We start from the raw sequence: 144,179 nt of genomic DNA, 5'->3' as shown, positions 1-144,179 counted from the left end.
TCAGCAAGCTATTGGTCAAAGGAGGTAAGTCTGTATAAACCTATTTGCTTAAATGAGAAAAGGAATGCCATGTGTCATTAACTTTAAGATGCCATAAATTGTAAGATGCATCCCTAGTTCAGCAATGCGAAAATAAGAATTGTAAGACACATCCAGATTTCAGAAATGGTAAAAAGCAGCAGCAAGTGTCTTTGAACAGATGAAATGTGGTTATTAAAGTCTCAATTTTCGGGACGCTTGGGTGGCTCAGTGGGTTAAGTGTCTGCCTTTGGCTCAGGTCATGATCCCAGGGTCCTGGGATCGAGTCCTGCATCGGGCTCCTTGCTCAGCAGGGAGCTGCTATTCTCTCCCCTCTACCCCTCTGCCCTGCTTGTACTCTCTCTCTCTGGCTCTGTCAAATAAATAAATACAATTTAAAAAATCAAATAAAATAAAATCTCAATTGTCTGTCTTTTGAGTAACGAAAAGTCTCAACTGTCTCTGGAGAGAAGATTTTATAGGAATGAAGAATACACATAGTAAAGCATATTTACATTTCTGATTGTGAATATTCCTGCCCAAAAGGTGTTATTTGTGACTACTTGTCATCCCTTGCAGGTATTATCACTAATCCCTCCTCCATTCCTCCAAATTATGCATGTACTTGGCATTATTTCCTCAACCTCATCCTATCCCTGGGTGCTTGAGTAAGTTACCCAAGACACTGCAGGGAGTGACTCAGTGGGGAATGGAATTTCTGTTCTCCTCACCCCCAGGTAACATTGCCTAGAGCTATGCTGGGAAGATCACCCTGTAAGGCAATTCAGGAAACTCAATTAACTGGGCAGTTCTCATCCTGACTCCATTTTTTTTCATCTTCATATGGACAACTGATGAGGAATGACTATGACAGAAGAATCCGCATTGTCTGGTCTGAGAAACAGTTTCTATGAAAGGCTCATAAATTGATCTATAACTATTATTAATGTCCTAGAACTAAACAAAAGCCTCGGTGACAGACTCCACTGATACAGAAACATGACTCCATGTTCATTTGAATGTGAAAGTGCCCAGAAATCTCTTTGTGGCCAAATGTATATGTATTTTTTTGCTCATCTGTGACAGCTTATCTTATAGCTTCTTTTACCTCCTGGACATGATGAGTGCATGTCTGTAGATTAAAATTTCTATTAACTAGAATGATTTGGAATTTACTCAACTTGATCCAAAATCATGTTTGACCAGGGCGTGGGTAATCCACGCATACTGGGCATATCAATATGTAAGTAGCTCATATTAATGTTGAAGAAGACCACAAATGTCAGCAACAATGCCAAGTCCCCCAGGTAGATTAGTGATGCCAGAAGCAATGGAGAAGGTAAGCAGTGGAACACGTGTCAATTCCTTGATACTAGAAAACAATGTTGCCATAAAAACAACATTAGAGAGATCATTAGAATTCTAGGCCTCCCCACAAACACCTATGTAGCCAACAATGAAGCCACCCTCTTATCTGGATAGTACTAACCTGAACTCTGGCAGCTGGGACCCAGGGATGAAGAAGAGGAAGGAGGAGAAACAAGACATTTGCCCCAGACCTTCCTTTATTCCTGTCTTTCACTTCCTGGAGCCTCCCTCCGGGGTAGCAGGGCTCTCAAGCAGCTTTATGGAGATCCACCCCAGACTTGCTCAATTTCCCCAAGGGCCTCAAGCATTTCAATTACTTCCTTCTTTTTAGCCCAGGCAAGACTTGCATTCCCCTTTGGCAGATGGAAAGCAATCTGATGCAATTGATTGGCACCAGTTTGTGTTTGACTGATCATCCCTGTATTGGTCTATTCTCCATGTCTGCATTACAAAAAATCTCCTCCAAATTATGTCCAATGGGTGGACTTCAGGTACTGAAACAGACAGAACTGAAAAATGTTCAGTTGTGCAGTAGGATGCTGTTTAAACACATACCCATAAATACAACATATAAATAAATACAGTGTAAATGTATATTTACATTGTTTTTTTTTTTTTTTAAGATTTTATTTATTTATTTGAGACAGAGAGAATGAGAGACAGAGAGCATGAGAGGGAGGAGGGTCAGAGGGAGAAGCAGACTCCCCGCCGAGCAGGGAGCCCGATGCGGGACTCGATCCCGGGACTCCAGGATCATGACCTGAGCCGAAGGCAGTCGCTTAACCAACTGAGCCACCCAGGCGCCCTACATTGTATTTCAATTAGGATTCTTAGGTTCCAAGGAAGAGAAAGAAGTTCTGACTTACAAACAGAAAAGGCATTTACTTAATGGCTGTGGAGTAAGTCATAGAATCAAAAGGGAAGTTCAAGAAGTCAGCTTTGGACAGGCAGGAATTGTTAAGTTTAAGTGGAAGCGTGTTCTAAGCATTAGGATTGTTGATGCTGTCTTGGTAGGAGAAATTGACTCCAATAGTCACATTGTCACTTTGTTCAAAATTCAGATTCCTGAGAGAGAGCATCTAAATAGTCTTGCTTGGGTCGGAGACACTCTCCTTGGCTGGATGTGGGCAAGGTGCCTTGACTGATGGTCCCAACCAGGGAGAGAAGCTAGGTGGCTAGGGTAAAATTAGAGTACTGCTTCTAGAAGAGTGGATGGACACTGGTGAGAAGAACTACCATCTGTTAAGTGTTGTAGGTGCCCACCTCCTTGACCAGCGATGCCTGGGAGTGTGTCCTTGGGTTCAGTTCCCTATTCTCTAATTTTCACAGCTTCTACCCTTTCTTATTTTAGAACTCACAGCTTCCTAAAAGATCCAAATCAGTTTACACAATAGCTCCTACAATAATAGCAGCTCTAATAAAGTGCCTGGTCAGCCCATCCTGCCCTTAGTTCCCAAGTTCTTAGTATGTACAGGCCATTGGAAAGTCTGACATGTTCCGGTGAGCTTGGGTGGGGGTGAGGGTGGGCTGGGCTGGGTTGGTTTCCAGGTGTAGCACTCTTCATTTTGGCCCTCTGGCCAGTGTTCCAGTTAAAATGAGAAAACCAGAATTAAGTCCAGTGACATTCCCATCGTCCCATAAAACTAGAGGGTCCTTTATCTGTGACTGCCAAGTATCTGGCCTCTTAGAATGTGAAGAAACTCTTGCTTTGCTTAAGATAGCCTTCCTGGCAGGTGACTGTCGGAATTACTTATTTAAACAAAGTCTAATTAATGCCCAAGGCAGGAATAGTGCCACAGATTAATATTTAACCATTTGGAATGGGTAATTGAGTATATGGGATTTAGTAACAGATTTGCAAGGCAGGTTGACTTGGTCTCTGCCTCATCAGCACTCCTGGGGTCTCTGTTCCCTAGACCACATTCTTCCTTTGCCTTCTCACCCTCTTCCCCCATGAAGAACCTGGGAGGAAACATGGAGGGTGAAGCATCAAGCTGGGACTTGCTAATCAAAGGCGTAGCTGAATTTAACTTTAATATTTACTCAGCCAGGAAATGCTCTAATTAAAACTAGCTCTTTCAATCTTAAAGCCCCACCCTGGAAGGACAGCAAAGAGTTCTCCCAAAGGGCTCTGCCCTCAGGGGTGAGTAATCCTTTTCTGCCCTACACCCAGATGTCTTAGAGATCTTCCTTCCAAACTCTAAGAGTGTATAACTGGGGTTGTGGATTGAATTTTCATGGGATGTCCAATGGTTTCCAGAGTAAGAGTAAGAGCTGGCTGTATAGGTCTCCAATCCTAGATGGCAAAAAAAGAAATAGCTGAATAACTGGGGCAAAAAGGAGATTTTCAGCCTAGGGGGCAGTTTCGTATAGGAATAAGAGCAGGAGTAAGAAAGATGTCCTGGGTCAAATGCTGGCTCCACCAGCGTTTCCTGCGTGACCTCAACTCTCTAAGCCTTGGTTTCCTCTTGGGTAAATTGCAGTAATAGTACCTACCTCATGGGGTTCTGGAATGAATTAGACAAAATAATCCAGTAAAGTGCTTAATACATAATAAGTGCATACGAATTTATGCTACCATTAATTTGATCATTCACGCAATCACTCATTCAAATAATATGCCCTATGTCCAAAATGTACCAAATAACAAGCTAGGTAATGGTAATATAAGAAACTGTCCCTTTTCTGAAGGAGCTCACAGCTTAATATGGAAACAAATGTATGAAGTTTCCTCCTGTGTTGGGATAATTGCAATTGTGAAAGTAAGAATTAAAGTGTTATTAATATGCAGAAAGGCCATTCTTTCTATGAGGAATTTCAGAAAGGCTTCCTAGTGACATTTAAACTAGGTATTAAAGGAAGTTGAGGACTTTTTTAGTAAGAGAAAAGAGAAAAGGTTATCCTGGAAAGGAGGATATCACAAATAGGAGCACAACAATGAGAAGAAGCCCAGTGTGTTTGGGAAACAACAGAAAATTTGGCTGAGTATAAGGTGGGCATAGTAAGTAAAGAGGCTAGAAAGCCAGGGTCAAGGATGTCATGGGCCATATCAAAGCGTTTAGACTTTATTTGCATGACCAGATCTTTATTTAGGAAGATAATTCATAGAGTAATATAAAAATTGGACGAATAAAGAAAAGATTAGAACCAACAAGAACAGAGAGAAGAGTATAGCCACAGTCCAGACAAGAGATAAAGAGGGCCCAACTCAGGGACACGACAAGAGGACAGGTAAGGAGGGCAGAATTAAGAGATACTTAGATGAGACACTTGTCCAGTCTCCTTAGAGAGAGCAAATCATTTCCCTTTCTACTGCTCCTGGTTCCTTATACCTAAAACTTGTGTTAAGAAAGAGTTTGTGAGGGGCACCTGGGTGGCTCAGTCAGTTAACCATCTGCCTTCGGCTCAGGTCATGATCTCGGGGTCCTGGGTTGAGCCCTGCATTGGGCTCCCTGCTCGGTGGGGAGTTTGCTTCTCCTTCTCCCTCTGACCCTCCTCCCTGCTTGTGCTCTCTCTCTCTCAAATAAAAAAATAAAATCTTAAAAAAAAAGAGAGAGAGAGACAGTTTGTGAAAAAATATCTGGAAACTATTGAGTGTTTCAGAAGAATATTTATAATGATATTTTTGGTAGTGATTCATACATATTTACCCCAAATGATCAAGAACTGTTAGGCAAATCTCCCAACTACCTCCCACACATTGTTATATCACTTAAATTTGATCCTCTCTTATTTGTTTCCTTCTTTCCTTCCTTCCTTCCTTCCTTCCTTCCTTCTTTCCTTTCTTCCTTCCTTCCTTCCTTCCTTCCCTCCCTCCCAGAAACCAACTAGCATAATTAAGAAGAATTATGAGGAGGAGGAGGAAGAAGAGGAAGAGGAAGGGGGTGGGGGCAGGGAGAAGAAGTTGATTAGCTTATGTAACTGGGAACTGAGACGTCCAGGGATCTAGTCTCAGCTAGATCCAGGGTGTCAAACACAGATGCCACAGACCAATTATTGTTCCCAGAGGGATGGAAGGAATACTCTAATTTGGCAGACCTGAATCATAAACCCACTTCTGGGGTCAGGGAGACTGGATCAGTTACCAAAAAATGGGTGTGCATGAGATTTTTAGACCAAAAGAAAAATTATGACCACGATCCACTGCATGAAAAAATTGGTGAATGAGAATTATGGCAGCCCCTTCTTTTATGTTCATTGATCCACAATCAAGGATATTTTCAGGCTACAGAAATATATTTTCTTTGTTAAAAATTCCAGTATTATAAATAAAAACATAGTGTCCTCTGAGTAATTAGCCAAAAGGATTGTGCTAAACTCCTGTGCCGTGTTGAGGGGTCAGCTATGGTGGGAATGCCTCTTCATTTGCAGCCCGACATTAATGTCACCCACACTCTCAGGGAGTCTTGAATTTATACTTTGGCTTTTGTTTTTAGTCTGGATTCCTGATCTTGTTCAATTTTTGTTCTATTCACTAGGCATTCTGCCTTACTCTGGAATTCTTTTGAAACTCAGAGGGAAGGGTTCTAGTACAGGCAGGCACCTCCTTAGCCTGTAGGTAAGTATATACTTTGTCCAGACCTCAATTATATTCCATGTGCATGTACTGCACGCACGTGCACACAGAGAAATCCATATGTTGGTGGGCTGGAGCCAGCTCCTGAGAGTCAATTGTTAAATTTTCAGGAACTTTGCAAGCCAATGGCTGAACATAGCCATTACTGAAATTTATATAAACTTCAAAATTAAATAAATTATTTTATTTTATTTATTTATTTTTTAAAGATTTTATTTATTTATTTGACAGAGAGAGACACAGCGAGAGAGGGAACACAAGCAGGGGGAGTGGGAGAGGGAGAAGCAGGCTTCCCACGGGGCAGGGAGCCCTTTGTGGGGCTCGATCCCAGGACCCTGGGATCATGATCCGAGCCGAAGGCAGACGCTTAACGACTGAGCCACCCAGGCGCCCCTAAATAAATTATTTTAAAAGCAAAGATAAATATTCAGAATCAATCCCTTCCTGATTATTTACATCTATTATATCTGTATGCTGGGAATACTATATAATAATGTGCTACCGTATATTTCTTCCCAACTGTGTTTAGTGAAGTCAACCACTGGTAGCTTGAAATCAGCTATGGTGGGAGTATTTACGTCATGGAAATCTGCAAGTGCTACAAATCAGGGCTTTGTATTTCACAGGGTCGTTTGTTAAACATTTACCAGCATACCAATGCATACACACACGCATACTCCTTTCTAATGTAGACTTCTTCTATATTCTTCTTAACACTGGTATTACTACCTTCATGTCTCAGCACAACAGATCAAGGAAAACCTTGTCATGCATCAAAATATTGTGGTATACACATCACTCACAGTTAGGATTTCTTACCAAGATATTTATCTGCCTGCTTACAGGGGCAAGTAGATGAATATTACCAGACACCACAATGCTTAGATTTCTCAACTCTCTTTAAGGAATTCCATATTATGAGAGACCTTGTCTAAATATGTTTCCTTCATCTACTTTCTTAGGTACTGATCTTTTCCCTCTAAGACCTCATTTAAGAATAGTGCTGGCACAGAACCACAAGTTTTGCCAATTTCCCAAGTCCTTGAAAGAGTAATCACTCAGGAGCCAAGGATAAATTTACATTGGATGGCTCCTTTGGCTTTCTCACTAACAGAAATGTATTTATGAATGCAATGGCTTCACTGTTATAATATTTCCTTGCTTTGTAAAATGAAGCCAAGTGTAAGTTCACAATAGAACCGAATCCTGAATAAATACCGTTTTAAGATTGATGCAATTTTTTTTTTAAAGATTTTATTTATTTATTTGAGACAGACAGAATGAGAGAGAGAGAGCACATGAGAGGGGGGAGGGTCAGAGGCAGAAGCAGGCTCCCTGCCGAGCAGGGAGCCCGATGCAGGACTCGATCCAGGGACTCCAGGATCATGACCTGAGCCGAAGGCAGTCGCTTAACCAACTGAGCCACCCAGGCGCCCTGATGCAATTTTTTTTGCGCTACTCTTTTTTAAAATTTTATTTTATTATGTTATGTTAATCACCATACGTTACATCATTAGTTTTTGATGTAGTGTTCCATGATTCATTGTTTGCGCATAACACTCAGTGCTCCATTCAGTACGTGCCCTCTTTAATACCTATCACCAGGCTAACCCATCCTCCCACCCCCTCCCCTCTAGAACCCTCAGTTTCTTTCTCAGAGTCCATAGTCTCTCAAGGTTCATCTCCCCCTCCAATTTCCCCCACTTCATTTTTCCCTTCCTACTATCTTTTTTTTTTTTAACATACAATGTATTATTTGTGTCAGGGTACAGGTCTGTGATTCATCGGTCTTACACAATTCACAGCACTCACCATAGCACATACCCTCCCCAATGTCTATCACCCAGCCACCCCTCCCTCCCACCCCCACCACTCCAGCAACCCTCAGTTTATTTCCTGAGATAAAGAATTCCTCGTATCAGTGAGATCATATGATACATGCCTTTCTCTGATTTACTTATTTCGCTTAGCATAATACCCTCTAGTTCCATCCATGTCGTTGCAAATGGCAAGATTTCGTTCCTTTTGATGGCTGCATAATATTCCATTGTATATATATACCACATCTTCTTTATCCATTCATCTGTTGATGGACATCTTGGCTCTTTCCATAGTTTGGCTATTGTGGACATTGCTGCTATAAACATTGGGGTGCATGTACCCCTTCGGATCCCTACATTTGTATCTTCGGGGTAAATACCCAGTAGTGCAATTGCTGGGTCATAGGGTAGCTCTATTTTCAACTTTTTGAGGAGCCTCCATACTGTTTTCCAGAGTGGCTGTACCAGTTTGCATTCCCACCAACAGTGTAGGAGGGTTCCCCTTTCTCCGCATCCTTGCCAACATCCTTCGTTTCCTGACTTGTTAATTTTAGCCATTCTGACTGGTGTGAGGTAGTATCTCATTGAGGTTTTGATTTGGATTTCCCTGATGCCGAGTGATGTTGAGCACTTTTTCATGTGTCTGTTAGCCATTTGGATGTCTTCTTTGGAAAAATGTCTGTTCATGTCTTCTGCCCATTTTTAGATTGGATTATTTGTTCTTTGGGTGTTGAGTTTGATAAGTTCTTTATAGATTTTGGATACTAACCCTTTATCTGATATGTCACTTGCAAATATCTTCTCCCATTCTGTTGGTTGTCTTTTGGTTTTGTTTCCTTTGCTGTGCAAAAGCTTTTTATCTTGATGAAGTCCCAATAGTTCATTTTTGCCCTTGCTTCCCTTGCCTTTGGCGATATTTCTAGGGAGAAGTTGCTGCGGCTGAGGTCAAAGAGGTTGCTGCCCGTGTTCTCCTCTAGGATTTTGATGGACTCCCGTCTCACATTTAGGTCTTTCATCCATTTTGAGTCTATTTTTGTGTGTGGTGTAAGGAAATGGTCCAGTTTCATTCTTCTGCGTGTGGCTGTCCAATTTTCCCAACACCATTTGTTGAAGAGGCTGTCTTTTTTCCATTGGACATTCTTTCCTGCTTTGTAGAAGATTAGTTGACAATAGAGTTGAGGTTGATGTAATTTGAAAAAAATTTTTTTGCCAGCTGCAATTGAAAATATGTATCTAACAGATCAGCCGTATAGGAGGCCAGCCAATGCTTTAGACTTTTAATCTACTTAATGGGATAAAGGTTAGGTATAATTAAATATCTTTAAGCTTGTGTCTCTCAGTGCAATAAGCAAATGACTGAATTAAATACATCCAGGGGATAAAATAAAAACATTTATCAAGGTAGCAATTTTGAAGGAATAACTCTCCTTCTGGTTGAACCTAAAAACGGTTTGGCACTTTGGCCAAATGCCTGAAAAATACGTATCAATTTTAGCATATTCATAGTAAAGGCATTCATAAAGAGAGTGGATAGAAAGATGAATTCCCTCATCTTAGTCTTCCCTGAGCCCCAGAATTTTTCCTTTTTTTTTTTTTTTGTTGTTTTTTCTATATTGTCCTGTGAACTTTTTGGGAGAATGTTGGAGGCCCTGAAGCAGCAAATGTCTTGGAATAGCAAAGGTCCAGCATTCTAACTCTTACACACTGCAGATTTTCCTCCACCTGCTAGCTAAAAGGCACTGAGGACAGGCTTCTGCTCTGAGAGGATGATCTGTTGCTAGAAGGAAGTGTTCAGCCCTTGAAATGGTGATGGATCCCCATGGTCAATGAAGCAGAATTCCAGTGAGGTGCTCCCAGGCATGACATCCTGCTGCCTCAGATTCTGTTTAGAACCACTGGTCCCAGATCTTGGTTCCAGTTCAGCACGGAACTCTCTGTGCCCGCACCGGCTGACGTCAGTCACTCCTTCCTGTATGCTACTCTGCCTGAGAAGACTGTGGTTGGAATGGCCGCTTGGACCAACGTAGCTTTGCATCCCAGCTCAACGCTGTTCTCTCCTGCCTGTGGACCAGAAAATAACTCATCTATCTGCTGTCCCATAAAACAAACCAGGTAGAGAGGATTCCTTGTGGATAATTCCCTGGGACAGTCTGTGCTGTGTTTGCATAGAGACCTGCACTGCTCTGGGCAGTGACATGAAGGCCAGAGGAAGGGAGTGAGTGAGTGATGAGAGAGGAGAAGGGGGCCGGGGAACAAGCTGTGTAAAGACAGATCATGTGGGTATTATGTGAATGTAAAATCAATTGCCATTAGCTGCACTGATGCCCTCATCTCTAATGTCCCAGGGGTCTCTTCTAACCTAAAAACTTAATCTTTTTTTTTTTTTACTTTTTTTAAATTATTATTATTTTTTTATTCTTATGTTAATCCCCATACATTACATCATTAGTTTTAGATGAAGTGTTCCATGATTCATTGTTTGTGCATAACACCCAGTGCTCCATGCAGAATGTGCCCTCCTCAATACCCACCACCAGGCTATCCCATCCTCCCACCCCCCTCCCCTCTAGAACCCTGTTTGTTTTTCAGAGTCCATCGTCTCTCATGGTTCGTCTACCCCTCTGATTTCCCCCGCTTCATTCTTCCCCTCCCGCTACCTTCTTCTTCTTCTTTTTTTTCTTAACATAGATTGCATTATTTGTTTCAGAGGTACAGATCTGAGATTCAACAGTCTTGCACAATTCACAGTGCTTACCACAGCACATACCCTCCCCAGTGTCTATCACCCAGTCACCCCATCCCTCCCACCCCACCCCCCACTCCAACAACACTCAGTTTGCTAAAAACTTAATCTTGAGGGCCATTTTTTTTTTAAGATTTTATTTATTTATTTGAGAGAGAGAGCATGAGCAGGGTGAGGGGCAGAGGGAGAAGCAGGCTCTCTGATGAGCAGGGAGCCCGACGCGGGACTCGATCCCAGGACCCCGGGATCATGACCTGAGCTGAAGGCAAACGCTTAAGCGACTGAGCCACCCAGGCACCCCTTGAGGGCCACTTCTTTGCTTCTTAGAATTAGGGAATGGAAGAGAGGATGGTGGCCAAGAGATCTCTCCTCACTTCCACCTCCCTCTCTTTATACATGTGTGTGTGTGTGTGTGTATGCACACCCACATACACGTATACAAGGACACACACACACACACAAACCTGCATTCGTGTGTAAATATGTGTAAGTCCTGATATCAGAGCTTGCTTCTGACCATGTTTGGCATTTTAAGATACTTTCCTGGATGTCTGCTTTAAGAACACTCTATTATACTTTCGAATCATGACCTATGTTTGGTGATCTTTCACCTCTGTGTATTTTGAGCCACTGATCCTTGCCACTAAGTTTTTAATATTCTACATTTTAAATTCTATCAGTGTGCTCTGTGTAACAGAACTTGTTTGGGCCCAATACCCATAAAAAGAGTGTGTGCTTAACCTAATCGAGTAGATTCTGTTTCCTGGTTGACTCACTTCAAGCCCTAGAGAATGGAATGCCTGGCCCTCACAAGCTGCCTGATAACGCTGAGTGACCCTGTTTGACTAGGGGGATGGGGAGTGGATGCAAGAAGAAGACGCTATTTAAGCTGTGATGACCAAGTCAAGCCCTTCCCTCAGCTCAATCTCTCTCAGAGAAAATTCTCCTTGAGGAAATGCAGGGATAGGAATTTGTCATGAGATCTAGAGGAAGGGGAGGCACATTCATGACTGACAAATGGGGAGAGACAGATAGAACTGCAGTTTGAAGGAATTGGGCCCAAGACCAGGGCTTGCTGGGTGAGATCCAAAGGTACAACTGTTCTTTCCATCAGCTGGGGCGTCTACAATGCTTCTTTCTGCCCACTCCTGGGTCAGATACTTCCTGTGGCCAGCCCCCTGAGTTAGGCACCATCTTTGAACCCCTGGAAGTCCTACTTTCTGGGATGTCTGCCCGGTTTCTAGGGCCTTGAGCATGTCTTTCCCCGTGTTGAAGAGGTAACCCAACTCAGTCACGCTCCTCAGCATTGTTTCTGAAGTCATGGAGATGGAACTAGGAAATGGGTGTGACCAACATGGTGCCAGAGGGTCTCTGCGCTGTGGGTGCCTTTGTCCAGACCAGTGGACACTGCTACTCCTCCCCTGAGGCCTGAGACTCTCGTGAAGTCCTCATGTGTGGGAGCCCTAAGAGATGGGCCTGGGGTCTGAGCTGCTTAGGAGAATTCAGGCGGCGACAAGCTAAGAACCCTGAGTTGGTTTAGAACGTCTGAGATCAAAGCTGCTCATCCTTAGCTACCACTCTCATAGGTCCGCCACTGTCCTTTAAAAATAGCAGATGGAACTCCAGCAGTTGGGCTCTTTCATGCCAAACCTATGAAACCTTGCCCTGCAGTTTTCCCCACCAGCTGGGCCGTGTGCTTAGCGGTGATGTCCCTGAGCTTACATCATCTGCAATTTCTATTTAAAGGCAAATCCCAGACAGTGAAATATTTGCTGTAAATTATTGCAGCAACGTGACACACGGCTCTTCTGCCACTAAGGTCACTCTGCCCAAGGCCTCTCACTTCCTCCTCGATTGCAGCTCATTCCGGGAGGTTTCCTCAATTTCAGCAATTCTTGTGCAGAGCCGCCCACCCAGCCATTTATCATTGGTAATAACCAGAAGAGTTGTGATATTTTACATCTCCACACAATGATCTGAGTCTTGGAAGGCTTCCTAAACTCCCTAGTCCCCTCTGCCTGGCCAGGGCCTCTCTTCCTTTCTAAGGGCAACAGATTGAGTTCAGATGCAGGGCTCTCCCGCCCTGGAGGAGCTTGTAGGTCCCAGCAACGTCCAACAGATTCATTAACATAGCAATCAAAGGAGAGCAATGAAGGCCCGGTTATTCCGGTGAATGCCGAACTTGTTCGAAATCCTCATATAGAATCTTGATAGGCCCACAGGCAAAGGATTTGAGACACCTTGTTGCAAAAGAATTTCCGAGAGCCAAAGGCATGGGAATGGAGCCATCAGGACAGAAAGCCAGGTATTGCGAAGCCTTACTGCAAACAAGCTCAGCTCTTACCTTACGGGATGCCCTTTCAGAACCAGAGGAGCTTCCTGCAACATCTAGACATTTCCATAGTTTTTGGTGGACCCACCCTGGCTTTGAGGGTGAGAGCAGGGTGTGTCGATTAGAGATGCAAACTCCCAGGACATGCATTTCTTGAGGAAGCAGGCCTGAGTGTACCTACATCTATTATAGTTATTTCCTTGGGATTGTCCTGCCTGTGAGTGGCCTTTTAGACAGGCAGCCCTAGCTGGCTTGCATGGTGGCCTGTGAGGTTTTGCCTGTCGGGACTCTGGGGTAATCCATAGCCAAGAAAGAGCATCAGCACGTAGGATCTGAACAATGAGCCATCTTGAACTCATAACTACATTTTGGGAACAAGAGTTGTGCATAGAGATTTAAGGAATTCAGCATTCAGATAAAAAGAACAATGAGAGGGGCGGGGGGCTGCTTTTTGGCCCACCTACTTTTCTTGGCCACAAATTTCAGAAAACTTTCGGAATTGCTTATAAAAGTCTCGATTGGAAAAGAAGTCTCAAAGCCATCTCCAGTAGTATATATCTTTGCCAGCCACTTTCTCATGCACGAGCATACTGTGCAAGTACCAGATTTGGGACTGAAAGAAGAATCCAGCAAACCCATCACCTTGCCCTACTTTGTGACTCCTTCTAATCAAACACCCTGATAAGTTGCAGTCTTCCTTTTGAAGATGTCCTGTTTCTCTTTACAATTTATTTTGGTAACGAATTGCTGTAGGGAAATGTAGTGATAGCTGTGCTTGCTTTGTCCTGGTCTTCCCTCCTTAGCAGCCCCCGCTTCTTTTCAGCAAAGAGCAAACTGGGTACCCATGGCTGCCCTGGTCCCTCACGAGGGGGTCCCGCATCACCTGCTCCTGACTCAAAAGGGACAGCGTTGCCATCTGTCAGTGGCTAATCGTCACGGCTGCGTCAGGTCATTATCTGGGTCCCTCTTATGTCACAGCAAAAGGGGCCGTAATGGGAGCGAAAAAGAAGGCAGAGCAGGATGACGTTGGTGTTTGAAAGTGGTCAAGTTGGGGCTGTCTCTTGGAAGCAGTGAGACGGCCCAGGTTGGAGATAGGGGGCGCAGAGGGGCGGGCTCAGCGGCTGCAGCAGCTGAGGAATGTGCTCTCCTGCCACAGGGCCTTCTAGAAGGCTACCAGGCAGAGCTGCCTTGCACAGCTCCAGGGCTCCCATTCACCCTGGAATTGTGTCATGCTGGCTCTGGGGTCTGTGCCTTCCCAAGCTTGTGCCTGAAGGGAAGACAGGAGAGGAGTGGGCAGACCTATGACTCCACCCCCTCTCCTCCTGCCTGTCCCAGCAGGCTTCCATTCAGACCGTGAGTCCGTCTCTGAGGGCCAAGACGTGCCCCACGTGGGAGAGAGTCTCTTCTGGTTTTGCCACGTACTACATGTATGGCAAATTATTCTATTGCCCCAATAGAGACCCATGACCAAAAGAAGGCTCATGAACAAGTTTTTAGAACTTAGCCTTTTATTATTATTATTTTTAAAGATTTTACTTATTTATTTATTTGGGGGAGAGAGAGAGAGAGACAGAGAGAGAGCAGGAGCAGGGGGAGAGGCAGGGGGAGAGGGAAAAAAAGAATCCCACGGGGTCTCTGCACTGAGCCCAACACAGGACTTTATCTCACGACCCTGAGATCATGACCCGAGGTGAAATCAAGAGCCCGACGCCCAACCGACTGAGCCACCCCAGCGCCCCCATCTTTTTTCTATGTCAAGGATTTCTGCTAGGCCACAGCTCAGGGGTATTTGTGACTTCTGTTTACTTCTAACTTTGGTTCACATGTGGACTCTCACTGCTCCCTGCCAATCAGTGCTCTCATACCTTATATTCAAGAATCTACAAGAGACAGAATGTGACTGGTCCAGGTTTGTCACCAAGAATCCTCTGGGCCACACACCAGTCTGCGGATTGCCTGCCTAGTCCTGTCTCCTTGCAGGAGGCTTGGGAGTTTTCCCCAGTGGAAGACTGTGGGCTTACCACACTTGATGGCTCCCTCCAGCACGTAAGACCAAAGGTGAAAAGGAAGAAAATGAAATTTTCTGTAATTCCACAGCAACCTGAGAGCACCCTTGATGTCAGGGCATCCTGGGCGCCTGCTCTTACCAAGGTCCCTATTATGTAGATGGCATTTCTACCAACGGCAGAGCTGCAGGTTGCTGGCCTGAAAGCAAGGGCCAGCCATTATCTGCCCGCCATTTTGTAAAACAGCAACAACAAAATCCCCCAAACCTTTGCTCAAGGCTGTGAATACCAAAATTTGCCAAAGGAAGCGGTGGGAACTGCATTACTTAAATCCTTTCAAAATTGCCTGAATAAAGCACTTCACTCAGAAGTAAGGAGAATAGACTGGCGCTGACCCTGCAGGGCATCCATAAGATGACCTCAGAGTTTTTTTTCTTGTGTCTGGTTTCTATGAAGGAGAAAGACTGGAGCTGAACCATGAAACAAAGAAGGAAGTTCATACCCCCTCCCACCCCCACACCCTTTAGTCTTTAGTTGGGTTCTGATTCCCGATTGTCTCCACCAAAGAAGTTTTAAAAGTGTCCACACATACTGCCATCCTAAAATATTATAGGATCATCCTGTCCACTTTAAAGAGAGAATTCACTTCAAAAAGCCTTTCATGTTCCCATTTCTTCTTCCATAATTACTGCAGATGTCCTCATGAGTGGGCTCTGCATAATTCTCCCAGTTGGCTCCGGTGCCTCAAAGTGCGTCCACCTTACAGCCACCAAACAGAGTAAAATGCCCCTTTGCACGGCTTTACCACATCTGTTATGAAGTAAGCCTTGTTTGCTCTTTGAGATCCCAATAATCACATGGCAATGTCTCAGGCAGCAGCTGGAATCTAGAAAAGTGAAAGCAGGAGGAAATGGACATCTTTTGCAGGAGGCGTAGTTTTGTTTTCTTTTCTCCTTCTTTCATTCATCTTTGTTTGGAAAGCAGATAAGCAGGCATTATTTATTGAGAAGGAAGTGTGTGCATTAGCTACCATGGAAACTTATGTAACGATTGGCACTGTCCAGGCCAATTAAGCCCCTTTCATAGTGCTCGTTTTCTTTCTAGGGGATGAGAAAGCCACTTACGTAAGAGACAGATAAGTATTTTACAAGTTCTGAGCGTAAGGCTTCAAATGTTCCTCTACGGACTTTCCTGGCAATCTGGGCACAAGGCAGTTGCATTTACTCCAAGCCTCTGAGAGGACTCTGGACCCTAGGAGTGACCACCTGCAGCTCTGGGCACCACACCCTTCTGCACCTGCTGCCCATTCACTCTGCAGTTAGATTCCGAGCCTCATGTGGTTGGTGCTATGGAGATCTTCCTTCCCCAGGCTCCTTGCCCAGGCCCTTGGTTCCTGCTGTCATACCTCTTTGGTGCTAAAACTGTTGGTCTGCCTTCCATCCATCCATGCATCCATCCATGCATCCATGCATCCATGCATCCATCCATGCATCCATCCATCCATCCATCCATCCATGCATCCATCCATCCATCCATCCATCCATCCATCCATGCATCCATGCATCCACCCATCCATTGATTCGGTGCAGGGGATACTGAGATGAGTAGGACATGGTTTCTGCCCTCAAGGAACTTATAGTTTAATGGACAAGGCAAAAAGGCCAGTGATTTTATATATGAACATATAAAAATCACAGCATATGGAAGATTTAGAGTGAACCATTTTATTCCCACTCCTGTTGTGTAGATTCCCGGTTCCCCTCCCCACTAATTCCAACCACTTAGTTGAAATGCCTCCAGGGATGCATGCGTAAGCACATGCAGGTAACTTGGGGGGGGGTGGCATATAATACATACTTCTGGACAAGGGGACCCTGACTGAAGAGGGATGTGTACGGTCACTCGAGCGGTGTCCCCAGCCCTTATACACTGGCAAACACACTTTGATTTTTTTCAACTCTCATTTGTACTAGTGTGGGTTAAACCTCCCAGGCTATTGTGATACCTGTGATGTGTATCGATCCCTAATTGCCTACTGATCTTGATATGTAACTGTTTCCTTAGCCACGTGTTTTGAGGTGGCATGAGGTACCTTAAAATGTGCATCTCCAAATCCTACATTCCACATCACTTCCATTGCTTCTTGGGAGGCCCAATGCCATAATTTCACTTTATTGGCCATGATGGGTGTTCAGCATAATGTAAAATGAAAGGCCATATTGGGTTAAAAATATGGTCGTTAACTGAAGAGAGTGTGGCTGAGGGCTAGTGGCTCATAGTGCGGAGAAAATACATACTAATAGAAGATTCCTGGTGGATAAATTTTGTATAGTCAGTGAATATTCAGCTCTTATATTCATCTAGGATGCACTGGGACAGCTACGCTGGTTGTTAATAGCTGGTGTGTTTTCTGATTAGTTGGTGTCCTGCCATACAGATTGGAACCATTTCAGTGATTAATAGCATTAATATAAATAAGTATTTCATGGGACATTTTTAAATGAAGAATGCCTGTATTTTATGTATAATCAATCACATATAGTAGGCCTGGGATTTTTTAAAAAAATATTTTATTTATTTATTTGACACACAGAGAGAGAGATAGCAAGAGCAGGAACACAAGGAAGGGGTGTGGGGGAGGGAGAAGCAGGCTTCCCGCTGAGCAGGGAGCCCGATGCAGGGCTTGAACCCAGGATCCTGAGATCATGACCTGAGCCGAAGGCAGTCACTTAACGACTGAGCCACCCAGGCACCCCAAGACCTGAGATTTTAAAAGCATCTCTGAGCCCCTTTAACCTTTCCTTAGATATTTCTCAAGGCAACCTCCTTGGGTAAAGAATGGGGCCAAGCAGGCAGGGTGGCATACAGTCTCCCTCTTTCTCTTCCTTGGGTCTCCCTCTTTCTCTTGCTTCCACATCCTCAGAGCATCTGCTTTTTTGCACTGAGTTCTGAGCAAGAATTCTTTGGAAGAAAATGCTCTCTTAATTAAACATAAGGTTGAAACCCTATTCTAATACTCTGGCAGTGTTTCCATGAGGGCCATGAAAATACATGGGGAGGGACACCTAATCTAGTCTTGAGGGTCAGGCATGCATCAGGGAAAGCTTTCCATAAAAAGTGATTCCTGAGTGTGTGTGTAGGGTGGAGTGAGGACATTATGTACCTCCCAGGCAGAGGTAGCAGTATGTGGGAAGTCCCAGAAGCAAGGCGAGGAAGGTTTAGTTTCTTCAGGAAAGTTGCAAGGTGTTCAATATGGCTGGACAGTCTGGTTTCAGATGAGACTGGAGAGGGGAGCTGAGGTCAAACCTATGTTCCTGCCTATTCCACTTTGTCAGTTTCACTTCTTTCCACCAATGCTCTGTGTCTAGATGATGTCTCTCAAACTCTTGAACTTCAAACCTAATGTGGGTATCATCCTTTCCTCCCTATCCTTTTGGCCCTGTTGAACTTTGACCCCAACCACATTCTCAGACCACGTGATCCAGTTTGAGAGACCGGTTGTTGAATCCAGTCAACTCACACTTACATTTGCTTTTCTGAAGTCTGTACTAACCCATCAACTTTCCAGATTCCTAAGCATTGAGCCCAAGGCCTGATGTGTCTAAACCAAGTGCTGAACTTCCACTCGCGTGTCTGTCATGACCTCGCGTTCTGGCTCTCATTCAGTTTCTTAGTCAAGTCTTAGGACAAAAATCTTGCAATGGGTTGATAGAATGACCTCCCAAACACTCAACACCCTATAGCAAGCAAGTATAGCATCTTTTGGAAGCCAGCCTTTAGTTACCTACAGTTTCGCCTGGCTAACCCTCAAGAATTACTGTGCTCTCCCTTCAGTTTGCCAAAATATTTCTTGTACCAAATTGTAATCCAGGGTATGACACTTTAGCTTAAAATCAAGTTTTTCATTTGTGGGAAATGTTCCATCCTTTCTTTATCACTTCTCTTAGCCAAAAGGGATCTCCAAGTTGTGAGAACTGAAAATGCCAGAAATTTCCACCACCATGGCTGCCAGCAAGGGACCTTTGGGCTCATCAAAATCAAAGAGCTCAGTTGAAAGTCTTTAAAGGGAGTCCTTTCTGGTGGAGAAACCATCAAGTTCTACACTACTTATTATGGTCTCCAAACTGTTGACTGTGACAAAGCAAGTTTTGTGTACAGGAAACAACCACTTCCCTTCTCCCTTTGGAGGACCTAAAAAAAATTGATCTTAGATAAGAAGCCATAAATAATTACATAAACAATTACTCAGCCTTTGCCTTTTTTCTTTTAATCCTGTAATGGTACTTTAGCAATAACATCAAACACCACTATTTTTCTTAAGTTTTTGCAGTGAATAAAAATAGAAAGAAAATTTAAATATTCTAAGTACTTGGTGTTTAAGACTTTCATTAGTTGTGAGAAGACACTGTTATTGATACATTGCCGGCTCCTAATTTGTAACCATGCATGACTACGAAACTGAATGTAAGTTTTTGTTTTCCCCAAGCAAAGAATAAGACCATTTTTACAGTATGTCATTGAGGATGTAAATTTTCCAGCTATATGAAGTACTTAGATTAAAACTATGCTTTTAGGTGTGAATCATAGCTCCAGTATTTAGTTTTAACTGTCAAAACTTTAGGTTCTCCCAAACCATAAGGAAGTTAAAAGCCAGGTCACTCCCTAAACAGAGCTTGAGCTTTCTTTTTTTTTTTTCTTTTTAAAGATTTTGTTTATGTGAGAGAGAAAGCACAAGTGGGGGGCAGGGCAGAGGAAGAGGGAAAAGCAGACTCCATGCTCAGTGGGGAGCCCAATGTGGGGCTCGATCCCAGGACTCTGGGATCATGACCTGAACCGAAGGCAGATGCTTAACCTACTGAGCCACCCAGCACCCCTAGGTTGGGCTTTCTAATACGCTGTTATTTTTTAATGGGACAAAAAGTGATAGCAATACTTTATAAATGTTAAGCTGGCTTATTTTATGTAGCATCTTATGGGAAGTTAGGAATAAAAATGTGACCCATCATTGTGAGCAATAAATATTTGCCCTGTGCTTAGTGATAGATTAGACATTTACTGTTTGGCAATGTTTTGGAAAAAAATTTTAGAAAGGAAGGGCCATTTTACTATGGAGAATGTGACTCTCCATTAGCATGAGAAAAGAGTTTCCTGGACTTGAAGTGACATGAAACAATTCATTTAATATTTAACATTCATGTTATATACATTTTTAATATTTTATAACCACAAAAATACCTGCTTATAATCTGAATGTTATAATGCTGGATAATACACTGTGACCAGTAAGGCTCATTTCATAAAAATTATCAAGGTGTGAGGTTTATTTAATACTCTAAAGGAATTGTGTAATTGTACCTTTTGTTCTTTAAAGCCTATTTGCCTCAGAGTAGTAGAATTAATCACATAAATACCCTTCTCTGTGCCCCCCTATGTTCATTATTCATTCACTCTCTTACTGCCTGTTGAGCATCTACAGGGGTCAACCCATTATGTAAGGTAAGAGGATTCAGGATTCCAAGATGAGTAGGACCTGGCCTTTGCCCTCCAGGAGTAAAAAACAAGTGGAATGGAGTGTTTGCCCAGCATTGACACAAGTACTAAAGGAATGCAGAGGAACTATGGAGGAAGGGGCCTGGTCTACATAGACAGGGGCCTGGTCCACACAGTCCTTCTACAATGCAGGATTTTTCCATGACAGATGAGAAGGTGTCAGGAAAATGGCCCTGCATTGGGGATTAGAAGGCTTGAATTTGGCTCCTTGTTTATCTACTTCCTAGATTTGTGACCCTGGGTAATTTACTTCAATTCCCCAAGTTTTCTCATCTACAAAATAGAAATAATAATAGCTGTTCACTCATCTCATAGAATATTGGTTTTAAGGCTCAAATGAGCTAGTGTAAATGAAAATCCATTTTAAAGATTATATATATATAATCTGTTAGGACTAATAAATGAATTCAGTATAGTAGCAGGATATAAAATTAATATGCAAAAATCCGTAGCATTTGTATACACAAATAAGAAACAGAGAGAGAAATTAAGAAAGCAATCCCATTTGCAACCACATCAAAAAGAATAAAATACCTAGGAAAAAAATTTAACCAAGGAGGTGAAAGACTTATACTCTGAAAACTATAAGGCACGATTAAAGAAATTGAAGAGGGCACACAAAAAAGGAAAGATATTCCATGTTCATAGATTGGAAGAATCAATATTGTTAAAATGCCATGCTACCCAAAGCAATCTACAGATTCAATGCAATCCCTATCAAATACCAATGGCATTTTTCACAGAAATAAAATAATCCTAAAATTTGTATGGAACCACAGAAGACCCTGAATAGCGAAAACAATCTTGAGAAAAAAGAACAAATCTGGAGGCATCAAGCTTCCTGGTTTCAAACTATGTTACAAAACTATAGTAATCAAAACGGTATGGTATTGGCATAAAACCAGAATCATAGATCAATGAAATAGAATAGAGAGCCCCCAAATAAATCCACACATATATAGTCAATTAATTTATGGCAAAGGAGGCAAGAATACATGTTGGGAAAGGACAGTCTTTTCAATAAATGGTGTTGGGAAAACTGGACAGCACATGTAGAAGAAAGAAATTTGACCACTGTCTTACACCATATACACAAAAATTAACTCAAAATAGATTAGAGATTTGAATGTAAGATCTGAAACCATAAAACTTCTAGAATAAAATAGGCAGTAAGCTCCTTGACATCGATCTTGGTGATGATTTTTTGAATCTGACACCAAAAGCAAAAATAAACAAGTGGGACTGCATCATACTCAAAAGCTTCTGCACAGCAAAAGAAACCATCAATAGAATGAAAGGCAACTTACTGAAGGGGAGAAAATATTTGCAGATCATTTATTCATTTATTTGATAAGGGGCTAATATCCAAAATATGTGAAGAACTCATACAGCTCAACAGCAAAAAAAAACCCAATCTGATTAAAAAATGGACAAAATATCTTCGTAGACATTTTCCCAAAGGGGACATACAGATGGCCAGCAGGTACATGAAAAGATGGTCAAAAGCAGGGAAATGTAAATCAAAACCATAGTAAGATATTACCTCACACCTGTCACAATGGCTACTATCAAAAAGACAAGAAATAACAAGTGTTGGCAAGAATGTGAAGAATAGGGAACCCTTGTGCCCTGTTGGTAGAAGTGTAAATTGGTGCAGCCACAGGGGAAAACAGCGTGGAGTTTCTTAAAAAAATTAAAAATAGAACTACCATATTATCCAGCAATTCCACTTCAAGGTATTTATCCATAGAAAACAAAAACATTCATTCAAGGAGATACATGCACCTCTGTATTCACTGCCGCATTATTTACAATAGCCAAGATATGGAAACAACCTAAGTGTCTATCAGTGGGTGCATGGATAAAGATGTGGTGTACATATATACATGATGGAATACTATTCAACTATTAAAAAAGAATAAAATCTTGCCATTTGTGAAACATGGATGGACCTCAAGGGCATTTTGCTAAGTGAAATAAGTCAGACAGAGAAAGACAAATACCATATGATCTCTCTTATGTGTGGAATCGAACAAAACAACAACAAAAAACAAAACTAAGGGCAGAGATACAGAAGACAGATTGGTCGATGCCAGCAGCAGGTTGTAGGGGGTGGAAGAAATGCATGAAGTGGGTAAAAAAAACTATATGTATGTATAATTATATTATCTAATATTTATATTACATAAATCTCACATTAGGGGCACTAGTGTCCAATTTCAGGTATTGTGACTACTTCTGGACTAACTAATAAGGATGGGAGATGAAGAATTTAGAGAGGACTTAGAAGAGATGGATACGAAGATGAAAAAAGACGAAAACGGGAAGCCGGAGACAACATGGACAACAGACACAGGAAGGGCGCCAGGTGTTTCCTATCTTTGCCGAGACCCAAACACGAAGAAATGGATTTACACAGCAGCATGAGGGATTCAAGTTAGGAATAAGGATGACTTTATTTTCTCTAAAGAGCTGTTAAAACACTAAAAAAGCCAGTAAAGTTCTCCTTTTCTGAGAGTCTTTAAAAACAGAAAGAACGGGGAGCCATCCTACAACAGTGGGTCACTGTTCAGTGCAGAGTTATATAAAGAGAGTTCAAGAATAAGAAGTCTACAGGTGATGCTTGGAACATGCTCAACCTTAAATTATTCCTTTGGGGGAGAACCATATTGGGAGAATTACATCAGAGCCCCATTCACCTTCTGGACAAAGTGGATGGAAAAGACATGCCTTCTCTTCTGCAGACCTGTGTTATTCTTGGTTTATTACTTGGTGTAACTTCAGGTGTTTTATGACATACCTATATAGCCCGAGGGTCATAAGTCGTTTATTAGGACCCACCAAATATACAACGACTTCCTCTGAAGCACTTGTGTTGATCCTCATTCTTGGTGGGATTCTATAATTTCATCTCAGTGGACCCTGGACTAACTCCAGTCTCTAAGTTTTAGTCCTTAACTTCCGTGGAGTGTATTTCAGGGATTCTTAGTCTGTAGCTAGCGGGAAACCAGGTACATCGGGACCTAAAGGCTTAACTTGCTTATTTTCCAGGCTCTATAAAGTGAATAAAGTGAAACAGGATCTTTAAAGCAGCCAGGTTCAGACCTAGTCTAGGCGGAAGCCAAAGGATAGTCTGCATAAATGTTCTTGAGTCTACAGCATGGTTAAACCTGGCTTCCATTCCCCCAAAGAGACGAGAGCCTGCAAATGAGCAGAGGCCTATGGTGGGGGCGAGGAGGGGGGGGGTTGCCACTCTCACTGTGGTTCAGTCCCGCCGTTAGTCCTACTTCTGCCCTCCTCTGGCTGTGGGAGGGAGAATTCAGGGCCAGAGGATGCACTGATGGGTCCTCTACTATCTAGGTGTGAGATTTGGGTCATCCCTATTCCTGAAATGGCATTACTCTTCCTTATTTCCCATCTGATTACTCCGTAGCTTGGAGCATATGCTGCTTTTCCACCCTTCCTGGTTGAAGTCTGCCGCAGTATTTGTGTAGCCGACAGGGAAAATGGCAGAAGAAGGAGGGAGTTTCTGTTGTAACTGTCTATTTTTAGTGGCTCATAAACTTCTCCATATTCTTTTGGCCTGAAGCTGCATATGCTTGTTCTCAGCCCAAAGGGAAGTTATTTTGGAAAGTCTGAGCAAAATCCTCTCCATTGCTGCTTGGGTTGGCTTAAAGGAGATAGAAAAAAATGAGCTTTTGGAAAATCAGGTCTGTAACTGGGGCTGGTGTGGAACTGGCCACTGGAATCCTACTTGGTCCATCTTCCACCAGGCCCCATTAGAGGTGGCGCCGCTGGGTGGAACATTTAGGGGCCCTTTCATAGGCTGCCTTCTGGTCACGGGATAGTGACAGCATGGGTGTCCCAGAGCTGAGGGGCCCTGATAGCAGGGCCGTCAGGAAGCTACACTGCGGTGTGAAAGGAGAAAGAACCGGACCCAAACTCAGGAAACTCTTACTCGTTGTGTTGCCTTGGATGGATCTAGGGGCTTCCTGGAGGTCAGTTACTCCTCTACAAAATGAAGCAGATAGGCCAGCTCTCAGTTCTAATTCTGCCCTGGAATAAAGGGATAGAAATATATCTCTTCTTGGGATGAAGGTACTCAAATGACTAGGGGGAAACTGTCCTCATCCCTAAGGGCACGGCTGGTAAGAAGCTATGGAGACCAAAGCCAGGCTTTTCCTAAAGCTCATATGAGGAAGAATAAAACCTTGAGGTTCTCAAGCACCAATTTATAGAGGATGTTTTGTTTGTGGAAGATGGAGATGCAGGAGAGTTATAAACAAAATTGAAGTGATGATTTTCATGTGGCCCTTCCATGTTGTTTCCCAGAATTGAAACTATTTATCCATCAAAGCAGATGAAAGCCAAGCTCAACTGTTCCAAAAATGTGAAAAAGTTCCCTTATTTATTTATTCATCTATTTATTTCTTCAACTAATATGTATTGAGTGCCCCCTGATTTTCACCCTTTCCTCTGGGAGCAGGAAAGGAAATGGACAGGGAAAGAAAAAGGTAAGAGAAAAAAAACTGGTTGACCACCTGGACACAGAAGACGGGCTTAGGGCTTAGGGAGCACACCAGAGGTGAAATGGTATCCTCCAGGGAGGACGTAGAGCATCACTGAGCAAACAGAGTGACACCTAGATGACATGTTTGTGCTTCCCACATGCTCCCAGGTTTCAGAGGCAAACCCCTCCCGCTGATTAGCGAGGTGCTGGAGCTCTGTACTCAGGGTCAGCTGGCAGGATGCCATCACTCCTACATCAGCCTTCTCACTTCCTTGCTCTCTCATCCATTCCCATGGGAAGCTCTGAGTTGCCACACATCCTCAGCCAGGAAGGTCAGCATGGACACATCCGTGTGTATGCGGGTGTGGCTGATAAGCACCAGCTGCTGGACCCTACTTGGCCCTGAGCACCACATCCTCTTCCAAATCAGCTACTGCAGCAAACTATAGACCCCATCCCACAAGCCTGCAGAGCCAGCTTTTAAGAAGGGGAGCATGAAATAATGTGAGGAACTTGATTGGGTTTCTTGCCAACCAGGCAAGACCTGGGATGGGTACTGCTGCTGTCAGAAGCAGAGAAGGGGGAGTGGTGGCATCCTATTTCTGAGGCTCTGCTGTGAAACCAAGAGAAAAGAATACCTCTATTCTTGAGAAACCTGAGAAAATGATGCAGAGCATAGAACCATCCTCAAGTTTTCGTGTGCATCCAGATCACTTGGGGGTCTTGTTGGAATTAAGGTTCTGCGTCAGCAGATCTGAGATGGGTCTGAGAATTTCTGTTTCTAACAAGCGCCTAGGTAATGCTTACACTGCTCCTCCGTGGCCCTCCCTTTGAATTGTGAGGCTTTATTTTCATTTCCTAGCACCCCTCCTTAGGGGTAGGAACTTGAACATGAACCAACAATAATATCTCGACATAAGTCAAGGGGTGGCGCATGACCGCTGTGTGGCCAATCAGAGTTTTTGCTTTTTTTTAATTGGGGGTTTGGGGGCTTCAAAATGGAGCCTGGAGAGGGACACCCTGTCCTCTTTAGTTGCTACAGTGTGAATCGGAGCCGCTAGTGACAATGGTTCCCATCTCACAGAGGAGTTGCTCTGAGAAGATGCAGCAGATATGTGGGGGAGCGAGCTGGGCAGCAGAGAGGATCTTCACAGTGTCCAGTGTCCTGGCTCTGGTCGTCCTTCAAGGCAGCTCCACCAGGCCCTTCCTCTGGTCTTCCTCTGTGAGTCTGCAAATTACCCTCTCTTGCTTCAATTGGTGGTTCTCCACCTGGCTGCCCATTAGAGTCCGATGCTCAAACCCCTTTCCTGGGGACTCTGATTCAATCAGTCTGGGATAGGACTTGGGCACAGGTCGTTTTTGTCATTTTTAAAGCTCCCCAGGTGATTCTAATGTGTTGCCAAGGTGGAGATCCACTGTTATGCTCATTGGGTACGTATCGAGCTGCAACTGAGAGAGTCCTAAAAACGGGTTCTTGGAAACCACTGAACTAGAAGAGTTAGACTGAGCAAGAAGACTGGGACAGACTCCTGAGAAGACAATGTCCACAGAGGGCCTGAAGAAAGGGAGGCTGAGGACCACCCTCCAGCCCTCGGTGACCTCTCTGGTCCCCAAACTCGGTATGTGCCACAAGACACTAGATTTGAATTTTGCGTAGAGCTCATAATTTGGTCTTTTTGTCGAAGGGGTTAGCTCTCATTCCAGACCGCATGCTCCTTCAGGGCGGGGATGGTATCTGATGCCTCTTTCATTTCTTCCAAACACCAGCCACTGTAGTGCACTTCACTAGTATTCCCAAATACAAGGTGACTAATGGATGTCCAAGTGTCTCATCTTTCCAAACCAAGTCTCCCCAACTTCCTCCATGATTGTGAAGAATTCCTGAGGCCGTTCACTATGTTCTCAGCATGTGTTTGGAGGAGGGAAAAGGAAGGTTCATCATGTGCTTATTTTGTAGTCCTGACCCACATCTTAGTCTTAAGAGTGGATGAAACATGCCAGAAGTGGGCAATTAAGGGGTTTGTGAACTCTCTTGTCACTTCAGATTCAACAACTTGTTCTCTTGATATAGAAATAGCGGCTGGTTTTGTGGGGTTTTACCACGCTCCCCCCTCAAGGTCAGGCCCTTTGCTCAGAAATGCAGTTGCCTATGGAAAACTGACACTCCCTAATGAGTCCTTACCAGCTGTCAGCCTCACAGCAATAGTAATTATTCTGCAGGCTTCTTGCTAAATTCCAACGATGGTCTCTGCCAGAGCCCAGGAACACAAGCGCACTGGAGGTGGCGGGAACTCACAGAGCTCTTTGGGTGGTATCCTCTCCCCTTCCCTCAGGAGGACTTGGCCTGGGAGGCTTCCAGGCGGCCCCTCCACAGCAGATGTGAAGAGACTGGGGAATGCGAATAGATATCTCAGGCTGAACTTTAGGGCTGTTCACCCTGACTCAAAGAACCGGAAGCACAGTAAGGGACTGAGCTAGGAAGAGACACCAGCCTAGCCAAGGGGAAAAAAAAAAGTACACAAAAGCTTGTTAATATGTAAATAATCTTGCACAGATGTAAACACTATCATTCTTTCTTCTTCAGTATTATTATATGGGTGACAGCCTTAACGTATACAAGACACCTTCGGACAAAGGCCTCAGATAGGAGTCCAAAGCTCAGCTATGGTCTTCTACACTTTATTCTACCACTAACTCCCTGTGTGACAATTCAGTTCATCTATCTGGACCTCACATTGCTCACGGCTGGATATCTACCTGTGCTAACAGCAACATTTCTACAGTTCAGCAAATTACTCCTTATATAAGATGTCAATAGTCAATAGCCTTCAATAGCCTTCAAATACCATGTATGGGAAACTAATTACAATTATTGGCAAGGATGGTAGGGGGCTATTTCCAAGTGCCTTGAATCCACATGGTTGTCCGTTCTTTTATTTTGTGGAGATGTGGTCAAAATAAAAGACGAATTGGGAAGAAATTACAGCCTCCTCGTAGCCTCCGTATATTAAATGGATCCTCTTTGGCTTAGCGAGATAGAGAATTCATTTTTCTAACTCATTTGAGAATTTCTGTTGTGCTCTCTTTCTCTCTCTTCTCCTTCCCCCAGACTCAATGACTTCTGGGGGTGAAGTGGGGGGTTTGACCAGGACACCTGGGAAAGGCCTGGGGGTGTAGCAGGGGCAGTCCTAATGCAGTCAGCTGCTGAAAGGGGTTTCAGCAAATAGCATGAGATGCCTATCCCAGAGACCTGCCCCTCCCAGGCCATTCCCTAGAAGTGGAATCCTGCCAGTTCTTCCCAGCTGGCTCCGAAATCCGATGCCTTGGTGATTGGTTTCACCATCTGACTCCAAAAGACTTGCACACTGGGGTAAAATGGATGTCTCTCAAGAGTGTGATAATCCACACTTCCTGATAGGGTTTCCAAACACTGCTCTTCCCGGGTCTTTTTCTTTCTTGGTTGTAGATCTTTCTCTTGAGTCTGAAAGCACCCGTCAGTTTTTGTTACGATGAAGTGGATTTCGTACTTTTTCCCTTCACATGCCTGCAGCGCCTCGTGCAGCATTTTGTCTGTGTCACAAATCATGATGTCTCATAATTATTTGTGTACTTCTTCATCTAACAAGGATCTCTCCTGAAGGGTGGGAGGTGTGCCTTGTTTGTTCCCATACGTTCAGCAACTAACAGCATGTAGTTCTTAGCACATAGTAGGTGTTAACCACATGTTATTTGAATGACTGCTTTGCATGAACTACATCAGGGCATTCTGGTGACTTTCCAGGAAAAGTGAGACCACCAAGAGTCAAAATATTTTTAAAACTGCATGGTTTCAAGGTATCAGTAGAGGAAATACTATGAGTTCAGAGACTGAGTTAACTTTTGGTGGTGGTGTAATAAGATTATTGGTTAAACCGGTTTTCTTTCTTACAAGATTCCATGTCTCCCAAGATAACATGAAGTAATCCTATGAGGCCTTAAGCATGCAGAAGGAAAAGGCCTGCATGCTCATTTATCCATCCAGAAGTATTTGCCAAAGGAACAAATAAATGAAAAATGAATCTTTTAATAAACAGAAGATACATAAATTCCCTTTAACTTTCTTTGAACTCCATTATTAAAAGAAATATCCTACCTTCAAAGGCAATAATATATATAAACATGGTATGGTGTGGCACATAAATGTTAGCTATTTTGATTATTTTAATGTAGATAATGAAGTGGCATGCTTCCTCAATCAGGGCAAATCACGGTTAATGCCAAGAACTCCCCTACCCTTTTGTTAAATTAAAAGCAAATAAAAAGAATAATAAAAGCAAATACAAAATAACTTTTGAAAAATTCTCTAGTTAAACACAGAGAATAATTTCTTGTATCTGGAGCCCATTTTGTTTTGTAGTCTTCATTCTTTAGGAACGCCTTCACACAGCAAGGCAAGAAATAGTACCTTCAATTTATAGATGAAAAAATTGATGGTTTAGCAGAATTTGGCTCAATGTTAGGTCCCGGTCTCTTCACAGACCTAATCCTGAGTTGGTGCTCCATTAGTTCTTCCTTTTACTTCTGCCTCATTCCCTTTGCTTTGCATGGAGCTCAATGAGGACAATTCTACAACTGAGATACTGGGCCCCAGAGTCTCCTAGAAGATGGGGCTGGATTAAGGGACTGAGAGGAGAAACAGGGGAAATGGCATGCATTTCATTACTCACTGCTGTCTTCAAAACTCCTGAGGTGACAGCTAGTCAGGGAACTAGAGAGGGTCTGATGTTTCTGATGTTTTCAATAACCCTGGTGAGGGAGGCTTTCTTATAGGCCAGACAGTCCCCTCACCCTTACTTAGCTCAAGTAGTGAAGACAGGGTTCCATGATCCACACTAGTTTTCCTTCTCCTTCCAAGCCTGGATTGGGTATAGGGTGGGCCTCCCTGCCTCCACTCCCACTCCAGAGAGGCACAGCTTTTAGGTAGTTTCTGGCCTCACATTATTTTGGTGTCCCCAGATACGGACACACGAGCCATGCCCATTTTAAGGGTTGTTTTGCTATTTAGGACAGGAAGACAGACAGGAGATGACAAACCTTACCAGGTGCACAGAGCCACCATCTCCAGAGCAGGACTAGAACTAGAGTAAGGCAAACGAGGACAAGTCACATAAGCACAGGGTCTGAGGCCATCTTTATTTAAAATTTTGGTATTTCAGGGCGCCTGGGTGGCTCAGCTGTTAAGCGTCTGCGTTTGACTCAGGTCATGGTCCCAGAGTCCTGGGATCGACCCCGCATCTGGCTCCCTGCTCGGCGGGGAGTCTGCTTCTCCCTCTGACCCTCCTCCCTCTCATGCTCTCTGTCTCTCATTCTCTCTCTCGCAAATAAATAAAATCTTAAAAAAAAAAAATTAAAAAAAAAATGGAGCGCCTGGGTGGCTCAGCCGTTAAGCATCTGCCTTCGGCTCAGGTCATGATCCCAGGGTCCTGGGATCGAGCCCCGCATCGGGCTTCCTGCTCGGTGGGAAGCCGGCTTCTCCCTCTCCCACTTCCCCTGCTTGTGTTCCCTCTCTCGCTGTCTCTCACTGTCAAATAAATAAAATCTTTAAAATAAAATAAAATGTTGATATTTTGTGTTTTTTTTTTTTTTTTTTTTTTTTTTTTACTTTTCAGCATTAAGATACTAATTATCTTGATTCCTGACTTCTTTGGCGACCCCTTCCATTTTGACGGAGCCAATGGTATTTTAATGACCAGTACTGTCAGATTAGTTAGCTGTTGAATTTGTTTTTGTGATGGTCTCAGAACCTGTCAAAACCCTGGCATGTCTGCGTCACAGCTCACTATCTGTTCTGACGTGACGTAGCTCAGCAGCTGTGCCCGTCACAGAGCAAGGACTCAACAAAGAAGTCTAGATGCCCGGGGCACCTGGGTGGCTCAGCCGTTAAGTGTCTGCCTTCAGCTCAGGTCATGATCCCAGGGTCCTGGGATCGAGCACCACATCGGGCTCTCTGCTCAGCGGGAAGCCTGCTTCTCCCTCTCCCACTCCCCCTGCTTGTGTTCCCTTTCTCACTGTGTCTCTCTCTGTCAAATAAATAAAATCTTTAAAAAAAAAAAAAGTCTAGATGCCCTTTCTTCCACCTGAGCACGGAAACATCTCAAAGCTTGAGGGGTTCTTCTCCACCATAATGAATATGTTTAAAGTGAATGTGGTAGGTGGGCGGGTGATGATCTTTTCTCCCCTCAAGTGTAAGGGTTGTTTTTCCTTCTGTTGGAAGGAAGCTGTGTGCCTCCCCCTTTGGGCTCCCTCAGCACTTTGTCTCTCCTGGGTTATAGCTCTTACTCTGCTCACGTTCACGGGTCCGCCTTCCCAGACTGTGAGTTTCTCTATGCAAGGACGCTGTCTTACATGTCTCCCTAGCACCGTGCGCACTGCCTGGCCCCGGACCTGCTCAGTAAGTGTTCATGGAGTGAAGGTAGAAATTAGGCAGTGTTTCTGACTCGTGCAAAATGCTTTTGTTGGCATGAACTTTTCGTATCAGAAATTCTTTAATAAACCAGAACCAAGTGCTTTCTGCGAACCCTATCTAGCTCTTGCTTCCAGTGCTTCCATTTGTGAGAGCTTAATGTATATCAGGTCTAGTCATTTAGGGAAGTCTTTAGTAATTGGCCAGAAAGCCTGTCACTTGCAACATTATGTTGGTGACTGAAAGTCTTCTTGAATTATTCAGGACCTTTTGGGTTGTAAGCAACAGACTCCAACTCAAATTAGCTCAAGTGAAAATGAGAATTAGCTCAAATAACAGAGAAACCCAGGGATGAATATCTGCTCTAGAGGCTGAAATGATGTCATCGGGACCCCATCTCTCACCACTGGTGAAGTCGGTTTCCAGCACCCTGAGGCTCACATGCAACCCGCTTCCAGCTCCCAGTGAGGATGAGGTCCTTCATGAAACTCCACCAGAGGGGAGCCTGGGGGGCTCAGTCGGTTAAGCATCTGCCTTCGGCTCAGGTCAGGATCCCAAGGTCCTGGGATGGAGCCCCGTATCCGGCTTCCTGCTCAGGGAGGGAGTCTGCTTCTCTCTCTCCCTCTGCCCCTCCCCCTGCTTGTGCTCTCTCTCTCTCTCAAAGAAATAAAATAAAATCTTTAAAAACAAACAAACAACACCACCAGAAAAGTCCTGGCAAAGACTGCCTGGTCAGGCTTTGATCACTTGTGAACTGGTGAACCCCTCACTGAGGCCAGAGTGGCTGGGCCACCTCAGACACGCCTGGGTCACATTCTCACACCTGTGATGGCAGAGGGGCTGGGAGGGTTATTTCACCTGAGCCTCGCGGCCTAATGCCCTCACAGGAAGGGGAGGCTCCACCACAGACGAATGGGGGTGGTTCTGGGCAGGGAGAAACAGCCAGCGCTCACTACACTTGTAACATTGGATTTACTCATTTTCCATTTAATTCTCATTTTTGCATTCGGTCTTACCAACTTCTCTTAAGTTCCAAGTTAGGTTATTATTGGAGCGGTTTTATGGTTTGATCTTCACCTCTTTTTTTCCTCCTTTGGGCAATTTTTTTAAAGCCTTTCTTGAGGGAGCCTGTTTTCTTGTGTCTACCCCTCTACCTGTGGCCTGCTTTTCTTTATTTACCAGTTTCTCTCTGGTCATGACCTGAGCCGAAGGCAGACGCTTAACCGACTGAGCCACCCAGGCACCCCAGGAACTGTGTTTTAACTCTACTCCTAGTTTCAGGAACACGGTGGGCCTTTGATAAATGTTTAGAGAACGACGCCTGCCTTCCCCTCAGAGTCCCCTCAGCTCTGCTACAGGTCGCTGCTGTGCGCAGTGCACAAATCTATTAGAGCACCATTGCTCTTTGTTTGTGTGTCTTATTTCCCTTACCGCATTGTACACGTCCTCGTGGTAACTATGTCTTTATGAATTACTGGTATCTGTCACTTTGTCCAATGGTATATGAAGTATGTGCTAAGTAAGTGTAAAAAACGTTTTAAATAAACAAAGATCTCTTTAATGCAAATGTTTCAAAGTGGCAGATTATTATATACCCTTTTGTTTGTATCTGCTGGAGTGCTTGCTTGTTGAATACGAACTAAGCCATGCGACTTTTGTCGACACTTGGTTTGGATGTTCCTAAAATGTCCCTAGGTACCAGACTGTTAAGTAGCATGGCCAGACTCCTCTTACTCTTGATATGAGCATGAGAACAGGCTCTGAGAGACAATGAGTACAATCTGGGCAGTCTGTGTACCACACAGCCATAATCATTTATGTCCTGAGGTATGCCTTGCAGAGGGGACCCACGTCTTTGAACCGAGCTGGGGTCTTCAGATCTCAGACTGGTGGTGGAGGTGTATGGGGCTGGAGTTTGTGTCCAAAAGTGACTGTAGGGGTAAAGCCGGGCATCAAGCCCACACTAGTCAGTGGAGAGCAAGAACTGGATTTCAAGTAGAGAATCTCGAAGGGAGAGGAAGCTAGGGAGACTCCTGAAGGAAGGTACTGGAAAGACTCCCAGAGGCAACAGGATGCAGCAAGGACCTCATCACCGTGAACCTGCAGCCGAGTCTGTGGGTGGAAAGGGATTGTTTGGGGTAGTGAGTGAGCTCTGAAAGGGATAGGAAGGAGTTGGTCTGTTGGCTATACACATTAGCAAGCTGGAGGGCCATCACAAACACACCATGTGTGTCAGAGGACAACGTGTAGACAAGTGCACCCTGGGCCTGTCTCCCCCAGGCCTCCTTTGGGGCCTGAAGCAATGGCAGTCATGTGGGAAGACAGGCTACAGGATGGGGTGGTTGTTCTTCTCTAACTCTCTTCTCTAAGCAGCCCAGATTTGGACAGCAGAAGCTCCTCCTCATCAAAGAATGAGGCAGAATCAGCTTAAATAAATATGATTAATAATATGCCAGGAGCAGTCCTGACAAAGGAGTTTAGACCTGACCCTGTTCTTCAGCCAGTGATTCACACTAGCTGAATGGCAGTGGATGCCTACGCTGGATACATGAGGGGAGGTTGGGACGAAACTCCAAACGGAAAGCTCGCTTCTACTTTTTTTGTTTTTAACTGAGGTAAAATTGGTATATAACATTATATTAGTTTCAAATGTATGACATAATAAGCTGATATTTGTATACACTACGGAATGGTCATACCGATTGAATTTAGGGGGATAAAGTATGGAGAAAACAGACTTGATCCACTTTCCTCTTGGAAGGAGACTCTTTCTTTCCTAGCCAGCTTACGTCAGAGTAGAAGATGGGGATTTGATAAAACAATGTCTTTATTTCCTATGTATATTTCTTTGTTCCAAAAAGAGCTCTGATGTGTTTTCATGTTGGGTTCAAAGAAGAGATTGTCCTGGAAAATCACAGCTCCTTTGGAAGGGCAACCAGGACATGAAAACCCTTCTGCTAAATCTTCACCCTGATAAGCTGAGGACTGAATTTCCTGGCTCAGGTGGTTTCTAATTAAAGCAATTTATATTCAAGGAATGTACTCACATGCAGACTCACACAAAATCAATGAAATCAAGAGAGGAAAGAGGAAAAAAAAAAAAAAAAGAATGTAACCAAGAAGCACTTATGTGGAAGGGCAAAAAGAAATTTTTTAGTGTTTACTTTCTGTTGAAAATATTTGTATACATGGCCTCATTTCAGCCAAAATTCTAAATGTGTTGCACACTGTTTCCTATTCTCCCCGTCCCGGGCTGCCCTCCCCCTACACAATAAGGCTGAGTTTTGTCCTAGATTACGCATGACTCCTTATTTTTCTTACGCTTAAACAAGGACCCAGTTTGGGTGCTGAGCAGGACACATGGAATAATTGCTGCCACTCAGTGAGAATGAGGGATTAATGAGAGTGTCCCCTTAAACAAGCCGCACAGTTTTGTCATTTCCATGAAGCTTGCTGGCATATAAATATAACCCCACATTCTTTTATGAAACACATAAATGCAATAAAATAGTTGCTTTGGTTCTTTCTGGAGGCAGAAGGAGAAAAATGTCAAACTCTCATTGTTCAGTGTTTCTAACAGACCCCTTTTGTATAACTGCTATGACTTTTCCAGCACAAAGTTCCAAACGGCAGATAATAGCTTAAAAGGCTATCTGAACCCATTCTGTTATGTAGATGAAAGGAAGTCTTTAAAATTAATCTATGGCATCTCTGAATAAAAAAGAAGGGCACTCATCCAACTCATTTCCTTGGGTCAGAGCAGTGAGCGAGCAGAAGAAAAATGCCAAAATTCTGCTGCTCAAAATCCAGAGCTTAACATGGCACAGACATAGCCGATTAGCGACCAGATTTCTGCTTCTGACCTGTCACTGTTCGGAAATATGAAACAGTGTGTTATTATTCAATGTTATCACTACATTCGGAGTTAAGGTAAGGCATCTGACTCGAGCGTATTGAGTGTAGCATAAAGGTTAAGAACCTGTTACATTGCTGTTTTATAACAAAGTATTTTGTGAGAGCTATATATTTAAAAGGAGATAAAATAATCCTTCTTTAAAAATTGAAAGACTGGGGGTGGCTGGGTAGCTCCGTTGTTAAGCATCTGCCTTCGGCTCAGGTCATGATCCCGTGGTCCTGGGATCGAGCCCCGCATCGAGCTCCCTGCTCTGCGGGGAGCCTGCTCCTCCCTCTCCCACTCCCCCTGCTTGTGCTCTCTCTCTCTCCCCCCTCTCTCTGTCAAATAAATAAATAAAATCTTTAAAAAAAAACAACTGGAAGACTGTCTGCTAGAAGACTGTCTAAGCCAAGGGAAGCAACATTATGTTGGTCACATTGGCACAAACAGCTTGGGAACTATGTTCGCCATGTCATCCTGGAGAATCAATTGTATTAATAAAATTGTATCACCGAATTTATTGCTATCGCAGCAAGTACTGCAGTAAGGAATCAAATGCAAATATCGGCCAAATATGAGATTGAAAGAAATGTTGAGTTAATAACCTCAGTTAAAATGGCATCTGCCATCGGGGGCATTCAGGTAAAAAGACTTGGAAGTATTCAGTTATCAGAACAAATAAGCATTTAGGGGGATTAGTTATAAAATGATTGTGTTGATCAAGACTGTTCCTCTATGCAAGCAATAAATGGAAATATAATAAAAATACAGATTCCATTCACAATAAGACATAGACACACACAGAACGTAAACTATATAGGAATAGAAATACGCTAGACTTATCCATAGAAAAACCCAGTTTCCTTTTTGAGACCTGTAAGAGAGGATTTGAGTCCATGAAGAGAAAATAAAACATGTTCTATTTTTCCACCATATAGACATAATACCCTTTAACAAGTCAATCCCCTCCAATTAAGCTTTGATTTTTAACAAATTTGTAATGAGACTGCCAAAGGGATTTTAGGGAGAACTTCACAGAAATGTTCTAATGTTCATCTAAAAAAAAAAAAAATCCATGTAAGAGTACCTAGGAAAATCTTGAAAAAGTAGGATAATGATGTAGGACTTGCCCAGGCTTAAAAACGTATCATAAAGCAAGGCACACTTAAAAGCAAGTTTTACTTTTGGTTGTATTTTCTTTGTATATTATAAACATTTATTTAACTTGTTGCAGTTTGAAGTAAAAAATTTCCAAAATGTATGCTCAACAATAATCATTAAAATGTTTGCAGCGTACAAAACTGTGTCACATGACTATTTCACTGCAATGAGCAGACTAAGAGCTTAACCAGAATTTATTTTGAATCACAGATTTAGTTTTTTTGAAATTACTACATTTAGAAATGTATTTTTCTATAGTAAATACACTTACTGAAACTGGACAGCTAGAAGAAGTATATGTTCACATGCTTGTGATCCAACTGTTGTATGCTGTCTAAAGTATTCTTCAGCTAAGAATGGCCAAGTCATTTGTGTTAATTTTTTCAACACCAGATCTGCCACTTATCATTGTATCTGCAGGGATGTGGAAGTCTAAGATCCAAGAATGATTTCTCAATATTGTGTTAGTGTGAAAAGAAACCACCAGGATACTGCCATTTCCTGGTTTTGAAGAAGGGCTTCTTCTATTTCCATTTTCCAAATTCCCTTGATGTATCACATCTGTGCCCTTAGGTAAAAGAAATATCACTAGGCCTGATTTAGCCAAATGGCTTTTTTAGGAGTGAAAAGCATTTTTTGGAATTGCCCAATATTGACCTGTTTAAAAGGTACATTCCCTTTCTACATTAGAAGAGGTATCTCCCACTACAGTCAGTCATTTGAGTACTGTTTTTATTCTCTGCATGAGAATGTTTTGACTAGGTTATCAGTGGCAACATTTAAATAATTCATCTTATAGTTAGTTTCACAGGTCTTTGTGAGAATAAAAGTTAAAATAAAACATAATAGCAATAAAAAATGTATCATAAAGTTATTTTGATCAAAGCAGTATGGCACTATCATAGGAATAGATGACTAAGACGGGAATAAATAACATATTTGGTCATTCCACCAATTGAATAGACATGCTCAGGAGTGAACACGTGTAGTTGGGGTTTTCCTCCCCAAAGAGGCTTCTCACCTCCCAGGCAAGTAGATTTCTATTGGGTACTTTTTTTTTTTTTTTCAGTTTATCAACTATGCTGTGGACCCTGAGGGTAAAAATAATATCATATTTCTCATTTTCATGCCTGCACAGTACATAGAGGTATTCCATGTTTGATGAGTACATAAGGGGCTATATGAATACATGTGCATTGGAAAGAAAACTTTGAATAATGTTAGGAAGATCCACCAGCTTTAAATCTCTGCTTGAGAGTTACTGACAAAATTCCTTTTTAATAGCTGACATCAGAAAGAGATTTTCTGTTTAACAAACCAAACTGCAGCTAATGCCTTAGGTGTTTTCCAAATTAATTTATAGGCTGCTGTTCATGAAAAAAATTCTTATTAGGCCAAGTGATGACTCAAATTATTTTTTAATGTAACATTACTTAAATATAAGTACACACAAAACTAGGTTTATGAACGTTAGGTAAGCATAATACCAAAATGCATTTATCAATTGAACATCCATACTTATAAAACCAGTAAAATCCAAATGAGCAATAGATGGTATTTTATGGAAACTAAATTGCTGATGTTGGGTTTAATAATGGAAAGATGTGTTTAGTTGTTTTACATTTCACTAGTTGACTTGATTCTTTTGATCTTGAAAATGAAGGACCATTATATGAGGCTTTGTTATTTTCACTGCTGTCATTTTTAGTTTTTACAGTTTTTGAATTTTTATCCATTGATCCATGATATTGGTTGTCCAGTGAATTTAGTACATTGCCTTGTATACAATTCGTGTACAGTGTTGTATACAACACTGAAGTTTGGCACCAAGTCTCCTGGAAGCACAAACCTCAGGACAGGTTTGGTCACAGGTCGTCATTCCAATGGTTCGGAACGCTCTTGTATTACTTTTCTTAGACCATAATCTAAAAGAAAACGAATTAAAAAATTATTTCAGGGGCGCCTGGGTGGTTCAGGTGGTTAAGTGTCTGACTCTTGATTTCAGCTCAGGTCATGGTCTCAGGGTTATGAGATGGAGCCCCCGAGGCTGGCTCCGCACTCAGTGGGGAGTCTGCCCGAGATTCTCTCCCTCTCCCTCTGCCTCTCCTCCCGCTCGCACTCTCTTTCCCTCTTTCTCTTTAAAATAAATAAATAAATCTCAAAAAATAATTCTTTCAGAACTTATGAATCTTAGTTTGAGAAACATCACCCCAGCTTATTTCAAGTAGTAATTTTTTTTTTTTTAAATCCCAGAACAACAGAAGAAATGGGGCAGCATTTTGTGATTGTTGTAAATAGATTTTGTGACCATTGATCCCTATTTTCAACACCCCTCTCTGGCACGAACCAATCGATCCTCCTTTGGAGACAGGCACGGCTACCCCTCCTCCGCAGAACAAGAAATTGAGGCAGCGACAGCACTCGGGGAGCACAGAGAAAATTATGGTGAAATTTAGATTAGAGGGCAAAGTTGTTTATATCTCATTGAGAGGGAAAGTGAGTGGTAATCACACAAATCGCTTAGCCTTTGGCTTGCTCCAACAATCACTTAGACTGGACATTTTTTCTTCTCTGGCTACCCAGGACTCCTTGGTATCTCAGACCACAACGCACAGAGCCTGGTCCAGCACGTGTGTCCTATTCAGCTACAAAGGACTCACTGAAAGCTAATAGCTTGTCTGAGACCATGAGGGCCAGCAGTCAGCCTGAAAGGTGCTATCCACTTCTAATCATAGACCTGTGTGGCGTGAATGCTCACTGTGGGGAGCGACTGTTGTTTCCCAAGTACAGTTGTCCCTTCTTGAGCAGCTGTCCGGTGCTTGGCTGGGCAGCCTGGGAGCCTTCCGGGTAAACAGTACCTCGGGTTACGTGGCCTCACCGCGGCGTGTGCAGACACAACCCTCAGGTATTTGGGCATGAGCTTGCCTTAGTCATAGTGAGACTACAGAGAATGTTCCTTCAAATCAGACCAAGTCATAACCGCTTCCCCAAATAGCAGGGGAACATTGCCTCGCCATAGTTACTTAGTGTAACCAAAAGAAATCACCAGAGAACATAGAACTCCAGAGAGACTGTGCCAAGTAGATTCCTAATGAATGTTAAATAAGATACTGTTTAGTATTAAATAGAGCTTTCCTATGCTTGCAACCTTCCTGCAACTCAGCAGAACAGCACTGGGAACTAACTTCAGTTCATAGTTTTTGTTATTAACTCTAGTAAGAGCTGGAGTCCTATTTATAAATGACCAGATTTGACTTAGTTGCCTGTTGGGAGTAACCTGCCCAAGCTAGTCACAGGAAGCCAGCTTGCCGTCTTCCATACTTACATTATTATTATTTTCAGGGTCCCCAAAGTAGGGCTTAATACATTTTTTTAAAAGATTTTATTTATTTATTCATGAGAGACAGAGAGAGAGAGAGAGAGGCAGAGGGAGAAGCAGGCTCCCAAGGAGCAGGGAGCCCGATGTGGGACTCGATCCCAGGACCCTGGGATCATGACCTGAGCCGAAGGCAGACGCTTAACCATCTGAGCCACCCAGGCGCCCGGGCTTAATACATTATTAAGAGGGAGTTTGACCTATGATCTTTAACAAGGAGCTCCTTAAATCATGCAAGGTTCGAAAGCCAAATATTTATAAACATGTTCCTACACGCATAAAAGGGAGGATGTAAACCCCACTGTTAACAATGATTATCTCAGGGGAGTGGCATTGGACGGGGTGGAAAATGTCACTTTCTGTTTTATGCACTTCTATTGTCTAGGTTGCTTTCATAGTGAGCATGTGAGTCATATTTTGACTTTTTAAAAACATTGTTTTTATTTAGAATAATTTCATTCCCTTATAAACATGAAACTGGATTCACACTCAGCCCAGAGCAAGTAGGACAGAAGGCACATTAGAATAAGTTGATTTGCACTGATTGACTTCAAGAGGAACTTGTGGAGACAGAAAGACACAATCTGGGGTAGAGCCTCTTCTACAAGGTGGAGGGATGCTTTCTCTCAGTTTCTTCTCATCCAAACCCCTGGATTAGGAGTAGTATGGAGCCAGGAAGATCACAAGCCCTTGGGTGGAACCTGGGTGGCAGCGGACAAGATCCAGCCTCTGTGGAATTCGATGCTGGGACACAGCCATGAAATCACCTCAGCCTCTGCCAAGTGTTTGCTCTACAACTTTAGCATTTCTGGGCAAATATAACTTCCATGGTTATGTTCCACTGCAACGCCCTATGAATTCTAGTGTGTTGGTTTGTCGTTGAGAAAAAGAACATGCCACCTCTACTGATCTGGCTTGCTGGGGAAAATACTTGGTGAGATTAGGGAAACTCATAATCTAATCCTGATTCTGCCCTAACCCTTTGTGAGTCTCAGTTTCCTCAACTCTGTACACATGAGGAGATTGAATGTTACATGATCCCTAAAGTCTCTTTTAGTACAAAAGCTTTATGACCTCTAAAGTGGTCCATAAAGGAAGTATTTTGAGTAGTGAGTACCAGAGTTTCTTCTCATTTGTAAATGCCCAACTTTCTTAAACAGCCCAACTTTAATTAAACACAGCAACTCAGTCAGATATGTATATGTCCTATGTAGCCTGATATATCGTCAGAGAAGTCAGCCTACCCTTTGTTATAGGAATGGAAATGGAGAACCGAGAAAAGTGGTATGCTCTGGGGTTTCTCATGAAATACACATAGACTTGGAATTAGGATTTAGTCCTCCGAACTCCAATGTGGGGATGTAGCTGCCTTCACATCTCTCTTCCTCAGCAAGGTACCTTAGAAATGAGGACCATGTCACCACTGTCCTTCAAGTGACACCTTCGCCCAGAGGCAGAGCTGTGATATTTGGGTCAAGGCATTCCCACTCCGGGGCGGGGTGGGGCTACTCTGGGGCTACTCTCATGTGGGTTCCTGAAGGCAGCTGGTGAGTCAGCCGTAGCCTGACTTTCGGGCGTCTCCCCCAGGGAGGTCTTGGGCAGAGAGAGGCAGGGCGACTGCACGTGAAGTGCCTAAAATCTTGGCCACTGTAGATGTCATGCTCAACTTGGGTCACTTCTAATCCAGGATGTGGTTCGATGACGAACCACCCTGTTATGTTACTATATTGTACAGAATAATAGAGCAAAGAGTGACCTTTGGACATCATCTGAAAAGTGAATGCTAATTTGACCACTTCCTCTATGACATATGTCCCTATCTGTTTGTTTCTTCTTCCGCCTCTCTTTTTCTTCTATACTCTTTCTATTTCTTCCTTCTTATCTGACTCATGGCTTCCCATGGCACTTCTGGACGGCCATTACACAGTTGTTGGCAGCTCAGACCCAAAGATGCTACTGAGTTCTATTTGTCAACCATGGAGGACTTCCATGTGTTTTCTAAATTTTTTCTTGAACATCTCTCCAGGATTAGGTAGCCCTTGACCCTCTGTAGCCTGTGTACAGACTCTTCCTCCTGTTTGACAGAGAGCTTTGACCAAAGTTCATTCCTACTTTTATGAATATAAGACATAATTGTGATTATAAAGCTTCCGTATCTTTGAAGACAAAAGTCACTCCTTAACTTTCTTCTCTCTAGACCAAAGAGACCCAATTCCTTGTAGCTCCACATAAGTCATGCTTTAATAATTTTAATCATTCTTGGAATCCTTGCCTGGAGATCTATATCTCTAGATCTTTTTTGTTTTAAGGGGTTGCAAAAAGGACACTGTGTGCCAAATAAGATTTGGTTAAAAGAGAACAGAAAGTTTTTTTAAAACCTACCTCTTAAAAAAATCATGATTTTTATATAATACATCCCTTCACATATAGGTCAGTATTGTATTGTTTTTTTAAAACAGTGGTTTCACATAGGTAAATTATTCTTAGTTTTAAGTCATTTTTCTTTTTCTTTTTCTTTCTGTATATTTCCCTAAGCTATTTTGGAATAGAGAGATTTTGTCCAGAAGTAAATTGCTTTTCACTCATTTGATTTTCGGGCTAGGCTTTTCGTTTGCAAGGAACAAAGCCCCTCTTGAGTTCTAAGGCCACGGGGCTTGTGAGATCACCTGTGGCCCACAGTGGAACCTGAGAGCCACCGGAATCTGCAGCGGCACAAAGCACAGCTGCGCTCTGATAGCTCACGTTCGTCTGTGTATGTCCCTCTCTCTCCCTTCTCTTTCACCTCTATTTCTTCATTCTCCTCTCTCCATGGACCATCTTGCTCTGCTCCCTCCTAGCTTTGGCTTGCGTGTGCATGAGGCCACAATGGCCTTTCCTTTCCTTTCCCTACATCATAATTTGTCAACTTAAGTTACTGTTGCCAACTGGGTCACTCTGTTGTCCAGAGTAAACTCCCAAGAACGAGGATCTGATAGGCCACTCCAGCCTCTGGACGGCCTGTGACCCGAGGGCAAGCCCACATTTCCAGGTCAGGTGTTCGTCGCATCCAATCACCTGTGCTGGGCATGCGAGGTTGTCACTCAGAGCACATGCAAGTTTGGAATGACTGATTTGGCGCTGTGATTAATAAACATCTCTGGGACATCTAAAGTGAATTGAATAGTTTTAATGGAATTATTTCCCCCATTTTTCTGAGAGTTAGCTTGAATTTCCATTGTCTTCCAGGATATTAACAATTTCACTAAAGTCATTAGCATATAAAAATTGAGGAAATACATTCTAACTATTTTGTCTACCTAATAAATACTGATATTGAATGAGATAGATTCTTTTTTTTTTTTTTTACAAAGATTTATTTATTGGGCGCCTGGGTGGCTCAGTTGGTTAAGCGACTGCCTTCGGCTCAGGTCATGATCCTGGAGTCCCAGGATCGAGTCTCGCATCGGGCTCCCTGCTCGGCAGGGAGTCTGCTTCTCCCTCTGACCCTCCCCTGTCTCATGCTCTCTCTCTCTATCTCATTCTCTCTCTCAAATAAATAAATAAAATCTTAAAAAAAAAAGATTTATTTATTTATTTGAGAGAGAGAGAGACAGAGTGAGCAAGCAGCGGGAGGGGCAGAGGGAGAGAGAATCTCAAGTAGACTCCCTGCAGAGTACAAGGCGGGGCTCCATCTCACGACCCTGAGATCATGACCTGAGTTGAAATCAAGAGTTGGACGTTTAACCAACTGAGCCACCCAGGCGCCCCTTGACTGAGATAGATTTTAAGAATGAACCCCATTGGACTTAATTCCTTTTTTTTTTTTATTCTTCAGAACATCACAGGTAGACACTATCCCATTGACCACTACGGCCTTGTCATTTCAATATGAAAGCCATGACTCCATCTCATACCAAAATAAAGTCAAAAGATAACACTTTTTCTTGATTGGTAACTTTAAAAAGTCACATATTCTGGGAATTGGTTGGGGGTGGGAGTCACATATGCAGGCTCTGGAGCTGGCCTGCCTGGGATCAAATCGCTGCCTTCGACACTTTTTTTTTTTAAGATTTTATTTATTTATTTGTCAGAGAGAGAGAGCGCACAAAGCAGGGAGAGTGGCAGGCAAAGGGAGAAGCAGGCTCCCCGCTGAGCAAGGAGCCCAATGTGGGGCTCGATCCCAGAACTCTGGGATCATGACCCGAGCCGAAGGCAGACGCTTAACCGACTGAGCCACCCAGGCATCCCTGGCTTCAACACTTCTGATCTGTGTAACTTGGGGGACTTATGTGACCCTGCTGCTCCTCAGTTTCCTCATGAGTAAAATGGGACCACTAAGAATATTTCTGATACCCGTTATTGTGAAGATTAAATGAATGAGTCAATGTAAAATGTTTGCTGGGAGCTACCTATTGCTTGGTAAAAATCCCGTAAGTGTTAGTTATTATTGTGATATTTAATTCTACAACCTTTGTTGAGTACCAGTTGTGTAGCTTAAGCTAGTTTGAGGTGGGATTCTGTGATTTTTAAACCACGGTGGTCTTATTCCAGAAAATGCAGGTAGATCTCTAGACTGGTTTATTATGCCAACCTCTTTACAGAATCGCATTGGCAATCTCCTGCCATCTTCCTATATGTTATCTTGCAAGGTTCCTGTTATGAGTATTTTCAACTGCCTGGGATCAAATTGAGAGCAATTGCACAATTGTTGTTGTCTTCCAGAATATTAGATACTTAATTTCCTTTATTCCAGTTAAGGTTTCTGTAATTTAATATGAAATATTTTTACAGAGCTAGTTCTCTGAATCTTGTAGTGACATTGTTCTTTACATTTTTTTCCTCTCTACCACTTCTGGGTATGGTGACTTAAAGCTGCGAGTATATTTGTGTGAGAGTCTGTAGTGAATAGATGCACGAGGCACTCTTGAAATTCAAGTTCATGAACTGTGAAAAGCCTGATAAAGAAATATGGTGTTGCTTGTTGTCATCTGAACTAAGCTGCAAAGGTCCTGCTCCAAGGTTCTGTCACACTAAATACACTTATCTTGCTAAGTATACAGATCAGGTTCAATGCCTCTAAACAGGCAGCCTCTTCTAACCTAGTGGTAAACATTTTGATTAGTGAGAAGTGTTTTCACATCTGCTTATTTCAAGCTTAAGTGCTTTTCTCCTTCTCACAGAAAAATTGAGATAAGGCAAATATCATCATCTCCATTCATTTCCACTTGCAGTTTCAGCTGGTATGTAAATATGAGGCTCAGAGGACCAGAAAATGCCTTAAATCAGCACAGTATTATAACTGCATTGCCCAATGCTAGGGAGTGATGGGAAATTGGTATTACTAATGGAGCTGTGGTGAATATTCATTTTTCCATCTGGAAACGAAGCATATGCTATTTAAGAGATTGAAAAGTGGTGTGACTTCAGCACTGTAACTACTAAACTTTACAATCTTGAGGGTCTAATTCACATTAAAAAAATGAATGTGTTGCTGTAAAAGTATACGGATGAGAAATAGAACTGAACTAGTTACTGAAGCTAATTAAGCCCGTTTTTCAGAGGTAACCTGGGGCACAACGATGTTAAGAAAAATTCATGGGTGGGGACTCAGGATCACACTTTGATCACTGTTATGAGGGGCCATGGGAACTTGGAGACATTCTCTGCTCATTTCTCCACAGAATTCCAATTTCAACAAGAGTTGCCACAATCTCCCTAGAAATACGGAATACTGAGGAAATGGAAAGAAATTGAGTAACACGAAGACACACCTTATGCCTTAAATAAAATCCTGTAGTTAGAGCTTGGATTGAAAGCCTCCTGGGGATTGACAGCTCGTTCCTCTGTTAGAACTGCTCTCTGGAAATTAATGGGCTTGGCTTTGTATCTCCAACTGTTCTGCACAAATGAACCAAACTGGGAATCAGTTGGAGTCAGTGAAGCTTAACACAACTCCAGCTATTGTTTACATGGCTCCCATGAAACCCCTGTGCCAAACTGATTAGATTTACAGTTCATTCGATAAGCTTGTCTGCTCATGGCACATAAGGCAGTGAACCTTTTCACAAAATGAAACAGAGCTGGCGGGGTGGGGGGGCAGTGGGGGGAGGCCGTTAATGAAGAGGGAGGCTGAGAGACATTGGTGGGGGATCTTCTAAGGTTTTAGACAGCCTCCCTTATGTAGGGATTCTTATGCTCCGTGTTGGAATGACACTTTGGGGTTTGCCCTCCTGCTCACCAGACACTTTGCAGTGCCATTTTAAAATATGTTGTGATAATGGGTGTATATATATATATATATATATATATATATATATATATATATATATAACACTACTGGGAATTAGGGACGATAAAAGACTCTCGAAGGTAAAAAGTGGGTCAGGGAGCACCATGTGGACCAGTGGAAACTATTACCCACTGCACAATGCCAGACAGAGCTGCTTCTTGTTCTTCCCCCATCCTCTGTGCTGGAGGCTGGGAGAAACTGTACAAAGCCTACCCTATTTGTACATGCCTTGGATCTATTATTGAGTGATTGAGAATTAGTCATGGAGCCATGAAATCATCACCCTCAAAACTCTATCTAGTTACCTTTAAGCAAGTATAACTGATCTCATTTCTCTAAGAGCATGACCTAATGGTTTTGCCAACCATGGCCTAGCACTGTGGACTTGCTCCCACCATGCAGAGGAGGGGCCAGTTGAATAGAAGTTGATGACCACCCTCAGAGGAGTCCCATATGGCAACTTTATACTACATCTGTTTTGGCTAGCTATTGCTTTATCACAAACTATCCTAAAACTTCGTGGCTTAAAACAATAACCACTTTATTAATATCTTACAATTCTGTGGGTTTGGAAGCCAGGCAGGGATTGGCTGGGTGCTGCTTTTGCTCCACATAGTCTCAACAGGGATTACTTGGTGGTATTCAGCTGGTGTCTGGGCAGGTTTGTAGGGTCCAAGATAGCTTCACTCTCATACCTGGCACTTTGCCATGGACGGCCAAAGGCTGGGCTCAGTTGGATCTCTCCCTCTCCATGTGGTCTCATGGTTGCTCCCCTAAAGAAGTTGAACTTCTTACCTGGAAGCCCAGAGTCCAAGAATGAGTGTTCCAAGAGTCTCAGGAATTAGCTATATATAAGGCTCCTTATGCATCAGCCTGGAAAGTCCCAGAACGTCACATCTGCTAATTTTTATTAGTCAAGAAAATCCTTAAAGCCAGTTCAGATTCAAGGGTAAGGGAGTTAGACCCCACCTCTCAATGAGAGGAAAGTCAAAGCATCCATGTCTATCTTGAGTCTTCCTCAAACACTTGTGACCTTAGAACTCTGAGAAAGAATTCAGTATTATAAGTCATTTCGCAAATCTCTTACCCAATGGTGGGGAAAAAAATATGGAAGAAAACTCTCAAGAAGCCCTTATGTATACACTGAGCATGCACTGAATAATAATATTTAGTAATATTTAATGAACTAAATTTAATTTAGTTTAATATATTTAGTATTTAATATATTAATATATATTATTTAGTTTATATAGTTAATATAAACTAAATAGTTTAGTAATATTTAGTTTATTTAATAATTTAATAATACTTAGCATTTATTAATTTAATAATAGTAAACCCTGGTATGCCCTGAATGCTTAATATTTAGTAACAATTGAGAGATTCATTAAATGGAATATATGATTGAGAGTAACTGCACAGATTCTAAATAGATAACTCTTGGCTGACAGTTTTACTATCCACCTTGAATAAATCCCAGAGAAAATGGATGTTTATATAAAAAAATTTAGTCTCTAAGTATTAAACTCCGGGACTCACACACTAGATGCCTTTTCCCACTGTTCACCTCATGCTTTGTCATTTTATTGCTATGACCATCCTCCCTCACCCACTAACTGTGTCTCCAGAATTCTATGTAAACTGTAGTTGTGATTCTGAACCATAACATATCATCCTTGCAGGTGCCAACAGAAGCCTATTTTCTCCAGTCTTTTGATTTTCATTGCAATAAAAAGTCACATCGGTAGTATTGCTTCAAGCTCATGAGCCTCAGCTGGGACTGCCATGTGTACTCCATGCATGCTTTCTCCCAGAAATCTTTTCCTGAGAAGGTCTAGCTGGCATTGAGTTTCCTCCCAATTAGGCATGTACAGCTGGAATGGGGAGAGGGCAGGGTGTAGACTGCCCCAGGGATACACTGTTGGGAGGATTGGGTGGTGGAGCTGTGGGGAGGTTAAGGAAGCATAGCACCTGCACCCTTCCCATTTCATGACACCATGTCTTCTTATTTGGTGACTAATGGATGAGGCACACTGATGCTGGCAGCACTGTGAGGACTTTGGGACAGCAGACCGAAGAGTGAAACAAATATATTTTCCAATTTAGGGGATCTAGCTCTCCAAGGACCCTGCTTTCTTTGTTCAAAGATCTTCTGGATTTTCAGCCTTCATGCCCCCCTTTTCAGTCTTCCCACCTCCTCTCCACTCTCCCTCTAGCCTCCCCCAAACCCTAAGAATTTCCACTCCAGATTATGCAGTTCACTTTCACTTTTTCCTCCCGGTCTTTGAACTGTTGGCGGGATTAGAGCATCGGAGACCTTGAATCCAGAATAGTGCCTTGTTAACTGGCTGACTTGATGCAGGAGTGTTTTGTTTGTTTGTTTGTTTTCCATGAGAATTACTGATCTTTAGAGGAATCTGGGTAGGGAGGATGTGCCCTTTGAATAAAGTATACTGTTGGGTATGCTCCATTTTAAGCATGTAGTACAAGGGTGACACATTTTCTTTAAAACAAAACAAAATAAAACAAACACACACACAAAAAACCCTCCAACTTTAAAGAAGCCTACTGGCATAAAAGTGAAAACCTTAGCTACCACAGTCAGTCATTTTTCAGTAGCTTCCATGTTCCAGGCCTAGGTATTCGTACCAGAGATACAAAAATGAATAAAGCTCAGACTCCACTTTGAAGGAACTAAGTTTAGTAGCAGACAGTTCTGTAAGCAGATGAATCGCAGTATCACTCAATATGAAGTGGGAGAGAGGTGTATGCAGAGTGTTGATGGAGTCTGAGAGGGGGGTGCCTGGGCAGATGGTCAGGGTGTCTATTCAATGCTACTCTCCTCTTTGAATATTAATTGTAAGTGGTTAATGGCTAGACTATATATATATATATATCTCCTATATATCCTTTTAATTAACACTTGCAAAGATTTCAACTTTGGAATATATATATTTTAAAAATACACATAACACTAAAACTGTTTTTCCTCCATTTGAATTATTTAAAAAATACAGATTAAGGTTATTTATAACCACTATAGACATTGCTAGATGTCTGTAGTCAGCACATAAAGAAAGTCTCAGAGAAATTAATGTATTTTGGTTATTTACAGAGTGTAAATTAGGAAATTCTAATAGCCCTTCAAAATCAAAGAGCTGACTGTCTCCCATACTCTCTTACCTTCTTTTCAACCAATGTGGCATTTACCCAAACTTTTCTGTAACCAATAGCAACTGGGGGTGGGTTGGCTACTCGGGGAAAGTAAACTTCTGGAGCACTGGGGTGGAGACTCTATTTGCTAGTAGGGTCCAAGGCTGAAAAAGTTCACCCTGGTTCACTGGACTGGGCAGGGCAGAATCCCCCTGGTTAGCCTTTGGACGCTTTCCACCCTTCTGTATGCAGGAAGAACATGCAGATGTGTTTATGTCTGAACCCCCCAACCTAATTGATACAATGTTCCTGGTAGTGTTTTCCCGCCAGAGGACCCCTTTGATCAAGCTCACTCTTGGTGTACTGATACAGTGCCTGGTTTGGGAGGCAGGAGATTTGGTCTTTGTGGGCCAAAGCTGAAGAAGGCTATGAAGGTGTGGTCTTGGTTACCAAATCAGAAGTTGGTATATCCTGAGTCTCAATTTGGTCAGAGACCCTGACATTCTCTCTTGCAAAAAGTCCCCGCTTTGATGTCTCCAGATACAAAAATCGGACAATGGCTTTTGCCTTTGGAAATGCACTGATTTTCCATGACTTTTGAAAATGAAATGTGATATAAGTGTCAGTGAGCCCATTTTCCTCCTTTTTCACCAGGAATGCCCAGCAATGTGTTGAATAATGCAATACTGTTCGACCCCTCACTTTTAATAACGTGATCTGGGACAGCAAAGCCATTGTTACTGGAACATTCTCAGCTATTAGGTGCTCCAAATTTCTGCATTCTTTTCCTGCTTTCTTTGTTATTTGTTCTATACAGTGGTATGTTCACAGGGCAGAATTTATTACCTTGCCTTCAAATGTCTTGTTAAAGAGCGAGTACTTAATTATTTGTATGCAAATGGCTTGCTTTCCACATTCCAAATTTTTGAAGAAATTTTGAAGTTTAGGGTCTGATTTCCCAATTAATTTGCATGTCCTCCTAACTACCCTGCCAATTTATATTCAGTGGTATAAGCTGCTTTAATATTAGCAGCAAGATGTATTCGATAAGCTAAAGCTTCAAACAGTAACAATGATTTGCAAATCAGTCATGGTTTTGGATAATCCTTAGCACTAACTCTCCCGCTGGTTGAACAGATTGTGAAAAGAGGAAGATAAGAATGTGTTTGGGAATGTCCTTCAGCTTTCATCTTATTCTCCCACCAGGCCTCCTAGCTGGCTAGTCCTCTGAGCTGTTTTTCCCTTTCCAGCTTATGGTGCCCAGTTTGGGGCCCATTGTTGCTTCTGCAAACACTGCAGGAGAAGCGAGTGATCTAGAGCCAGTGTGAAGCACGAACTTGCTTCCATCCAAACGTCAAGCACTGAGAAACTGGGATGATAGGGACTATTTGCCAAGCTCTAAGGGGAAGGAATTCTTTATCCTGCCCATTTACATGAAGTGAACGTGGGGTACAGGTGACCTCATTTACATGTTCTCTCTCCCTGTGTTTAATGCCCATTACCTGAACCTACTCTTGTTTTATTTTCTCCTCCTTCGTTTTCATAGCTACCATTTTATTCACTACATATTTAAGAGTAGACCCTGTGCTACATACCTCATATATACAATTCATTTAATCGGTAGAACAACCTGGTTGAGATCAGAATTCTGGCCATTTTATGGATTAGAAAACTGAGTCCTAGAGAAATAGAGGAACTTGTTCCAGCCCCTCAGCTGGGAAGTGGCTGAGGCTAAGCTGCCTCCTTGAGTGCTTGTCTTGACTAGAACTGATACAGTGCAGAAATCACTGGTCTAAGTCCCAACTCAGAATCAGCTTGTTATTTTTTTTTTCACTGAAGTTCTTTTTATAGGAAGCAAGAAATTTTTTCTTTAAAGAAATCAATTTAAAATAAATCTCCTCCAAGTTTGGCTTATACTATTCAGAAAATCAATATACAGAAATCCATTGCATTTCTATATACTAATAATGAAGTCACAGAAAGAGAAATTAAGAAAACAGTTCCATTTACAATTGTACCAAAAATAATAAAATACCTAGGAATAAACTTAACCAAGGAGGTGAAAGACCTGTCCTCTGAAAACTATAAAACAATGATGAAAGAAATTGAAGACGACACAAACACATGGAAAGATATTCCATGCTCATGGGTTGGGAGAACAAATATTGTTAAAATGTCCATACTGCCCAAAGCAATTTATAGAGGTAATACAATCCCTATCAAAATACCAACAGCATTTTTCACAGAACCAGAACAAATAATCCTCATCTTTGTATGGAACCACAGAAGACCCCGAATAGCCAAAGCAATCTTGAAAAAGAACAAAACTGGAAGTAGCACAAACCCAGATTTCAAGGTATACTACAAAGCAGTAGTAATCCAAACAGTATGGCACTGGCACAAAAATAGACAGATCAATGGAACAGAATACAAAGCCCAGAAATAAACCCACAATGATATGGTCAATTAGTTCTTCGATAAAGGAGGCAAGAATATGCAATGGTAGAAAGATAGTCTCGTCAACAAATGGTGTTGGGAAAACTACACAGCTACATGCAAAAGAATGAAACTAGATCACTTTCATAGAGAATACACAAAAATAAACTCAAAATGGATTGCAGATCTAAACGGAAAACCTGAAACCATACAATTCCTAGAAGAGAGCATAGGCAGTAATCTCTTTGACATCAGCTGTACAAACAGCTTTCTAGATATGTCTCCTCAGGCAAGGGAAACAAAAGCAAAATTAAATTATTGCGACTACATCAAAATAAAAAGCTTTTACCCAGTGAAGGAAACCATCAACAAAACAAAAAGACAACCCACCAAATGGAAGAATATGTTTGCAAATGATATATCCAATAAGGGGTTAATATCCAAAATATATAAAGAACTTATATAACTCAACACCAAAAAAACCCAAGTAATCCCCTTAAAAATGGGCAGAAGGCATGAATAGACATTTCTCCAAAGAAGACAGACAGATGGCCAACAGACACATGAAAAGATGCTCAACATCACTCATCATCAGGGAAATGCAAATCAAAACCACAAGGAGATATCACCTCACACCTGTCAGAATGGCTAATATCAAAAACATAAGAAACAGCAAGTGTAGGAGAGGATGTGGAGGAAAAGGAACCCTCATGCACTGTTGGTGGGAAGGCAAACTGGTGCAGCCACAGTGGAAAGCAGTATGAAGGAAGGTTCCTCAAAAAATTAAAAATAGAATTACCATATGTAATTCCACTACTGGGTATTTACCCAAAGAAAATGAAGTTACTCATTCAAAAAGATATATGCGCTCCTATGTTTATTGCAGCATTATTTACAGTAGCTAAGATATGGAAGCAACCCACATGTCCATCAATAAATGAATGGATAGAGAAGATGTGGTGTATACATGCAATGGAATATTACTGAGCTATAAAAAAAGAATGAAATCTTGCCATTTGCAACAACATGGATGGATATAGAGGGTACAATGCTAAGTGAAATAAGTCAGAGAAAGACAACTACCATATGATTTCATCATATGTGGAATTTAAGAAAGAAAACAAAGGAACAAAGAAAAAAGAGACAAACCAAAAAACAGATACTTAAATATAGAGAACAAACTGGTGGTTACCAGAGGGGAGGTCAGTGGAGGGATGGGTGAAATAGGTGAAGGAGATTCAGAGTACAATTATGGTGATGAGCAAGGAGTGATGTATAGAATTGTTGAATCATTATATTGTACACCTGAAACTAATACAACACTGTATGTCAATTATAATTGAATTTTTAAAAAGACTACATTGTGTGTGGCATGAGATACACATAACTTCATGTTTGTTTCTGATGATGGTGGGATGGAAAACCAAATTTTCCAAGCAGTGGTTTCATCTCAGCCTTGGGAACTAAGTTTTAAATTTAACATGATTCACTTAAGGCTTAGTTTATTGTGGCTAGCAAAATGTGGCTTCTTGGCTTAGAAAAATTCCCTCAAAACAAACTTTAAAAAAAGAATCCCACCTAAAATGACAATGTGAAATACTCTGCAACATTTTAATGAGTTCATTATAAATGAATTAGAAATACTCAAATGAAATTTACTTTATTTTTTAAAAAGATTTTATTTATTTATTTGACAGAGAGAAAGAGAGAAAGCAGGAAGAGCAGCAGGCAGAGGGAGAGGGAGAAGCAGACTCCCCACTGTGCAGAGAGCCCAACATGGGGCTCGATCCCAGGACCCTGGGATCATGATCTGAATCGAAGGCAGATGCTTAACCAACTGAGCCACCCAGGTGCCCTTTAAAATAGATCTGGGTGAACAACCTTAATGTCCACTGATGGATTAATTGATAATGAAAACATGGTGTATTTATATACATATATACAGCAGAATATTACTCAGCCATAAAAAGAAGGAAATCCTGCCATTTGTGACAACATGGATGAAATTTGAGGACGTCATGCTAAGTGAAATAAGTCAGACTGAGAAAGACAAATATTGTAACATCTCGCTTATATGTAAAATCTGAAAAATCCCCCAAATCCCAAACTCATAGAAACAGAACAGATCGGTGGTTACCACAAGTAGAGGTTGGGGAGGGGGGTTGTCCAAAGGTACAAACTTCCAGCTAATAACATAAATAAGTTCTGGGGATTTAATGCACAGCATGCTGACTATAGTTAACGATACTGTATTTTATATTTAAAAGTTGCTAAGAGAGTAAATCTCAAAAGTTCTCATCACAAGGAAAAAATTGAACTGTGAAGTGACAGGGGTTAACTAAACTTATTGTGATGATTATTTCACTATATATATATATAGTTTTATTATATATATATATAATCATTATATTGTATGCCTTAAACTTATATAATGCTATATGTCAATTATCTTTCAATAAAACCGGAAAAAATAGATCTGGGTCTTAAATAAGGTATAGCTAGCAATTTGGATTCTCCTGATTCCAGCCAAAGGCAGGTTTGCCCCTATAAAATGTGCTGTGACTTAGAGCAAATGAAATGTCAAACAAAAAACAGTAAGGTTCAGTGAGGAAGGCAAACCCCTGACCACTTGTATAAAGAGACAAAAGAGTAAAATGGAAAACTCTTTTTCTTTTTCTGAAACATAAAATCTGGCATTGAATAGTACAATCCCTACTGGAAAAGTTTACTACATATGTCTAGTTCACAAAACTGTATGTTTATCATGGGTCAGTGCCTAACTTGTGAAAGTCAGATTCTGAAAGGCTGTACGCAAGTGGAAATTCTGATTTTAATACAACATTTCAAGTGCTTCAGATCCTGTTAACTTTACTAATCCTTAAGGCAAGGCAATTCTTTGGGGGTAGATGCTATCATTATCCCTACTTCATAGCTGGGGAAATGCAGGCAGAGAGAGATTAAATGATTTAAGGTCATCTGGCCAGGCTGGAACAGAAGCAGAATTTAAAGCAAGTGTTTTGGGTTCCACAGATCATGTGCTCTAGAGAATATGTAAAACCATCAGTATAATGCAACCACAAAAAGAGAATAAAGAGAAGTTTTCCATAGCTAGTTCCCATGTTGCCTAAAAAGCAGCAAATACGATATTCTCTGCTATTGGTGATGATGAAGTCAGCACAGTAGTGAGCTTGATAGCAAAATGATTACAGTAGGTCCCAGGAAATGGCAAATATTTCAGGCATGACATGAGTTTCTTCGACTTCTCTGCAGGTGACCAACAGTTTAAAATTATTTGAAAGCTCCCCTACCAAAGGTGGAATATAGGACAAATAATTTTCTTTTGAAAAGTGTATTGGTAAAATATAATTCAAAAGCTCTCATCTGAGCAAATATCTATTCAAAGCTTCCACTGCCTTTTTGATTTAAATTTTTCAGTTTGTAGAAGTATTTTCTGTGATTTTTATAATCATATTCTTAGGTATTCCTGTTTGTTTTCTAATCAGCCTTTTTTGGAACATGACATGATTTTTTTTTTTTTTTTTTGAGAGAGAGAGAATGAGAGACAGAGAGCATGAGAGGGAGGAGGGTCAGAGGGAGAAGCAGACTCCCTGCCAAGCAGGGAGCCCAATGCGGGACTCAATCCCGGGACTCCAGGATCATGACCTGAGCCGAAGGCAGTCGCTTAACCAACTGAGCCACCCAGGCGCCCATGACATGATTTTTTCATAACTGGATTTGTAGAGCCCTTCTTGCAATTTTTGTACACACACACACACACACCCGCCACACCCCATATAGTCAGCACACCTTTATCATCAAGCTAACTTTCTCTGTTTTGTTCCAGACAAGTATCTTCTTGTCCCAGATTCATTTTTTTTTCATTAAAACTATGTACTTCCCTCCCCAGATCTTCACCTCATAATTTTTACGTTTCTTGCTTCTTTTATTTCTTCAGCCCCAGACACTGACAATATCCTCAGCAGATCCTGAAGGACCTCTCCATCTCCCTTTCATAAGACACTGCTCTCTTATATTAGCCTAACCCTATTTACCATGGAAATGACAACGGATTCGCAAAACTTGACTGTTACAGTTAATCAGGAAAAGCTGACAGTCTTCAAAGAGATTATTGTTAAAAGTCTGAGTTTGATTCAACTTCAGGTATGTTTGGCATCCTAGGCAGGAGATAGGTGAAAGGTGGGAATGTGGTTGAACGTTTCCATCGGTGATGGGCACTCGGGACACTCCAGTACAAGTCTCTCACCCTTATTTTTCTTTATCCCTTCCTTTTCCCAATCAATTCAGTAGCACTCTATAGTTAGTTGCTGTTTTAAATTTCACATTATTTAAAATGTCAATTGGAGCACAATCAATATTTGGGATCAAATAGGTAACTGGTTATTCAAATGTCATCTCATAGACATATCTTGGGAAGGAAGCAGTGAATGGTGCACAGAATTACCCTTGGATGCAAGGAGTGATATTCATATTCTGTATCATTAACAGGTGCTATGACACGGACATACCCAACCTTGCAGCACAAAGGCTTACGGGTTTAAACCTTTAGTTGCTGTATTGTGGGGAGGCTGGTGAGTCCTAGGAAAGTGGCCAGGGTGGGGGCAGTTGAACCTGGGGAGCTCAGGGCAGAGCTTTTATAAAGCAGTATTTCAGCAACCCTACACCCACGTCAGTGGCTCCCACTGGGTCCCGGCCTGCAGTGAGGCTCACTGTGCTCTAACTCTAATAGCTTGGGCCTGTTTCTCGGGAATAGTTAGGTGTTCAACATGAAGAAAAAAAGCTATCTTGCATGAAAAATCATAATACAGATGTTTCTTAGCTTCCTCGATTAGTTTCCAACAGTCTCACAATCTTATCAAGGTTATTACACATTTGTGGAAACAGTGTGATCTCCCACATTGTCTACTGAATTTGAACTCACTGCACCCCACTTCTGCCTATACTTGACTGGAGTTATGGATTGGTAGACGACAAGTGGGACCTGCCCCTCCTATGCTGAAGGACTTGCTCTGGAAGCTGTTACCACCCGAGGACCCTTGATGATGTTCAGGCAGCATTTTTGTGCGGTGTGGGCTGCTCCCTTGGTACAAATACACCTTTAGGTGAAGGGCACCCCCATCCCTATCCCCATGTGCACACACGGAACTCCAGGTCTTCCCTGGGACTGTACTCTGCTTCTGTTTCTAATGCAGGGATATCAGATTCCAAGGCAGGCTCCCCGAGGCATTCCAGGAGCCTTCAAGCTAGCACTTCTTAAACTTTTTTAATGCCATGAGACCCCCTTTTGTCAGGCTGCCGAAGACCATGAATCCCCTTTCAGAACAAGGTTTTTAAAAGCATAAAGTACATGGGATTGCAAAGGAAACCAATTATTTTGAAATACAGTTAACAAAATGTTTAAAAAAATTGTGTTGTAGCAATATATACACTTTTTAATTGGCCTATTGCATAACAAGGTCTAGTGGAGGGTCTACCTAACAACTACTATAACTGAAGATATTGCAACAATTATACTGTGATGTAAAAAACAAACAAATCTATGGGTTTTACTGGAGACTAAGTCATAGGTACTTATCGTACTGCCACTGTGGTGTGTTGCCTCCATTCATAATGGAAGGAAAGGCTAAATGTCAGTTAGAGGTTAGTGAAAATAAAAAAGTAAAACTTTTTGTCACCCCAATTTCACAGGAACCCTGAATTCTCTCTCCCCTGCTTAAGACCCCCTGCCAATAAAGTTGCCCTGGAGGTCAACACCACACTGGAGGCCCCACCCCATGCTCTGGAGGCAGGAGCCTTTAGGCCACCCACCCAGAGCTCCCAGCTGCCTCTTGGCGAGGATCTAGCCCTGGGAATTTGGGGGCAGGAAAGAAGGGCTCCTGAGCTCGTAGGTACCACCTTACACACCCATCCTTCACTGTTGAGGAGCTGCTTCTCCGCTTCAGAGCACCTAGAAACCAAGTTTTAAATTGCTGACACCGGTGTGACTTCTCCCAAAAGCTCTCCTTTTCATCGGGGCAGATCCCTGGGTGCTCAGGGTCAAGGCTGAGCTTCAGTTTTCTAATCTGCGGATTGTTAGGAGGGCTAAATGAGCTATCAAATGAGCTATATAAATTGTACAGCACTATTAGAGTTTGGGCTATTATAATTTTTGACGGTTAGTTCTTTGAGGGCTGAAAATCCATGCAGCTCCCTTCCCCAAGTATCTGGCAAGCGTTAAGCGCTCCAGAAGCACTTGTGGACTGAATGAATGAAGTGAGCATTTGCACGTGGGCTTCGGTGGGTGAGAATCCGGAGATCGGGGCCGGCGCACCCCCAGTACGTCTCCTTGCGAACAGGTAGTAAACGCGGCTCTGCGCCGAATGGCAACCACAATTCCAATGCTTCTTTCCCGGAGGACCCCCATGGGGCTGCTGGGCCGGGAGTTCGCCTCCCCCGAGCACCCCGGTCTCCCACGCCTGCTTCGCGACCAGGTGGGCTGCGGCGGGACAGGCGAGCGGCTGGCCGCGGAGGGGCAGCGCCGGGGCGCCGCGCAGCCAGGCCGGCCGGGAAGGTGCAGGCAGCGGGGCCGGGCGGCGGGCGCGCGAGGAGGGGCCTGAGGGGTGGGGAGGGGCGGGGCCGGCGTCCTCGTCACTTGATAAAACGCCTGCGAGTCTCCAGAGAACAACGGGCTCATTCAGCGGTCGGGAGCTGCCCGCGAGGGGGAGCGGCCGGGCGGCTAGCGCGACTCGTCCCGGGGGTGGGGCCGGCGCGGTGGCCAGAGGAGACGAAGGTGGCCGCGGCGGCGGCGGCGGCGGCAGCAGCAGCGCGGCAGCCTCGAACCCGGCCCGGAGCGCAGCGCGGCCGCCGCGGCTCCCGCTCCCCCTCCCGGTGCGTCTGCCCATGGCGGCCGCGGGGCAGCTGTGGCTGCTTTACCTGTCGGCGGGGCTCCTGCCCCGGCTCGGCGCCGCCTTCAATTTGGACACCCGCGAGGACAATGTGATCCGGAAAACGGGGGACCCCGGGAGCCTCTTCGGCTTCTCGCTGGCCATGCACCGGCAGCTGGAGCCCGAGGACAGGCGGCTGTAAGTTCCCCGACTTCCCACCCCCTCCAGGGCGCCGGCCCGCGCGCGAGCAGGGGCGAGGGCGCGCCGCGTTCCCGCCCGCCGGCCCTGCCCGTGCCGCTGCCGCGCCCGGGACTCCGCCGGCCCCCGGGGGAGCGCGGCCGGTCGCGGCGCCTCCCCCCGTTCAGCCCTAGAAACCGGAGGACCCGGGGGCCGAGCCCCGCGGACCGCGGCCCCCGTGCCAGGCGGGGCTGTTCTCGGCCCCGGGAGAGTTTACTTTTTTTTTTTTTCTTTTTAAACAAAGTGTTTTCCGGCGATCCTTCCCTTCGGGCATGTTTGCTGGGAACCCAGCAGGTGGCACGCTTTGCTGAGCTTCACGTGTGTGTTTGGGGCGGGGGGGTGGTGACCCGGGGGGTAGGGCCGCCGTGTCGCTGCTGTGGGCTTGCTGCGAGCGTTGTTCCGGAAGATCCAGGCCTTTCCCAGCCTCGCGCAACACTCGGCTTCCCCGCAGACTCGGGAGCCCCGCAGAAGTTGGAAAGCCACTTTTCATTCTGTCCTGCGTGGCTTTCCCCCCCCACGGCGGGCGCTCCTGTGGGAGCTACTCTTACATACCCCTCCCCCCCTTTTTAAAGATGGAATTGACCAAGCACCTGTTCGCATGACTAGATCAGCTGAGAAAACAAGACCCTATGAGTGGTGTGCTCGGTCCCCCCGGCCGGCGGTACCCAAAGACCCTTTGGGCCTTTGCATTGGGCAGGCCCAAGCCGAGGGGTTAAAGCAAAATATCCGATCTGGGCTGGGGCTTTGCAAACAGAGTTTGGAAGATCACTGCCCACCCCCCCGCCCCAATAGTATAGCGGTGTTCCTCCCGGGAGAAAGTGGGGACTGGCACTGCTTAGCTTCTCTTTTTCTTTCTTAGTCTTTGGTTCCCACATGATCAAACTCTTTAGGCTAGAGAGGGTTTGGGAGCTTAGCCCGTCTTAATCGCTGTGGGCCTTCGTCTTGATCTGTGCTACTGAAAAATAAACTCACACAAGTTCCCTCCTCCCCTAAGGCTTTTAGTTGAACCGAGGTCCTTCCAGGACCAACAGACCGGAGAAAGCAAAGTGCAGCCACGTAAAGAGGGGACTTTGTGTTTATGAGGGTCGAATGGGATTTAGAGTTGGAGGAAACCTCTTGATTTCTGCAATTAACAACTTTGGAATTGGTGAATCTTCATGTCAGATTTTTCTGGTAACACCTGCTAGTGAAGCAAAGAAATTCGTTGGGGGTGGGGAGGCTGAGGGCTGGTGGTCTGCGGGGCTGGCTAGCTGCTTATGCTCTGCCTTCTCTTTGGAGAAATAATTGTTAAGCTGTAAATCTGAAATGAAAGGCGGTTACTGTTACCTCAGTTAATGCATGACGTTTGGTGTCTCTGGATACTTAGGGGAGTGTAAATGTGCATCCACCCACATGGAGAATTTGAACTGGTTGGAGCCTCAGTGGTTGTGGGCTAGCAGAGGGAAGACATTCAGCCTGGTGTTCTCTTGCACCTGACGCCTGCTGAAGGTGATGGCTTCCTTGGAATAGTTGTTCAAGCCAACATTGTGAAGGGGATGTACTGGGCCAAGAAAATATCTTTGGGATGGAGACTTGCAAAATGTGACGCTAGCCAGGAATCTCTGTCACTAAGCAGCATGCTTGCTAAAACTTGTTACTGCTGTTATTGCCGCTGCAGGTGATCCTGTGAGTAAGAATAAGCCCGTCGCTGGAGTCTGCTGCCTTCTAGAAATGCTCTGCTTAGGAGGCTGACAGAGGGGAGTGGCTGATCAGACCCAGGAGTGTATCTTTCCCTAGAGCTTAAGAGTGTGGCAGTAACCACACTGTCGGGGGCTGTGGTTTATGTTAAATCCTGTCCCGTCCCCTTCTTTTGGTAAAGTGTTCCAGCTTCAGGAGCAGCTTGTGCCCTCCCAGGAGAACCAATGCACCCAGGCCGTAATCACATCAGTTGTCACCTTTGTCTGTAACGGATGTGGGTGTAAATAACAGCCAGTGAGTTGAGACCCCACAACTTCCGGTCCAGTGTCCCAAACTCTGCACTCTGTGGAAAAGTTCAGCGGGGAACTGATGAGAGAGAGAGAGAGAGAGAGAGAGAGAGAGACACCTGAGCTCAAATTCCTTCTGGGCCATGTAGCAGCTGTTAATTTATTTTAAGCCTTAGTTTCTTTATCTGTAAAATGGAGATATTTAATAAGGTTGTTGTGAGGAGTAAGAGACCACATGCACAATGCTTAATTCCTGCCTGGCGTGGGGATTTGCTGACTAAGCAGTGGCTGTTAGTGGTGATGCATTGAGAAGCACTAATTTAATTCCTTCTGTGTGCCAGCTACTGGGTAGGTGTTAACCATTCTGAGTCTGACTGCCAAAGAGCAAGGCCGAAGTTTATTGTAGGTGGGGTAATTGATAATCTAAAGTCTTAGTTACATTTATGAAACCCATGTCCCAAGGAATCTAGCTTTAATTGGTCTTAATTAGACTGATGAAGTAAATAGGCTGAACAGGGACCTTATTGAGGCAGGAGAAGTGAAGATGTGTGGGACTATCAGATGAATGCACTATTAGAGAAACTGCCATAGATTTTTGTGGGTTAAATTTTCTACAGTGCTATTTAAATATTTAATGCCATCTTGAACTCTAGTTACGATTTTATAACAATAATGTATCTGAGAGCCTTTAGAACGTGTTGGGTGTTCATAAAACTTTGGGGACTATAAAACAGAGCTAGAGACTGTAAAACTTCACTCAGGTTTTTAGGCTGTGCGTTAAGGAAGTTTGAGACTCCAAATGATGATGAGATACTTGTCTGAGTTACTGAGGTCAGGGTGGGCACTCCTTGGGATCTTTCATTTCCCTTAGGTAGTTAAGATTGAGTTACCATCCCTTCCAGGTAGACCATGTGGGATGACATCTGTGGGTATGTCCATTCTACGAAGCATCACTCTTAGCTGTCCTGGGAAGAGATGGATCTGTGTTTGACTATAAGGCAGAACCTAGAAGGAAGAAATTTATAAGATATTCTTATAGAGCAATTCTGGGTTTTTCTCAGTCTGTTATCTTTTTGGGGGAACTATCTGATCATCATCTTCCAGAGGCTCTCCAGGCCCATTGTCCCTTCTTCTTCTTCCTTTTTTTTTTTTTAATATTTATTCAAGAGAGAGGACATGCACACTTGGGGGAAGGAGCAGAGAGCGACAAGCTGACTCCACGCTGAGCACAGAGCCTGACTGGGGGCTAGATCCATGACCCTCAGATGATGACTTGAGCGGAAATCAAGAGTCGGACGCTTAACGACTGAGCCACCCAGGCATCCCCCCCCCCCCCACAGCCATTGTCCCTTCCATTCTGACTCTGATGTTTGCTTTTGATTTTTCTCAGACTTGTGGTGCTCCCGCCTTTAAAATCATTAGTCATCTAGTTAAAAAGTCATCTAGCCTGACTGGCTCCCTTTAAAGACAAAGAAACTAAAGTTCAAATCGGGATTTGAATTTGGTGTTTCTGACTTATGCTCATGCTATCCCCTAAAGGAAAAGTCAGAAATGTCCTTCAGACCTGGAGAAACTGGCATCTGAATTTTGGAAATGTACTCTGTTGTGTTGATTTATTAAGCTGCTTCCCATGTGAATCAGGGCTAGCTATTTAAATATCTGTGCCTGGACTCTTCCAATTGATCCTTATTCCAGCTGGCCTTGGATCAGATTTTGGGTCCTTCTTTCTTTGCCTCTTACTCCTTCCTCTTCTGAAAAAGCCCAGTGAGGGGTGAGTGGAGCTAGCCAGAGATGAGAGCTGTGTCAGGATGTGTACCTAGGCCCTGGCTCCCTCGCATTCATTCACAGTGCCGTGTGGCTCAGGGCCCACATCCAGGGCCTGTGCTCGGTCACCTTGAGTCCTGAGAGGGGAGACAGTGCCAATGTGGGCAGGGAGACTTAGAGGAGGTCATAGGACTCTGCAAGGAAGAGAAATAGATAAGTTTAATTTTTTTTTTAAGATTTTATTTATTTATTTGACAGAGACACAGCGAGAGAGGGAACACAAGCAGGGGGAGTGGGAGAGGGAGAAGCAGGCTCCCCGCAGAACAGGGAGCCCAGTGCGGGGCTCCATCCCAGGACCCTGGGATCATGACCTGAGCTGAAGGCAGTCACTCAACCAACTGAGCCACCCAGGCGCCCTAGACAAGTTTAATTTAATTTAATTTAATTTTTTTTTCTTTTTAAAGATTTTATTTATTTATTTGAGAGAGAGTGAGAGACAGAGAGCACGAGAGGGAAGAGGGTCAGAGGGAGAAGCAGACCCCCCGCTGAGCAGGGAGCCCGATGCGGGACTCGATCTCGGGACTCCAGGATCATGACCTGAGCCGAAGGCAGTCGCTTAACCAACTGAGCCACCCAGGTGCCCCGACAAGTTTAATTTTAACACAGGCTGGTGTGAGACCATCCAAGTAATGACTTAGGGTTTGCAAAAACGGATCAGAGTACGCATGGTATGAATAATTTTTCAGGAAAGTCAGGTTAAATGCTCACGTAAGAGTCTCCGTGATTGTAAAGAAGCGGTTACCATGTTGTTCTTAGTTGTATAGTACTCTATTTTAGCATAACAGTAATATTAAGATTTAGTTTAAGCTTTGGTAACCAAGTAGAACTCAAACTGTGGCATATGGTTACCCTGGGACCTTGGCTCAACATAGTACCGTGGACAGAGTTGGCCAGTGAATTATTTGGCACTTTCAAGAGGGATAGTGGAGACATACTAGAAAAGACTGTTGTATGCTTAGATGACCGTGTCTGTTTTGTGTGGAACACTGATTGGTTCTCGGTCAGCCCATCTTAGGAAAGAATGTAATCAATATCTCAAGAGCCAGTTTAAATTTCTCCATGAAAGCCTTTTGAGCCCACCCTACGCTATAGCAATTTCTTCTTCCTTTGAATGTCTGTAGCACTTAGTATCACATGTCTAACAGTTCTGATGGTTTCGTGTTTAACTGTTCTCTATGATTTTCAGAGGATGAACCAGTCTTTCCCAACTGATGATAGGTTATGTGAGGGCAGGGGTTTTAGATTCATTTCTTTGCCTGCTAGCACCTAGCATATGCCTTGCAAATACAATTCAGTCCTATCATCATACACTCAATTTAACTTGTGAAATCAACTCTTTCAGCTCAGGGTAGAGCGAGAAAGAAATCCCTTGATTTAACCCTTTGCCATTCCCTGCTCAAAGTAGCCCTTGGACTCTGCTGCCCCGAGGGAAACGGCGTAATGCAAATAGACACCCAAGATGTGAATTCTTGGTTTTTGAGTTTTCAAGGACTCCCATCCCAGCTAAGGAATTTTCATGAGTGATTTTAAAATACACTTGATTTTTGCCTTAAAGGCAGACTTGAGAGCTTAACCCCAGAAATACAGGCTGACCTGCCCTGCAGTGGGTGCTCAGGATTTGTTGGTTGTTATAATGAGACTAGATAGAGAGGATGGCTGTAGAGCAAGATCCTGAAAGCCCTCGACAAGGACGTGTGGGGATCAAATGAAAGCAAGCACGTGAGAGAGTCCTTGGGAATTGATGGCTAAAGCTTATTTATTCAGGGCTTGTAAGGGAAGCTTGAATGTGTGTGACCCTAGGGGGAGTGGTGGGGAAGCTGCTGACCTCCTCCACTGAGAGCTATGGAACGGTGATGCTGTTGAACCTTGTGCCAGAACCAGAATTCTGCCGGCTTCTTGGGGGCTGATGAAGACTCAACCCAGCAGTAATGGGCGCCAGGGCCAGCCCCCACCATTTCTTACCCTTTGTGTTTGTTAAATAAATGTGCAAACTAGGGCTGTAAGAGGTGAAGTGACCACGGTGCGTCGTTGGGCAAGTTGGTTCTCAGTCTACATCTTCCATGCTTCCTGGACTGTGCAGCATGTGGTTTCTCTTGTTGGGTTTGATTATGATCATGGTTAAGTGTACATCCTTCCTTCCATTCTGTAGTGACCATGTTTGGAAAGTACATCTCAGAGGAATCATGCCTTGTAGCCCTTTGGTAGCTGCCAAGCAGTAGATGAATACCAGTCTGGTTTCAGTATGTGGAGATCAGTGGGCAGATACCAGGATGGTGAGGGGCTGGGTGGGCAGTGACTTTGTGCAGAGGGTACCCGTGGAGGGTGGATTATGAAGTAATAGGGCGGAGTTAATGAGGAATACCAACTTCCTGGTTTCCAGATCTTCTCAGACCTCTGTGACTTTGGAAGTATCCCCCTACCCTTATCCCTGGGAGACTGGGTAATTTGCACTCTACCCAGGGCAGGGTTGATGATGTATTATTTTCCTGGTCCTTTGTTTGGCATTAATGTGCAATAGGAAAGCTGGGTCTGTTTGTGCAAAGCTGGGTCTGATTGTTCACGATGAAGCTGCCTAAGGTTGAAGATGCACGGACAAAGTGTGGAAGTAGTGTGTTCTAGCAGATTTTTGTTTGTTAAACTGGCACTTGGAATTGGAAACAGTGATCCCTTGGAACTAAATCAAGAGGCTAATTGTTAATTAGCCCTGAACTGGGACAGGTAAATTGGCTCTTCACCAGTGTGGGTCCCTGTTAGCCTAATAACAGGGTGGAATGATCATCATCTCATCTGCTGCTGTCTGGCTTTTCTGTTTAGGTAAACAAGGCAAGACAGTTCCAAATCCGTTTATTCCAGAGTTGGTGGGCTGGTAGAACCACTTCTTTCATAGGCCACAGTGTAGCCTCAGACTCTCCCCACATCTGCCGCCTTCCCTCCCTCTCTCTGTCTCTCTCCCCCTCCCCCTCTCGGACCCCACTCCTCGCCCCCTCCACACAGGTGCTGGATTCCAATGTTGGATACTGCTATCCCTTCACCAATTCCCAAATTGGCAGAAAGACTTTAGAAAACTTTGAAGACTCTAAAACCAATGAACTGGCAAAGAGGGCTGTTCTGAATTAGGGGTAAGTGTCACTGAAGCGAGTGCAGGAGGCAAAAGCAAGTGACATGGAGCCATGACTGTCCGCCTGCATGTTTATTTGCTAACTGGCTACATATATTTTGCATGTCACACAATCCGGAGCCACTTCAGATACAGTATAAGAAAACCTTTTAATGAAATATGCTTTCTAAGCCTGGAAGTATAGAAATAAAAATAAACTTTGGAATAATGTGAACGGGGCACATTGGTTAGTGATATGAAGAATAAATGGAGCGCAGAGTATGCCTCTTTCCCCGGGGCTGAGTTTGCTTTGTTTGGTGGTATCAATGTCACTCTAGTTTCTTCATTTTATCAAGGCTGTTGATTTGTACTGAGGCTAAGTGTGGGTGTGGGGGGAAGTGTACAAATGATAAACATTTCAGAGTCACTGGACTGTAGGTCTCCTGAGCCAAATAACCTCTTGTCTTTGCAGAATTCGTACCCTTCTCTTCAGGATATACTGCCGTTGGTCAGGTGGTCACAGTCTTCTGTGGTCCTGATAAAGCCGTATAATCTAAAGGTAGCAAGAGGATCCTCATCAAGGTGAACCACAGCCAGGGTGTGGGACGGTTGTTCTGGTGTGACTGGACCACCTGACAGCAGTAGGCATTTGCAGTCCTGTTTCTCCTGTTTGCTAAGGAGAGTAAGCGGTCCTTCCTGGGCCTTTTTCCCACGGACCCATCTGTCAGATGATGGCCTGACCCCTCTCCAACTGGCAGTGTAGGACTGTCTCTTGAGAACAAGGGTATTGTGAAGTGAAATGGAAGTGTTTAGAATTCTGCAAGGCTTTGGTGAGGTTGGAGATGCAGGGTGTTGAAAACCAATTGACTAGGGCTTAAGGAATTCTGCTTTGCTGTGACACAAATAAACCTAAGAGTTTTCAAGCAAGGAAAAGCTTGAAGAGGCTCGGATGATCAGGTGGCTATGCGGAGACATCGTTCTAGGAAAATGGCACTTGCGCCTGAGGCCTCCTGGCTGCTTGTGAGACTTGCCAACTTAGAATAATACCCAGAAAAAGTTGAGAGCTGGCTTTAAGATCTGGGTGAGGAAGAGGTCTCACGTGAACCCTGGAGTGCAAGAAAAGATGGGTTTGGACACTGTTGGGTCTTCTAGAGGCCCAAGGATAGAGGACCTGGAGAAGACGTGTACTGAATTAGATGGTCCGAAGCTCAAGGGAGGGCTTCAGGGGCAGCTGGAGAAGTGTTTCAATGCTCAGGACGTGCTAAAGCCGCATCGGATACCATATCCGATCAGCCAGTTTTGAAAGAAAAGTATTTTCCAAATCTTATATTTAGAAAGGGTTCAGGGCTGCTACCAAGATTAAGTGAGGGTGTGGGCGTGTGGAGGGACATCCTGGGGCCCCCGCTCAGGATGATCCCCGGAGGTGAGGGCTGCAAGGTGAGGATCCCCCGAGTTCAGCAGCACCACCAGCCAGAAGCCATCTGAGGAGCTTTTTCACGGTCCTAGGGTAAGAAATTGATCTTTTGTAAGCTCATTTATTTCTGGGTGCACATTTATACATAAATGTGTATTTTATATTTCAACTTAAAGTAGGGATTTTTATCCTTACTTGAACATGAGGAACAAGTAAAAATTTGGAGGGGAATGTGCTCTGGACCTCTAGAGAGATCATAATCACCTTTTTTTGGGGGGGGGGTTCCTATAAAAGTTGTAAGTTCAGCAGATTCTCACTGAGCGTTTACTATGTATTAGGCACTCTTCTGGTGCTAGAGATACGGCAGCAAGCTAAATAAAGTCCCTGTTTAGTTCTGTTGGGGGAGACACAAAATAAAGAGGTGTATGATGTTAGATGGTAGTGAGTGATACAGAGGAAAAGAAAGTGGAGAAAGAGACTGCGGAGTGGTCGGCAGTAGGTCAGCCAGGGAAGACTTCACTGAAAAGGCAAAGCTGCAAGCCATGTCAGTACTGGGGGGAAAGAGTGTTTTTGGCCGCAGGAACACCCAGTGCAAAGGCCCTGGGGCAGGAGCATGCCTAGCAAATTTAGAACAGCAAGGAAGCGTATGGCCTCCTTGGAGGCAAATTGTGTAGAGCCTTATAGGTCATTGAAAGACTTTGGCTTTTACTCCTGACTGCGATGGGAAGCCTTGCAGGGTTCTGAGAAGAGTATGACATGTTCTACCTTAGACTTTAAATGGTTTTCTCTAGCTGCTAGATTGAGCATAGATAAGGGTGAGAGCAAGGGTAGATGTAGTGCTATTAATTAGAAGGCCCCTGTAATGATAGATAAGAAATGATGGTAGTTTGGACCAAGGTGGTAACGGTGAAGATAGAAGTGGTTGGATTCTGGGTATATTTGGAAAGTAGAGTTGACAGGATGAGGAGAGTGAGAGTAAAAAAGAACATCTTTGGGGTTTTGGGCCTGAGCAACTGGAAGGATGAAGTTGTCCTATGATGGTTTAGGACAGAGCATAAGATGAAGGGATTTTGGGGGAAGAGTGAAAGTTTGATTTTTAGACATGTTAGGCTTGAGATGTCTGGACATCCCAGTGGAGGTGCTGAGGAGGCAGTTGAAAGAGAGTCTGAAGTTCAATGGGGGAGGTCTGGGCAGGAGATACAAATAGTGGAGTCCTGGACCTGTAGGTTGTATTTCCTAGAGGGGACTGAATGCCGAATGAGGTCGCGGAGGGAACAGGGGTAGAGACTGAGGGTAAGCTGTAGGGCACTCCCATGCGGAGGTTAGGGAGATGAAGGGCATGGCCAGTACGCGGGAGAACTAGGTGTGCTAACCTGGAAGCCACATGATGAAGGCAGTGATCCATGAGTTGTATCAGTGACCTGAGAGCTGATCACTGGAATAGCAATGTGGGGACCATGAGCAGCCAGAGCAGAGCACTCGTGGAGGGCTGGGAGCAATGCCTGGTTGGATGGATTGGTGAGAAGAGAAGAGGAATTGGACACAAAAAATAGGAAGTCTGAGTTTTGCTGAAGAGGGGAGCAGAGCAAGAGCTAGAGGAGAAAACGGGGTCAAGAGGGAACTTTATAATTTTTTTTTTTTTTTTATGATGGAAGCAAGTTATAATGAGCTGGGCTGCTGGTGAGGATGCTTCAGTAGAGAAGGAGAAGTGAATGCAGGAGAGGAGAGAGATGCTGGTGTGATGTGTGTGGGTGGGCGAGAGGGGGGTACCAGTGGAGGGGTTCGCCTCCTCGCTGGAGCACAGGTAGCTCAGCTCCTCACGAAGTAAGGGGGCACAGGTGTGGCTAGCTGGGTCCTTGTCCTGGTGGGAGGCTGTGGGAGGTTTTTCCTGGTTGCTTCTCATTTTTCATCAATAACTGTACACATTAGCCCTAAGTTCCTCAATACCCGTGTGGAAGTTTGCCTTGTGGGGGTAAGAACTCCATTCTGGAGAGAGACGAACGTGGGGCTTGAATCCTAGCTTCTTCACATTCTGTGGTGATTTGACCTTGGGCGAGTGACTTGTCGTCCTCGGGAAGGTGGAGTTGCTAACAGTACCTACCCCACAGGGTTGTGGAGAAGAAGTGTGGTGGGGATGAAGCACTTAGCATCGTGCCTGGTACATCCAGTAGACATCAGCCTTTACTGTGGTGGGCCCCTTAAAGTAGAGTAGGAGTAGAATTCCCTCCCCCACAGAGCTTTTGTAGCTATCTTGTCTTGAAAGTCTAGTGGACAGCAGGAGCTCTTCTTTGGGGGTTAGGTCACAGGTGAAGTTGCCCCATGGGCAGGGTGGTCTACAACTGGACTTAAGGGCAGTTCATAGGCAGAGAGCAACTACAGTATCCCCTTGAAGGAGAAGGAGGAGAAACATGGGGCTTGGAAGAAGGAAGAGAAAATGGCAACACATCAAAACCCTTTAACCATCTCTAGTTCCTTATGCCATATTTGAGCTGCAGAGAACCACAGCTTTATATATTGTTAAATTCTTAACAAAGCTCATGTTAGACGTTGAGTGAGCATTGCCCACATGGGAGTATATGCAGCTCCAGAATCCGTTACTGTCTAGGATGGCATAGTGTCCGTGTCCATCATCCCCCCCTCCCCCCGCCCAGGTAGACCTCAGGACATGGTCAGGTAGGTGTGTGCTGTGCAGGGTAGAAGTGAGCCAGGAACACGGCAGGAGGGCTGTGGCCTGACTTCCTGCTCCTGGGGCCTGGTTGCTTGTCTTTGTAATCCTGGTCAACGTTATCTAGTGGATCACAGGGTGTATTGAGTAAAAATGATGCATGGCCTTGTTGAATTGTCAGGAATGTGGAAAACCAGGCTAAATAGCCCTTCGGGTTTTAAAATACTGCCAGTTTTCAATCTCTTCTTTCAAGGTAAGTGGTACAGGCTAACAAGGTAGCTTGAGATAAATCCGAATCTGAAAGGAAATAGAACATCTCTGAAATTATGCAAGATGATGACTCCTCAGGACCTGACATCCGTTGCCCTGGCGTGTGCCACAAATTAATTGCGGCATCTGTCCAAGGCAGCGTGGTGGGGAGTTATTTTTTCAAAAGTTATCCCCTTTGTAGTGCAGAATGGCATATGTGTAAGTTTTTAATATAAAACATGAGGCTTTAAAGACCATTCAAGCTTTTGGTGGGCATTTTGGGTTATGTCCCTCTATACATGTTCACCTTCCTCTGTCATTCGGTGCTTTCGCGGAAAAGCACTGAGCAGCCCAAAGCCTTCTCCATAGAGGGACACCTGGGACCTAGAACAGTCACGTGACACTTAGGTAGTGGGAGTGTGGGCCCTGAAACACAGCTGCCTGGTGCCCGTCCGCCTGATGTTACACTGTCCACTTCTACCTCTTGGTGAAGTAGCTCATTCTCGGAATAAATCCCGTCCCACATCATCTTGCCCGTGACAGAATCATGTCTTAGGTTTTAAATGTCCACATGGGGTAGTGGTAGCAACTACACAGCCACTGTTGCCCTTTTCCCCTGCTAACTGGGGACACTCCAAATGGCCATAGCCCTTTTTTCAGCCAAGTCTCAGAATTACCCAGGTCCGCATAGGTTAGCCTCCACTGATGAATGGGTGTCTAGACGCACATAAGCCAACACCCGTTGGCCCGCTTGGTCTGGCCACATCCCCTGCCATGGAAGGCACTCTATGAATGTCTGCCTGATGGATATCATCCCTACTGGTCTGAGAGCTTCTCGAGAGCAGGCCTGACCGCTTGTCCATTTTTGGTTCACATTTAATAGAGATGCATACTCAGTGGTACTGGTTGAGCTCTTTGAGTTGACTTAATTTCCCAGGTACATTAAAGACTTCTGGAGAATAGGAAGTGGGATGACCATTTTAGAATGATCCTTTCCACCGTGGTTCTACTTCTTTTTTAAGTTGTGGTAAAATACATAGAACATAAAATTTACCATCGTAACCATTTTTAGGTGTACAGTTCTGGAGTGTTAAATATATTCACATGGTTGAGAACACTTTGGTCCTTCTTAAACTTGTTTTGGAGTGTCCAGAAGTCAGAATGTCCATGTTAATGAGGCCATAAAATATTGATAAACTAAACTTAAAAGAATTGAAGTGAGAATTGTGCTATGTCCTATCATCTGATAGGATATATATATTTTTTTAAAGATTTTATTTATTTTTCCGACAGAGAGAGACACAGCGAGAGAGGGAACACAAGCAGGGGGAGTGGGAGAGGGAGAAGCAGGCTTCCCACGGAGCAGGGAGCCCGATGTGGGGCTCGATCCCGGGACCCTGGGATCATGACCTGAGCCGAAGGCAGATGCCTAAAAAACTGAGCCACCTAGGTGCCCCTGATAGGATATTCTATGTGGATCAGTGGCAACAAAATTAAAAGTTGAACACATTTACAGTAGAAGTTAGAGGTCCCCTCGCCTAGCTCAGCATGTGTTTTCTACTTTGGGAAAGGACTGCTGCTAGTTGGGTCCAGCAGCTGTGCAGCCGGCTCCACGTGTGGAACTCCCGGGTTCCTCAACACCTGTCCTTTGAAAAGCCAACATTCTTGTCTTCAGTTTCTAACGGAGTGAAAGAGAGAATCACAACAGATACAAAGTCTGGCCGCAGTCGTTGGTTTCTCACTTTGTCTTGCTGCTCTTCTATCTTACTCATCAGCTTTAGAATGAACCCTCCATCTCAGTGGCCACAGAGATCAGGCTGGACCTGAGGTTTGATATGACAGTGGCACATTACGGGTTGAAGTTTGAAAGGCAGTGCGTATGCATTCTGGGAACATGAGATTAGACTAACAGATGTCCCTAGGAGTAAGGTATCTTTAGCTTGTTTTGCACATTCTTTCCTTGTTGGTACCTCCCACCCCACATCCCAGCCTTCCTTTAGAGCCTCGTTCATCTGTTACCATCTTTATTTTCTTTGTTCTTAATCATTAGAAAAATCAAAGAGATGAATTTCTCTATTGCCTGGATTCTAGCCCGGAACCCGATGCAGGGCTCAATCTCACGACCCTGAGATCGCAACCTGAGCTGAAACCAAGAGTCGGACACTTAAACTGTGCCGCCCAGGCACCCCTATCATGGAATTTCTAGTAAGCTATTTGGGAGCTGTCAGAAGCTCACTGACGGTTCTGAGTTGTGGGCCCCCTGAAGGCAGGGATTTGGGTCTGATTTATTTGTGCTTGCCCAGGGCTTTAATGTGGAGCCTGGCACATGTCATTCCTCAAAAATAAAGTGCAGCTTTAAAAGAAATCTAGGGCCATGCTCAAGCCATAGGTGTTTTCATCTGCACAGAGAGAGTGGGTGTATTCTAGTAATACCACCCAATAATGCTTTTGTGGATTTCTTTACCACTGGAACTATTCATCACCTACTGAAGTTGGGAAGGAACCCAATAAATGATCTAGAAAGATTGATTCTCTCCCTCATTTTATGGATCAAGAAATGGAGGCCTAGGATTTGTTGTAGGTCATACAGCCAGCCTCTGATGGAGCTGCTCCTCCTCCCTCCTCCCCCCTCACTTCCTATACTTGAACCCCTGTCCTCTACCTGTCCTCTACCTCTACCCAAGCAAGGGTCTATCTAGTCACTGCTTCTGTTTTTATACAATGTCCACAGAAGCTTAAGCAGATCTGTTCATGTCCCACCAAGCTTCTCTGAAAAAGAGAGCTCTGTTTTCTCATCAAAAAGAGCTGTCCTCCTGAGTTCCTGAGATAAGCATTTCTTGATGAGGAACTGGGCCTGAATTTGCCTTTGACCATGAATTCAGAAGCAGTTGCGTGTTCCCTATACGGATCCCTACCCCCCTCTGGTTTGTTCCTGGGCAAGGAGTCTTAGTTCGCTTCAGTCCTCTTATTCATGCTTTAGATTAGATGAAAGGTGAGGTGCCTGACTCAGGCCATGACTCACTCCTGCTCCTCCCTGTAGCAAGTGGTTTCCACAGAGTGGGCTGGGCAGCGCCCATAGCCCGGAAGACTCAGACACTGAAACCCTGTGGCTATTTATAAATAGTGCTCACTGCATTTTTGTTCTGTGTGTTGGGATGCCCCCGAGCTGGATGGATTCATCCCCTTCTCAAGGAGGACTTGAGGCGTGTGGCTTTTGTGTTGCTGGTCCCCCATAGCGGAGATGTTCGTCGGAGTGCCAGCCATGCTGTGGACCGCACGGGGGAATGTGCTGGTTCCTGTCCGGAGTCCTGCGGTTCACTGTGCAGCTCACTTGGCCGTGGTGGGAAGCCGGTCTACCTTCTCAGCTCTGTGGCTTTCAACCTCTGCCCTCCAGGTGAACTTTATTGTAATGCCCTGGTCAGCACGGTGTCTGCTGTGCCCTAGGTAGGGCTTGTATGCTGCTTTATCGGCGCATCCTCAAGGCACTGGGGTGGGCTGTAAAAACCGGCGTTGACCTTTGCCTGCCTGTAGCTACGTACATAAAGATGGCGTGTGTGAGCTTGCCTCGTGCAGTTACGAGGTTTGCTTTCTTCATGACTTCTGGACATGGATTGGAACCTCCGTCACCATCTCTGTCATTTTCTTTGCAAGACTTTCACTGACCCAGTGTCTATAGGCTGACATTATTTTAAAAATTATGTGTAAGTTTATTTTTCAATAGGTAATGCAGTCACCTGGTACAAATATAAAAACTACAAAAAGATGTGGAGGGAAAATCCCCCTCCTAGGGTATGTGATGTAATGAGCACTTGGTATTATAAAAGACTGATGAATCACAGACCTGTAACTCTGAAACCGGTAATACATTTTATGTTAACTAACTGAATTAAAATTAAAAATGTTAAAAACAAAAAAAACAAAAAAAACCCCTTCCCAGCCCTGGTCTCCAGTTACCCTGTACTTCCCGGCATCAACTGTCCTTTCACCAGTTTGTTGTGAATCCTTGCACAGATGCCTATACGTTTCTAAGGAAATACATACATTTTTTTACATGTATGGTAGCATGTCGTAGGTATTCTGCACCTTGCTTTTTTTTCCTCTTGGCATGTTTTAGAGCTTGTGTGAGGTGGTAAATAGAGAGCTTCCTTATTAGTATTTTTAATGTCTGCGTAGTATTTGGTTTTAGTCGTGAACCATGATTAATTTAGCCAGTCTGGATATTCAGGTAATTTCTAATCATTTGTTCTTAAGAGCAATGCAGCAGTGAAGAACTTGATACCCACTTTGCTTTCTCTTAAGCCGCGGGTCCATTCCCGGGGCGGTGGTCTGCCCAGCGTTGTGGGATGAACCAGGCTGATTCTCAAGGCATGACTGCCTGCTCTCCGTGCCTCTCTGTCACAAACGATGTCCTACCATCCGATGCGGTCACAGACCACTCCTCTGCCTTTGGGGTTACCTGGATCTGCAGTAACTAGAATTGACAGTCTTACACTAACGCTGTTGGATTCCTGATGGCGTCAGCATTTGTGCTCCACCTGTTCGTATACTTGCTAAAAAAATGAAAATGAGAGCGGCTCGTTGGAATGTGTGTGAACTGAATACCAGCAAGAGCACGTATGGTGCTTCATACTCCAAGAGGGTAGCATCTGTGTTCTAGGCGGGGGGATCAAGGGGTCAAAGAAGAGTGGGGCCAAAGGCACACGAGCACCATCTTTTAAAGATTCCTGGAAGCAGCAGTGTGATCCTTCGTCGTGCATCCCCTTTAGTGGGACCAAGTTACAGGTCACGTCCAGCTGGGAAGGGAGGCTGGGCTGAGCCATCCTTATTCAGGGTGGCCTTGTGCCTAGGTATTCCCTTCATTGTGGAGAAAAGGGAGAACCGGTCCTGGCCACACCCAGCAGTGGCTAGCACAGCTACTGAGCTTGTTATTTCAGTTATCTCGTATAGAAAATAGACTATGTGGGATTAATTTCCTTTTCTAAACATTGAAAAATTTGGATTTCCTAAGCTGTTGGAATAGTAAAATGGATATGGTGACTTACCAGGTGTGTGTTTTTTAAATAGACCTTTTGTCTCCCTGGTTTTTTAATTAAAAATATATTACTGGAGAATGATGGGAATTGAACAGTCACTTTTTCCTTTGCAAATGAACTATTTGATAACGGCTTTTAAGAAAGACTTTTTTTTTTTTTAAGAGTTAGTACTGATACTATTGATTCTCGGCACACCTGGCATATAAAAACCTGCTTGGTAATAACATACTCAAATTGAAAATTATTAAATGTAATAAATTAATGATAAAATAAACTTCATTCATTTAACTCTGTGCCTGCTATGTGCCAAGCAGTGTGTGAAGATCGAAGATGGGAGGCTGGGCTCACGGTCCAGCTCATACAGGTTCTTAGACCTGGTTCCTTGAAAGGTCAAGTCCCTAGAAGGACAAATGTGATTCTGCTTGGCAGCTGGAAAGTCAGGTATCTGATAATTCAGAAACACACAGGAAGTGATCAAATGGCATATTTGACAAGGTCAAGCAGCTGCTTTGTAAAACTGAAAGAACAGTTTTGCTTGGAGACCTTTTATTTTCCCTTTTCTTACTGCAGTAGATAACAGCATTTTTATGCTAATTCTTTGAGTGAGGACTTAATGGTAATGAGTTGCTTGATCAGCTGAAAAGCCCTTTCAGTTAATGACTTTATTTTTATTTATTTATTTTTAAGATTTTATTTATTTATTTGACAGAGACAGATAGCGAGAGCAGGAACACAAGCAGGGGGAGTGGGAGAGGGAGAAACAGGCTTCCTGCTGGGCAGGGAGGCCGATGTGGGGCTTGATCCCAGGACCCTGGGATCATGACCTGAAATGAAGGCAGACACTTAATGACTGAGCCACCCAGGCGCCCGACTTTATTTTTAAAATGAGCTGGTTATATAGTGATACCTGTACTTTCTCAATTTTTGTTGAAGTGGAATTCTTGGACATTTTAAATATAGTCTGGTTGTGATTTTCCCTTGCTGGATGCTAATTATATTTTTCCTTGAGATTATTTAAGTTCTTATTGGTGGGAGATTGGAAGCCAGTGTTGAACCCAAGTCACTCCAAAAAGTGATGCCAGGGATGGAACCAGAATTCCTTCTCCAGCCCTTCTCCCTTTTGCTGATCTGACTATTCTTGTTGGTATTTCATGTAAATAGTTGAAATTGGTGCCCTGACTTCACTTTTTCCCGCCTTGGTAATGGTGGACGTTTCTGAGCTGGAAGACGAGATGCATGTGATGGATAACAACACTTTCTGCTTTCAGCGTTTGTTTATTGCATGAGCTCCCTTGTTCTTGGTCAGAGACACACCTATCGTAAAATGTCCCCAGTCAGGTAAGAACTAGAACCTTCAGGTTCAAACTTCACAGGAGTTTCACAGTCACTGGAAACTGGATTTAGTTAGAGCATGTTTCTTCAAGGAGACAGGGGAAAAAAGTCTCTTATAAAATGTTTGGATGGCCAGGACGAGAAGACTGATTTTTGTGGTCCACATAAGGGCGGCAGATAGTCTTTGGGCCCTCTGCCACGGAGCTCAACGTACTTTATAGACCTTAATTATAACTGGCCATGCTCTTGTAAAACGCTTTTTTTTTTAAAGGTAGATAAATGAAAGTGCTTTAGTGATGTTACGCAATCAAGAGAAAGGAGATTTGGGATGTGGTGGTTTAGAGCAAGATCAGAGAGTATGGGGCACAACTATTTCATCACTTACCAGCTGTGTGACACTAGACAAGTTACTTGTCCTCCGAACCTGCATCCACATTTGTAAAATACATAGTGATAATGATTTCCGCTTCTTCATGAGCTCAGAGTGCTTCATATATAATAAGAGATGATAGCTGCCAGTGTATCCTTAATAATAGCTTGTTTGCCCTAATTTGGGGGTCGGATATGTGTTTATGTAATATCTTGGAAGGTCATTAGAAATTTAGTCTTTTGAAAGTGAGATTGTAGATCAGAAGGGAGTGTCAGCCTTTTAATCACTTTTCTGTGGAAGCGTGAAAACCCAAGGCTGTTCCACTGTAAATTTTAACTTATACTTGCCCAACTGGACCAGCCAGTTAGTACAGTTAAATAGGGTTTTGGTTTTCCTTGGCCAAACACTCTTGAGATCACACACACACACACACACACACACACAACCAAATTCCTGCCCTTGAGGAGTTTATAGCCTGATTAAAGCAGGGTGGGGAGAGAAATCCTTGTCCAGGGAGGCTTTACTGTGGGGAGGATGAAACGTGAGGGCAGAGTCTTGTAGCATATTCATGTGTAAAGCCTGGAGCTGGAGTTTGGAAATTCTTGGTGAGTAGAGCTCTGGGGGAACGGGGCAGGATGGCTGGAAGCTTGGGAGGGAAGGCACCAAGGTTTTTGTGTGCTCGGAAGGCCGGGGCAGCTGGAGCTGAATGGTTAGGAGGTGGCCCCCTGGGTGTGGCAGGCACGGTGTGGCATGGAGGAAGGGTGGTAATGTGCCTTGTCTGAGCCTCGGTTTCTTCATTTCCAAGATGCAGATACCTGCCTGCCGGATTACTGAAACGTTGGAATAAAAGTCTATGTGAATAACCTTGTAATTACAGTGTCCTATTCATGCAAGCGGTTTCCCCCCTCCTCAGGGTTGCTGCTCTCCTGCTAAGAACTTAGAGCCTGGGCACTTGTGAGTAGTACCTACCTGGGGGGCTGCAGTCAGTGCACGCATCGAATGCCACGGCTGTGTCAGGTACCGCCTCAGCTGTCGTGTTCAGGGAGCGAGGGAAGAGCCCCTGCACCCCTTGACTGGTAGCATTCTGGAGAAAAGATGGGGAGTTGACACAAAAAACGGAGTATCACAATTTCAAGTGCTGATAAGGACTGTGGAGACGATGAATTAGGGCGAATGTAGGGCGTGACCGAGGGAGAGCTCTAGCCGGGATGATCAAGGTAGGGCCTCTCTGAGGTGGTGATGGGTGTTGAGCCCCGAAGGAGGCAAAAGATCCAGGGCAAGAATGTTTTGAGCCCAAGGAAGCAACTGCAGAGACCCTGATATGGAAATCAGGTTGGTGTGTTCAAAGGACAGAAATTGGGCCAGTGTTGGGGGAGTGAGTTGGGGCAGATGAAGGGCACTTCCCATAGTATCTTGTGGAGCACAGCGGGAATTTCGTGCCAGTGGCCGTGGGCACTGATTGGAGGGTGGAAGCGGAGGACTTATGTGCCTTAAGATGTAGGGAGGACAGTGGTTGCTCTGTGGAGGATGGGCTGGACAAGAGTGGACAGAGGTAGACCAGTTGAAACAATACTACACTGTCCAGCTGTGACCAGATAATGGGCCCTGTAGCAGACATGTGGGTCAGAGTGAGATGCAGAGGCAGAGCCAGGAGAATGTATGAACGCCCTGGATATAGGATAGGAGGGAAAGCGAGCTATCAAGGCTGACTCCTAGGTGCCTGGCCTGAGCACCTGGATGGAGAGTATACATTTACTGAGAGAGAGGGAAGGCTTCTGGGGAGCACGTTGGGGAGTGGGGTTGTGTTTTGAATATACTGATTGTGAGATGCCTAGGAGGCAATTGGGTATTAGAGTGTGGAGCTTAGGTGAGAGGTCTGAGCTGAAAAGAGCTGTTTTGAGAGTCCTCTGTTAATGGAAGGAATATCCAGCACTGCGATGAGAGTACAGTGAGAGACTAGGGGAGGGTCTGAGATCTTATGGAGAAGGAGCAGCCAGTGAATGGGGACAAGTATCCACTGGCTGGCACAGACTTTGCTGCCCTTTCTTCAGCCAGGCCAGTCTAGTTCCTACTTGGACAGGATTTGAGGGTCAAAATTGAACTAGACATGGGAAGTCACAGAGACTCTCCTAGCCCTCTCCTCCTAAATAAGGGAAGTGAGTCCACAGTTCAGAGCTCTTGTGGGGCAAGACAGGAATGGTCATAGTTGGACACAGTTCCCAACTGAAGAATATACAGGTAACAGACACTTTGTGTTAAACTGGAGGGAGAAGAGGGTAGAAGGGGCTCTGTCTGCATGCTACCCTTCTAGAACTATCATTTAAAGCTCTAACGATGAAGAGGAGCCCCTGGTGCTTAATCTCACTGCTAAGATTGTGAAGGAGTTTGATATTCTGGGGATTCCTCTCAAATGTAAAGAAATGTGGTTTAGGGGTGCCTGAGTGGCTCAGTCGGTTGGACGGACGTCCAACTCTTGGTTTCGGCTCAGGTTGTGATCTTCTGGTTCATGAGATCGAGCCCTGCGTCTGGCTCTGTGCTCAGTGGGGAGTCGGCTTAAGGATTCTCTCCTTCTGCCCACCCCCCCACCTGTGCATGCTCTCTCTCTCTCAAATAAATAAATCTTTAAAAAAATGTGGTTTTGAATTTGATTCAGAAAGGGGTAGTCTGTTTCCTTGGCCTGCTTTCCTGGACCTTCTAGTTTCTCTCTCCAGGTGCTTAACTGTTTTGACTATTAAGGTCTTAAATGCAAGCTGCATAATTGACACTGGGACCTGGGCAGGTCCTCTGTGAACCTTCATCCTTAGGGAATCAGATGGGATCAAGCTGGGCCCCTTGAGCTCCTCCAGGAAACCGGGGACTAGTGAGGGTTGGCGGGCAGTGGCTCTGCCCGGGGGGTACGAGGGCTCAGTTACGGTGTGCATGGCAGCTGGCCCTGGAGGAGGAGGCAGAAAGGGTTGGGACTCACACATGAGGTGATGCTCAAGTGGAGTGAAAACGTCAGGAAGAGCTGGGGTCAGGGCAGGCGTTCTGCGGGGAGCGGACAGTACCAGCAGAGCTTCTGCCGAATGTGGAAGCGCTGGTGAGGAGCCTGGTGGAAAGGACGCAGTCAGAGGGTTGGTCTGATTGGAGCCCAGGTGGGTGTGGAGGGGGAGTGACGAGGCTGCAGTGTCACAGGATCCGCTCCAGGGGTGACCTCACACACTGCAGTGCTGCCTCATCTGAGGGGGATACATTCCAAGACCCCCAGTGGCTGCCTGAGACTGTGAGAGTACCGAACCCCATATACACTATGTGCTTTCCTGTTCCCGCCTACCTGTGAGAAAGTCTCATTTATAAATTAGGCACAGTAAGAGACTCACAACAGTGATAAAATAAAACAATTATAACAATATACTGTAATAAAAGTGGTGAATGTGGTGTCTCTCTTAAAATCTTGTTGTATTGTACTCCCCCTTTGTGTGACGATGTGCGGTAACATGCCTGCGTGATGAGGTGAGGTGAGGTGAGGGGACTGATGTAGGCACTGGGACACTCTTGACACTGTATTAGGCTGCTCTTGACCTGACTAGAGCTGGAAGGAGGATAACCTGCTTGCGGACCACGACTGATCACGGCTAACGAGCTATGGAAAGAGAAACCGTGGATAAGGGGGAGTATTGTATGGGAATAGGTGATTTTCCTGTATTTCTCATCTGTACGCAGCCCTGTGGAGAATCCAAGATGGGTTGAGTTAAAGACCTTCAAAAATATTCGGGCTGTGAATTCTGCATGTTTCAAACCAAAAATGAAGTTCGAGCTTCATTTTGACGAGTAGAAGTTTTAAAGCTCTCTCTCAAAACCCATCAAATGGGCTCATTTTGGTGTTGTCCTTTTAGTTGAGGGCATTTATGTTATCTAAAGCTGCCTTTTGATACCTTCTAGGCTTTCCAAGCATGGTGTGGGCTGGGCGTTTGAGGCAAACTGCTCTCGGTGTAAGGTGTTGCTAAGTGTTCCGTTTTGAAAGACCAGTTTCCTCTGCGAACGCATTCATCAGTAGGAATCGCTGGAATTAGGACCGCTGACAACTGTAATAGGTCCAGTTGAGGTGGGGCAGTGGGTCAGTCACGGCGTGGGACAGAGCACTCGTTTAGCGAGGGGCTTGGGAAATATTTGCTGAATGAATGAAGGAGTGAACAGATGATCGAGAGGTGCTATCACATTGGCAGGCAGCATTTTCGTGTCATTTTACTCAGATTTATAGACAAAACTTTAAGACAATATCACATTATTACAGTCTAACTTTTACATTTAAAAACTCACAGTGCAGGGGCGCCTGGGTGGCTCAGTGGGTTAGGCGTCGTCGGGCTTGCTGCTCAGCGGGGAGTCTGCTTGTCCCTCTGCCCCTCCCCACTGCGTGTGCACGTGCACACATGCTCTCTCTCTCTCTCTCTCTCTCTCTCTGTCGTGCTCTCTCTCAAATAAAATCATTTAAATAAAAACTCACCGTGCAAACATTTTTTCAAAAATAATCTAGAGCCTTCAAAGGAGTGTCTGGATTGCTGGTAGGAGGATAAGCAGCAGCGGGAAGTGCTCCCTGTTGTCCTCTGCTTTTAGAAGGCTACTTGTAGAAATGGTGGAAGGTTCAAGGTTTCTCAGATTTTAAATTTGCTGTGTTGAAATTGAATTGTGTAAACTACTGTATGAACATGGCTCATTTATTAAAAATACTGGCTGAGTGCCCTTTAAGTACTAAGCACTGAGCTGGGTGTGAGGGGTGCAGCGGTGAGCAGAACAGGTGTGCCTCTGCCTCATGCAGCCGGCCCTGTGATAAGGGAGATGGACAATATGCAAGTCCTCTAATGACTAACGGTGGTTATTGCTATGAAGGAAAGGTGAATGCAAACTGCCCTAGCCTGGAAGGTACAGGAACGTTTTTAAACAGAGACCTCAAGTTGAGGAAGGGGATTCCAGGGAGAGAGGAACATGTACAAAGGTCCTGAGCCAGGAGAGAATATGTGGTCGAGGGTTTGAAAGAAGCCCAGTCTAGCTAAAGGGTCCAGAGTGAGGCAAAAGTTAAACTCAGACTGTGCTCTTCAGAAATACCTAGCCTCAGCAAAAATATTTTAGGTTTTTTTTTTTTTTTTAAGATTTTATTTATTTATTTGAGAGAGAGAATGAGATAGAGACAGAGAGAGCATGAGATGGGGGAACGTCAGAAGGAGAAGCAGACTTCCTGCTGAGCAGGGAGCCCGATGCGGGACTCGATCCCGGGACTCCAGGATCATGACCTGAGCCGAAGGCAGTCGCTTAACCAACTGAGCCACTCAGGCGCCCAATATTTTAGGTTATCATCAAAATTTAAGTTCCTGGTGGCTGAGTATAGTTTAATATGAATAAGGAAGAGACTGTTTAGATTTCTTGCCTGGGTAGAGAGCCTAATGCCTATGAAGAAGTCTGTGTCCTAACCCCCCAAACCTGTGAATTATCAGGGTAAATGGCACAGGGGACTTAAAGTTGCAGATTAGGGTTGCTCATCAGATGACCTTAAAATGAGGGGGATTATCCTGGATTACCCATGTGGGTGGGCCAGTGCAATCAGAGGGATCCTCCTGATGTGGAAGAGGGAGGCAAAAGAGAGACCTGGAGCTGCATCACTGCTAGCCTCACGGAAGGAAGAAGGGGCCAGAAGTCAAGGAATGCAGGCAGCCTTAGAAGCCGGCTAGGGTGAGACCGAGTCTCCCATAGAACCTTCGGAAAGCAACTGCGGACACTTTGATTTTTTACTTCTGAGCTATGGAAGTGTAAGATGCTAAGTTTGTGTTCTATGGCCAAGCGGCCATAGAAAACCAGTACAGCTGCCCAAGTCAGGGTCTCCTTGCAGAGATGGCTGTTGCCACCAAGTCGCTCGGCAGTCACGACCTCTGATAGTTTGCTAGTCCCAGAGCAGTGGAGAGGGGCTCCTGCACACCCCGTCTTGAGGCAGTGGGCTCTGATGGCTCTTCAGTAAGTACTGATTACGCACTGCCATGTGCCAGAGCCTGCTCTAGGAGCTTGGGATGAGTCCTTGGGATCAGTCCGGAAAGATCTGTGCCCTCCTAGAGCTTCAGTCCCTGTGCCTCACAGCCCTGACCTATACAGAGGGCTGGTGAGGATAGAGATTTCTAGCTCACAACTGCTGGATATAAACTTTTGTGACTGCAGAGTTCTCAGATGTATTTTTTAAATCTCCAAATGACCAGTCACCAAAATAAGGAAAACAGTGTAAGATTTCATAACTTTAATTATATATATATATATATATATACACACACACACACACATACATACATACATACATTTTGGCTGGAAAGCCTAACAGGAGGTATTAGTCTGATGACTGGTTTTTCTAGTCGCAAAGGAGAGAGAAGCAGGCCCTTTCTCCCCTGAAGGAATCTGACACAGGCAGAGTTGCAGGGTTTAGATAAAAGCACAAGCAAGCTTTCATGCCTCCTTGCTCCTCTTTGCCAGGCAGGGAAGAGAGGGAAGGACTCCTCAGCAGTCGGGGCAGGCTGCCTGGGGTGCTGATGGTGACCAGGGGTGGTGCAGGGGTATGGACAGCCCTGTTGGCCCCTGGTCCTTGGAGAGCAGGAGCACTGCCCTGCCTCTGGCTGGAGGGAGAAGTATCTCTCAGTGCGCACCTGGAGAGTCAACCTGGTTGGGCGAGAGGGGCTCTCCCAAGGCCAGTGGTGCCTCGGTGTCCTCAGGTAGCCTGGACATGGGGAGATGGGACCGTAGGGCCTCTCAGGCCAGAACAACTCACTAGTGCTTGTGAGACTACTGCCAGATCCAACCACATAGTTGGAATTTCAGGCACAGTGTTTTAAAATTCAAGCTGTTGCATCAGTCAAGTTCCATTGCTAGCTTTATACCTAAGCCTGGGCTGACTGTATAATTTGTCTACCCAACTGGGATATTTGAGTCAGGGAAAGGGAGTCGGGAACAACAGGTGTGAACCAGGACTGTCCTGGGAAAACCTGGGTGCGTGGTCAGCTGAGCTAAGTGCTGGAAGCTTTAACCACTCTGTGGATAGTCTGGTGACCAAAAAGGACTCCATGCAACATGGCCTCTGTGTCCAAGGGATGGGCTTTCCAGGAGAGAAAGTGTGACCCAGGGGCCTTTCCTAAGATGCCTGTCCACAGCCCAGGGGGGTCTTGAAGAGTTGTTTTCTGCACACCTTTGAATATAATGCAAGATCTATTTTTTCACCCTCAAATCATTTTACCTTATATATGAGCCCTTATAAAGTTGTTCTCCTGGGAGGGTTGCCCTCTTGATTACTTTATTTTGAACAACAAATTTCTGTTTGTTATAAACACATTAGCCTACCAGGACCTCCATCAGTTATAATTGTGGATGCGGATAGAGGTTAAATTGGTTTTAAAGTATTTTAAATAAAATAAATTGCTTTTAAAAAGGAGGCAAAGATATTTAGCTCCCATTTAGTAATAATTCCTCAGGATTTGACACCATAATTGCAAGTCTTGGATGTGGTTATAAACTTTAAAATGTCCTGGGAATGCTCCTGAGAACTGGGTTAGACATGGTTTTCAGAAAGTAATGTCAAAGAAACAGGGAATTTGAATAAAATCACTTCATGAAATACAAGTAAAACTACTTTTAAATGTTTACTATGTTATTGAAATGTTTGTATAAATGATCACATGTCAATTGGCTATTTCCTCTATCTTCATAAACGCTTATAATACAAATTGGCCAAAAAACCTGTTTTGGCTTCTTTTTTTCCGAGCAAGGGTTCTTATTTGTAGGCATCCGTAGTAGATGAGGGCTGGTAGTAACGATTAAGAGGTGTTATGGGAACAGTTGGGAGAAAGACCTCTTCAGACTGCAAGGAAGCAGGGCTGGGATGAAGACTGGATCCTTTCATTCAGATGATTGGGCTTTGACTTAAGGTTGCAGATGGTGGACTTAGGTGTACAGGTTTCCCTCCAGGCTCTTCAAGGCTCCATAGTGGGTGAGATTAGGTTATACAAGACAGGAGGCAGATGGCTCTGGCTTATGGCTGTAACAAGGGGAGGAGCCACAGTCCGGAGCAGGTCATGCTGGGATTAGGGCCAAGGGGAGAGATGGTCTGTCCTGTGACCACCTGGGAATCATCAGGTAAGGCAGGGACTGGGGAATGAGGTATAGATCTGGAAGGGAAAGTCTATCTGCAGGACCACGGATGCCAGATAACACCACCGTCCCCATGTCTGTACAGAGTATAGGCTGCCTGCATTAACACTCGGCAAACAACTAAACCAAACCATATAGCACTTCTTTTTTGGGGGGGTGAGGGGGATGGGAATGTTGACAGGTTTTACAGAACTTAAATTGATTACAGCTCAAAAATAAATAATTGAGGGGCACCTGGGTGGCTCAGTCATTAAGCATCTGCCTTCGGCTCAGGTCATGATCCTGGGGTCCTGGGATCGAGCCCCACATCGGGCTCCCTGCTCGGCGGGAAGCCTGCTTCTCCCTCTCCCACTCCCCTGCTTGTGTTCCCTCTCTCACCATGTCTTTCTCTGTCAAATAAATAAATAAAATCTTAAAAAAAAATTGATTCTTGTAGAACCAGTATAATCAAATAACAGTTATGTGTTATTTAAAAAAAAAAAACCCTAAAAGCTACTAGGTCTTCTAATGTAAATGTTGGCACCCCAAGAATTTAAGGCTTCCTCCTCTAGCATTTACTTGCGGAGTGTTTGCAGTCTGATGGCAGCTTCCTACCCACTCAGCCTAAAGTGAATCCGGCCACTGGCGGGCCCCACCCAGGGCTCCCTTCGGAATTCCTGCTCATGGTGAGACTGACCCCAAAATGGACCACCACAGGAGAACCAAGGGCTCTGAGGCGTGTGGTGAGAGCTAGCAGCATAAAAGGGAATGGCTGAAGGAAACCAAGAGAAACACTGGAAGAAACAGATAATCCAGGAACAGAACGAGAACTGAGGGGGGGAAAAAACCTTCCAGGTAAAGTGTTGAAAATGTTAAGAACACGTTGATCCACAAATTAAGAACAGAGTGTGCTATTATGTAAAAGACACGACCGGAACCAAGAAAGAGCTTTTGGAGATGACAGAACTGCTGAAATTTAAAATTTTCAGTAGAAATATTAGAAAATCAAGTTGGAAAAACCTCAGAACCACAGGGAGGGAAGGAGGCCAGGGGTCCCAATACCTGACCAGTTAAGGGGTTCCAGAAAGAGCACAGAAAATGGGACCGTGAGTCCATTGGTTGAAAGAGGCCATGCAGTTGGCACATGGTCAGTGAATAAAGGCTCACGTGCGGGTACACGGTTGTGCCGTTCAGAACGCCTAGGGTAAGTGAAGAGCCTGAAAGTCAAAGAAATGAAAACTGGACTTCCCTTAGAATTTTTGTTGGCATCACTGGATACTAGAATAAGAGCAATAGCATCTAAGTTCTGAAGAAAATGTTTTTCAACCTAGAGTCCTATACCCAAACTATCAATGAAGGATAAGAGCAGAATGATGACATTTTTGTATATGGGGGGACTAAGTTTACCTGTCATGTTCTGTTCCTTGGGATGATTTTTAATAAGGTAATTAGAATAAGAGGGAAACCTGTTTTCCAGAGCGCATCAGCCCAGCAGGGCAGTCCTAGGATGCCCCGGTACGACAACCCTAGAACAGTCTGTGTAGTAACAGGAGGTCCGAGGCCCCTGAGGAGGAAACCCGAGCAAGGAAGCAATCCTGATTTAATACAAGGTATGACCAGGAGCTTAGACATGATTGAGGCTAGGAAAAAAAGCAAACAGTGTAAGGAAAAAGGCAATGAGAAATGCCAAGAAAAGCAAAAGTCATGGTTCAAATGTGAAGTACACCAAGCAATTGATAGAGTGGAAGAAACGTCTGTTTGACCTTGATGCTGGGAGCAGTTTCCTTTGAGGCCAAAGGCTCTGATACTGGTCCAGATAGAAAGAGAAGTTCAATGTGGTTTGATTGAACACTGAATATTTACCTGGTTATGTAAAAGAACAGGTGTCTTGTGGTTACGAAAGACAAAATGTAAGTGGTAATCTAGTCTGATAATAGTATAAAAGTTTAGCTAATGGGTGGTAGGAGTTGGGTGGGGAGTTGGGGAGAAAGGGTCTGGGTGTGGACGGCTGCATCTCCCCAGTTAGGGAAGGGAGAGATGGTGTTGAAAGTTGGTGAAGGGAAAATAGAAGGTTAAATATATTGCATAAAACTTTAGGGGTAACAAATAAAAGAACTAAGGTAATATAGTTAACTAAACATGGGAAGGAAAGTGAAGTAGCAAGTAGTGTAAGTCTGTTCCTTTTCATGTTGTGGGGTCTACAGTTATCGTCCAAAGCTGATAATCAAGAAATAAAAGTAGAAGCAGAAGTAATGGAGTTGGGGTGCCTGGGTGGCTCAGTTGGTAAGCATCTGCCTTTGGCTCAGGTCATGATCCCAGGGTTCTGGGATCGAGCCCCCGCATCGGGCTCCCTGCTCCGCGGGAAGCCTGCTTCTCCCTCTCCCACTCCCCCTGCTTGTATTCCCTCTCTCGCTGTGTCTCCCTCTGTCAAATGAATAAATAAAATCTTTAAAAAAAAATAATGGAGTTACGGAGAAGTAAATCCAGAATTATTTTTTTTAAGAGGTTTTCCTAGAGAATGGGGCTTGGGGTGAGTTTTGAATCTGCTGTCCATCATAAGTTCTTTCCTACTTTTTGGTTTCTTGTCATTTATTTGTATATATTAAACAAAAATTAAAAATTGAGTTTGAACATGGGTTAAATGTAGAGGTGACACAATGCCATGGTGATGCCATCTTTTAATTTTTTTTAATACTTAATTTGGACAAACTAAGAAAACTGTATTTTATATTCAGCAATAATAGTGTCCTTGTTCTAATGAGGCAGTATCTCATGGTTCCTGGGACAAAGTTGCATGGCTAGAGGCAGAATCTTTAATCCTTGAGGAAACGAATTATTGCCAAAAACAATGAAGCAAAGCTGCTATTGTCCTTAGAGTTTTAAAAGTGTTCCAGTGTTTAGATCTTTTGGTTGAAGTAATTACACAAAAGTATACCAGCTCTGTTTGGGAGAGAACTTGAGGATATAAAATAGGAGTGTGGCTTTCTTGAAGTTTGAAATAAACTTGTGCTGAATAGCATGAGAGGAGATCCTGAATACTTGTGCCAGGAATTCTGATCTAGACTCCAAAGATCTGAATTTATATCCTACCCTCAGTTTTATGTCACACTTGTGTCATTATTAGCCTTTTATATTGTATTTTGCTATTTCAGATTTTATTTTTCATCTTTAAAGATGATGTGGTTTTGCAGGTTTTGTTTTTGTTTTAAGTTTTATTTATTTAAGTAATCTCTACACCCAACGTGGGGCCTGAACTCATGACCCCAAGATCCAGAGTTGCACACTCTTCCTACTGAGCCAGCCAGGCGCCCGGAGTTTTATATTTTAAATGTGGCTTTCCAATATGTTGGAATCCCAGGGCAGTTTGTATGTCATTACAGCTTCGAAATCGTGGAGGTGTGATTTTTCCCTAGCTCCGTGGAAAGCACTCTGGGAAGTAATTTTTTCCTGTTCCTTTTGGTGTCTAATACAATCTTGGATCAAACTTAGATCCTCAGCCTTCCTGATAGGGGAATAGGCTTCTTAGACCCTGTTCTGTTAATTTCCGCCATTTCCCTCTGAAGGCCATAACTTCTGTCCCCTGGTCCGTGTCACTTTGAATGCGCGTTGTTGCTGTAGTTTTGAATTCCTCCGTACACACCGGGTGAGTCAGTAATGACAGCATTGATGTCACTGCTTCTTAGGAGGAAATGAGCTGAGCAGCCTGGCAGCTGCTGCCCAAGGCCCAGGCGTTGCAGCGGGGATCCTGGCAGTGCCCAGAGAATGTGTGCTGCTTACATGAGGCAGCATCAAAGGGCACTGGGGACCAAGCGGAGACAGACGGGACTGGCCCAGAGCTGGATTTCGGTGTGGCCTGCGTGCAGACTATCCCTTTTGGAGCTATACGAGTCGGCTGCCTCAGGAGCCAGCTGTGTTTGAGGGCTTAGCCCAGTGCCCGTCCTACAGGACTTAGATGGGTTGTTGCATCAGGGACGGTGCCGTCGTTTGGACACAGCTCTCTTTGATCATTTGTTCCTGCCAGACATAGCCTCCGCTAATGGGCTGTGACCTTCTTTTTTTTTTTTTTTAAGATTTTTTTTTTAATTTATTTATTAGAGAGAGAGAGAGTGAGAGAGAGAGCGCAAGAGGGGGAAGGGTTAGAGGGAGAAGCAGACTCCCCGCCGAGCAGGGAGCCCGATGCGGGACTCGATCCCGGGACTCCGGGATCATGACCTGAGCTGAAGGCAGTCGCTTAACCAACTGAGCCACCCAGGCGCCTGGGCTGTGACCTTCTGATTCAGGCTGGGTTCAAGCTGAGTTAAGAGTTTGCTTATTTCCTGACCCAGAGAAGACCGCTTTTACCTTGAGAATTAGGGTACCTGCCAATTGTTGAGTTTGGTTGGGGTTAGTTACTGTGTTCTCCCATCAAGGGGCTTCCTTAGGTTTTCTCGGATTCTGATTTTACCAACTTACTTGCACCCGTCCCCCAGTCATTGTTTTCCTGAATTTCCTATGACGTGTGGTCCCAGGGAGCCAGGTGCGGGCAGAGCAGGGGCAGCCTGGGTGACGGCTGCCTCTCCTTCCTCCGGCTGGCTGGGGCCTGAGGCCAGGGACCAGAGGGGGTCTGCCCACGGCCGCAGAGCACCTTAACCTCCCTCCATCCAAGGTAGGACAGATTCTGGAGTGGGCTCACTGTGCCAACCGTCCAGGGCCCTGGGAGGAAGGAACGTGCTGCAAACACGTGCAGGCAGATTCCCCCCACGGCCCCGGGAGGCAGTGTGACTTTTAACGTTATTCTCCAGAGGCACATTTCTCTTATGCGCTGAGTTCTCTTCTGTGTTCTCTGCCCCTCCCCACCCACTCAAACCTTGCTGTTTCCATTCTTCCGTATGGTTGGCTTTCCTCTGCAATAGCTGCCGTGAGTAAAATGTGTGGGCTCCTTCTGTAAGAGCTTGGCATTTTTATTCTAAATAGCACCATAATAAATTTTGTTAAACATTAAAAAAAAAAAAAGGGCTTGGCATTTTTAGCACATGTGAAATTGTGCTGCCACAGCCTCTATAACCAGCTGGCAGACGAGTGAAACGCCGCCTCCTCGCTCGCCTGCTAAGGGCTTGCCTTCGCGGCTCGGGGTAAGAACTGGCGGAGGGCGGAGCTGCCAAGGAGGGAGAAATGCTACCACGCGGCCGGGGCAAGCGGCGGGCCTGCTCTCCAGGCCCGGCTGTCCGCGTGAATAGAACAAATCCCCGCAGCTTTGGAAACAACAGGAAATCCGTCAGCGCCCATCCCCTGCGGGCGCGGCAGCCCGGGGCTCCGAGGGGCTCCGGGGGGCTCTGCGGGTGCGCGCCCCGGGCCCTTTACCCCGGAGCCGCGGGCTCCGCAGACCAGGCTGGCTCATCCCCACGTGCGTCTTGTGGCGTCACCGATTCCCAGCCGTCCGTGTCGTCTGGCTCTTCCCCTGCCAGCCTCTGCACAACGGCGCGCCCCTCGCTTGCCGCGTCGGCGACCCCCCTCCTGGCAGGCGGGCTTTGGCGCCCTCCCCTGGAGCGCGCTCGGGATTCCGGGGTGGGGGGCGGTGGGGGGGCCCTCCCGCCGCCTCCGCTCCGCGCTCTCTGGTCTCAGACCCGCTTCCCGGCCTGGCTCCCTCAGGGCCGGAGTTCGGCGGGGAGCCGGGCAACCCTTACTCATTCTAGAAGGCTCTTGAAGGTTCGTGGAACGAACAGGTGAACGAGTGAGTACAGTGAACAGGAAATAGCAAGCCCAGCACCTGCCTTAGGTAGCTTGCCAGGCTCCTTGGTTGTGGCTGAGGAGGCGAGGAAGTGGTCGGAGAAGACTCGGCGGTAACCTTGGAACTCCGGGCTGCTCTTTATAGCCTTCCCGTTGGAGCTGGTTATCTTTACAGATAACCTCTTCCCAGTCTTCGCGCCGCCTGATCCCAGGAACGCTTTGGCTCTGCCTGCCCCCAGCCTTTCCATATTTTGCTTACATCTGTCAGTAAACAGAGCAGTTCTTGTTGCTGTGTTTCGTTGTGTAGGTTTTGCCCTTTCAGCTAGGTTATAAATGCCTTAAAATCTGGGGGTTTATATCCTAGGAAGCATTTGAGAGGAATGGGAAAAATAGTGTTCCAAAGTAATTTTTTGTCCCTACACATATTTATGTATGTGTATGCATGTATACAGAGCTGTGAAATCTTAGGGGCAGAGTGATCACCCTCCTCGCAAAGGCCTCTGTTTTCTTACCTGTAAAGTTCGAGGGCTAGATGCTCTCTGCTCTTTCCCATGCTCACATCCTGTGATTCCATGCTGTTGAGCCCAGCGCTTGGCTAATCCCGCCCAGGCCCTGGGTCAGGGTTCCAGCTCCAGATCAGCCAGGTAGTTGAGCTTGTTCACTTACGGCTGAGGCCAGTTCACCTCCCAGCTGTTTGTCGGGGCTCCTGGGATCTGGGACAACATGGGCGGAACGTGTGTGTGGTGGTCCTGCGGAGACCCCTGTGGCCGTTGGCCTTGCCTCTGCCCTCTGCCAAGAACTTCCAGGCTCCAAGGACCCTTATTTTCTGCTTGGGGAGTTGTTTGTTCACATTTGTGTGTCCGGCTCTTTCCCCCAGCTCCAGCTTCGTTTCTCTCTGTCCAGTCAGGTGTGTTCCTTCTCTGTGTTTCTGTTCCTAGCTGTTCCGTGAGTCCGCCAGACCCAGAGGTGGGGAGTAAAGAGCGTTCTCAGAAGGAACCCTGCAGAAAGACAGCCGGTCTCTGAAGATCCCTCCTGGCTGTGAAACTGAGATTTTAAGGTTGTGGGTTGGGGTTAGGGCCCCCTCTTACCGGAGCTGGCAACACTGGGGCGGGAGGGAAGAAGGCGTGGTATGATAACCTAGTACACAGGGGCCGCCGCCCAGACCCTCCTGCAGCGTCTGCGCCAGACTGATAGAGGATGCTGGCGGACGAGCCTGTCCGGGCCAAGAGTGCCCACAGTAAGAGAGAGAGCACGCGAGCGGCCCGGAGGGAACGAGATTCAGGCCAGTCGTATCTTGGGCAAGGTATTATTAAAAGATAAACTAACTGAGGCATATTGAAAAAAAACTTTACGAGTTGGAGCAAAAATCGATCGGAATCTGGCAGGGGCAAATTGGAAGTGGTTAGGCGTGCTCTGCCGGCCGGAACCAGGGGAAAGACTCCTACAGAGAAAATAAAAAAGCAAAGAAAAATTATTTAATCAGCTGTAGCTTAAAGCCTGGTTGGCTGCTTGTGATTGGTTGTCCCTCAGGTTTGATTTTACAACCTTGAGGCCTTTACAGGCTTAGATATTTTTGCTCACATAACTACCACGTCATTAGAGCCACATGGGCCTAACGGCTGCCTCGTTTAATTAATGAAACAGTGTGTGAACTGAAGATTCGGGTATAGTCGAAATTCCCTTTGAAAAGTACCTCAGGAAGGCACCGTGTTAGAAGACGACATATCATTGCTTGTTAAGTTTAATGGGGCCATTTCCCCCCCTCCAGTGTTTGTTGAGTTCCGTATGTCCTTGGCTTAGCTTTAGGGGTCATGTTCTTTTTTTTTTATTATTCTTATGTTAATCCCCATACATTACATCATTAGTTTTAGATGTAGTGTTCCATGATTCATTGTTTGTGCATAAGACCCAGTGCTCCATGCAGAACGTGCCCTCCTCAATACCCACCACCAGGCCAACCCATCCTCCCACCTCCCTCCCCCTAGGGGTCATGTTCTATAAAGTGTGTCTTTTAAAACACCAGAATCCTACTCAGAGAGGTGCTGATACTATGAGAGAGGGCATACTTTTTTTTTTTTTTTTAAAGATTTTATTTATTTTTCCGACAGAGAGAGACACAGCGAGAGAGGGAACACAAGCAGGGGGAGTAGGAGAGGGAGAAGCAGGCTTCCCACGGGGCAGGGAGCCCGATGCGGGGCTCGATCCCAGGGTCCCGGACCACGACCTGAGCCGAAGGCAGACGCTTAACGACTGAGCCACCCAGGCGCCCCGAGAGATGGCATACTTTTCACGTTGTTTCAACAACCCCTTTCCGGGCTTGACTTGCCTAGCTGTGCGTGCGTGCGTGTTGCACGGGCCAGCCGCAGGACTCCACTGTCCCCAGTGCCTAAGCCAGCGGGGCATCTGGGAACTCTTGACCACCAATGATCCCGACATCTGAACATCATGGTTCTAATTGAAATGTTAATTGTGTTTGTTGAACTCAACTCTCCAAATTTTCTGTTTTGTCAACAGGTTGCTCGTGGGGGCCCCTCGGGCGGTGGCCCTTCCACTGCAGAGGGCCAACAGAACAGGCGGCTTGTACAGCTGTGACATCACCTCCCCCGGGCCTTGCACACGGATTGAATTTGATAACGACGGTGTGTTCTTCTGTCCTCACTCTGTCCACTTGACCAGCTCGCCTGTACCCCACTTGCCTTTTCCATGAGGAGGGAAAGGGGTCCAAGCCTTTGTTCTTGGAGAGAGGGCCGCTTCTAATTACATGTCTTGACTGTTTCTTGTTTGCCCTGAAAACATCTACTTTTTAAATGATGCTGGGATGCACACCGAATTGCAGCCCTTCCTGATCTTGCTTTCTAAAAGGCTATGGTGTGTTGATGTCGCCGCCTAGTGCTGCGCTGAGGTTCTACACGAGGCTGTTGGAAAACTGAATTCAGGGCGGCAAAGAAAATTGTGCATAGCTTGTACTTGGCTGCCAGAAGTGCTCGCTTGCTGTTAAAATATTTGAGAGAAAGACTGTTTTAAATATCAGATCTCTCTGAAGTGAGAGCTGACCATCATGGCTAATTTTGCCCTTCTGGCTCAGATAGAGGCTTGTTTTGTGAGGGATCTCTGCTGAGCCGAGCAGTTAGTGTGCTGAGAAGCTCCAGGGGAGCAGATTTGACATCCTTGGTCTAAGTAGATTTGCAAATTCACGTTGATATTGTTCTCTTTTTCATCTTTTAGAAATGACATTTGGTTTTTTTTTCCTTTACTGATTAGAAAATGATATATGTTAATTGTGGGAAAGTTACAAAAGACACCGACCTATATAAAGAAAAACCCAAAAACCCATGGGTAATCTAGACATAATCACTCTTTAACATTTTGGCATTTTGGCTTCTCTCCACTTAAACTTGTTTAGTTTTCACATTTTTGCAATGATTCAAGATTTAAAAAATCATGCCTGCCTTCTCATTGAGGAAGGCAAAAATTTTAATACAGGGTCATACAGTAGGTTCAGATTGATACTGAAATGAACACATACATGATGGTGTTTGTGGTTTCTCTTTTTTTTCGGGGGGGGGGAGGTAAAAACTAAATATGTTGCTTTCCTTCTTGGCATTGATAATGAATCTGAGGCCTTGTCTTCTCCAAGAAAGAAAAGAAGAGTTCATGCTGTTATATAACAAATTTAGGACTATGTAGAGAAGTGCCGACTTCTCGTTAGTTTGGATGGTAGCTGGAGTTTGGAGACTGGATGTTCACATCACTGCTTTAAGACGCATATGTTGGAAGCTACTCCTGAGTCTTATAATTTTCAAATAGCTTTTTGTACTCAGGATCCTGGTTGTCAGCAAGAGTGTAGGGCCACCAGGTAAAGCTATTTATTTTATGTAAAGAATTTTAAGAAGGTTCTTACCAATAACCACTTACCTGTTTTCTTAGAAGGAGAAATAATTTTTCTGGATTGAGTAACTTGGAATCTAGGCAGTTTAGAAACCAGCTTGTATTTGTGTTCATCTCTCGCTTCATTGCCTGCTTCAGTCACTTTGAAGTCCTAACTGTGTGTAAGTAACCTGCACTGCTTTCCACAGCTGACCCTTCATCAGAAAGCAAGGAAGATCAGTGGATGGGGGTCACCGTGCAGAGCCAAGGTCCAGGGGGCAAAGTTGTGGTAAGTGTGGAGAAGCGCACCCATTCCACAATGTCTGAGTGCCTGTCATGGGTTGGCGCCAGGCTGACAGCGGCGAACAAGGCAGGCAGAGCGCCTGCCCGCACAGGGGACATTCCAGAAGACTCACTGCTTTACAGCAGGAATTGATGTCAAGAAGAAATCAAGGCATTATTTTTTCTGTGATTTCTAAAGTTTTATTTATTTATTTATTTGAGAGAGGGAGAGCAAGGTAGAGGGAGAAGGAGAGAGAATCTCAAGCAGATTCCACACTGAGCATGGAGCCTGACGCAGGGCTCCATCCTGTGATCCTGAGATCATGACCTGAGCTGAAACCAAGAGTTGGATGCGTAACTGACTGAGCCACCCAGGCGCCCCTCTGTGATTTCTGATATACTTTGAAATAGTCATAAAACCTGCTTTTCTTTAGAACTTTCAGACTCAAGGAACTTACTAATAAACCTTCACTGAATATCCCTAAAACGCTAGACGGTCTTTAGAATGCAGAACAAAACTAGACGTGGTTTATGTCCCAGGAACCATGTGGCTTTTTTAGATGAGTTCTAAAAAATATGGGAATAGCCAAGGAAAGAGCAGGTAATTTAAAACTCTGGTTGTTTGTTCTGAACGTCTTCAAATACAAGTAGCAGTGAAGGGAAGGGGTTTGTTAGGTGGACTGTGGGAGGTGGCCTCAGAAATGCCTTCCAGGCTGGATTACGATGCTCTCTCTCTGTGTCTCTTTCAAAATCTAGTTGCTCTGACAAATTGATACAGGATTTTGGAAAAAAAAAATGAGAATTTTACTGAACCCTGAATTTTGATAATTAAGGGATCATCATTATAGGAAATCAACTTGGATATCATAAAGTCTATTTAGCCTGTGTTACATGGAGGGTAACCATGAATACCTTGTAAAATTATAGAGATTATTTCATCTTTTCTGGCAGTGTAATTCTCTCTGCCTTTTAAAATAGCTTAGAGTACAAGTTAGGGCTGATTATAAGGAAATAGTGTGGGTAAAAGGGAAATGTTTTTGTTTTAGCTGTGTTTGCCTGATCCTATGAAAATATGTCCATGATTTCTCTCCCCTGGAACATAATTACAAATTTTCACAAACATACTGATGTGAAAGTTTATACAGCCAATAAAGGCCAATTAAATTAAGAAAATGAGAGAAGATATTTCCTATTGCTTATGTGACAGGTAAATTTACAAATAAATTGCCTGTGGATTACAGATTGGCATTCGGTATTTGGACTGGAGCATTATCCTCCAGGTGAGAATAAGACAAGTCCTAGTTCCTTTATGCTAGATGATGCTCTCCTTAGTGCCACTTTGGGGAACAATTGCTGGTTTTGGATCCCATCCCAGGATGAGGACATGTTTAACATTCCCTTTAGAATTAATCTCTCTTTATTACAAATTGATTAAATGATCAACAATACACATAAGGTTTGTAGAAATGAATGGGCTACTTTATTCCATCTGTTTGCAGACGTGTGCTCACCGATATGAAAAAAGGCAACATGTCAATACGAAGCAGGAATCCCGAGATATCTTTGGAAGGTGCTACGTCCTGAGTCAGAATCTGAGGATTGAGGATGACATGGATGGAGGAGACTGGAGTTTTTGCGATGGCCGATTGAGAGGCCATGAAAAATTTGGTTCTTGCCAGCAAGGAGTAGCAGCTACTTTTACTAAAGACTTTCATTACATTGTGTTTGGAGCCCCGGGCACTTATAACTGGAAAGGTAGGACGTGTATTTATAGCAATAGAGTTCAGAATGACTACATAATTTCTCTTACATGCACCATGATTATGTTTTAAGTTAAAACAAAATGTGTTATAAGGCACTTGTATATTATAGAAGTAAGGTAGGATATTACAATCTCTCAATTATATGATTTCAAAAACAGTGGTGGAAATGTATATTTGAAGATGTTTTTTCCTCTTCTACCAGCAATTTACATTAATACGAGTAGTTAACTTTTTTCGCTAAGAATATAATAATTAACTTCTGTAGTTTTTTCTGTTTTGTATTTTCCTGTTTCTTGAGGCTGCAAGTGTTTTAAGTTTTAATGTTGGCAAACATTTCATTTAAGGTAGTAATCTTAAAACCAAATAATTGAGTGGTGTCATGTACAAGTAACAGTGTATTAATACAGACATTTTTTCCATTATATATTATCTTAAGAGGCTGTGTTTTGCTAATAAAGCAGAAAAGTTAGAAGGGTAGATGACAAATTAGGGAATTTTGAGATGATAATTGTAGACAATTTATGGGAAAGTTGTTTAGTGGTATCGTTTAATTATGATTGTGATGTAGGTAAAAGGAGGCACTGGGAGGGAGGGGGGAGAAGGGCCCTCAGTTTGACTGGGCGAACCTGGTCAGCTCCTGTAATCAAGTTTAACTTCTCTGAAGAAATTAGGCAGGCAAAGAAAACCACTATATTATAAAGGACAATTAGCTTAACTCTAATGCATAATGAAGAGAAATGCATAGGATTTAGACATCAGACATTTTTTTGAGAAATCTATTAAAATAAATGCTATGTTATAACATTTTCTCTAGTTAAGACAAGCTTAGGAAAAATTTCCCTTTTGCATTCAAAAAATCTCCCAAGTTTGAATACCTATTAGAAACAATCCTTGAGGAACACCTTCCTCTTTATGTCATCCGTAGTAACCTTTGGGAGGAATTTCCTTTGGCCTCCCCACCCCCAACATAACTGTATTTGTCCGGTTATATTGACCTAATCCAAATAACACACTGAATTTAGAAATAGTTTTATTATAACAAGAGTAGACGCCATATATAGTAAGACAACAAAAACACCCACCAGGTATGTGTGTATGTATTTACAGGAAACATCTCTTATCTGCTTTATAAACCCTGATTCAAAATGTTACCATTTTTAAAAAGTCACATAGTGGGCTTACTATATGAAATCTTCTCTTTTTAATTGTTAATTGTGAAAGTTTTAGAAAGATGAAATCTTGGTTCAAGTGATTTGAAGAAAGGATCAAAACATTTCACTTTTACTCTCTAGCAAAGTAGGTAAATTGATCTAGGATGACAGACAGTGTAAAATACATCAGGCTCATATAATGTCTAAAGAGTTAGTTTCTGTAGATTTAGTTAATGAAGTAAACATTTTGTTTTCCATCTGGTTTTGTGGCATTATAGAGAGAATTCCTAAAAATGCACGGGCCATCTTTTTTTATTACTAGAACAAATTTCTTTAAGAAAATTCACATAACATGATTTTTTAACTGTAATAACTTCAAAAGCTCTCTCTTTCCTTTGCCCTTCTTTCTCCAGACTCTTCTTCCTGTCCTTATGGTGCTAACATGAGGCATGTTTATTAGGAACCATCTCTTTTATTTTGTTCCATCTTCATGTTTTTTTTTGTTGTTTTTTGCCATTTCATTTCTTTAGGCATCGTTCGCGTAGAGCAAAAGAATAACACTTTTTTTGACATGAACATCTTTGAAGATGGGCCTTATGAAGTTGGTGGAGAGACTGACCATGACGAAAGTCTGGTTCCTGTTCCCGCTAACAGTTACTTAGGTAGGAAAGAGTGCAGCAGGCATGCCTGCCTTTCCGGATGCCTCAGTGCGACCCTGTCCTCCCAGGACCCACCCTGGACCTCGAGGATGAGAATAGGCCAGGTGGAGCCAGGGGCCTGTGGCTGCATTGATGGGAATTGGATTTAAGCTTTGGTGATCCTGAGGTAACCTGGCTGATGCTTGGCACCCTTCCCTTCTGACCTGGGCTCCTGCAGGGCGGGAGGAAACTCACTGTCTCCTAAAATTGTCCCGAGTGGAAGTCTGTGTCTTGAGCTAGCATCGGCCTCTGTAACCAAAAACAGGCGTTGGTGCAGCCGGGGGAGGGGAAATGCATGGATGTCAGCAATAAGCTGAGCTGCCTCCTCTCTCCCTCCAGTGCCTCTTTCTAGAGATACTCTTAAGAGCTACATTCATGAAGTTACTCTGAAGTGGCAGGTCAAGACCTCCAGGTCCTTCCTTCGTGACTGCTCTTCTGCAAGGGTCGGCTCTGCTTCTGGACTGGGGCCCCCCTGTCACAGGGCCCCTGGCGGGTGGCGCAGTGGCTTTCCAGCAGAGGCTGAGCAGGACTGCTAGAGCAGCTTGGAGGACCCCCAGATTGTGTCTAAGTGCCAATTCCCTAACTCCTAAGGCTCGTTTGCATTACTAATGGGTGTCCTAAATGATTCATGTGCATTATGGTAATTACACAAAGGCTTTTAAGAGCTTTAATTCTTGGTATGAGTTGACATAAAGAATAATTACTGTGCATTTCTTGGAAAAAAATGTAAAAAATCTCCTAAACCTAAATAGTAACCTATTTTTTTTAAAGTACCCCTGTGCTAGAGATGTTACTGGAACAATGGAAGGTAAAAGTAAAAACATAACAATAATTCTAAACGACGTGTTAGTAAGCATATTCTTAAAATGTTCTAATTATATAGATATGCATGAATGGTACTGTTAATTAAAAAAAAAAAAGACACAACTTTTCAGACACTCCCTCTCCCTCCAAATTAAAAATCTGGTGTGAAGGCTTAGAAGAGGGCAGAGAAAAGTTAAACTTGTTAAGTGCCAACCATGTGCTGTATTTACTGCTATTCATGTCTTACCAGATCTTCCCAACAATGTTATAAAATCAGTATGATTATCCCTCTTTTGCTAATGAAAAAAAATACGACCTGGGGAAATTAATTTCCTAGGCCAAGGTCACACAATTGCTCATCCCTCAGCCAAGGAAAGAAAGGCTCGTGAAAACGAGGCAGGGTGGGAAGCGGCTGGCTGTGAGTGCTGGGTCAGTGGCTTTGCAGGACGGGTGGGACGCAGACGCCAGCCGTTCACAGTCTCAGTATGGCTTTTCAGGCTGAATACCATTCATACACCTGCATTTTATTTGAACATATTTTAACAGGCAGCCTCTCATCAGGTATGTCATTTAGGGGTTATTTATGGTGAGAAGTATTTGTAAATGGAAATTCCATATAATGGTCAAGAACCCCAACACTTCAGTCTCTAAGATAGATGCCTGTGGATTTTAGAAACATAGCTGTTCTTGGAGCATTCGAAAAGATTCAGCATTTTTTATTAAACACATTTGCCCCTTTTAAGAATGGATTGCCTCGAAAGCAGATGCCTTGTATTGTTACGTTTTTGTTGTCCATGCTGTCTGTGGATCTGTCGTTTCAAAACATAGTGGGCTTGAGGAAGAAAATGATCTGCTTGAGGTTTCGGAAGCTGGCGAGGAGGCTGGCTCGCCAGATGCGGTGGTGGCCTCCTCGTACCTCTTACGAAGCCTAATTGCCTTCTCTTCGATCTCTTCCATCCCGCGCATGTGTCCAGGCCTGCTGTTTTTGACCAGCGTTTCCTACACAGATCCTGATCAGTTTGTTTATAAAACACAGCCTCCCAGGGAGCAGCCCGGCACATCCCCTGATGTGATGATGAATAGCTACCTAGGTTTGTGACCTCAGATGACAAATCAATTGTCTTGGTCATGGTCATTAAAAAAAAAAAAATTTTTTTTTTGGATCCATACAGAGCATAAATCTTTTTTCTTTTCTATTTCATTTCAAGTGAAGCACACATGAAAAGCATGCCATGGTTGAGGCTCTGCTGCCAGATGGTTTTCAGAGCTGGATTTAGTTACATCACCTATTCTAAACTGGGAGCTCATCATATTTTGCAACTCACTTTCACAGTTTGAGAACTGCAACAGTAGTGGTGAAGCTTTTTATAAATCAGAATAAAAAGGGTGAGCTTACCCTATTCTGCATCTGCCTCACCTTTCTAGAGCAAGATGTGCTTAATCTGAGTGGTTCTGACGTAGGCATTTATGTTCACTTGCTGCCAGATCTCAGTCTGTTATCTGACACCCCACCTGATGCTTTATAATTAGGCGTCTAACATTTTCTGCCCTCTGAACAAGTATGTAATTGTCATCAGTGACAACTTGCTCACCTCTATTGTTTATACTAGGTTCTCAAATACTCTGTCTCACCAGTCATGGTCTTGTTTGCATGTTTGTGTCTGAGAATTAAGTTGGTCCCCAGTCCTGATGCTGTCTGTGATACATGAATGGTGTTAGCGTTTGTATTACCAAGGAGACTGATGAGTGTGGAAGTTACTAATCGGTACGTTGTAGCAGAACTCTGTAACATGCACTCAGGTATGTTGTGTCTGGCTGTATCTCTGTGTGTAGTTTCCAGTGATAACTTAGGATCTAGCTTGAACTCCTTTTACCACAGTTCCTGTATTAAAATGGAGTACGAACAGCTTGAGATGCATGATTCAAGTTAGACCTATGCTAAGTAACATGGGTGCTTTCCTTCAAAAGTCTTCGTATGTTTCCGTAGAAAGCCACGACCTAGCCTACTGCCTTGGACTTGGGTCAGACTCTTCCGTGTTGTAAATACGAGAGCTGCTAGAGAGGCCCTGAAGGAGAGGGGTGGGAAGCCAGAGGCAAAGGTAGTGATGTTAGAAAAGTTACCGTGTTAGATACTCCTGAAATACAGGGTGACGTGCACTATTATTTTTTTCTAGGCTTTTCTCTGGACTCAGGAAAAGGTATTGTTTCTAAAGATGAGCTCACTTTCGTGTCTGGCGCTCCAAGAGCCAATCACAGTGGAGCTGTGGTTTTGCTAAAAAGGGACACGAAGTCTGCACATCTCCTCCCTGAGTACATCTTTGATGGGGAAGGTCTGGCTTCTTCCTTCGGTTATGACGTGGCAGTGGCGGACCTTAACGGTGATGGGTAAGAGCCTCTTCGGTTACTTTATTATATCCGCCAAGAAATCGTTGGTTCTTGGGCATTTTTCAGTCTTGAGAAGAGCCATCCTTTCAGGTTAGTTGACCCAAAGAATATTTTTGCTGCCACATCTTTATCCCTTGTATTTTGGCAGCAGACGTTCATAACCCTCCTCAGGTAATTCACATTTTCAATTTTTACTCATGTTTTGGGATCATGGCTCTGTGAGAATTAACGTATGGAAAAACATTAACTCGAAAAATGACACCTGTGTGGTTCTTCTGTGCTTCTTAAGGGACTGAGCATCCAGAATGTCCTTTTTTTTTTTTTTTCTTTTCTTTTCTTTAGATTTTATTTATTTATTTGACACAGAGAGAGCGAGATAGTGAGGGAGAGAAAGCACAAGCAGGGGGAGCGGCAGGCAGAGGGAGAGGGAGATGGAGAAGCAGACTCCCCGCTGAGCAGGGAGCCCGATGCGGGACTCGATCCCAGGACCCTGGCATCATGACCTGAGCCGAAGGCAGCCAATTAACTGACTGAGCCACCCAGGCGCCCCCAGAATGTCCTTTTAAAAATAGGGATCGGTGACAAAGTAATAGTTATGTCTGGTGGTGCCAGTTTGGGTGGCAGGTGGAGGGGAGCAGAGTCTGTGCACTCTCGTTCTAACTTGGGGACTGTCTTCAGGTTCTTACCGTTGATATCTTCCTCTGGGCATTTATTGTAGGCTACTGTGTAAAACGTTTTACCTAAACATAAACACTTACATGCCTAAACATTACATTACCTAAACATTACATAAACACACCTACAAAAATGTTTTAATGGATGAGAAGTCAATTCCAGATTTGAGTTCCTTTCTGCATCCTGTCTCTGTGTCCTTAGTACCTGGGCTGATGGCATTCTCTGTGAGCTTGCTGGTATTTTAGCTGATGGTTCAGTTTTATCCCTTGTTATGTTTTTAGGTGGCAAGATATAATTATTGGAGCCCCACAGTATTTTGATAGAGATGGAGAAGTTGGAGGTGCCGTGTATGTTTACATTAACCAGCAAGGCAGGTGGAATAAAGTCAAGCCAATTCGTCTTAACGGAACCAAAGATTCTATGTTTGGCATTGCAGTAAAAAATATCGGCGATATTAATCAAGATGGCTACCCAGGTAGGTAATAGATTGTGAGATAGTTATGATGCTCATTGGCAGATTGATTGTCTAAAATAATGAATGCTTATGGCATCTTACTATGAAACGTCGTATTGGAACGTTTTAAAAATGTAGTGTTTGTTGAAATGTGATGTTGTCCACAGATATTGCAGTTGGAGCTCCCTATGATGATAAGGGAAAGGTTTTTATCTATCACGGATCCCCGAATGGAATAAATACCAAGCCAACACAGGTAACCAAACAGCCTGGGTTTCTACAATAAGGGTCTCAGCTTTTTGCCTTGTAATAGGATATTTGGGTTTATGTGCATTTTCACGCTACTCATGCTTGATTTACAAATCTATAATAGATTTGTGGGTTTTTTAAAAATGTACTATTAAAAGATAGCTTGAAAACAGATTTAAAATAAGCACATCGTTGCGTTTATTTGTAAAATTTCTTAGATAAATTAGGAATCAGAGTAATCCAAAGGAAAAGACAATTTTACCCAGACAGCATAAATAGATGGAAATGTGAGATCTTTCCTTTAGTAGCATAATAACTGGAGGCAAAATGGGGCAAATGAAATAGATGATTATGATTACATGGAGGATTGAGATGCCAAAAATTAAAAATTGCTTTTGAGGAAAATAAGACATTTGGAGGGCAGGTGGAGAGGTTTGGTATATAGTAAAGAAACTCATCAAAAATTGGCCCTTGTATCCTTTGAGATAGAATGTAAATCAGATGACTTCTATGAAATGTATGAAGTGTTGGAGCATATGTGTACTTATAATTTATAATTTAGTATAATTTATAAGTAAACTCTTGAGCTTCAGTTTATGTGGAAGCATGAGGCTTTTTCAAGGCATCGAGAAGCTCATTTTGGTGGCCCATTGTTCATTCTGATGCCCTGTTCATTTCAGATTCTTGAGGGTAAATCCCCTTATTTTGGATATTCAATTGCTGGAAATATGGACCTTGATAGAAATTCCTACCCTGATGTTGCTGTTGGTTCCCTCTCAGACTCAGTAGCTGTGTTCAGGTGTGTGATCTCTGACTTCAGTTAAGTATGTTCAGTATTCAGGTTCCATTCAGATTTTGATCTTTTTAACTGAAAATCATAATACCTATATTTCAAAGTCAAAGGTTTATATGGATTTTGAAGATTTTTCTTTTAAGAGTGGTATAACAATGTGATAAAAACCTATTTTGTAATGCCTTACTAATTTTGAATTGAGAAAAAATCAGAACTGGTGAAAATGTGTACTTCATAGGTACTTTTAAAACCTTATGTTTTGATAAAAGAGGAAACACAAAATTTGACAGTACAAAGAATATAAGGAAAGAAATGAGAATCCCCTGTCTTTCCCTATTCATTAGCTCCAAAATTTTGGTCTATATCCTTTTAGTCTTTTGTGTTCTGTGAATGCACATGTGTATTTAACAAAACTGAGCTCACAACGTACATATTGTTTTGTGATCTGCTTTTGTTTGTTTTGTAATGCCTGGTGGACGTTCCTCATGTCAGTGAGTTTATAGCACACGGGGGCTTTTTCCCTATCCTCGAGCACTTTTCTGAGATGAAGTTAATGGCTGCCTGTAAGGTGCCATATGGCTGGGTCTAGTTTATTTAACCCATCGCCACACCGTCCTTGGATATTTATGTTCCTTTCCAGGTTTGTTCGTTTTGTTTTTTTTCATGATAGACAGGCTGGCAGACATCCTTACTTTTGTTCATGTCCTGAATTATTTCCTCATGATAAATTCCTAAAAGTGAATTTGCTGAGTGGAAGGGCATATGTGTTTTCAGACTTTAGATTCAGAGTCACCAAAATGACCTCCAGAAAGGCTGCCTCGGTTTGCCCATCAGCTTTGCGTGAGTCCCCTTTTTCCTAGCAAATTTCATCACTGCCGGGAATCACCATTTAACATCATTTATTTCATTTTTAATTTTAAAAATAGCACATTCTTGTAAAAAAGTTTTAATACATAATTGTGGAGAATGCAAGTTCCCCAATATTCCCAAATTCCACAGAACAACTTCGGATAGCTTTGGGTATCTTTCTGCTTCAAGGGCATCATCAAAGAGCCATTCTCAACTGCTCTTCTCTAGCCTGGTTCTTAAAAATCTAATCTCTCTTGGTTATCTCTCTTTGTCAGTATAGACACATCCATCTTATTTTTTCTAACAAGATATTATTCCATTATATGCATTTAATCTTCAATTGATAGAATTTTTAGTCTCTGACCTTTAGCTAATGTAAATAATGTGCTACAGAATATTATACATCTCTGTGTGGTTGTTTTTTTTTTCTTAAGAAAAATTCCTAGAAATAGAATTCCTGGGATACAGGTAAGCACATTTTTGTATTAATACAGGTATCTACAGAGAGGTCGTGACAGTTTATTCTCGTGGCAGCAAGCTGTGAGAAAGCCTATTTCCTCACATCCTGAACAGCATCGAACATGATCAATCTATTCGCTTTTTGCCCATGTGCTCTGTGACCCCATTTTGCTGAATTTGCATTTCTTGGATTGTTAGAATTAACCATTTGGGTTTATCTTTTTTTCTTTTTCTTTTTTTTTTTAACTATTTGACTTTACAGTTTTTTTTTTTATGTGAAGAGAGACTATTTTAATATACCTTTTGTAATTCAAGACAGATCAAAAGGACAAAAATAGCAAGAATAAAAAGACCTAAAAATATAACCAATAAAATAGAGAATGTAAGTACATATCAAACTGTAAACCATCATAATAAAAATTATATTTTCTTTCAAATGTACCTGAAATATTGCAAATATTTTTAGAAACCCAATCTCAATAAATTTTAATGGATAGTTACAATACAAACAGTATACATATATAGTTACTCATAGGGAATGGTAGTGAATAAATTGGACAAGACAGAGATATCAGCTAGACTAATTTGGTTAGATATTATTTTTATAGGTTGATTTTTTTATCAGGTGAATATTTTACATAATTATAAAACAAATTTATTTTTATCTTAAAGACTATCTTTAAAGATATATTATTTATTTTATTTTTGTAAAGATTTTATTTATTTGAGAGAGCAGGAGTGAGAGAAAGCACTAGCAGGGGGGAGGGGGAAAGTGAGAGGGAGAAGCAGGCTTCCCACTGAGCAGGGAGCCCGATGCGGGGCTTGATCCCAGGACCAGGAAGGCAGACACTTAATCGACTGAGCCACTCAGGCGCCCCTCTTTAAAAATATTTTAAATGGTTGTTAATGTACAGTGAAACCCTAAAGGGGAAAAAAACCCCCACCATTGCCCTGCAGACTTCCAGAAGAGTATCAGGTAGAGATGTAGCCTCAAAATCTAAAATATAATCCTAAGCCAAACCCCTGAGTCTTGTAAGAAACTGACGCCAGGAGGACACTTCTGAAGAGAATAATATAAAAAAAAAAAAGTATACAGGGGCGCGTGGGTGGCTCAGTTGGTTAAGCGACTGCCTTCGGCTCGGGTCATGATTGTGGAGTCCCGGGATCGAGTCCCGCATCGGGCTCCCTGCTCAGCAGGGGGTCTGCTTCTCCCTCTGCCCTCTTCCCTCTCGTGCTCTCTGTCTCTCATTCTCTCTCTCAAATAAATAAATAAAATCTTTAAAAAAAAAAAGTATACAGTATATATATAGAGAGAATGTAGCGTAGGATATCATAGAAAAAGTTTTCTGGTTAGATGGCAAGATCTATGAAAGCCATTTCATGGGAAAACGAAGAACCACCACAGAAGTTACAGGTGACAAGAGTAGGAGACGTGAAAAGAGGTGGAGAAGGGTGTATCTGAGACGTTAGTGAGGAAAAAGGAAGTTAAAAAAAAATTAAATGAACTGTGTGTACGTGACTGAGAAACGAGAGACCTTGGGAAAACATGGATAGATCAGTAGTGGTTTGTGTTGGTGGTGATACGTATCTGTCCTAGGAACCCAGTGACCTTCTGAGCTGTCACACTGGAGACGCCATGTGTGGTTCTGTGTGTCATCTGAGGTTAAAGCGTTCAGCCTGTGTTCTGTCTGGTGGTTCTCAAACACTACCTTTATATGCCTGTTTCTCTTTGTTCATATAGGTATTAATCTTAAAATATTCAATGTTTATTTATTAAGATTTATTTATTTTGGGGAGAGCACACACACAAGCACAAGCAGGAGGGGCAGAGGGACAGGGAGAGAATCTCAAGTAGACTCTGTGCTGAACGTGGAGCCCATCATGGGGCTCGATTCCACGACCCTGAGGTCATGACCCGAGCCAAAACCAAGAGTTGGGTGCTTAACGGATTGTGCCACCCAGGCACCCCTTAAAATATTGTGTTTTTAAAAGGTGAAAGAATATAGAATATTCATCAAAATGCAGTTTGCACTTCTAGTTGAGGTATAGCCCTCAGGTATCAAGAAGACTTGACTTCCTGTACCAAAATTTGGTTACCATGTTTTCTCAGCACATAGCCTATTTTTAGTGAGTTAAATATTTGCTTCTGAATATAGCTGGTATATATTAAAATATTATTTTCCTGTCCTAATAAGTAGGTTGAGTATGAACCCTGTGAACTTGTTCCTTCTTTCCTCAGAGACAGCACAAAAGTAAATTTTAAAATGCTTTCATTAAAAAAAGGAGAACCAATTCCCTTGTTTTACAAATGAGGAAAGGGAGGCCCAGGACTGCTTAAGCTTTGGAGGCTGGATCCTGGGAGCACAGGATCTCAGCGTCCGGGCATTTTCCCCACTAAATCATATTAGTACTTCAGGGTAGTTCATAAATACATGCTAATCAAACAAGAGGTAGCTGAACCAGTAAGATTTGCTTTATGTGTTAAGGCACATTTTTCCTGATTCATAATGTACTGTGAACTCAAAATTGCATTTGTTGTTAAGTTTAAAAAAGCAGAAATAAGGGGTGCCTGGCTTGCTCGGTTGGAAGAGCATGTGACTCTTGATCTCAGGGTCTTGAGTTTGAGTCCTGGGATGGGTGTAGAGATTACTAAAAAAACAAAAGGATTTTAAATAAAAAACAAATAAAAATGTTTTAGGCAGAAGTGTGTATTATTTCCTTCTGATATCTATGTCACGTTAAGGCCTTAATACTATGATATATAAAACATTCTTGCATCTCTAGCAATTGGTTTTAAGATATTTGTGTGGATTTTTGCCTCTTAAATATGCTCTCAAAACTTTAATTAGGAATGTATCTGGTTAGTATCTTAGAAACTAGCAGCTGTCTAAAATAACAATAGAAAGGTAAACAATTGAGATAGAAGGAAATGTAGAAACAGGAATGTGGGCAGCATTTGTCCTTCTACAGGCTCGCACCTTGCCCATGAACGTACCCGTGTCTTCTCTAGCCTCTCGACAGACTGATTCCAGAAGTTCCAGCTCGCTGTCTGGGATTTCGAATGCATTTTCCTATCTTCCCCAGGATGGCTGGGTTACCAGAAGCCCACTAAAGTCAGTCTAACTGGATCCATGTGGTAATGAAACCATGGAACCCATTCTGAGTTCTGGCTGGGGAGTGACCCGGATGAGAGGGGCCTCTCTCCCCATCCCACTTGCACCATATCCTTAGATTTGTTGTACCTGTGGCGGAGGTCAGGACCTAGGCTGGTGGCGACACCTTTGGCTGTGGGAGGTAGGGGAAAAGCTGGAAGGGAGAGCAGAGATGTTTTTGTATGGTGAGAAGGGCCAAAGGTGTGGGATTCCAGCTGCTTGCGTGTGTTTGCGAGGTTGGGGTTAGGCAGAGCAGAGACGGGAAAGGCGGAGGGCGTGAAGCGTTTGCTTACGGAGATCCCGTGGGGGTGGAAAAGTTATAGTCCCTTCTGCCGGCAGGAGGTTCCAAGGAAGGGCAAATGTTTGTAGGATGGAGCCCTGTTAGCTCAGGTTTGCCTGTATTCCTAAAATTCATGTGTATGTAGAAATCCTGATAGTGAGCATCCCTGGTAGTAGGTGTATGTGGGTTTTTAACCTTTTTGGAAGGCATTTTGGCAAGATTACTCCTAATTAAACATGCACACATTCTTCAACTCTGAAGTTCTGCTAGGAGTTTATCCTACAGGGAAATGCACATGTGTGCCTAGAAACGTGTCCAAGGAGGTTTGTCAGAGCTGCGAGCCTAGAAACAGTGTAAGCATCTACCCGCCAGGGACTGGTTGAATCCGTGCTGTTGCGTGGGGGCAGAGCAGAACCACCAGCCTGAGAGACAGGGAACTAGATCTGTGGAGAGGCAGGAGAAGGCCACTGAACTGTCAGTGGGGAAAAGCGGCACTGAGCGGTGTCTGGAAGGACATACCAAGCTACTTGGGGGTTTGGGTGGGGACAGAGCCATAATATTTGCCTGAAAACTCTAGAACTTTTGCAAATTGCCCATGTTCCTTTCCATTTAAAAACTTCTGTTAAGATGACAAAACACTTTATAATTAGAAATAAATGTTATTATTTAAAATGTTTGGGTAAAATTTGTATCATCGGGTTTTAAATGGTATCTGCTAACCGTTCTTTTTTTTTTTTTTTTTAAGATTTTATTTATTTATTTGACAGAGAGAGAGAGAGACAGCGAGAGCAGGAACACAAGCAGGGGGAGTGGGAGAGGGAGAAGCAGGCTTCCCGCTGAGCAGGGAGCCCGATGTGGGACTCGATCCCAGGACCCTGGGATCATGACCTGAGCTGAAGGCAGACGCTTAACGACTGAGCCACCCAGGCGCCCCCTAACCATTCTTTTCTTTAGAAATGGGGGAACGTTTTTCCCCTCTGTGGTTTTTAAGATATAGTAGGCGGCTGATCGCATGTGGATTCATCTCACACTGAAGGTAGCAGAAGGATGAGCCTGTGTTTTACTCCTTTGATTTCAGGTCCCGGCCTGTGATTAATATTCAGAAAACGGTCACCGTGACACCAAGCACGATTGATCTCCGCCAGAAAACATTCTGTGGGGCGCCCAGCGGGATATGGTGAGAGCTCTTATAGCCCTGCTGTAGGGTAGCCCTGTCGCTCTGAGGAGCTGCGGGCAACAGTAAGGGGACAGGGAATCTGTCCAGTGAACGTACCACATGTTGGTCATCCGTGGGCAGTGGGGGGATTTTAGACCTGGGGACCATGGAGTGGTTTGTTTGGTTTTTTTTTTTTTCCTACTACAGCAGTGCATCTTTTAAGGAATATGTGTTTGACTTTGTACAGCCTCAAGGTGAAGGCCTGTTTTGAATACACTGCCAAACCCACAGGTTACAATCCTTCGATAAGTAAGTACCCAGTACCTTTAAAAATTATATATGTTCTGTCTGCCAGGTTGAAAGTAATGCATAAGTAACAGAAAAATAAAACTGCAGTGGCCAACCTGGGTTCATAAATTCTTGCATAAGGAATTCAGTGGATCTGTTGTCTTCTCTTTAATCAGGAGGGCGAAGCACAGGAGGGGATAACTCTCCATTTGGTCCTCATTTGAATTTTCCAGAGCAGATGATTTAGGACAGCAGGCCTTGGAAAAGTACTCATTTGCTACCACAACCGTTTCCTCCATTTCTGCCTTTGAAGAGCAACGTGGAAAACTGGTTTTGCGGTTCTGAGGTGGTGGGCGGTGGTTTTGGAGAGTGAGGACCGGAGCCTGAGTATCGCGCAGAGTTGCCGGCTTAGTGTCTCCTCACCGCGTGGCCCCCTCCCAGAGGCCTCCCCGGCCCAGAACACCCACGCCGTGCCCCTGCAAGCAGGCTCCTGGGGGACTGGCAGGCTGGTCTTGAGGACGCAGAGCCCTGGGCTCCGCTCTGGGTTGCAGCTCCGAGGCTGGCTCACCCCGCAGCACAGCGCAAGTCTCAACATTGGAGTTTTCATTTCCCTATCCGTAATAAAAATGGCTCTAATAGGAATTTCTACGTAGGATTGTGGTGGAGAGCAAAGGAGCTACTGTGGCTAAGGCCATCTATCATTTATAAGGTGTTATGCGGCCTCCTTTCTTTATAACCCAGACAGACTGTTTTGCTGCAGGTTTAGGCAAGGCTAATGACACTCTAACAGTGGTGATCATCACCAGAGCCTTCTGTGGGAGGTGTTAGTAACAGCCGTATGTTTTCAGGTGTAAGCCCCCTGGTCCCACTCCAGGCTGAAGATGGGGACATGGGAATTTGTTTTAAGATTTTATTTATTTATTTGACAGAGAGCACAAGTAGGCAGAGCGGCCTACTCAGGGAGGGAGAGGGAGAGGGAGGAGCAGGCCTCCCGCCGAGCAGGGAGCCCGACGCGGGGCTCGATCCCAGGACCCTGGGATCATGACCCGAGCCGAAGGCAGATGCTTAACGACTGAGCCACCCAGGCGCCCCGGGACGTGGGAATTTAAAGAAAAGCTTTTCCCCAAAGAGCAAGTACAAAGAGTGAGGGTGATCTCCATCCTGGGTCAGGCGACGGTCCCGGCGGCCCCGTATGACGGCGTAGCTTGCCACCACGGGACGCCTTCTTGAGGGATAGGGTGGTTTGCAGTTTTTGCTTTACCTTGAGGTAATGCGTTTTCTTAAGTTTCCTTCTGGTTACGTAAAGTATTACTGTTTTCTTTATTGAAAAGATACCCTTTTAATACCCCAGAATTTGGCAAATAGGTCTGTCTTCCCGCAGTTCACCTTGTCATAGGCCCACTTTTCCTTTCCATATTTTAAGCCATCCTCAGGCAGTTCCTTTGCCTCCCTCCGCCTTTTTGGCCCCTCTGCTGGGCTGCCTCCTGCCGTAGCCTCCCTCCCAGGGCTCTCCCGACCTTGCTGGGACGCGTGCTTGGTGCTGCTGTGTCATGGTTTGTGCACAGGGCGGTGGCGGTCTTTCACTTTGCCTTTTGATGTGGCTGGTCTTTCATTGAGTATGGGAAGCGATTCCTGGCACGGCTTTCATGGAGAAGAAAACGTCTTCTAGGATTTCTCACACACTTAGTATTGTTTGTGTTATGTCTACCCAAACGCGATACCTTACACTTGCCTGTTTGGATAACAGGCGTTTCACCATTGTGTTTGGAGTAGACTAGAGAGACAAGGAGAAATTGTGATTCTTTGATTAGATGAGGAGAGGAAATGGGGAAACATTTTTATTCTATGGATGTCATTGTCCCACATCACTCTGACCGTAGATGTGACGTCTCATCAGAGCTGTCCTTGTCTTCCCTCACGTCAGTCATTTTCATAAAATCACAAACTTTGTTCTAGCTTTAATGCAGCATTTGATGCCCTATGTATTGATTTCATGTTCAGTAACTGTGCCATTAATGAAGTGTTTGTTTACGACTCTGTTAGCTGAGTGTTTACTGATGGCCTATCGTGGATAGAACTTTTTTCTGGGAAGACGTTTAGAGGGACCCTGTTTTTCCTTGCCTGTAGTTCCACAGTACTGGGAAATTCTAATTTCAAATAGAACTTCCACCAAGCTGCATAAGTGAATCCATCTAAAATCCGTTCCCAGTGTCTGAGAATGTGAGCTTATTGTTTGATCAGGCTGTTTTAACTCGGTGGTCCTCAGATGTGGTGTTCCATACATGCAGATATTTATAATTGAGCCTTAATGAGTATTCTACTTGGCTTGCCCCTCAAAAGGTCAGCAAAGGTGGCCTGCAAGGATTTTAAGATGATGTGAACTGTCTGGAGGGTTAGGGAAGGTTAGAGTGGGCTTGGTAGATAAACGGTTTTAATGCACCCACACCCTCCCCCTGCTTTTGCCGTGAGGGGCACTCAGCATGTGAGCCTTCGTCTGGTTCGTTGTGAAGTTAACAGGTCATTGATAAATGGATGATGTCAAGGCTACAAGGCTAAAATGGAGGCACATTCCATTTGGCACAAATTACTATTGAAACTGTCAGTGTCTCTAAATTTTGGTCTTTGCGTATCTCAGTGCTATTGTTTCGGTATAAGAATAACATCCTATTGTTTGTGTGCGTGTCTCTGTGTTGATGTGGTGCCGGTCACTCCCACTTCCGTTCAGCTGTTCTAAAATCATACTTACATCAGGTGTTGTCCTGTTGCTGGGGAACACAGTGGCGAGCAGACTGATGTGGTCCCCGTCCACGCCTTTGCGGTGGGGCAGTCACAGCAAAGTGGCCAAGGGCAGCGAGTGGGGAAACGGAATACCGTCCGATCCCCCAGGAGAGGTCAGGAACGTCCCCCCGGAGGAAGTGATGTCCACATGAGATCCGAAGGAGGAGCAGAGTCAGGCAGTCAGGGGGAGGTGGAGAGGGCCAGGGTCCAGCTGGCAGAGGAAGAGAGCGACTCATGCAGAGGCCTGGAGGAAGTGGAAACCTGGACATCTAAGAGGCTTTATGAAGCAGTTGTCTTGTGTATTTGTGACAGAGACTTCGAAGCTGGCGCCGCCTCTGCCCCTCACTGTATGATCCTGGGCCCGTCACCTACCTGTGGGCCTCCATTTCTTCAAGAGGAGGGTATTAAAGCAGATATTAAAGTAGATCTACTAAAGTAGATCTTTGAGGCCTCTTCGAAACTCCAACATGCATATTAGAACATGGGTGATTCATTTTCTGCGTTTTCTGGAGATTTTTTTCCTTAAGGCTGCCTTTTCTGGCCCTATACACGCTTTGGTTTGCTTCCCCTTCTGATGGTTAGTGATGAATGAATGAATGTGAGTAATTTAAATATGATCCCATAAAGAAACATAGTAACTACATCCAGCAAACCAGCAAAGAATGCATTCTGAAGTGGAGAAATGAGATTTTGATCATCCAAATCCTGGCTTGCCTCTGCTAAGCACCATTAGTAGAGGTAATTGAGAACAGGATGTGCCTTCTAGGCCTTTGGAGGTTGGAAACTTTGGTATGGGAGATACAGTAGCTGGCAAATGGGCCCTCTAGACTCTAAAAGGAATGTGTTTTACCTTTCATTTCTCTTAAGTAAAGTCTCCTCCTGTTGTCAAAAGACTTCTCTATCTCTAATATGTATTATTCCCATTTTAGACAACTATCCTTTATCAGTGCTTCTTAAACTTTAATGTGTCTAAGAACCACCTGATGGTCCTGTTCAAATGCAGATTCTGGTTAAGTAGGTCTGGCTGGGGCTTGAGGTTCTGAATGCCCAACAGACCTGAGGAGAAGCTGCTGCTGAATGGGGCCACATAAGCAACAGACTGCTGAATGGGAGTCAGTGCAGGCCTTTCAGGAGTGCTGGGTCCCCCGTTGTCTTTAGTGCTCGGAGTTCCTGAAGTTCAGCCAGAAATCCTTGGATCAGCTGCTCAGAGCTTCTAACTGATTCTCGAGCTCCCCCAGGTGGCCCAGTGGAAATTTAACTTCACAAACTCTTAGCAGCAGGCAGGAAAGGACAGCTTGACCTGAAACGCCATAAATCAGTCAAAATGTACATTCCCAGGAAATGTGAACAGTAACAAGGGCAGTGGGAAAAGTAATCTACAAGGAATCAGAATGACATAAAAGGCAACTCACTGTCCTTACAGCTGAACTGTGCATGCATATACTCGAAGTTCATAGGATTTTGTTTATTTTATCTAGCCATTTTGGGCACACTCGAGGCTGAAAAGGAGAGAAGGAAATCTGGGCTGTCATCAAGAGTTCACTTTCGAAACCAAGGCTCTGAGCCCAAGTATACGCAAGAGCTAACTCTGACCAGGCAGAAGCAGAAGGAGTGCATGGAGGAGACCCTCTGGCTCCAGGTGAGGCCCGCCACCAGTCAGGTTGGTCGTTAGAAGGGACAGCAGCTGGGTTTTATGGTGGCACAGCTGGATCTCTGAACCTTACACCAGCAGCCTCTTATTCAGGACAAAAGCAAGCATTGTTTGGAACTCCCCAGTGGCGTTGATAACCATGCTTCACTCTGCATACTTTTCAGGAAAATATCCGAGATAAACTGCGGCCCATTCCCGTAACTGCTTCAGTAGAGATCCAAGAGCCAAACACGCGGAGGAGAGTGAACTCACTTCCAGAGATTCTTCCCATTCTGAATTCAAACGAACCCAAGACAGTTCAGAGAGATGTAAGTCTTCCTGACTTTTGTATTGCCAAAGCTTCTGCCACATTATTATGCTACATCACATGGGTCTGAAGGCAGGAGGACTAGTGATTTGCTTTTTTAAAGTCCATTCCTTTGTATTATAAATAGGCTTTTTAATATATGCCGAGTTTGTTTGAGATTTGTTTCCCAAATTGACAACAAATATAGAAATACATGGAATACAATCTGGCGCCGGAGAGTATTGTTCTTAATAATTTTTGGCCTTACTGAGACTTACTGAGAGTATAATTGGCAGAACTCATTCTCACATCAAGTTTCTCCTATGGCCGTTTGCTAGAAAGAAAAATACACTGCATTTTACCACTGAGAACATTAAAATGTAGAAAATAAACTTGTTAGTCTGAACGTTAAATCAAGGAATATAAAGCTCCTTAGCCATGAAATAGTCATTTAGTGGCTAATGTAGCGCATGTAATCTTAGGAAGACAATTGCTATTGTATGGCTTGCTCTCTGCCTCCTATGAGGTGGGGCCTATTTGCTAGGGTTTAGGGTGGCTGAGACACGAGAATAGGCTGGGGACCTGTGGCATCCTGATCTGGCATTGGTGCACCTGCTGTCAAAATCCAGTTGGTGCTGGAGCGTCCACTCTGTGGCTCTTGGTTCTGATGGCCCCCTGACAGAGCATCATCACTATTACTGGTACTTACAGTATCCCTCTAAAGTCGGCTGGTGGCATCCCCATATCACCAGTGGTGACACTTGGACTCTGAAAGGTGAAGTGACTTGCCCAAAGCCCCAAGGCTAAGTGTGTGGCAGAGCCAGGTTTGGAAGGTGGACCTGTGCGGCTGCAGGGCTCATGCTCTTGACTGCACCTCAGTGGCCTGGTCAGGGTGTACTTACAACACAGCTCTGTTCAAGACGGGTCCCTTAAAGGCACTGGATGCGGGGCAGAGTACGTTTGAAGCTTCTGCTATGGTCGCTGTTGCACAGGGAAAGGCTGTCACTGTTGCGGTGGTTTTGTTTTTACCAGAGAGGGAGACAAACCCTCAGGGACTTAATCTTAGGAAGCAAACAGGGCTGCTGGAGGGGGAGGGCGTGGGGGGATGGGGTGATTGGGTGATGGACCTTAAGGAGGGCATGAGATGTGATGAGCACTGGGTGCTACATAAGACTGATGAATCACTGACCTCTGCCGCTGAAACCAATAATACATTATGTGTTAACTGACTTTAAATTAAAAAAATAAAAATTTAAAAAACCCAAATCAACAATGGTTTTGTTTTCCTCCAGGTGCACTTCTTAAAAGAGGGATGTGGAGACGACAATGTATGTAACAGCAACCTTAAACTAGAATATAAGTTTTGTACCCGAGAAGGAAATCAAGACAAGTTTTCTTACTTACCAGTGTAAGACTCACTCTGTCTCCCAAGCAAAAATGACTGGCTTTGCAGTGGGTTACTGAAAACGTACTGAGCTCTTTGTCATTTTTGTTGTGTTTTTGTGTGTGTGTGTGTGTGTGTTACAGTCGGAAAGGTGTACCAGAACTAGTTCTGAAAGACCAGAAGGACATTGCTTTAGAAATAACAGTGACCAACGGCCCTTCCGATCCAAGGGCGCCCGCGAAGGACGGAGATGACGCTCACGAGGCCAAGCTCGTGGCAGCTTTTCCCGACACTCTCACTTACTCGGCGTACCGGGAACTGCGGGCCTTCCCCGTAAGCGGTCCCACGGCGGCGGGGGGCAGACGGCCGGCCTCGGGGGCCCGTGAGTGGCTGGTGATCTCGTGTTTTTCTGTTACAGGAGAAGCAGCTGAGTTGTGTTGCCAATCAGAACGGCTCGCAAGCGGACTGTGAGCTTGGAAATCCTTTCAAAAGAAATTCCAGTGTAGGTGATGCTTCCGCATACTGCGTCGTGCTGATTCATGCCGTCACGGGGTCGGCATGCTTGCTCTGTGTTAACGTCTGTTTCTGTTCTGCAGGTGACTTTTTATCTGATTTTAAGTACAACTGAGGTCACCTTTGACACCACAGATCTGGATATTAATATGCAGTTGGAAACGTAAGAATTACTTCCACCTTTCCATTCAGAATTATTTCATGAAAACACAGCCAGTCAATGAATTGGCTCTGCTCTGACTCATAAAAGAAGTGTAATTGTAATGAGAAAACTGTTAAAATGAAACCCTATTGTTTCCTTTTCATTTTCAGAACAAGCAATCAAGATAATTTGGCTTCAATTACAGCTACAGCAAAAGTGGTTATTGAACTGCTTTTATCGGTCTCTGGGTAAGTGTTTGTGTTTAGCATAACAAATCAGTGTTTAAAAGAACCATTTACAATCCTCGCTAAAACTGGTGTTTTTTAATTTAACAGAGTTGCTAAACCTTCCCAGGTGTATTTTGGAGGTACAGTTGTTGGTGAGCAAGCTATGAAATCTGAAGATGAGGTGGGAAGTTTAATAGAGTATGAGTTCAGGGTAAGTTCCAGCGCTTGGTCTTTTATATATACCAAAAGTGAACATATACTATATCTGATAATATATGTAATATAATTTTAGTAAATGTGAATATGTAACTTTAATATGTAATATCAACATTAATAAATATTAATAAGCATGATAAATCCTCAGTTAAAAGCGAGTTCACCAATGTTTAAAGCACATACTGGCTTGCCGTAAAAATTTTGTCCTCCAGAACGGAGAACACAACTGTCATTCAACATGGACTTTGTTCAAAATCCAGTTCAGTTTGGTCATTTTCTTATTAGAGCGTTTTCATGTATAAGTGGTGCAGAGACAAAGGAATCCCCCCGCCCCCCGCCCCGAGTCTGTCCGTGACACAGATCTCAAAGTAATTGATACCTGGCCTTAGAACGTGTTAGGATTTTCTTCTTCCATCGTGAGGTCCTGTCTCTTAGCGCGTGTGGTTCGTGTTCCCTCACGTTTGACAAGCCCGGCGCCCGTGAGGACACGCATGCTTGTTCTGAAGCATTTCTAAGCAAGAATCCCAGTGACTCTCAGCCCAGTTGGGTGAACATAAGCGCGTGGTGCAGAAGTGGCTCAAAACTCATCTGTGGGTTTGGGTCTGCATGGCTCAAGCATGCCGAGACAGCCCAGTGGCCACAGTGGAGGCGAAAGTGGAGATGGCAAGAAGGGCCCACCCCTGACTCCAGCGGGGTGAGGGGCTGAGTCCCGCTCTGTGTGTCTCAGCATTGCAGACACAGCTGTGACAGGGAGCAGCGGCGGCAGCAGCGAGGAGGTGTCTCCGGGGCCCACGGCAGTCCCGCCTCGCGCACACACAGCTCACTCCGCATTTGGCTTCCGCTGCAGGAAGTTGCTGTGTTCCCGGCTCGGACTCCTGATTCACGGCCGTCATGAACGGTTTCACTCAGGCTCTCAGGTGCTCCCCAAGCGCCCCCCTGTAGTAGGAGACAGGGGCAGCTTGACTTCGGCATAAGGTGGAGCTTCCCCGGAGCAGGCTGCTGGCGCGCCACCGTGGCCCAGACTCCTCTGCCGGGCAGGCCGATCACAGAGACTCACAGACCCCCGTGACCCTCCCAGAGCAGGTTGAGAGCATGGCCTGTCTACGCTGCAGATTCTCTTGCACGCAGTAGTTCCTGGGTTAAAGGAGCAATCGTTTCTCTTTTACCTTGCCTAGGCATGCATCTCTATTGTGGAGGCCCTATCTATCTGTAGTTTATTTTTGGAGCCTATACTTTCATTGGAGGATTATGCCAGATATTTCTTTTTTTTTTCCCCCCTTGGCCACAGGAGCTGCTACTTAATTTCCTATTGAGAGAATTACACTGAGATATAATACGTATTATTTCCTAACAGGTAATTAACTTGGGTAAACCTCTTAAAAACCTTGGCACAGCAACTTTGAATATCCAGTGGCCAAAAGAAATTAGCAACGGCAAATGGTTGCTTTATTTGGTGAAAGTAGAATCCAAAGGATTGGAAAACATAGCTTGTGAGCCACGAAGTGAAATAAACTTCCTGAACCTAAAGGTATGTTGATTTACCCTCTGTCTTCATAGCGTAAATAAGGGAAGCAGACTTTTGTGGGGAAAATCCTTACTTTCCTGAGGAAAGTGACATGGTGGTGTGCTGACTTCTTTGGTGTCACATTTTCTCTTATAGTTGAGTAACCAAGTCAGGCTGAGGATTTCTGCTGATTGGCTACCATTATGGCACATCAGTCAGGGTGATTCAGTGCTTGTTGAAGGAAATGACGTTTTCTGGAGTTTTAGGACCCAGTATGACCTATAAAGAGGACTGGGATGTGCTTCTGGGGTGGGCCAGTGTTCACTCCCAATACAACCAAACTCATTACAAAAGATACTGGCACTTTAGCAAGAGACCTTCAAAGCTTTCATTCTTATTTATTTTTTAAAAAGATTTATTTATTTGAGAGAGAGAGCAAGCACACGGAGGGAGAGGGGGAAGCAGATGCCCCATTGAGCAGGGAGCCCCATGCGGGCTCGATCCCAGGACCCTGGGACCATGACCTGAGCTGAAGGCAGACGCTTAACGAGGGAGCCACCCAGACGCCCACACTCTTAATCCTATCTTAAGGAAAATGCTATCTTAAAACTACTTACATGGGTTAGTTTTCAGGACTCTACTTTGAATAAGTCACATACTCATTCTTTTGCTTTTTTCCGTTTGTCGGTGTCGTTTATTTATTCAAGATGTGCTGACTTTTTACCACGCGTTAGTTACTGAGCTGGGTGCTAGGGATATATAGGGATGGGATGTGATGCCTGATCTCGGGATGCTCAGTTTGGGGAGGAGACAGAAGAACAAAGAAAGCCCGCTTTCTCTTCACCTGAGTTTTAAAGTCAGAGTGGGAATAAACTACCTGAATCAATAAACTTGCAATGAGATGGGAACATTGGTGGATTTTACACTTAAATTGTTTCTGTGCCTTTGGTGACAGGAGATGGGAAAATATTAATTGTTGGTTATGTGAATTTGGCATCATTTGCAAGGGAGTGCTGAGGTCTATGTAGTCGTGACCTTTACATTAAGTAGAACTATTTTGGATATAATTTCTTTTCAGGAGTCTCACAGCTCAAGAAGGAAACGGGAAATTGCTGAAAAACAGATAGATGAGAGCGGAAAGTTTTCTTTATTTGCTGAAAGAAAATATCAGACTCTTGTAAGTATTTTTCAACAGCCGTGAGTATTGGGCAGACGGTGGCAGGATGCCCCTTACTGTTGGATTTTAACTACCACCCTTTTCTCCCCAGAACTGCAGCATGAACGTGAACTGCGTGAACATAAGCTGCCCGCTGCGAGGGCTGGACAGCAAGGCCTCCGTCGTTCTGCGCTCGAGGTTATGGAACAGCACGTTTCTAGAGGTTCGGCTCTGCCTCGAGGCTGTCCCCTGGAAGTCAGTTCGCTATCTCTTAGGACCTTTCTCACTTCCTAAACGCATTTGCTAACTTTGTCTCCAAACAGGAATATTCCAAAATGAACTACTTGGACATTCTCACGCGGGCTTCCATTGATGTAGCTGCCGCAGCCGAGAACATCAAGCTGCCAAACGCAGGCACTCAGGTGAGAGGTTGTTCCGCCTTCCCAGAGTTCAGAGCCGATCACTCCTTCTCCACCACACCCGCAGCCTGAGGACACGCTACCTTGGCAGTCCTCCCCCTCACAACCCTGTTACCCCCATTAAGGAGAAGTCCGATGATGCTCTAAGGGGCTTCCACTCCAAGCTGTATTTTAACAGAATCACTGGAAAAAGGAGAACATCTAGGATCGTCTAGTTCTGCAGTGCACATGGTAGATTTGAGAAAGAATGGGTGCACCTCCCACCTCTATAGAAACCCCAGGTCATAAACTATCCCCAGTGCTGTAGCCACTGCCGGAGTGTCCCCATGATGGTAACCACCACTTTATGGAGTAGCTCACGGCATGTGTGGCCAGCTGTAGTTATTAGAAACGATCTCTTTATATATATGAATCCAGAGTTGAATCTTACAAAATCGGTCCCTGGTTATGCCCCTTGGAACAAGCCCAAAATAAGTCCCTTCTCTTAGCCATGTCGCAACCTTTGGAGTAACTGAAGGAAACGGGCATGCCCCTTGGACAGGTCTCTCATTCTGTTCAGAGCAGAGCCTCCAGCTCTTCAGCTACCCATCAGGCCAGGCCGTCTCCTTCCTGGGCTGGCCCTGGTCCGGCAGTGTGACTCCTGGGCGGGCAGGGCGCGGATGTGTGATCTGCCTCGCTCGGCTCACCGTGAGGCCTTTACCTCCCAACACCGCGGCCCCACGCTGCTATCAGTCAGCCTAAAACTTGGTTTTTCGGTGTACACAGAAGATTGTATTTGTACTTCCAGCAGCTTCTGTTTTTGTGTTTCTGTTCTGCTGAAACTTCCAAGTGTTTTCAGCAGGATGTGTTGTCAAGCTATAGCTCCCATATCCCATCCTTGAGCAATTTTTAAAAATCTAAATGCATGCCTTTAAATATCTCCTGTTTTAGGTGGTTGGCTTGTGGTCTGTCGTTTCAGTTCACAAAGTAGTTCTGACTCTTGATCATTTGCCCTCTCTTAGCTTTCTATCCCTTTATCTTTTTCAAAGCTGAGAAGCACAGCTTCTATGTCCTCATCCAGGCAACTGAGAAAAGTACTGAACAGAACTGGGGGCAGTGGCTGTGGGGGCACACTGGGAAGGGTTCCTTGTGGGGGTCTGGAGCCCACAGGGGCTTGTGTCATGCTCTTGAGATACAATGCCTGCATGTCATGGACCAGAGTGTTTTGCAAAAGAGACTGAATGGAGAAAAAGACTGACGTACCGTTCTTCAGCTGATCTACTGATGTGCCAGTGGAAGTTTTGGCTTCGGACCTTTGAGCCAGCTGAAAATGCAGTGAGCCTCCCTGAGCACTGGTTTCTGAATACAGTGATCCCTGGCTGTTAAAACCTATCATCCAAACCCAGAGATGTTTGTCTGGGGCAGATGCTAAACTGGGCAGGATGCTGGGACAAGGGTTATAAATCAGGACTGTCCCAGGCTCACCAGGACATCCGGTCACCCTGGCCTTAGATCATCTCTGCATGCTACTCCAGCTCACCTTCCTGCCTCTTACCAATAAGGCATCAGAAGAGACTATCAACTGAACAGAACCTCCCTGAGAAGCCCTTTTCTGCCCCTCTGACTGGAGGTGGCAGCCATAGCTTTCTGAACCTTGCAGCCAGTAACCTGGAGAATCACTGAGTTTTTAGAGCTGGGGAAAGAACACACAATTTAGAGGGAAGGGACAGACATTAATAATGCATTAATTATCTGTAGTCCTCTGAACCTCAGAATGACAAGGTAGATGTACTCATTTTCCAAAAAAGGAAGGAGGCACAGCAGGGGATGCCAGTGGGGTCCTGAATTGAAACCTGTAAACTGGTCTGGTTTCAGGGCTCCTATTCTTAACTCTGTAACACTTGCTTCCCATTAAGTCCCCAGATCTCAAATTCAGATGAGAAAACAACCCAAGAAAGGTCTCTCTCTCAGGGTCATAGGACTGGCGAGCATGTGGAGGGGAGACCAGACGTTGGACTCACAAGCCCTCATCAAGTGCTCTTGTTGGCTGGAAGATGATGGAACTGGGGTGTTGGTATCCAGTCTAGCGGCTGGGTCACAAATGAAAGTGAGCTTATCTTGGGCATTACGTGTAAGGGCTTGGAGAACTCAGGCATGCTAATGGGAATTGGGATCTCTGCTGTGATCCTCCTTGGTTTAATAATTGGTGGATACATGAATGGATTAATGTCTTGTATCTAGAGTGCATTTGTCTTGAAAACAAATGTTTTCTTGCCTCTAGTCTTCTGGTACCTCTTCTGTTGACTCTGATTTCTGAGTGACAACAGCTCCGATGTCCTATATACAGGTTTCTTTAGTATTTTAGAGTGTACTTTTTCTGGGCCTAAAGATTTAAGTTTAATTCATGTGTTAGGATGCTTTCCTTTTTTATTCCCTCACTTATTGTGGGTTTCAGTTTTATCTTTATCTTGGTTCATCTGTTGCATTTTCCAGCCCAAAGATCATTTTTCTTTGAAGATAGAAGCAGAGGAGGTGGGGTAATTCAGTCTTGTCTTTTGGTCTTCATATTAAAACTGCTTGCTTTTATTCTAATCCTGGCTTTAAAAAGGAAGGAAAAAACCCTTTTAGTTTCCTTATAACCCAACCAATTTTAAGAGTTTTGTGTTCACTTCTCGATACACTTTCAACACCTGTTAGAACAAAGTCTGAGAGAGCTGGTCACATAACTGAACCAGATAAAATGGTTACATTTTAGCATCCATGAAATCCATCCAGTTTACAAGCACTTATTAAGGACACAGTGTCTGCCTTCCCTGCACAAATGCTAGAGAAACCAAAGTTCGGTAAGATACGCCATGTGAACTGTTAAGAATTTCATGGTCCATGTGAACCAGGAGATAATTGTTGAATTGAGCCGAGGAAGGGATTGTTATTGGTTCTATTTCTATATCCCCCACTTCATTCCTAAGGAAGTTGGAAAAGAGTATCTGCTTTCTGGCTGCCAGAGATAAAAGAAAATATGGTACATAAAAGGCACATCATTCTTCAGGGCAATGTGATTTTCTTCTTTCGGCTCTAAATTCGGAGAATTTGAGATACGGATCCTTTTACAAGATGGGTTTCTGATACGAGGAACGCTCACTAAGGGAATGAGGTCTTTAATAGAGAGTTTTCTGAAAGCTATGAAAATACCTTCATGGAGTGATTTCTCTTACTGATGTTCAGTAAGAATAGAGGGTATGACGTTACAGAGTGATTCAGGCAAACGATTTTGGCAGTGAGCAAGTGAATGAGGTCTAAGCACTGCTCGCTCATGATGGAACTGACTGTGTAGCAGAGCTTCAGCCCCATTTCCCCTTCATGGGCACATGATGGATGAAGTGCATGTGCATAAGTCATCCCTATGGAAATGCCTAGATTTTAAAGAACTCCCCCCGCCCCCAAAAATTCTTTTTGGAGTTTGAGTAATTTCTACTCACCTCAACCTGTCACTGTCCTCTTTGATGCCTAGTGAGTTATTCTATGGTTTCTAAAAGGCTCCCAAATCTGGTTTGAATGGTAGCCAGACTTGGGGCTAGATCTTGCAGCTGGATTTCTACATACACCACCCCCCCCCCCACCACGAAATCAGAAAGTTACCTGTTCAGCTCTCATTCTGTTGGATTACTGCCATTTATAGGAGTGGTTTCCTCTATTATCAGCCATTTAAAAGGCTCTGGTACACAGTCTGATTATAAGGTTGATTCCCCTGCCATGGACCAGTCTCCACTTCCAGGTTTATCAGAGCTTATTCTTAAAAATGAGGATGGCCCGGGCGCTTGAGTGGCTCAGTCATTAAGCCTCTGCCTCCGGCTCAGGTCATGATCCCAGGGTCCTGAGATCGAGCCCCGCGTCAGGCTCCCTGCTCAGCGGGAAGCCTGCTTCTCCCTCTCCCACTCCCTCTGCTTGTGTTCCCTCTCTCTCTGTGTCTCTCTCTGTCAAATAAATAAAATCTTTAAAAAAAAAAAAATGAGGATGGCCCTTCCAGGTTGTCACCTTACCCCCAAGGACGTACTGTATGCTTCCCTCTGCAAGATAGGGAAGCAAAGTTAAGTGATACAGAACAGGCTCATTAGTTGTTTTGTTTTGGCTCAGAGTAGGCAAGCTTACTGGTCACATCAAGTGCACTATTTTATCCCTGGTCTTTCACCATTCTTCTCACTACCTGGATGCCCCTGTGCTAGACCCAGTAACCTCAAGAAAGCGTTTTTCTAGCTTAAAGCTGGGGTGATGGGCGCCTGGGTGGCTCAGATGGTTAAGCGTCTGCCTTCGGCTCAGGTCATGATCCCAGGGTCCTGGGATCGAGTCCCGCATCGGGCTCTCTGCTCCTTGGGAGCCTGCTTCTCCCTCTGCCTCTCTCTCTCTCTCTGTCTCTCATGAATAAATAAATAAAAATCTTTAAAAAAAAAAAAAGCTGGGGTGACTGTTGGGGGGAGAGAAGCAAGGGGAAGTGAGCCATGGGGCATCCCCCCCCCAGGGTGGGGCTGGCTGACAGTTTGAGTTATGCTCACTGAGAGCATAACAGGAAACATAGTAGCTGATAAAGGGGTTAGAGTCGGTATAGCAGGCTGAAAACCGACTTCTTTGCTCTTAAATGTTCCAAGAAACGCAGTTCTCTTGCTTTAAAGTATATTCTGAAGTCAGATGAGGTTGAGAAGCTGTTTTCTAGTATAAGTAGAAAGGGAAGTATTTTAGTGAAAGCTTTTTTTTTTTTTTTTAATCGAAGCACAATGTAGACAGACATGGAAGCATTTTTAGGCAGCATCCGGGGTTCAATACTAATAGTACTTGACTGAAAACACTTCTCAGAACTTAAAGACTCATACTTTTTGTTTACCCTTCACTTTACATTTTCTTAAGTCAGAAATATCAAAAACTTCAAACTGGAAGCTCTCTAATCTGTTTACGAAATCATACTCCTAGCAATCACGAAGTCTTTTACAAGCTGTGAAAAACAGTCTCCTGGCATCACGGAAATCCACTTGAGAGTCCTAAACGCACAGAACCAAGTTGTTGCAAACTGTCAGAAGCAACTTTTTAGATTTCTGAATAAACACTACTTCTGTTTAATTGGTATTTCCCAACTATCAAATGTCTAGAGCTTAGGCTTCTCATCAGCTGCTGCTTACAGCTCGAAGCCACCTCTGAAGGGGTCTACTTGGTCCAAATACACTGTCGAAGAACATGCTCCAGGCCATTTCAGGAAATTCTGTTGTGCATGAGGGTCTTGACATCCTAAGGAAAAGTTAAAACAGTATCAGCAATGCAACTCCATCCTTATTTTTATATTTCACAACATCTTTAAATCCAAGTAAGGAATATAGGCTAATTGTACATAAAATGGCCCTTTTATTTCCATTACTAAAAACGAAAAGGGAAGGTGATCGTTCTCAACAAGATACCTGGTTATATGGATGAAACAAGATGTGCATTGATGATTGTTGAAACTTGGTGATGAAAAAAAGAATGCTTTATTACACAATTTCCTCTACTTTGATTCAATACAAAAGTTTTTAAAAGATGAGTTATCCAAAAAATAACTGTCAAAACGCAGTCCAGCATTTTCCAGGTTCTGGGAAAAGATCTCACATCAAAAAGGCATCTCATTCATCCATAGGCTGCATTGTTCAAAATGCGTCTGGAAGCAGAATTAGAACTATAAACTCCTGGTATTCTCACGCTCCCTTACAATGGTGCTTTCTTTTATGCCCTATAGATTCGTGTGACTGTGTTTCCCTCAAAGACCATAGCTCAGTATTCAGGAGTACCTTGGTGGATCATCTTAGTGGCTATACTCGCTGGGATTTTGATGCTTGCTCTCTTAGTGTTTTTACTATGGAAGGTAAGTCCTATTTGGCATTTGAGTTCTAATGACCTAAACTTTATTTCATGTTTTTTAAAAGAGTGAATTTACAGTGATAGTCTGTACATTCCTTTGGAATGCTTCCCTTTTCCCAGCATTTTATTATGAAACTTTGCCAATGGAGCAAACTTGAGAATTTTACAATGAACAACTGTATATCTACCTAGTACCTGATATTTAAAAGTATATTAGTTGTATATTATAAGGAGTTTCTTAAATAAATTTAGGTGCTTTTCACATAATTTAGCATGTTTGGCAAATAACTTAAAAAATGTTAATACTTTAGCAATTTCTTCATCTAAAATTCTGAATCTAAGCCAAATTGTTGGCTATCACATTAATCTGAACCTGTATCCCTGTTAATTTCAACTTCTATAAAGAAATGTTCATGGTAGCCACTGGGGCTTGTGACAGTTGCAGCTAGATTAGGAATAGAAAAGCATGAAATTAATAACTGCATTGCAAGGGATCCTCATTGCCTCTATCAAACATGAGGAAGATCTGGGTTTAATATGATGTTCTTCATTAGAATTTGGTCCTGCAAATAAAATTAGTATCTTCTCCTTGATTTCTGCCAGTAAACAGTCTACATTATAAAAATGTGTGTAATGAGATGGATACATACTTTTGTTGCCAAAGATTATGACCTGTAGAGTTTGGATTATTCTCAGTGACCAATGGAGGTTCACAGTCCCTTATCGACAATTACAAATTGCAAGATACTCTGAAAGCTGAAAGTTCATAATAACTTATTTGGCAGCAAAACTTGACAACATGTGAAGAGAAGCTATTTATATTCTTATCCTTTATTTAATGGTTCTGCTGTGAAACTAATAATGTTTTGATTAGAGTGGCATTATGTATGCAACATACTACTTTTCTAAAATGCCAAAATTCTAGATTTCCAAACCTGTCTGGTCCAGTGGATTTTGGATTAAATGCTTATGAACCTCTACCAACAGTCTCTAGGATCAAACCATCTTTATCCTTTCCCTTGGATCCAAGAGTATAATTGACAAGGATTCAGGATATTGTCACTTTCAAATATTGGACATTTCTTTTTTGTGTTATTTTTCCAAGTAACTTCCTTTTGCCAGTTTGAGATAATTTTCTGGTGTCCTCCAAATGTGTGATTTGGAGCTTGGTGACTGCTCATGCCAAGACTCCTCCCTGCACTGGATATTAGCCAGTCCTACCTCTGAGGTTCACTTCAGGCAGTAGGTTTCTCTGGTCAGCACAGCCAGCCATAGGAGATGCTTGGTAAATTATTTTGGTATCAAAAACTCAATCTGAAGTTTGATATTTGAGGATGGGCTTTGTGTGTGCTTTCTGGAGGAGGTCACAAGGACAGTCTTTTTCAGAGCAGGTCTTACTGGTAATCTCTAATGAGGGTGAGTCATAGCAGTGGGTTAAGAAACCCAAGCTCTATAATTTTAGGCAAATCATTTCATCTCCCTGAGGCACTGGTTTACTTTAGCTCTTTAGTTAAGTGGCTTGGACTATGATCTCAGGGGTTGTTTGTAGCTCTAAAGTATCCAGAACTCGTAAGTGAACTCTAAAGTAATCAGACAACCTCTATAACCCCTACATGAAGACCATTTTTATTACTTTGATATTCTTTCTGAAAATGGACTACTTGTTTCATGTATTAAAATCATAGAACTTAAGGGCCAGAAAGGACTGGAGTTCAGTGGCCTTTAAAATTGGGTTTTGCCTACCCACATAGGTACCAAGATTAAGCTATGGTGCAGCTAGAGCCAATATCCCCACTTCAACGAGAGTCGTTCTGATGTTGTTTGCGCTAAATACCAGGATATTGCGTAGGGTTTTGTTTAGAGGTAAAGAGAAAAATCCTTCAGGCTGGTCCAGTCACCTTCATTTTGCCAACAAGGATGCTCATGCCTGTGGATATTAAGAATGTTGCCAAGCTAGAAGCAGGACCAGGACTCTTGGTTCCTGGTTCATTCCTTCACCTAACCCTATTTATCAGTATGTGTTACTGAAAGTTGGCTGGGTATGTTCACTGTGTATTAAATGGAGGGAGTCACAAGTAGATATCAAGATGAAGGGTTTGGATCAGTGCTGCCCAGTAAAACTTTGTGATAATGGAGATTTTCTGAAGCTGCACTATCCAGTGAGACACAGGTGGCTACTGAGCATTTGGAATGTGGCTGTTGCAACTAAGGTATTTTTAAATTTGAATACCCACATGTAGTTAGTAGTTACCATACTGTACAAAACAGATCTAGATTTTTACCTTAATGAGTTGCCAGACTAGGAAACAGAATTTTCCAGGAGGGCAGATTGATTTTACCAAGCTATATTTCAAAGGGCAGTTCCACAGCCTTACGAACAAGTAAATAGAAAAAGTCCTCCCTCTTTGGATGAAGGAAATTATAGTAAAAAGTGGAATTACACCTCTGTGTTGATTTAGAGTGACCTAACCTGAGGAGCATAAGTTCCTACCACTTAAGGGTTACCTGGTGGTTCAGAATTTGGGAAAACTACAGCAATCATTCTTTCATGATGGTGTATTCGAATTTATATTTGCCCACAAATCCAAAGGCCTCAACTAGATGGTGGTAGCTATATAAAACTTACTGTGAAAGATAGAAAAATGCAGTATCTATTTTATTTGGATTTGTGCTAAATCTTAGCAAACTTCTTTGTCACAGAAAAACTGCAGAAGTCAAACTTTTGCCTATTTTAGAGTTCATATTCTCCTGCATGAAGAAACCATCCAAAGCTTCAGTCAGATGGGTATATGATTTTCCTTTTAGGATTTTTTTTGTCCTCAGGATTTCGGTTACAGATAGAAAAATCAATTAGCTGATTAACGTCATCCATATAAGTATTTGGCCAGAGACCCATGGTAGTCAGGTTGGTTTGGTTGCCGTCACAGTATGACATAGTGTGGTGGCTGTTCAATTCTGGTTGATCCATAAGTGGTCTCTCTGTAACAAGCTATAACTAGAAAACAGGTTACAATCTAAGATTTTTCTTTTGTTTAGCTCTTATACACAAAACTGTAAAACTGACTAAATACCTTGCTTCCTTATAGTGTGGTTTCTTCAAGAGAAATAAGAAAGATCATTATGATGCCACCTATCACAAGGCTGAGATCCATGCTCAGCCGTCTGATAAAGAGAGGCTTACTTCTGATGCCTAGTATTGATCTGCTTCTGTAATTGGTAATTGATCAATGTTTTTAATTGCTAGCTGTGGGACCTGCTAGGCTTGTGGTGGCTAACGTTAAGAGCAACAGCTTGCTGTGTGTGTCCCATTAACAGATGTTTCCAAATGTCCACACTGGCTTGCCTTGCTTGGATTTATTTTATTTCACTTGAAAGTTGTTTTGTTTTGTTTTTTAAGAAATGCACAAAAAATCTTTTGTTGCAGGTGAGTTATTTTTGTGTTGTTAAATATCACCCACAGCAAGGAAGATGATTGGAATCGTTGTACACATAAAAAGAGGCATTAGACCTCCCTAGTAGCCCAGTTTGCTAGGCTGTTGTCAATCCCAGAATATAGCATCCCACTTGGAATTTCAAAGATGAATAAGAAATCATTGCAGATTTCTTGTCCACTTTGGGATTTCCCACAGATAGAAGCTTGTGTTGACTGCCTAATTAACCTGTTGCATGTTGGAAACATTGTGTTTCTCTTGATGGAAGGCTTTCTCACTGTCCTTTTTGATCTTGCTATAAAGTGATGGGGGAAGGCTTGGAATGCTTTTGTTGCTCAGTAATTGTTTATGCTAGCTAAGCATGCAACTTCCTTTTCCTGTATATCTACTACAGGTCAAAAACCATTACAACAAACTATGACTGTTGACCTGGTGGACATGAGGGCCAATTTCAGAAAATGGTTCTTTACCAAAGTGACCTTCATTATACAAAATTCTAATATAAAAATGCCCTGGACAGTTACGGTTTCAAATATGTTGTAATGGAGTTTGACCTTGTTTCATGTTCCTAGAGATTTTACTCAACTTTGGGTCTCGGTTGATTTTTAAGTTCGTGTTTTGCTTCTCTAGTTTGTAAATCCATGGAAACAGGAATTGGTGGTAATTCCTTTTTCGATTTCTGTGGGCACAAGAGGATGGAATTACTCCTGTAACCCCTTTCCATGGCACTGTCACGATGAATCCCAGCCTTTCCACTTCAGTCCTACATACCACCCTTGATTTCCTTTTTTTTAATGAAGAGCCACATTTTGTAATAGTATTTTGGCTTTTTTGCACAAAATAAAGGAGTCCATGTGGAAATGGCCTTAGAACAAAACTTCTTGGTCCATTTTTCCTAATGATTTAGTGATGACTGAATCTAATTTCACTTTGCCCCATGCCATTTTTATAACCTCATTCAACATAAATGTTCTGTTCCTGTTAAATGATACACATTGACCATTCCAAGCATCTTCCTCATCCTCCTCCTGGCTGCATTTTTAAATCAAAAACACATATTTTCCATGAAACATATATTTTATTCATTTAAAAAATTCAGTTTGATTAAAAAATTTCCTGATATGTTCTCAATAAAAATCTACTTTGGATCAGATTGAATATTTTTAAAAAATGAATAAAATATACATTAATAATTTAAGTGTAAATGTCTTCTGCAAAAGAAAATATGAGGGTTGCTCTGAAATTCAATGGGATACTTTCCTCAAGTTCTTTGCAGTACATGATTGATTTTATTATAGGACATAGTTGCTATGTGATTTATTAATGAAACAGCTTAATAATTTGGAAGCACAACAGGAAATCCAGGCAGTGTAAATTGCCTTGTAGCTAATGAGAGATGTGTACTTAGCCTCAGGGGACAGAAGATTCTTAAACTGACTCGTTTGAACACTGGCATATTCAAATAGTAATTGGCAAAATATTTGTGATTTGATTCCATTTTGTTAGTGGAAGAGAGGCATGATGAAATGATCTTTAGTTTGTGGCCTTTAAAAAGATTGTTCTTTAAATTAAAATTAATAATCTGAAAATGAGATCTTTTTGATATAGTGTTGTGATTATAAAAAAATGGAAGCACTGTTCCATAACTGAAATTGTTAGTAAAGAGCTAGCTTACTACATTGTTACAAAATGTAAAGATAGGATGGAAAAACAGACTTTTCTAGTTTCACAGCTGTCTTCTCTTTTGTTTATCCCCACTGGCTGTTGTGTCTTTTCAACCTACTAGTTCCTTCTTCATAGAAACCATGTGTTTGTTTTTTTTTTTTCCTTCATCCAAAGGTAGGCATAGCTGAACAAAAAGCTTAGACGTTCCCATTTTGTGCACTTGCTTTTCTTGCAGTACTTAATTTGTTTCTGCTTCTCTCTCCCCTTGGTCAGTGCGGATTCTTTAAACGCTCTAGGTACGACGATAGCGTTCCCCGCTACCATGCTGTGAGGATCCGGAAGGAAGAGCGGGAGATCAAAGATGAAAAATACATCGATAACCTTGAAAAAAAACAGTGGATCACAAGGTGGAATGAAAATGAAAGCTACTCTTAAAAGGGGCCCAGAAAAGCTTCACAGTACCCAAACTGCTTTCCCCCCACTAACTCAGAAATCTAAGTGGACTGACAAGCCTGCTCCATACCTGAATATTACTTTCAGACAGACTACGCACGGTCCGAACTTACAGCTTTCACCGTGGATGCTGTCGTGTAGCCTGAGGCTCCCTGGGCTTGCACAGCCGCATTTAAGACTGTTGGAGTGGAGTTTGCTTTAACTGCCTTCATTTAACTTTCCGGGTTGCCTTTGTTTTCGGTGTGGCTGCTTGGCATGTGCCAGGGCCGGCCGTCCTCAGTGGCTCAGCCTCTGCACCCCTTCTTCCCCTAGGCCCGGGCCGTCGGGGTGGCTGCATTTCAATGCCGAGTGCTCTCTGAAGTGAAATGTGCAATAGGTGATGTGGCCATCCTGCCGTCTTTTCCCAGACGTGTGAATCCTCCTCACACCACACAACATCCTGGTCTCACCCTTCCCGTTCACTAAAACACACGGCTGCAACAGACTTGAATGCTAGGTATACTTACTTGTATATGGTATTTATTTTTTTCTTTTTTACAAACCATTTTGTTACTGACAGGCCAAAGATTCTCCAGTTTACCCTTCCAGTTGGATTAAACAATCAGAATGTGGTTTGAATTTAGTGCACACACACACACAAATCCTTTATAAGTTATTACATCTCCCTTCATGACAGCCCTCACCCCGTTTCTCCAGACCCGGACTGTTTCAGAAATAGGATTTAACTGTAAGATGTTTAATTCTTATCAGACAGTGCATATTTTTGAGTGAGATCTGCATATTTTGTGCTGTAACTTTCAGGATCTCTCAGAAATGAGGGGTTGGTTTGTTGAACTTTGGCACAGTGTAGGCCCTGCTGCAAATACTGAAAGAAAGGGCTGGTGCCTACGGTGGGTCCAAATGGATCCAGCGTGAGACTACTGAGTATCTGATACCAGAAGTCAGAACATCATGGCTTTTACGTTTTTAAATGTTACTGGAATCATTTAATCAGTGAGTCAGTGTTCTGGTTTTTGCTTTGTTTCCTCCTACGCTATATTCCCCCAAATTACTTTGGGACTGCGCTACCATTTTAAATGTAAAAATTAAGTGGCAGAGGAGGAAAACATTTCTACACATTCAAGAGACATTGAATAGATAGGAAATCTGAATTTTTAAAAATTTACTTCAAAATGTTATATGGGGCATAACAGCAAACAGGTGCTAATTTGTTTGGATCTAGTATAAGCAGCATCTCAGTCTTTCAGGACAAAATACAGCTGTATGCTTGGTTTGTTTTCTTTCCAGAAATCATATGCCCTTAAGATACTAAGGACATTATTCTCATTGTACCTTGGAATTTTCATTCACAAAGATAGTTTTAGAAACAATACTTTGTTTACAAAAATGTCTCTAAGACAGGTCATACCAGTGTTGACATCTCCGTTTCTTGCTTAGGTAGGTAACTTGTAACCGAATGCACAGGCTTTATGGGTTGCCAAGCAGCTGATATTTTGAAAGTGTGTATAGACCTTTGTTGTTAAAAAAAAAAAAAAAAAAAAAAAGTCCTAAAAGGGAGGGAGGAGGTGGAGGGCTGGTTCAACAACAAAGAATGTAATGGTGTTTGTTAAAAACGTCATCTCAAGTCAAGTCACTGGTCTGTTTGCATTTGATACATTTTAATACTAACTAGCACTGTAAAATTATGATTAGAAAATACCTGTGGATATTTGTATAAAAGTGTGAAATAAATTTTTTTATGAAAGTGTTCATTGCTTAGTAACACAACATATGTGAAACAAACTCTAAAATTATAAAAAACCTGAATTGCTTTTTTTATTTTATGGAGCCAAACTCAAGTTTTTGGTATTTTCTGTGATTGAGGGTTCTTTTTTTTCCCCTTTGGGCTCTATTACAGTTGATGTCAAAAGAAAATGATCTTAAAGATGGTTTTATACGTACAAACTGGGAGATGTCATTTAGCAATGATACCATGGCGTGAAGAGTAACAGTTCTTATGGCAAAGTTGCTTTCTTCTGAGAAGATATTTTGGATGTGAGCGCAGTTCGGCTGTGACATTATTGATCGCCAAAGACTGATTTGGCAGAACTGACTGGCCTGAAAATATTTTCTTCACCAAAGGATTTTGTTTAGATTTAAGCAATTTTATGAGCTTTCTCTAGCTGGATTATCACAATCTAATAACTGAAAATAAGGCATGTATATAGAGCTCAGATAATATAGCATGCCCTATCTTGAATAAATTTCCAATGCAAAATGTCTTATCTGTCTAGTAACTTAAGTAACGGTTTTCTACTATACTTGGTCTTATATAGTGAATCCTAGTCTTCTTAGTTTTTTGAAGATCAGACTGGTTTTGCCACCCAAAGAAATGTGATGGGTATTTTAATGACAGACCAGTGTGAATGAACTTTTATTCACAGTCCCATGGACCTACCCAGATTAAGGACTAGAATATGTAACCACCATAATCGTTCAAAGTGTCTTGGCTAGGGCATACATGACCTGTGCTGGACGTCATGGCAATGGCTTTATGTGATTCTATCCCTTTCTCTCCTTTTTAAAAAATCCTGCAGGAATGCCCAGGAGTGACAGTAGTCGATAAATAGGAATATCCTTGGATCCATTTACAAACATTGACATGTTGTTGCTGGTTACAGATCATTTGCCACAGTCTCACAATGGGTCATGCCCTTGGGGCTAAGACTATTTCGGAATATGGGGTAGATGTACGTGGTAATGCTTTAAACTGTCCAGACCACGGAAGTAAGGGTAAGATCAAACCTTCTACCCTAAATGAAAACATCTTAATGAGACCTGATCTCTGGCACTCTACCCCATGAAAGGACAATGTGGAAAAACAGACTGGGATTAATAGATTTTGTTCTAAAGGAAGAAGAGAGTGAAATATTCTAGGTGGCTGGGTTCCACATACATACAACATGAGGGCCGAGAAAAGAGGAATGTATGAAAGTTGTGACCAGGGGCGCCTGGGTAGCTCAGTTGGTTAAGCAACTGTCTTCGGCTCAGGTCATGATCCTGGAGTCCCGGGATTGAGTCCTGCATCGGGCTCCCTGCTCGGCAGGGAGTCTGCTTCTCCCTCTGACCCTCCTCCCTCTCGTGCTCTCTGTCTCTCATTCTCTCTCTCTCAAATAAATAAATAAAATCTTAAAAAAAAAAAAAAAAAGTTGTGACCAGGAGGGGTAGCATAAAGTAAATGGTTAAAGGCAGTTCCTTAAGACCAAAAGGGTCTAATCATGGTTCAACCACTGAGGAAAAGACAAGGTTCAAAGAGATGAAGAAAATGAACTTCAGAATGATTTCAAAACAGCAGCTACCATAAAAAAGCCAATAGCCTGGGTTCTTCCAGTAGCTCCTGCTTATGGTCACATGGCAAGTGTTTTTTTTCTCTTGTACCTTTAAAAAACAGGTTTTGCTGACTCTGAAAGGCATCTGGCCCAGCTGTTAGGATGGGGGAAGCAGTGAGTAGCAGTGGCTGAGGCCAGGTCTGCAGAGGCATTAACCCAACAGACCTGTCTAGAAGGAAAGTTGTAAAGGGATTCATGGTTAAAATCCTCTAAGACAGAAATCAGAAAAAAACTAGTCGAGCACAGTGCAAGGGTGGACCACGTGCCACACAGTGCATAACTAACCAGGGAATGATTAATAAGGACACTGGAGTGAAGGAGTTAAGTGCAGTTTCTGTAGAGTCAGCAAGGCTTAAGGGCCTCTGTCATCTCTTCGCCCTCTCCCCAAAGCCATCTCAGTCAGACTGCTCTGTGGAAATGGGCAGCGACAGACCCATGTTAGCAGAGGTCAGATAAAATTTTACTATTCATACTTCTAGAACATTCACAAAGTCTCAACCTACAGGGATAGCATGTACTTCTTTCATTATCCAGAGCTTAGCACATAAGTATTCAATTCACCAATAACCAGTAGATAGATGTGAGTGTTCTGTTATTGTGAGGTGTACCTGGGTGGCTCAGTTGGTTGAGCGTCCGACTCTTGGTTTCGGCTCATGGTCACGAGATCCAGCTCCGTGTCGAGCTCCACACTCAGCGGGGAGTCTGCTTGAGATTCTCTCTCCCTCTGCCCTTCCCCCCCATGCACTCTTTCTCTCTCTCAAATCTTGATAAAAGATCCTGTCATTGTGAAAGAGACATGTAGTTTAATAGGTAGATGAATGGATAAAGAAGATGTGGTATATATGTTCTATGGAGTATTATGCAGCCATAAAAAAAGATTGCCATTTGTGACAACATGGATGGAACTAGAGGGCATAATGCTAAGTGAGATAAGTCAGAGAAGGATACCACATGATTTCACTTGCATGTGGAATATAAAAAACAAAGCAAACAAAGTAGAAACAGACACATAAACACACAGAACAAACTGGTGGTTGCCAGAGGGGAGAGGGGTGTGGAGAGGAAACAAGAAAACAGTGAAGGGGAGTGGGAGGGACAGGCTTTCAGTTTGGGAATGGATAAGTCACCGGGATGAAAGATACAGCAGAGGGAATACAGTCAATAATGTAACAGCATTTTATGGTGACAAACGGCAGCTATACTGGTGTTGAATGCGACAATGTATAGAGTTGTCTGATTACCATGTTGTACAGCTGTAACTAATGTAACACCATGTGTTAACTGCACCTCAATAAAAAAGGTGTGCCGGCTGGCTCAGGTAAGTGTTCAATTCTTGGTTTCGACTCAGGTCATGATCTCAGGGTAGTGAGATTGAGCCCTGTGTCAGTCTCCACACTCGGGGTGGAGCCTGCTTAAGATTCTCTCTCTCCCTCTGCCCCTCACCATCTCTAAAAACAACCCCAAATTCTCTATTACTACAGTCCTCCCCTCGCCAACATCTTTCATATGACCTGTAAGAATGAGAGAGGGTCTTAACAAAAGTACTATTTTCTTTTGACAGAGTCATTTTTTGGTATAAGCATGCAATAGTTTGAGTTTCCTCATTATGTGAAGCTATTTATAACTCATTCATTTATTTACACATTCATTAGTTGTAGAGTAGTCTAATAGTACCCATTATAGGCCAAGGTCTGTGGAAGGGGATGGAGATACAGAAGTTAACACAGACATGATTCTGCTTTTGTGGAACTTAAGTGATAACTAATATTTTTAAAAAATGGTTGGACATCACAATAGCTAATTTATTTGTACTTTTAAATATAAAATCCACTGCCATTTGTCTACGTACTGATACCATTTATCATATCTTACATAGAAGGGACCAAAAATCATAATCACAATTTGTGAAAAAGTTGATCCAAAAGAGTAAAATAACGTAATGGTTGCTTTCAGTAGGAATTACTTTGTGTTCTTTTCCTTTCTTTTAACTCTATCAGTGTGTAATAAAACACTGGAATACTTAAAAGACTCTAAGAAAAAATTTTAAATAAAACAACAGATGGTACGGTCAAACACAGATGAATCCACTTTAAGTAGAATTTAAAATCTTGCATTATGATACAAATGGTTAACATATAAGGTCAGTACCTGATCCTATGTGGTGGAACCTGCCTCCAGAACCAACCCCAATCCCAGAAAATTTGGAATAGTCACTCTCAATCTGGGCTGTGCACATATGAATTTCTAAGGAACATTTAAGAAAAAAGCCCAATGCCTAGACTGCATGCCAGACTGACCCTATTAGAATCTCAGAGTGGGACGCATGCATCAGTGCTGCTGAAGGATCCTAGGGGACTCAAAATGCAACTTAGGTTGACAGTTGCTTAGGAGGTCGATGGATGCCCTCCATGTGGAAATGCCTCCTTTCTGCTTGTGGTGTTTCTAATGTACCAGTAACAAGAGCTGAGAAGCTAGAGGCATGCTTGCCATAAAGAGAGAGGGCGAGTGGGTAGGGTGTATGAGAGCAAGGCTCGAGTCACACTGCTGAGTGCGAATTAGCTTCACCTCTTAGGATATAACCTGGTGAGTGACTGATATGTTTGTGCCCGTTTCCTCACCTATAAAATAGGATTGATAAAAGGAATCTCATAGGTTCTTGTAAGGAGTAAAGGAGACTATTTCGAAGGGCTCCTTAAATATTTTTATAATTACTCTTGTTATATAGAATCATAAGATGTTAAGGTAGGAAGGAAGTATAGAAATCTAGTTCTACTTCCTCATTTCACAGATAGGGAGACACAGTGTCTTTTAATTCTTTTTGTCTCACTCTTCAATGTCTATCATACTTACTAGTGCGTGTTCTAGCTCCAACCTGCAAACTTAAGTATCTTTAACTGACTATAAAATACTAAGAACCAAACTCTTGAATTTCAACTCCTTATCAACAGAGGTCACAACAAGATTGACCTTATTTCTGTAAATTGTGTCTTAGCCCTTAATACAATGACTGGAATGCAGGTTGGGGCATGTGCACAAAGTCAGAGTGTAAGCATCTTGAAACTGCTTTGTACTGATTCTGGATTTTGTTTCTGACATGGAAGAATGTAAAAGGAGCAGATTCTTTTTTAAAATGCTTCCTCAGTTCTTTACACACACTATCAATTCTTTGGTTTCCTTTAGTGGGAAGGTGCCCTACAGTTTTGTTGCTTATATTACCTTTACTGCTATGCAGAAGAGGAAATGCTCACAGAGCCCAGCTTGTGCTTGACTTACATCATGAACATGAAAAATTAGAAGCTTATTATTGGAAGAACAGCTTGAAAACTCCCATTTCTCCCTCCCACATGTCATAATGCACTGACTGAAAGACCCATTAAAGGCAAAAAACAAAAAAGGGCCCTTTCTCCTAGGAAGACAGGTTCTGTTTGACTCCAAGGTGCCATCAAATGACTCACAGACCTGAAGTTCTAGGGCACCTGCCTAACAGAGAACCCCCCCGCCCTGGTTAGGAAGTCTCCATCAGCAGAGCGACTAAGAGCAGCCCTCCTCACACGGTGACATGCCAAGAATCACCTGGGGGTCTCGTGAAGATACAGGTTCTGATTTAGGCAGTCTGCAACAGAGCCTAAGGGTCAACATTTCTAACAAGATCCACGTGCTGCAAAGCTGCAGGTCCATGGCTTACACTGTGGGGAGCAAGGGGCTCCGGGGTCCATCTCCGTCCAAGTCTCTTCTCTGCCACTTCCTACTTGTCTGACCTTGGACAAATATACTCACCCCTGACTTCCAGGGAAGATGGCAGAGGAGGAGTATCCCAGCCTCACCTTGTCCCACAGACACAACTAGCTAACACCCACATCAGTGTATATAACCAAGAAAACAACCCAAAGATTGGCGGAACAGACTCCACTGCTAAATGTAGAGAAGAGGCCACACTGAAGAAGGCAGGAGGGGTAGAGACACTGCGGCTGGGGGGTGTTAAACAGACCTGCATGAGGTTCGCTGGAGAGAGGGACCCATGGGTATGGGGAAGGGAGGCAAACAGACTACCACACCAGAGAGCCCGCACAGAGAAGACAATCCCTATAACATTCGGCTTTGAAAGTGAGAGAGGCTGAATTTAGTGAGTTCTTAAAACCAGAAGGACTTAAAGCCTGGAATTTTAAAAATCAGTGCTCTTGATTCTGGGAGACCCCAGAGGGTGACAGGAAGCTGAGTCCCTGCTCTTAAGGAGACAGCATGACAAAAAGCCTGTGGAGAAACATAAAGAACAGTTTGAAAAATGCCTGGGATATAAGGTAGAGTTATTTACTAATCTCACAGCATGTCCCACAAGGGCAGGTTTGCTGTGGGACTTCTCCAGTAACGAAGGAGCTGGCAAGCACCACCCGATGCCCCAGCATAAAGTCATGGCCATCTGCGGGCAACAGTGCAGTGCCAACATTCACTACTTCACTTGCTTACACCAAGCCCTATGTTTGGTGGGTTCTCAGTCCTGGCAGCAGTGGTGGTGGGCCTTGCAGAAGCTCAAGGCACACTTTATTAAAATTGTGTGCCCTGCCCAGGTGTGCTCTGCGGATCTTCCCAGTCCAGCCCTGGTCCTGGCCTCAGCAGGTCTCATTTTGTAAGCAGACTGGTGCAAACTTTGTTAAAACTGTGTGTCCCATCCCAGCTGGGGACAAAACGTTGGCCACAACAAGCAAAGAGAGCCTCTGCAGACACCTGGACTGAAGGAAAAAGCACCCAGAACACAACAGCAGGGCACATGCAATACACACAGGAGACACCCCCCTTCTTGTAGGTTTTGGTACATGGGGGACACTGCACTGCAGGGCACTATAGGACTGCTTCATCAGGCCATTACTTTCAAGAGGAGATGTAGCTGACTTTCCTAACAGTGAGACAAAATGAGGAGACAGAGGAATATGTCCCAAAGAATGAACAGGACCAAAGCACAAGAGACCTAAGCAACACTGATGTAAGTAATATGCCTGAGAGAGAATTTAAAGTAATGATTGTAAAGATACCCACTGGACTTGAGAAAAGAGTGGAGGACATCAGTGAGACCCTTTACACAGAGATAAAAAACCGATCAGAGATGAGGAAGACAATAAATGAAAATACACTTGATGTAATAAATAGCAGGGCAGAGAAAGCAGAGGAATGAATTAATAATCTGGAAGACAGAGTAATGGAAAGTAATAAAGATGAGCAGGTGAGAGAAAAAAAACTGCAGAATGAGAATGTACTTAGGGAACTTACTAACTCCATCAAGTGTAATAACATTCACATTATAAGGATCCCAGAAGGAGAAAGAGAGGAGGGGGCAGAAAATTTATTTGAAGAAATAGTAGCCAAAAACTTCCCCAATGTGGGGAAGGAAACAGATATCCAAATCCAGGAGGCCAGAGACGCCCCAACAAAATCAACCCAAGGAGGTCCACACCACAACATATAGTAGTTAAAATGGCAAAAAGAAGTGATAGAGAATTTTAGAAACAGCAAGAGAAAAGAAGACAATTACATACAAGGGAATCTTCAAAAGGCTATCAGTGGATTTTTCAGTGGAAACTTTGTAGGCTAGAAGGAAGTGGCAAGATACAAGGTGCTGAAAGGAAAAATAATCTGCAGCCAAGAATAGTCTATCCAGCAAGGCTATCATTCAGAATAGAAGGAGAGATAAAGAGCTTCTCAGACAGTCAAAAGCTAAAAGAGTTCATGACCAATAAATCAGCCCTATAAGAAATGTTAAAGGGGACTCTGAGTGAAAAGGAAAGACCATAAGTAAGAAAAACAGGAAGAAAAAGATGCGGTAAACACACACACACACACACACACACACACACACACACGGAATATTAGCCACAAAAAAGAAGGAAATCTTGTCATTTACAATGATGTGGCTGGAGCTAGAGAGTATTATGCTAATATGTCAGCCAGAGAAAGACAAATACCATATGATTTCACTCATATGTGGAATTTAAGACTCAAAACAGATGAACATGGGTGGGGGGGGGGAAGAGTCAAACCAGAAAACAGATTCTTAACGACAGAGAACAAACTGAGTGTTATTGGAGAGGAGGTGGGCAGGGGGATAGGTTAAATGGGTGATGGGTATTAAGGAAGGCACTCATTGTGATGAGTACTGGGTGTTGTATGTAAGTGATGAATCACTAAATTCTACACCTGAAACTAATATTACACTATATGTCAACTGACTGGAATTTAAATAAAGACTTCAAAAAAAGAAAAGAAGGAAACACAAAAGTAGTAAAAATAAGCATATCTGTAAAATTAGGTCAACAGACTCACAGAATAAAAGGATGTAAAGTATGACACCATATACCTAAAACATGGGGGAGGGGAGTACAGAATGGGTTCAAACTTATCAATTTAATATAAACTACTATATGCACGAGCTGTTACATGCAAACCTAATGGTAACCACAAATCAAAAACCACTACTAAATATGCAAAAAACAAAGAGAAAGGAATCCAAATATATCACTAAAGAAAGCCAGCAAACTGAAAGAGAGCAAGAGAAGAAAGGATCAGAGAAGAACTACAAAAACAACCACAAAACAGGTAACAAAATGGTAATAAATATATATCTATCAATACTTACTTTGAATGCAAATGGAATAAACACTCCAATCAAAGGACATGGGGTGACAAAATGGATGATAAAAACAACACTCATTTATATGCTGCCTACAAGAGACTCATTTCAGACCTAAAGAGACATGCAAATTGAAAGTGAGGGAATGGAGAAACATTTATCATGCAAAGGGATGTCAAAAGAAAGCTGGGCTAGTCATACTTATATGGGACAAAACAGACTTTAAAACAAAGACTGTAACAAGAGACAAAGGAGGACAGAATATAATAATAAAGGAGACAATCCAATAAGAAGATGTAACAATTTTAAGTATTTATGTACCCAAAATGGGAGTACCCAAATACATAAAACAGTTAATAACAAACATAAAGGACCTAATTGAGAGTAATACAATAATAGTAAGGGACTTTAAAACCCCACTTCTATCTAAGGACAGATCATCCAAACAGAAAATCAACAAGGAAACAGTGGCTTTGAAAGACATACGGGACCAGAGGGATTTAACAGATATATTCAGAACATTCTATCCTAAGACAGCAGAATACACATTCTTTTCAAGTACACACAGAACATTCTCCAGAATAGATCACTTATTAGGCCACAAAACAACTCTTGACAAATTCAAAAAGATCGAAGTCTTTTCTGACCACAATGCTATGAAACTACAAATCAACCACAAGAGAAAATCTGAAAAGAGCATAAGTACATGGAGGTAAAATAACATACTACTACACAATGAATGAACCAACCAGAAATCAAAGAAGAAATCAAAAATTACATGTAGAGAAATGATAATGATAACATAATGGTCCAAAATCTTTGGGATGCAGCAAAAGCGGTTCTAAGGACATTTATAGCAATACAGCCCTACCTCAAGAAGCAAGAAAAATCTCCGATAAACAACCTAACCTTATACATAAAGGAGCTAAAAAAAGAAAAACAAACAAAACTCAAAGCCAGCAGAAGGAAGGAAACAATGAAGATTAGAGCAGAAATAAGTGATACAGAAACTTAAAAAACCCAACAGAACAGATCAGTGGAACCAGGAGCTGGTCTTTTAAAAACATCAACAAAATTGATAAATCTCTAACCAGACTCGCCAAAAGAGAGAGGACTTAAATAAACAAAATCACAAATGAAAGAGTAGAAGTAACAACTGACACCACAGAAATACAAAGGATTATAAGAGAATTATGAAAAAACTATATGCCAACAAATTCGACAACCTAAAAGAAATGGATAAATTACTAGAAACATATAACCCACCAAAACTGAAGCAGGCAAAAATAGAAAATTTGAACAGACTGATGACCAGCAATGAAACTCAATCAATAATCAAAAACCTCCCAAGAACAAAAGTCCTGGACTACATGGCTTCACAAGCAAATTCTATCACACATTTAAAGAAGAGCTAATACCCACTCTTCTCAAATTATTATAATAGAAGAGGAAGGAAAACTTCCAAATTCATTCTATGAAGCCAGCATTACTTAAAACCAAAGACACCACAAAAAAGAACTGTGGGCCAATATCTCTGATGAACATAGTTGCAAAAATCCTCAACAAAGTATTAGCAAACTGAATCCAACAATACATTAAAAAAAAAAATCATTCACAATCAAGTGGAATTTATTCCAAGGATGCAAGGGTAGTTCAGTATTCCCAAATCAGTCAATATGACACATCACATCAACAAGGGAAAGGATGAAAAGCATCTGATCATTTCAATAGATGCAGGAAAAGCATTTGACAAAGTACAACATTCATTCATGATAAAAACCCTCAACAAAGTAGGTTTAGAGGAAACATACTTCAACATGATAAAGGCCATATATGAAAAACCCACAGCGAACATTGTACTTAAGGTGAAAAACTGAGCTTTTCCCCTAAGAATAAAGGTCTTATATGAAAAACCCACAGCGAACATCATACTCAATGGGGAAAATCTGAGAGCTTTTCCTCTTAGGTCAGGAACAAGACAAGGATGTCCACTCTCACCATTTTTATTCAACATAACTAGAAGTCCTAGCAGCAATCAGACAACAAAAAGAAATAAAAGGCATACAAATTGGTAAGGAGTAAGTAAAACTTTCACTATTTGCAAATGACATGAGAGTATAGAAAACCCCAGACTCCATCAAAAAATTACTAGAACTGATTAATGAATTCAGTAAAGTCATAGGATACAAAATCAATGTACAGAACTCCATTGCAATTCTACACATTAATAATGAAGCAGCAGAAAGATAAATTAAGAAAACAATCCCATCTACTACTGAACCCAAAATAATAACCTAGGAATAAACTTAACTAGAGAGGTGAAAGGCTTCTATTCCTAAAACCATGAAACACTGAAGAAAGAAATTGAAGATAACACAAATAAATGGAAAGACATTCTGTGTTCATGGATTGGAAGAACATATATTGTTAGAGTGTCTATACTACCCAAAGCAATCTACAGATTTAATGCAATCCCTATCAGAATACTAACAGCATTTTTCAAAGAACTAGAACAATCCTAAACTTTGTATGGAACCACAAAAGACTGAGAATAGCCAAGGCCACTTTGAAAAAGAAGAACAAAACTGGCGGTATCCCAACCCCAGATTTTAAGATACACTACAAAGATACAGTAATAAAAACAGTATGG

At 43.4% G+C, this 144,179-nt stretch overlaps 1 protein-coding gene across 3 annotated transcripts; it reads left to right on the top strand.

Annotated features, from left to right (window-relative positions):
- Positions 1 to 58,394: 58,394 nt before the first annotated feature.
- Positions 58,395 to 133,803, top strand: ITGA6 (integrin subunit alpha 6). 3 transcript variants are annotated; one of them, XM_035007764.1, is made up of 26 exons: positions 58,399 to 58,733; positions 93,071 to 93,195; positions 94,633 to 94,712; positions 96,205 to 96,460; positions 98,150 to 98,281; positions 101,296 to 101,506; positions 102,463 to 102,656; positions 102,803 to 102,891; positions 103,565 to 103,683; positions 109,496 to 109,594; positions 109,821 to 109,882; positions 114,118 to 114,278; positions 114,455 to 114,598; positions 115,869 to 115,984; positions 116,104 to 116,293; positions 116,379 to 116,462; positions 116,557 to 116,636; positions 116,786 to 116,863; positions 116,951 to 117,053; positions 118,413 to 118,586; positions 119,641 to 119,739; positions 119,831 to 119,941; positions 120,042 to 120,140; positions 125,872 to 125,997; positions 129,080 to 129,209; positions 131,363 to 133,803. In XM_035007764.1, exons 1-25 carry the CDS (start codon positions 58,552 to 58,554, stop codon positions 129,185 to 129,187), a joined length of 3,222 nt encoding a protein of 1,073 aa, XP_034863655.1. In that variant the 5' UTR covers positions 58,399 to 58,551; the 3' UTR covers positions 129,188 to 129,209; positions 131,363 to 133,803. The 3 variants fall into 3 exon arrangements, with proteins under 3 accessions (XP_034863657.1, XP_034863654.1, XP_034863655.1); XM_035007763.1 differs by lacking the exon at positions 129,080 to 129,209 and having other exon boundaries at positions 58,398 to 58,733; XM_035007766.1 differs by lacking the exons at positions 98,150 to 98,281; positions 129,080 to 129,209 and having other exon boundaries at positions 58,395 to 58,733.
- Positions 133,804 to 144,179: the final 10,376 nt, after the last annotated feature.

This window comes from Mirounga leonina, unplaced genomic scaffold (assembly GCF_011800145.1).
Source record: "Mirounga leonina isolate KUSES-001 unplaced genomic scaffold, KU_Mleo_1.0 Mir_151, whole genome shotgun sequence".
NCBI lineage: Eukaryota > Metazoa > Chordata > Mammalia > Carnivora > Phocidae > Mirounga > Mirounga leonina.
Note: the sequence above shows the minus strand (reverse complement) of the source record. Positions and strands in the feature narration are given on the sequence as shown.

Coding starts and splice junctions, on each gene's coding strand:
- ITGA6 (XM_035007763.1), top strand. CDS start 58,552: ATGGCGGCCGCGGGGCAGCTGTGGCTGCTTTACCTGTCGGCGGGGCTC. Junction 115,985..116,103: donor AAGTTTTCTTACTTACCAGT/GTAAGACTCACT, acceptor TGTGTGTTACAG/TCGGAAAGGTGTACCAGAAC. Junction 116,864..116,950: donor CTGCTTTTATCGGTCTCTGG/GTAAGTGTTTGT, acceptor TTAATTTAACAG/AGTTGCTAAACCTTCCCAGG.